This window comes from Zalophus californianus, chromosome 4 (assembly GCF_009762305.2).
Source record: "Zalophus californianus isolate mZalCal1 chromosome 4, mZalCal1.pri.v2, whole genome shotgun sequence".
Classification (NCBI taxonomy): Eukaryota; Metazoa; Chordata; class Mammalia; order Carnivora; family Otariidae; genus Zalophus; species Zalophus californianus.
Window position 1 is genome coordinate 106345978 of NC_045598.1, and position 144179 is coordinate 106490156.

Sequence of the window (144179 nt, forward strand, 5' to 3'; positions counted from 1 at the left end):
TTCCCTGGTGCTGGATCCTGAGTCTTGGTGGGTTGAGTCAGTCTGCCTATGGGTGCCTGCCTGTCCTTGATGAGTCCCTGGTTGTCTGGATCTGTCTCCTGTCTGCTCAGCATGGCGCCCTTGTCTTTCCCTGGTGCTGGATCCTGAGTCTCGGTGGGCAGAGTCAGACTGCCCGTGGATGGCTGTCTGTCCTTGATGGGTCCTGGAGTGTCTGGATCTTTCACCTGACTGCTCAGGGTGGTGCCCTTGTCTTTCCCTGGTGCTGGATCCTGAGTCTTGGTGGGTTGAGTCAGTCTGCCTATGGGTGCCTGCCTGTCCTTGATGAGTCCCTGGGTGTCTGGATCTGTCTCCTGTCTGCTCAGCATGGCGCCCTTGTCTTTCCCTGGTGCTGGATCCTGAGTCTCGGTGGGCAGAGTCAGACTGCCCGTGGATGGCTGTCTGTCCTTGATGGGTCCTGGAGTGTCTGGATCTTTCACCTGACTGCTCAGGGTGGTGCCCTTGTCTTTCCCTGGTGCTGGATCCTGATTCTCGGTGGGTTGAGTCAGACCGCCTATGGGTGCCTGTCTGCCCTTGATGGGACCCTGATTGTTTGGATCTGTCAGCTGACTGCCCATGTGTAGACCCATGTTGGTTTCTTGAGCTGGACCCAGAATTTCCATGGGTCTTTAGGAATTCTCTTCCTGAATCTTCTGAATGTCCTTTGCTGCCGCTGGCCAGAGTCACGCTGGTTCCCTCATGTCTGCTTGCTCTGGATCCAGAGGACAGTTGTCCGTGTTCAGTGCCTGAGCGTCTGGATCTGTCTGCTGACTGCTCATGCTGTGATTCTTGTCTTCCTCTTGTGCTCGATGTTGACTGTCCATGGTAGGAGTCAGTGTGTCCCCAAGAGGATGACTCTCCACCATGAGACCGTGATTGTCTAGGGGTATCTATAGAGTGTCCATGACTAGATCCTTGTCTCCTTCCAGTACCAGTGTCTGAGTGTCCATGACCAGACTCAGACTGTCCATGATTATTGTTTCTCTGCCCTTGACGAGACTCAGAGTGTCTAGAGCTGTCTCCTACATGGCCATGGGCAGATCCATGTTGGTTTCCTGAGCCAGATCCAGATTGGCTCTCGGAATCTTCAGTGTGCCCTTCGCTATCACTGTCCTGACTAATACTGGACCCCCGGTTTCTCACCGGCCTGAATTCAGATGACGATTGTCCATGCCCAGACTGCGATTGTCTAGAGCCATGTGCCCGAGTATCGGATGATTGCTGGTGGTGAGATCCTGAGTCAGAGTGCCCACCATCGGCTGCCTGACCCTCATGAGATCCTGTAGGTCTAGAGTTGTCATGTGCCTGCTCGTGGCGGGATCCTTGTCTCCCCCTGGCACTGGATTGAGACTGTCCATGGATAGAATCAAACTGTTCTTGGGAGGATATCTGGTAGAAGTGATACCCTGAGTGCTCAGGACTGCCATGTGCACTGCCATGTTGTCTCCTTTGCCTGGACCTGGACCATTCCTGGACTGAGCCTGACTGAGTATCTGAGTCTTCTGATTGTCCTTCAGCATCGCTGGACTGACTGATACTGGATCCCTGGTGTCTGCTGTTATCGGATCCAGAAGAGGTTTGTCCATGTCCAGTTTTCCAGTGTCTGGCGCTATCCTGTGACTGCTCATTATGGCGCCCTTGTCTTTCCCTGGTGGTGGATCCTGAGTTTTTGTGGGCAGATTCAGACTGCCTTTTTTTGGCCCTCTGCCCTTTATGGGACCCTGGTTGCCTGGATCTGTCAGCTGACCTCCTATGGGTAGACCCGTGTTGATTCCTTGATGTGGAACCAGTTCTTTTGTGGGTCATTGAGGATTCTCTACATGAATCTTCTGAATGTCCTTCAGTGTCGCTGGCCTGACTCACACTGGATCCCTGATGCTTGCTTGCTCTGGATCTGGAGGATTGTTGTCCATATTCAGTGCCTGAATGTTCGGATCTGTCTGCTGACTGCTCATGCCAAGGTTCTTGTCTTCCTCTTGTGCTTGGTTTTGACTGCCTATGGAAGGAACCTGTGTAGGCCTGAGAGGATGTGTCTCCATAAGGAGACCTTGATTGTGTAGAGGTGTGTGTAGAGTGTCTATGACTAGATCCTTGTCTTCTTCTGGTACCAGAGCTTGACCATCTATGGGTAGACTTAGACTTTGCATGATTGTCTGTCTGCCATTGATGAGGCTCAGAGCATCTCGAGCTGTCTCCTGCATGGCCATGGGCAGATCCATATTGGTTTCCTGAGGCAGATCCAAAGTGTATTTCCAAATCTTCTGAGTGTCCTTCACTATCACTGTCCTGGCTAATCCTGGACCCTGGGCTTTTCGCTGGCCTGATTTCAGATGATGATTTTCCATGTGCAGACTGTGATTGTCTAGAGCCATGTGTCCAAGTGGATGATTGGCGATGGGGAGATCCTGACTCAGAGTGTCTACTGTCAGCTACCTGACCCTCATGGGATCGTGCATGTCTAGAGCTGTCTGATGTCTGTTCATGTCCCTTTCCTCCTCTTCCTTTTGGGCTGTTGGAGATTGTTTTCTTCCCCTTTCTATGATTTTTTCCTGATTGACTGGATTTTCTAATTCTTTCTTCTTTCTCTTCTTCTACTTTGTCTTCCCCTATGTCATCTTCTTCATCTTGTGTGTGGTACGCATATTTTTTTTGGTTTTGTTCTGATGCTTGGAAGTTCTGTCTTCTGTTCATATCATAGTATGCTTGAGCCAATTTGAATACCATCAGAAAAAACTCTGAGAAGTCTATTTTCTTGTCATGGTCTAAATCAAGAATATGCATGAAGACATCAGCAGTGTCTGGGTCATCTGGATTCTGTACATATGGAAGACAGGGGGAGGTTACATGAGAATGACTCACATGATCAGTTGAATAATTCAAAACCAATTTGGTGAATGTGATTTTTGGTAAGTAAATGTGGGACACTATGTGGGTTTTTTCTTTAATAATGTTCAGCTTATGATGAGTTCAGAAGAAACTCTAGCTATTGTACTAAAAGAATATATCTTTAATGCTGGTTTGTTGACACTAAAAAGTTTGATGTGTCATGTGCCCCTTTTTTTTTCTTTATATGTCAATATGTTATGAAATCTATCAGTGAGTTGTCTCTTAACTATATCTTCTTAACATTCTTGAGGTTAGGAAACGTAATATGAAGAACTAATTATTTGGTGTTCATTTGTTGTCAATAAATATTTATATGTTTTTCACAGAAGATGTATGTGGTGGGTTTGTGTATTGTGCACATCCATGTGTGTGTGTAGTGTATTAAGGTATAAAGAGAGGAAAACAGATTATATTTATTTTGAAATCAGATAAAATCTGTTTCTCTTCCAAAAACAATTCACAAAAGTTCACAGTTATTATTTGTCATATTGCTGCTGCAGAGCAAGCATCATGCACCTTTATGTTCCAGCAGATATCCCTTACCTTCAGGATTGGCCGAAACTCCATTTCCAGGAGCTCCTTCAGTTCTTCTTTGCTCAGTGTGTCAGTTTCCTTGTCTGTTGTTGAATAGTCATGGAATAGGTTGATAATGGCCATGATATTTTCCAGTAGAGTAGACATCTTTTGGAAGCACAAGTGAACCTGGAAAGAAGAAATAAAAGGGGACTTCTTGTATATCTTTTCTTTTTCTAATTCTTATCAATTATTATAATGAATTTCCACATTTAAAAAAAGGATTTATTTAATTAATTTTAATTTTAATTTTTTTAAATTTTATTTTATTATGTTATGTTAATCACCACACATTACATCATTAGTTGTTTTTTTCATTATGTTATGTTAATCACCATACATTACATCATTAGTTTTTTTTTACATCATTAGTTTTAGATATAGTGTTCCATGACTCATTGTTTGCATATAACACCCAGTGCTCGATTCAGTACGTGCCCTCTTTAATACCCATCACCAGGCTAACCCATCCCCCCATCCCCCTCCCCTCTAAAACTCTCAGTTTGTTTCTTAGAGTCCATAGTCTCTCATGGTTCATCTCTACCTCCAATGTCCCCCCCTTCATTGTTCCCTTCCTTCTCCTAATGTCCTCCATGCTATTCCTTATGTTCCACAAATACGTGAAACCATATGATAATTGATTTTCTCTGCTTGACTTATTTCACTTAGCATAATCTCCTTCATTCCCATCCATGTTGATGTAAAAGTTGGGTATTCATCCTTTCTGATGGCTGAGTAATAGTCCATTGTATATATGGACCACATCTTCTTTATCCATTCGTCTGTTGAAGGGCATCTCGGCTCTTCCCACAGTTTGGCTATTGCCAACATTGTTGCTATGAACATTGGGGTGCATATGGCGCTTCTTTTCACTACATCTCTTGTCTTTGGGGTAAAGGCCCAGGAGTACAATTGCTGGGTCTTAGGTAGCTCTATTTTTAATTTTTTGAGGCACCTCCACACTGTTTTCCAAAGTGGCTGTACCAACTTGCATTCCCACCAACAATGTAAGAGGGTTCCCCTTTCTCCACAACCTCTCTAACATTTGTTGTTTCTTGCCTTGTCAATTTTTGCCATTCTGACTGGTGTAAGGTGGTATCTCAATGTGGTTTTGATTTGAATTTCCCTGGTGGCTAATGATGATGAACATTTTTTCATGTGTGTGTTAGCCATTTGTATGCTTCTTTTGAGAAGTGTCTGTTCATGTCTTCTGCCCATTTTTTGACTTGATTATTTGCTTTTTGGGTGTTGAGTTTGAGAAGTTCTTTATAGACCTTGGAAATCAGCGCTTTGTCTGTAGTGTCATTTTCAAATATCTTATCCCATTCTGTGGGTTACCTCTTTATTTTGTTGACTGTTTCTTTTGCTGTGCAGAAGATTTTATCTTGATGAAGTCCCAAAAGTTCATTTTTGCTTTTGTTTCACTAGCCCTTGGAGCTGTATCTTGAAAGAAGTTGCTGTGGCCAATGTCAAAGAAGTTACTGCCTATGTTCTCCTCTAGGATTTTGATGGATTCCTGTCTCACATTGAGATCTTTCATCCATTTTGAGTTTATCTTTGTGTAGGGTGTTAGAGAATGGTCCAGTTTCATCTGTATATAGCTGTCCAATTTTCCCAGCACCGTTTATTGAAGAGACTCTTTTTTCCATTGCATATTTTTTCCTGCTTTGTCGAAGATTATTTGACCATAGAGTTGGGGATGCATATCTGGGCTCTATTCTGTTCTATTGGTCTATATGTCTCTTTTTGTGCCAGTACCATGCTGTCTTAGTGATCACTGCTTTGTAATATAGCTTGGAATCAGGCAACGTGATGCCTCCAGTGTTGTTTTTCTTTTTCAACATTTCCTTGGTGATTCGGGGTCTTTTCTGATTCCATACAAATTTTAGGATTGTTTGTTCCAGCACTTTGAAAAATGTTGTTGGAGTTTTGAATGGGATGGCATTGAAGGTATAGATTGCTCTGGGTAGCATAGACATTTTAACAATGTTTATTCTTCCCATCCATGAGCATGGAATGTTTTTCCATCTTCCAAAGGACTCCACCCCCAAATTACTGGAACTCATACCGCAATTCAGTAATGTGGCAGGATACAAAATCAATGCACAGAAATCATTGTGCTTTTGCTTTTGTAGTTGTCCTCTTCTCTACTGGATATATCCATGTGTTCACACTGATGTGTCTCTTTTTTAATGCCTTTCCTGCCCCCCATCCCACATCTCCCATTAGGCACAATCTGATTTATCTTTTCCCTTTTATAGTAATAGTCCTTCAAAAGCTATAAGTATGCTTTTTTTTTCACTTCCTGTTTCATTTTACTCAGATTGTCTTTCTCTCTAAAAAATCCATGAAATCTCTCATGAAGATAAAAAAATGTTCTTCACCTTGGCAAATTCAACTATCCATTTTCAATTCACACATTGCTTGTCATATCAGCAGCATGGCTACGTTGTCCTTCAGAGGCCTCATACTCTTATTTCTTCTCCAAGCTTACTGCCCACTTTCTCCTAGTTTCCTCTTCCAGCCCCTAATGTTGCTCTGCTCTGAGATTCACTCCTTAGCTTCCTTTCTCTATTTATACTTCCTTGGGAGATCTCATCTAGCCCTATAACTTTAAATCCTATATTAGGTTGACAATTAACAATTCCCACTTTTATATGTTAAGCAACAGACTCTTCCCTAGGCTTCAGATGTGTATGTCTAAAGGCCTATACGATATTTCTTCTTGGCTAATAGCGATCTCCAAACTATTATGTTCAAAACAGAAGTCTTAATTTCCAGCTACTTTAAAATGTGGAGGGCCAAGACTAGCCAAGACAATCTTGAAGAAGACAAAGTTTGAGGATATACTAGATGTAAAAGTGTATTATAAAGGCAGATAGCATGGTATCGGTGAATGGCTAAACAGATGGATCAGTAGAAGGTAATAGTCCAAAATCAGACCTGTGTCACTATGCATATTTGATTTATGATGAAGATGTGATGCAGGTCAGTAGGAAAAGAACAGACTTTGAATAAATGGTGTTAGGTTAATTGAAGTATCATATAGTAAAACAAATTAGTTCCTAGGTAGATTTTACATGTAAAAGATAAAAGAAAATAACATAGGAGAATATCTTCAAGACCTTGAGGGTAGAGAAATGCTTTTTAAATAGAATTCAAAAAGTGTTAATCATAAAGAAAAGATTGATAAATTGGATTCCATTGAAAGTAGGAATGGCTGTTTATTCAAGGACCCTATTAAAGGAGAGAAGGGAAAGCCACAGAGTGGGAGGATATGTGCAACACATTAGACTAATAAAGGGTTCTATCCTGATTATAAAATTAACTCTTGTAAATCAATACAAAATACACAGACAACCCAATAGAAAAATGGGTAGAATCCATAGGAACTTTATAGAAAAGGGTATCCAAGTGGCTAATAAATATACCAAAAGTTCTCAACTTTATTAATCATCAGGGAAATATAAATTAAAATTAGAGTGTGAGACCACATTACACCCACCAAAATGAATAAAAAGACAAAAAGGAAGAAGAAACTTTACAATACTAAATATTGGTGAGGATGTGGAGAAACTGGATCTTTCATATGCTGCTAGAAGGAGCATAAACTAGCCGAAGTACTTTCAGGATTTGTTTGGCAGTATCTAAGACCCAGAAATTTACTCCTTGGGAATATTTTAAGTAGAAATATATGTAATCAAATATATGCACCCAAAAATCATGTACAAAAGTGTTCTTAGCCCCATTATTTATAATACCTCCCCCAATGGAAACAACCCAAATATCTGCTGATAGAAAAATGAATAACTAAGTTGTGTTTTTTTCATATAATAGTCAGGGGTAGAGTGAAGGATAGCCTGGACTAGGGTGGTAGTGGTGGTCAGGGAGACAGATGGATTAGGCATGTCTTAAAGGCAGAGTTGACTGGGCAGGGTGATGGATAAGTGTGGGGTAGGGAAAGACAGGGATTGTGGATAACCTCTAGATTTTGGCTTGAGCAAAGAGTTACTTCTCACTACTCTTACTCCCATCATCTCTCACCTAAACTTCAGTCTGTCTCCCTGCTTCCACTCTTGCCTTCTTATTAACTTATTTTCCACAAAGCAGCCCAGAATGATCTTTTAAAAACATACATTAGATTGTCTCATTTTTCCTGCTGAATACTCTCCAGTGACTTCTCATGTACTTAAAATAATGTACAAACTCTACTATGCCTTTTACATGGTCTACCCCATCTAGCTCTCTGATATCACCATACACCACTGTTCCTCTTGTTAAATATGCTCTTAGGCACACTAGCTTCTTTTTATTCTTTGAAACAAGTTGACTCCTGTTTAGAATATTGCTTTTTGCCTTGACTTGTTCCTTTTGTCATTAAGATCTCAGCTCAAAAGAAAATTCCCCAGAGAGATCCTTTGTGGCCATCCAATCTAAAGTTCTCTCCTCTCATTACTTTACTACATCATTCTCTTATTTTCTTCATTGTTCTTAGCACTATTTGAAATTTTTGTTCATTTATTGTTTACTGGGTGTCTCCCCCTACTAAATGCAAGCTCCTAAGAGTAGGGAGTTTATGTTGTCCCTGTTATATAATCAGCCAAATAGAGCACTTCGCAAATAGAAGGCAGTTAGTATATATTTGTTCAGTGAATGAATAAATGGAAAATCCAGCAATATTTAAAGAGAGTATTGAACACTACACCAAAACAAATTATGTAATATATGGTGATTAACATAACAATAAAAAAATTAAAAAAAAAGAAAAAAATAGAGTATTGAGTAGCTTTATAGAAAACACATTTATGCTCTCATTTTTCTTGTATATCAAAATAAGTTTTTAGTAACAGTTCCACTAAAAATGAAGAACCCCAAACATCTAAGAACATTTTGCCTTAGAGCATACATACATACATTCCAGATTTCTACCTTGCTTAACACCAAGTAGGCAAAGTTAGATGTATTCCCTTTTACTTACTTCCTTTACCAGAAGAGCAAGTAGAATGTAGTCTGATGGAGCTTGCTGGATGCTAAAGTCTGGGATAGTAGCCTTTTTATAGCAAGTCCATCCAGGGAGGAACCATCCTCTGTAGGATGGTCTGATTCATTCCTAACCAAATCCAGATCCACCCGTATCTCCACCTCTATTTCTCTAGCAATGTGTTTACTTCCCACCTTCCTCACGTACTCATCTATACTTGTTTTACCAAGTTCCAAATTTAGGTTTACACAAACCCCACATACTGGAGATTTTATGGAAGGTTTTCTTTGGTTATTATAGGTTCTTTGTGTGCAGGGTCCACACCTGCTACTTTTTTTTTTATAACCCCCACTTTGACTTGATAGATGCTTGATAAATATCCATTGATAAATATACATTCTTATCTTTGTCTTTAGAGTGGTGGAATATGCATTTATGGGAACCCCAAATTCACTTTGTGGTAGGAAAACATCATAAGGGCCTACATGCATGTCCCTTTTTATCTATGAATTCTATCTCTGGATACTGGGAGAACTTGCCATGAAATGAATGTTGGTCTTCCAGAAATTATGATGAACTGAGAGAAGCTAGGCATATTTAATTTTGATTTTTCAAAAGAAAGCAAGAAAATGAGCTCTTGAGTTAGAAGCGGTGATCATCAGAAGCTAGCATGACTTTATTGGGCAAGAACCAGTAGTCTAATTTTACATTGCTTTCAAGGTTATTACCTTGGGGTATCAAGGATATGTTCTACTTACTCTTCCTATAGATTAAACTGTGGGTTTTCTAATTTATTCTCATAAATATACAGGAGATTCCTATCTGTGGTCTCTCTCTCAATTTCCAGACTTTTATGTGGAACAGACTACATCTCCATTTGGATGTCCCCTAGTTACCTCTGCCCATACTGTTCAAAACTGCGGTGGGTGAGGGGATGGAGTAACTGGGTGATGGGCATTAAGAAAGGCACTTGATGTAATGAGCACTGGGTGTTATATGCAACTGATGAATCACTAAATTCTAAACTAAACAAACAACCCCCTCCCCCCCACACACAAAAAAACCCAGAGCTCATTATTGTGGCCTATACCAAAGCGTACTATCCTCCAGAAGTCCACATATTGGTTAATGACATCCCCATCCACTGACTGTCTCAAGCTATACCAAGTTACTTTTCACTTCTCACTCTCCTTTACCCCTCATGTGCATGCCACATCCTGCCAGTTCTCTCTAGACTTCATTCTGCACTGTAGGTCTGTTCTGTTTCTAGAGCTGCAATTTTAGTTCTGGACTTTATCATCTTTCAGTTAGGTATTTGTAAAAAGTTTTGTATCTAGCCCCTCTGCTATAGGCTGCCTGATTCATCTTCTAAACTTATGTCATTCCCTCCTGCTTGTGGGTAGAATTCCAAAATTTTTCTCCTTAACCTAGAGGCCCCTTCACAATAGGCATGAATCTGTATCTTTCCAGCTGCGTGTCTTACTGTTTGTATTCTATGGGAAAGTCACTCTGGACTGATAAACATTTCTTGGATGATACTTTAGTGGTATCCCACTGTTTAAAATCTCTACTACTATCCTTACTACCTGAAGAGTCCCTTAATCTTATCTTCTCCTCACCCTTTAAAACTTTCCGGGATCATTCCCTTCTTCATAAAGCCTTACCTGACATCTCCAGATAGATCACAGTTTCCCACATGCTCTGTATTTATCTTTCTCATGGCATTGGTGATATTTTATTGTAATTATTTACTTATATGTCTGCACCCCCTGCCCCATTTTGTGTTTCTTCTCACCCTAGTGTTGAGTAGGTTTGAATCATCTTTTGTGTCCTATGACAGTTTCTGGGGCATGATAAAATAAGAAATGCAAGGGGGTGGCCAATCTTGTTTAAAGCCAATGAGACAGAAATGTGTCTGAGTTTTGAAAATGTTGTTTAATGCCCTTATTTCTAACCTTACTGGACCATCAGTTCTTTCTTTTGTGGAACATTAGTTACTGTCCACAGAACACATCTTCATCTTCTCCCCTTTTCTTCCTGGGTTTACTTGTCTTTTTTGCCAGTAGTTATTGCGTTCTTGTCTCTCTCACCATGCTGTAATAATAAAAGTAATCTATATTGCATGCCCATTTGGTGCTGAGGATGTGCTGAGATTTTGCATGTATCACTTCTAATCCTCAGAACAACCCCATGAGGTCATTATTATTATCCCTATTTTTGAGATGAGGGAACTGATAGTGGTAGGGTGCCTGAGGTTACCCAGTGAGTAAGTTACAAAACCAGGATTCAATCCCAGGTCATTCTAACTCCAACTCCCACATTATTTCTACAACCCATGCAGCTATGGGTGTGAACTTTTCTCCTTTTTTGTTAGGTTTATTTATCATTTTAGTGTTTTAAATAGCAGTTTCTCTGAAAGTGCCTAAGTCCTGGCGGGAACTTACTGTGGAGACCATTGCAGGGGCAGCAGAAAGACTTGGCTGTGGTATGTGTGTGAGCTCAGAAAGGTGGAGTTCAGAGAATGGCAAGGATGGGGCAACCTGGGATCTGAGGTTTTAATGGCAGAGACCCAAATCTTGCAGATTTATATCAATGTGGAGGGCAGTCTAGTGGTCTGCTCCAGGACTGTTTTCTTGACCATGATTATGATCATTATATTTTCATCAATTGCTTGGATGAAAATTTGGGCAGCTGGCAAACAATTTTAGAGTAGACTGAGGCTCCAAGAAAATTTTAGCATGTCACACCACAGCTCAGATCTAATAGAAGTGAGTCCTACTGAAATAAAGGTAAAATTCTGACTTTGGTTCTAAATTAAACTTTGCAAGGATGGGGTAGAAGACATAAGTAAAGGCAGGAGGATATTATGACACAAGAAGTGTGATGTTGTAACAGAAAGGTAATGCTGTTTTAGGCTGCATTAAAAGAAGCACCTTAGCCAGAACAGAATAAGTGGTGGTGGTCTGCACTCAGCATTTTCCAGATTGTATCTATAGCTTTTTGTTCAGTTCTGATTACCACTTTTCAGTAGGGATGTGGACAACTTGTTATATGTTCTGAGTAGAGTAAATAGGATAATTAGCCAGGTGGGTGGTAAAGGGAACTGAGTGAGAAGCAGGTGGTTGGGAGATGAGTGTCTGTCTTCGATTATATGAGTGGCTCTTACAAAGAATTAGGATTATACGTGGGTTGTATAAAAAGTCAGATAAATGGGTAGAAACTATAGAGAAGCATATTTTGGCTCTGTATAGTGAAGAACTGTTTAATAGTCAGAATTGTCCAAACATGAGGAGAATTATCTTTGGAGATAGTTCCCTATCACTGCCTAGAGAATTTTGAATTGCCTGAGAAGTTGGCAGTCAAGTAGTTGAGCCTCCTCATAGTGTAGTTGATGACCAGGAGGCCCAATGTTGCATGGCTGATAAATCAGAAAGTCAGGACCCAGGCCTCCAACTCAGGGAGGCCTTTTCACTGTAAATCCTCTTTGCATTGGATCAGGTTACATCAGTTACAGGAAATGAGTATGAGACCAGGGATATCTTGGAGGGGGGTTAAATAGAGGAACATTGGGTGAATATCTGATAAATTCCTCTTTCAACCTGAGAGCTATGATTCTATTATTCAAATGAGTTTCTTTGCCTGACTTGATTCAGATGATTATTTGATCAGTGCAGTTTAATAACTGCAGGGATAACAGGATTATCAATTCCACTTTATAGTGTGAACAGGAAGATAGCACTTGGCCATTCCCTGGTTTCTTCCAACATAGCTGATCCCTCTTGCATATTAGCTTTTTACCTTTGAAATCCTAAAGAATTTTTCCCCCTAAACATTTAAAATTACTGACCATGCAACAGTGAACTCTGAGATGTGGGGCATCTCCTCTATCTTCATAGAGAATTTATTATTTGTTTCATTGTTACCAGATGATGATATGTTTCAGAGGCATTTTAGGAGTCCACGGTTACATATTGTGGCTGTCAGAATGTGTTAAGGGGTGCAGAAAACTCCCCCAAATCAGGAGATATTGACAAATCACAAATTACAGGATTTCAATGACAAACATTCAATTGGTTGTCCCTCCCTTTTCCTATCCAATGGGCTAGAAAGGCATTATGTTGCCATATGGCCTCTGGGCTGCTGATGTGGGTCAGATTGTCACGATTCAAGGGAACAGCCCTTTGAGATGGGTGATAGGCTGTGGGAGTGAAGGGGAGTTGGAATTTGTGGTTAAATTATTTCCTGCAGGAGCTGTAGTCATCTCCTGGGAGGTGCTGTTTTGGGGTTGGAACTTTTCCATGTTGAATATCCTCTTGGATTCCTTGGCATGGTTGTCCCTGTGTGCCTGCTTAGCCATACACTGTGGGGCAGAATCTGGCAAGAACACTTCTACTTCTAGCTTATATTTGCTAGGACAGTGTTGAAGGAAGGAAAGGTTTATCCCAAGGAAAAATTTCAAGTTGCCTTCAGTGACCTCAGAGTCTGCTTTCTTTAGCCTCTTCTGTGTGTTGTGTGTGTGTGTGTGTGTGTGTGTGTGTGTGTGTGTGTGTGTGTGTGTGTGTCTGAGAGAGAGAGAGAGAGAGACAGAGACAGAGACAGAGTCAGAGACATGGAGAGACAGATGGAGAGATGGAGAAGAGGAGGGAAGGGATACTGGAGTGGGGGCAATGAAAATGAGAAAGAGCTTTTTCCAGATATAAGCAAGCCATTTTTAAAATTTTAATTCCACCATTTATTGAAGAGACTGTCTTTTTTCCATTGCATATTTTTTCCTGCTTTTTCGAAGATTATTTGACCATAGAGTTGAGGGTCCATATCTGGACTCTCTATTCTGTTCCATTGGTCTATATATCTGTTTTTGTGCCAGTACCATGCTGTCTTGGTGATCACAGCTTTGTAATATAGCTTGAAATTGGGCAACGTGATGCCCCCAGCTTTGTTTTTCTTTTTCAAGATCTTTGGCAAAGCAGGGGAAAAAATGCAATGGAAAAAAGACAGTCTCTTCAATAAATGGTGCTGGGGAAATTGGATAGCTATATACAGAAGAATGAAACTCGATCATTCTCTAACACCATACACAAAGATAAACTCAAAATGGATGAAAGACCTCAATGTGAGACAGGAATCCATCAAAATCCTGGAGGAGAACATAGGCAGTAACCTCTTTGACATCAGCCACAGCAACTTCTTTCAAGATACAGACCCAAAGGCTAGTGAAACAAGCAAAAATGAACTTTTGGGACTTCATCAAGATAAAAACTTCTGCACAGCAAAGGAAACAGTCAACAAAACAAAGAGGCAACCCACAGAATGGGAGAAGATATTTGCAAATGACACTACAGACAAAGCGCTGATTTCCAAGGTCTATAAAGAACTTCTCAAACTCAACACCCAAAAAACAATCAAGTCAAAAAATGGGCAGAAGACATGAACAGACACTTTGCCAAAGAAGACATACAAATGGCTAACAGACACGTGAAAAAATGTTCAACATCATTAGCCATCAGGGAAATTCAAATCAAAACCACATTGAGATACCACCTTACACCAGTCAGAATGGCAAAAATTGACAATTTTTGTCAAGGGCAAGAAACAGCAAATGTTGGAGAGGTTGTGGAGAAAGGGGAGCCCTCTTACACTGTTGGTGGGAATGCAAGTTGGTACAGCCACTTTGGAAAACAGTGTGGAGGTGCCTCAAAAAATTAAAAATAGAGCTACCCTATGACCCAGCAATTGCACTCCTGGGCCTTTACCCCAAAGACACAGATGTAGTGAAAAGAAGGGCCATATGCACCCCAATGTTCATAGCAGCAATGTCCGCAATAGCCAAACTGTGGAAAGAGCTGAGATGCCTTTCAACAGATGAATGGATAAAGAAGATGTGGAATATTATGGAATAGAATATTACTCAGCCATCAGAAAGGATGAATACCCAACTTTTACGTCAACATGAATGGTACTGGAGGAGATTATGCTAAGTGAATTAAGTCAAGCAGAGAAAGTCAATTATCATATGGTTTCACTTATTTGTGGAACATAGTGAATAACATGGAGGACATTAGGAGAAGGGAGGGAAAAATGAAGGGGTGGAAATCGGAGGGGGAGATGAATCATGGGAAACGATGGACTCTGAGATACGAACTGAGGGTTTTAGGGAGGAGGGGGCTGGAGGGATGGGTTATCCCGGTGATGGGTATTAAGGAGGGCATGTACTGCATGGAGCACTGGGTGTTATATAAAAACAATGAATCATGGATCACTACATCAAAAACTAATGTGTATGATGACTAACATAACATAATAAAATAAAATTAAAAAAATTAATTCCAGTATAGTTAATATACAGTGTTATATTCATTTGAGGTATACAATATAGTGATTAAATGTGTCTAACATTACTCAGTACTTATCAAGATAAGTGTACTCTAAATATAAGCAAGCCGTTTTATGCCAGTCTAAATTGCCTTGCGTTTTTTTCCATGCCTGACGTAGTCATTCCCAGGCATTCGCTGACAGTTTCTGTGAGGTATGGAGAAAACGTGTGTGTGTGTGTGTGTGTGTGTGTGTGTGTGTGTGTGTGTGTGTGTGTGTGTGTCACTGATTTCTGCATCTGCAGTAGCTGGAATACCATGTGTTACACACACACACACACACACACACACACACACACACAAGTATATGTGAGAGACAGTCACAGAGAAAGAATAATCAAGGACAGGTGTTTTGAATAGTGGGGAAATATTCTCCAGGAAGTTATTTTTCTAAAAATCAGGATGGTTTATTAAACCATTTGTACAACTGCTGAGATAGCCAAAGGCATTGCATTCTAGGATGTGAAGGGGGTTGTATCCATGCAGTAACTGTGTTGTATGTATGAAAGTTTTCTTTTAACAATTAGGGACAAAAGTAAGAACAGAAAAAAATGATAGGAGGGATCATAGAAAAGCAGTGGATCACCCCGTGTAGTTAAGGGAAATGTTTTCATGACTTAACTTTTTAATGGTTATGAGCAGAGAGATTATGAGATCTTAAGAGTGGTCATATCAGCAATCATTAGTATCAGCAGTAAAGGATGGGCTATCACCATTTCTCATCCCATAGAAACAGTAAGTTCTGGTGACAGAGTGTTGTAGCACTAGGAAACTAGAAAAAAAAAAAAAAGACCCAGAAGCAAACCAGGATGGAGACATTATAGCCATTCTGACCAGACTTCACCAATATCATCTGTTCACCTAGGGTCTAGAATAGGCCAGAAATTACAGGTAATGCGGAAGATCAGGAGGGCTAGAATTTGGAATAAGCCCCTACTCCCCTTTCTTACCTGTTCCCTTTATATGTAGTGATATTACAGACAGATGGATAGACTAGAGTGTATTCTGGAGGGGAAACTTCTGCAGATGTCAGAGGGAGGTTCAGATTAAGTATTCAGAGATCATTCATTCATTCAACAAGCATTTGTTACCAGCTGACTACTCCCCAGTCACCACACTTGTCACAGGTCTATCAGTGAAGTCATGCTCCCTGTCCTCAAGGAGTCCATAATCTAATGAAGAAAGTAGACATGTAAACAATGTGACATGTGTTATAATAAAGATATTTATAAATTACTATAGAAAGAGAGGTGAGGAAGCAACTCATTCTCTCGTATTTTTAAATTTTCCCCTCAACTTTATTGAGGAATAATTGACAAATATAGTTGATGGTTGTACATATTTAAGTTGTATACTGTGATGATTTGACAAAAATGGAACGATTACCCACATCAAGATAATTAACACATCCATCAACTCACATATTTTCTCTTGTTTATATGTGGTGAGAATAATTACAATCTATTCTCAGCAACTTTTAAGTATATGATGCTATATTATTAACTATAGTCACCATGCTGTAACTCAGAGCTTACTCTTCTTATAACTGAAAGTTTTTACCCTTTGACCTACATCTCCCCATTCCCTGCCACCACCCTCCCCCCAGCTCCTGGCAACTGCCATTCTGTACTCTGTTTCTATGAAATTGACTTTTTTTTGATTCCACATATAAGTGATACTATACAGTATTTGTCTTTGTCTTACTTATGTCACTTAGCATAATGTTCTCCAGGTTCATCTATGTTGTTGCAAATGGAAGGAGTTCAGGGCACCTGGGTGGCTCAGTTGGTTGGGCGTCTGGTTCAGCTCAGGTCACGGTCCTGGGGTCCTGGGATCCTGGGATCGGGCCCTGCATAGGGCTTCCTGCTCGGTGGGGAGCCTGCTTCTCCCTCTCCCTCTCCTACTCCCCCTGCTTGTGCTCTCTCTCTCTCCCTGTGTCAAATAAATAAAATTTTTTTAAAAAATGGCAGGAGTTCCTTCTTTTTTTAATGGCTGAATAATATTCCATCATATGTTTATACCACATTTTTTTAATCCATTCATCTGCTGAAGGACATTTAGGTTGTTTCCATATCTTGGATATTATAAATAATACTTCAATGAACATGGGAGTGCAGATATTTCTTGGAGATACTGATTTCATTTCCAAGGAATTGGGTGGGGTTCCTTGATCATATTTAATTTTTTGAGGGACTACCATGTTGTTTTCCATAGTGGCTGTGCCAATTTAAATTTCATACCAACAGTATATGAAGGTTCACTTTTTTCCACATCCTCACTAACATTTGTTATCTCTTGTCTTTTTGGTAATAGCTATTCTAAAAGGTTCGTGAGGTGATAGCTTGTGGTTTTGATTTGCATTTCTCTGATAGTGATATTGAACATCTTTCGTGTACGTGTCGACCATTTGTATGTCTTTTTTTGGAAAAATGTCTCTTCAGATCCTTTGCCCATTTTTAAATTGGATTATTAGCTTTTTTTTTGCTTTTAACTTGTATGAACTCTTTATATAGTTTTGATATTAACCCCTTATTAGATAGAGGTTGCCATTCTATAGGTTGCCTTTCAGTCTATTTCAGTCTATTGCTTGTTTCTTTTTTTAAATTTAATTTAATTTTATTATGTTATGTTAGTCACCATACAGTATATGATTAATTTTTGATGTAGTGTTCCATGATTCATTGTTTTCATATAACACCCAGTGCTCCATGCAGTATGTGCCCTCCTTAATACCCATCACCGGGATAACCCATCCCCCTAACCCCTGCCCCTCTAAAATCTGTTTGTTTCTCAGAATCTATAGTCTCTCATGGTTCATCTCCCCCTACGGTTCCCCCCCCCTTCATTTTTCCCTTCCTTCTCCTAATGTCCTCCATGCTATTCCTTATGTTCCACAAATAAGTGAAACCATAAGATAATTGGCTTTCTCTGCTTGACTTATTTCACTTAGCATAATCTCCTCCAGTCCCATCCATGTTCATGTAAAAGTTGGGTATTCATCCTTTCTGATGGCTGAGTAATATTCCATGGACCATATCTTCTTTATCCATTCATCTGTTGAAGGGCATCTCAGCTCTTTCCAAGTTTGGCTATTGTGGACATTGCTGCTATGAACATTGGGGTGCATATGGCCCTTCATTTCACTACATCTGTGTCTTTGGGGTAAATACCCAGGAGTGCAATTGCTGGGTCATAGGATAGCTCTATTTTTAATTTTTTGAAGCAGCTCCACACTGTTTTCCAAAGTGGCTGTACCAACTTGCTTTCTTACCAATAGTGCAAGAGGATTCCCCTTTCTCCACAACCTCTCCAACATTTGTTGTTTTTTGCCCTGTCAATTTTTGCCATTCTGACTGGTGTAAAGTGGTATCTCAATGTGGTTTTGATTTGAATTTCCCTGATGGCTAATGATGATGAACATTTTTTCATGTGTGTGTTAGCCATTTGTATGCTTCTTTTGAGAACTGTCTGTTCATGTCTTCTGCCCATTTTTTGACTTGATTATTTGTTTTTTGGGTGTTGAGTTTGAGAAGTTCTTTATAGACCTTGGAAATCAGATTTTCAATAAGTGGTGCTGGGAAAATTGGACTGCTATATACAGAAGAATGAAACTCGACCGTTCTCCTATACCATACACAAAGATAAACTCAAAGTGGATGAAAGACCTCAATGTGAGAGAGGAATCCATCAAAATCTTAGAGGAGAACATAGGCAGTAACCTCTTTGACATCAGCCACAGCAACTTCTTTCAAGATACAGCTCCAAAGGCTAGTGAAGCAAAAGCAAAAATGAACTTTTGGGACTTCATCAAGATAAAAAGCTTCTGCACAGCAAAGGAAATAGCCAACAAAACAAAGAGGCAACCCACAGAATGGGAGAAGATATTTGCAAATGACACTACAGACAATGAGCTGATCTTTAAAGATTGAACTTTTGGATTGTATGCGAGAAAACAGAGGGAGGTGGAAGTGGAAGACTATATGGAAAGGCCTCAAAAGCCATGCTAAATGATGTGGATATTATCTTATTTATATTGGATAGCAACTAAAGAGTTTTTAAGTAGAAAACTGACAGGACCAGATTTTTATTTAGTAAAAATACCTCCACTAAGAATATGAATGGTGAATAGATTTTGATACTGGCAAGGATTTGGCAACTTGAAAAAAGGAGGGGAGATAAAGAGGTTTCAGACCAAGGTATTGGCATCGGTATTGAAGGGAAGAGATATTCAGAAGTAGAGCTTGATGATGCATTGAACATGGAGACTAAGGGAGGGCAAAGAAAAAGGAGCCATAGGCCAGAGTCTTGGGAAGCAGCTAGTGGAGACAGACAGGTTCAGAAGAGGTAATCTCAATAGAGTAGGGTCTGACAGGTGGACAGAACTCAATGACGAAGAAGCCAGGAATAGGAGATTTAGATGGGCAGGTGATGGGAAGTTGGTACCAATAATAGGACAGGACCCTATGGTTCAACTTTCAGGCCAGGATTTTAATTTTGGAAGTAGAGAAGACAGAAAAATAAAGAAGAGTTTCTAACATGAGACACTCACGGACAAAGAGCCAAGCAGAGACTTTGTTATCATAACTGAGAGGCATCAAAGACAAATTATCAGCACAGATGATCTGATGCTGATTCCTGAGCTCTGGGAAACTTCCATCCTTAAATTCCTTCTGCTGAAGGTCAGTAGTTGAATGGGTGAGGGGGAATCTGAACTTCTAGTACCTGAAGACCCCTCCATCTGCTCTGCACCCACTTTTTGTCAACTTGGACTTTAGTACCCCCCCCCACCACCTTGCAAGTCTCTTGTTTATTCATCCATCATAATTTCCTACCTACACTCTGTAGATTAGGCAGATGCTTGATTGATAATCCCCACAAATATTGGTGTAGCTAGCTCCAGACTTTGACTAAATCACACCTCTCTCACAAAGGCATAGCCAGGGGAGGCCCCAGAGTGGTGTATGTGGCTTAGCTGCAGGACCAGCAGGGCTGCATAGTCTAATCACTAGGAACTGGTGGGATCAGAAGTGAACATCAGAACCACTCTAGAGTTATACTGGCATATTATTTACAATTTCTGCTTATAGAAAAAGTTTAAAAGAACTCTAAAGTACCTTATGTCTCTAAGAGTCACTGAGACCCAAGCCTCCAGAGTCTTTAAAGTATGACTATGAGACTAATGATACTCTTCTTGTTAACTTCCTAGATTTTCACAACAATGGTGATCTTGTTGAAGTAGAGGTGGACTCTTGCCCCACCAACATTCCTCCTTTTTTATCAGCATTGCCTGAATATGACCAGATTTTCTGTTTCTTAGATTATTAATTTCAGGGGATTTATCTTTTTTTTAGGATATCTGAGTAACTTGGGACAAAGTCCCCTGGGCTAGATCAGACAACTTTTTGTGGCATTGTTTATTATTAAATCAGTGTGTCATTCTGGAGCCCATATATTTTGTCTGCAGTTTTGTCAAGATGACTTCTCTGCTTCTCTGCAGATGTCCTTGAGAAATTGAGGAAGTTTTTGTCCTCAATTTTTGTTTAATAATTTAAATCCATATTTCCTTGATTTTACCTCTTATTTATTTATTTAATTTTTATTTAAATTCTAGTTGGTTAACATATAGTGTCATATTGATTTCAGGAGTAGAATTTAGTGATTCATCAGTTAAACATGACATCCAGTGCTCATCACAAGTGTCCTCCTTAATACTCATTATCCATCTAGCCCATTCCCCACCCACTTCCCTCTATCAACCTTCAGTTTGTTCTCTATCATTAAGAGTTTCTTATGGTTTGTTTCCCCCTGTTTCTACCTCTGTAACTCATTCCGTCGTTTTTTTTTTTTTTTAAGATTTTATTTATTTATTTGAGAGAGGGAGAGAGAAGGACAAGCAGACTTCCTGCTGAGTGTGGAACCTGACATGGGGCTCAGTCTCAGACCCTGAGATCATTACCTGAGCTGAAATCAAGAATCAGATGCTCAACCAACTGAACTACCCAGGAACCCCCATTCTATCATTTTTCTAACCAGAACATCAGTTACTCTTGCAAAGTGTACTCTGGAAGCAGTTAATATATATTTATGTTTACAGCAATTCACAGAAAACTGTTTACAGTTCTTTTTACAGTACAGAATTAATAATTAAGAAATGTTTTATTTTCTCCATGAAATTCCAAATTATAAGAATTTTTTAGTTGAGGTATATGAAATGATTGGATTCAAATAACACTGTGGTCACAGTATCAGAGCCCTAATTAATATCAAGATCACAAAATCCATGGGATAGTGTGGAGAGCACAGTGTTGCAACTGCACAGACTTGCCTCTAATTGCTGGCTCCTCCAGTTACCGGGTCTGTGATTGAGCAAATTTCCTAACTTCCCTGAGCCTGTTTCCTCATCTTTAAAGTAAGGATTATAATGCATAATTTGCGTGGTCATCAAGGTTCTTAAGTGAATTACATACAATGGTCTGGCACTCTGCCTGACATAGCAGGTGTTCAATAAATGGTAATTATTAATATTATGTAATTATGAAATCTTATGGACTTAGAACCCAATATGTCATTCTTTTTTAAGGCATTCTTATTTTGATTTAATTTTTACATGTGTATGGTTTCCATCAAAAGAGAAGAGCAGAAAATATGTGTATTTTTGTTTTCTTTTTCAAGGACTTTTTCTTCAAGAGTTGACCCCCTCTCCCTGAGATTATGGAAGTTATTGAAGGTCCTTTAGCGAGCAGTGTGATCTGTTGGATTCCTTTACTATCTCTAGGAGATCAAAGAGAAGGTTTTCTTCTGTTTCAGGAAGAGTGTAGCTTTTGATGAATAGTGAATGATAAATGTAAATACTAAAAATTTGTTGAAAATTCCCCCAGATACTTTTATTGTTTAACTCCCTTGTATACATTCTACCCTCTACAACAGTCCCTGATTTTGATGTGGGCATTTACCCACTGCCTACTCTTACTACTTATGGTTGTGGTGGGGTAGAGGGTCTGCTTTTGACTTGGAGGGTGAAGAATGTTACTTGGCTATTACTAGGCAATGGTGAGTGGGCATGCAACCTGGGTTAACAAAGGCAGAGAAGATCTCAGGACACCTGTGTGAACCGCCATCAAGGAGACATCATTCCATGTTCCCCCTCCCCCTACACCTTGAGATTTGAGCCTGGAATTGTGTAGGCTGAGATGCTGCAGCCGTCTTGTGACTGTATGCCAACAGTCTGCCCGAAAATGGAGTCAGCAAAGAGAAAAGCAAGCTGAGAGACTGAGAGATTCACTCAACTCTGATGATACCCTTTGAGCCTCCAATTGAATACTGCCTGCAAGTTCTATCTAGGACTTTTGAATTATATGAACCAATACATTCTCCTTTTCACTTATCAAAGTTTGAGTTGAGTTTTTTTTTGTTACTTCAAATGGAAGTGGAACTGACTGATAGAATTGCTAATTGCTTTTTACTATGTTCTGTGTTTATAATAAATTAAAAAAACACCAAGATAACTGGGGCATGTTAAGGAAAGAGAAGTAATAGAGAGAGGGGAGAAGGAGGAATAAACAAACCCTCCCCCCAATTCTTTCATAGCTCCATTTTTCCTCCAAAGCAGACTGAGTCAATACCAATCACATTATACTTTATTTTTTGATACATTCCACTGGGAGCAAGAGCAAGGGCTTCTCTGGGGATGCTGGAGGCCTGCTTCTAGGAACTTCTGCAGAAATAGGACTGTGAGTCTATGGCCCCAGCCCTGTTCAACTATGGTAACTACCTGGGTGTCTAAGCATGGTGCTTGCTTTAGAAAATGATTTAACTGCTTCCTTGTCTAACATTCCTTTTATCTTCTCAAGTCAGAGATCCAGAACCCTTTTGTTTTTAGGTCTTCTATTCTCTCCCAACATCCAGGACACCAAGGCCTATTTTTAAATTCCAGTAGTAGAGATTTGAGTAGACCATAGTCCTCACTTCATGGCATATTTCATTATTGGTCTATGTAGATGCTTTTTTGGAATGGTTGATTAACTATTTCCATTCTTCACTCTCATTCCTCCATACCTCCCCCACCAGACAATTGTTATAATGAGTTTACTGTGTGTCTCCTAATTTGTATGGGTTCCATAGAATATGCATCGTTAAGATACCTAGGAATAAACCTACCTAAAGAGGTAAAGGATCTGTACTCTGAAAACTATGGAACACTTATGAAAAAAATTGAAGAGGACACAAAGAAATGGAAAAGCATTCCATGCTCATGGGTTGGAAGAACAAACATTGTTAAAATGCGTATACTACCCCAAAAACAATATACACATTTAATGCAATCCCTATCAAAATACCAGCAGCATTTTTCACAGAGCTAGAACAAACAATCCTAAAATTTATATGGAGACACAAAAGATCCCGACTAGCCAAAGTAATTCTGAAAAAGAAAACAAAACTGGAGGCATCACAATTCCAGATTTCAAGCTATATTACAAAGCTGTAGTCATTAAGACAGTATGGTACTGGCACAAAATCAGACACATAAATCAATGGAACAGAACAGAGAACCCAGAAGTGGATCCACAACTGACAGTCAACTAATCTTTGACAAAGCAGGAAAGATTATCCAATGGAGAAAAGTCAGTCTCTTCAAAAAATGGTGTTGAGAAAACTGGACAGCAACATGCAGGGAAATGAAACTCGACCACTTTCTTACACCATACACAAAAATAAACTCAAAATGGATGAAAGATTTACTACATTGAGATGTTTTAAATATATATATATAATTTTTAAAAAATTTTTATTTTATTTTATTATGTTATGTTAGTGACCATGCAATACAACATTAATTTTTGATGTAGTGTTTCATGGTTCATTGTTTCCATATAACACCCAGTGCTCCATGCAGTACATGCCCTCCTTAATACCCATCACCGGGATAACCCATCCCCCCCTCCTCTTCCCTTCTAAAACCCTCAGTTTGTTTCTCTGAGTCCATAGTCTCTCATGGTTCCTCTCTCCCTCCGATTACCCCCTCTTCATTTTTCCCTTCCTTCTTCTAATGTCCTCCATGGTATTCCTTATATTCCACAAATAAGTGAAATCATATGATAATTGACTTTCTCTGCTTGACTTAATTCACTTAGCATAATCTCCTCCAGTCTCATCCATGTTGATGTAAAAGTTGGGTATTCATCCTTTCTGATGGCTGAGTAATATTCTATTCCATAATATTCCACATCTTCTTTATCCATTCATCTGTTGAAAGGCATCTCAGCTCTTTCCACAGTTTGGCTATTGCGGACATTGCTGCTATGAACATTGGGGTGCATATGGCCCTTCTTTTCACTACATCTGTGTCTTTGGGGTAAAGGCCCAGGAGTGCAATTGCTGGGTCATAGGGTAGCTCTATTTTTAATTTTTTGAGGCACCTCCACACTGTTTTCCAAAGTGGCTGTACCAACTTGCATTCCCACCAACAGTGTAAGAGGGTTCCCCTTTCTCCACAACCTCTCCAACATTTGTTGTTTCTTGCCGTGTCAATTTTTGCCATTCTGACTGGTGTAAGGTGGTATCTCAAAATGGTTTTAATTTGAATTTCCCTGGTGGCTAATGATGATGAACATTTTTTCATGTGTCTGTTAGCCATTTGTATGTCTTCTTTTGAGAAGTGTCTGTTCATGTCTTCTGCCCATTTTTACCCACAGAATGGGAGAAGATATTTGCAAATGACAATACAGACAAAGCATTGATTTCCAAGTCTATAAAGAACTTCTCAAACTCAACACCCCCCAAAATATATATATATATATTATATATATATAAATTTGAGAAACAATACAGAGGATCATAGGGGACGGGAGGGAAAAATGAAACTAGACGAAACCAGAGAAGGAGACAAACCATAAGAGACTCAACCTCAGGAAACAAACTGAGTGTTGCTGGAGTGGAGGGGGGTGGGAGAGATGGGGTGGCTGGGTGATGGACACTGGGGAAGGTATGTGCTATGGTGAGTGCTGTGAAATGTGTAAGACTGATGAATCACAGACCTGTACCCCTGAAATAATACATATGTTAATAAAAATAGATGGATCAAATATATATATAATATATAAATTTGTTTCAGATATGCAAAAGCAATTGGCAATACTTTTACAGCATTTGATTTATAGAATGAAAATTTCATACAGTACTCATTTTGATATTAAAAAAATTCTCATAAAAAATTTTTATTACAAGCCTGACTGAATGATACTGTTCTCTTCAGTTTCTGGTTATGGTAATTAAAACCTTCATTAAGTCTGCTAACAAATCATTACCTGTACATTTATGAAGGCAACTGACACGATTTGCAAACAAAACCTTCAGGTTTTATGTTATTTACCAAAGAGTGCAGTTTGGCAAGAACAGAAAGCCCAGTATGCAAATTTATAAACTGTTTTACAAATTTAGCAGTTCTTGTGACACAAACTGGTTCAACCTTTCAAGGTACCATCCATAAAGTTCCACATCATTGTGACCTGCCCCCTTGACCCACAGAGGCTCCATGGGTCTTTGACAATGCTCAAACAATGGAAGGCCATGTGAGAAGTCATTGACTTCATCTTCAGCCCCATGAATTATTAATACAGGAGATGTTATCTTAGAGTTTTTGTCAATGTTTGGGAATGCATCCAAACAGTAGGTCTTCTTAGTATCAGGAAAAGTGACTCCCATTCCCGAGGTCAAAGGAGAATGAATAGTAGCAGCAGCACTCTCAGACTGAGCAGCAAGACCCACAGATGGTCCTGTCCCTCTACTATGTCCATATATACTCACATTTTCAGGGTGAATGCCATATCTTGTCATAAGAGCAAGCCAAGCAGCTTCTATATCTGCATAGAGGTTCTTCTCCAGGCTGGCTATGTGTCGTTTTTCACTTGGGCTATTTTTAATAGGACCTATTGGTTTGGATTCCTGTCTGAGAATTTAATGGATTCACTCCTGAATGCAGGAGATAAGGGAACATGTGATTCATAACTTTTATATTTAACAATGCAATAAAAAACAAAGCTCACACACAAATATTAAGTTGCCTTTCCTTGATGAATTTTGCCTGAATAAAGTAATGAAAGAAAAAGAAAAAAAATGGATGGAAGACCTCAATGTGAGGCAAAAATCTATCAAAACCGTAGAGGAGAACACAGGCAGAAACCCCTTTGACCTTGGCCACAGTGACTTATTAGACACATAGCCAGAGGCAAGGGAAACAAAGGCAAAAATGAATTATTGGGACCTCATGAAGATTAACAGCTTCTGCATAGTGAAGGAAACAATCAACAAAACTAAAATGAAGCCTACAGAATGGGAGAAGATATTTGCAAATGACGTATCTGATAAAGGTTTAGTATTCAAAATCTAGAAAAACTTATCAAACTCAATACCCAGAAAATAAATAATCCACTTAAGAAATGGGCAGAAGATATGAATAGACACTTTTCCAAAAGAAGACACCCAGATGTGTATAACCCAGTTACCCAACCCCCACCCACCTCCCTATCCACAACCTTCAGTTTGTTTCCCAGAGTCAAGAGTCTCTCATGGTTTGTCTCCCTCTTGACATCTTCCCATTCATGAATCATTGAAGATTATATTAAAAACTAATGATGTGCTATATGTTGGCTAATTGAATTAAAAAAAAAAAGACATCCAGATGGCCTACAGACACATGAAAAGATGCTCAACATTACTCATCATCAGGGAAATACAAATGAAAACTATAATGAGATACTACCTCACACCTGTCAGAATGGCTAAAATTAACAACACAAGAAACAACAGGTGTGGGTGAGGATGCAGAGAAAGGGGAACCCTCTTATACTGTTGGTGGGAATGCAAACTGTTGCAGCCACTCTGGAGAACAGTTTGCAGGTTCTTCAAAAAGTTAAAAATAGAACTACCCTATGATCCAGCAATGGCACAACTAGGTATTTACCCAAAGCATACAAATATAAAGATTCGATAGAAAAACTTCCAAAAAGAAACGAGAAACGACCCAAATAAATAAAATCATGAATGAAAGAGGAGAGATCACAACCAACACTGAAGAAATACAAACATTTAGAATATTATGAGCAACTGCATGCCAACAAACAGGCAATCTGGAAGAAATGGATAAATTCCTAGAGACAAACTACCAAAACTGAAACAGGAAAAAATAGAAAATCTGAACAGACCCATAACCAGGGCTCATGCTACTCAAAGCAATCTACACATTCAATGCAATACCATTCAAAATACCACCAGCATTTTTTCACAGAGCTAGAACAAACAATCAAAAACTGTATTCAACCAGAAAAGACCCTGAATAGCCAGAGGAATGTTGAAAAAGAAAGCCAGTAAGAAATGCAGAGGGACACTATATCATACTTAAAGGGTCTATCCAACAAGAAGATCTAACAGTTGTAAATATCTATGCCCCCAACATGGGAGCAGCCAACTACATAAGCCAACTGTTAACCAAAATAAAGAATCATATTGATAATAATACTTTAAAAATAGAAGACCTCAACAGTTCTATTACAATCAGCAATAGACAGATCATCTAAGAAGAAGATCAACAAAGAAACAAGAGCTTTGAATGACACATTGGACCAGATGGAGTTCATAGATATATACAGAACATTCCACCCTAAAACAACAGAACACTCATTATTCTCTAATGCACATGGAACTTTCTCCAGAACAGACTACATACTGGGTCACAAATTAGGTCTCAACCAATACCAAAAGATTGAGATTATTCCCTGTATATTTTCAGACCACAATGCTTTGAAATCGGATCTCAATCAGAAGAAAAAAATTGGAGGCATTCAAACACTTGGAAGTTAAAGACCATCCTCCTAAAGACTGGGTCAACTAGGAAATCAAAAAGAACTTAACAATTCATGGAAACAAATGAGAATGAAAACAAACCGGTCCAAAACCTATGGGATACTGCAAAGGCGGTCCTAAGGGGGAAATACATAGCCATCCAAGCCTCACTCAAAAAAGTAGAAAAATCTTGAATGCACAAGCTAACCTTACACCTAAAAAGGCTAGAAAAGGAAGAGCAAATGAAACCTAAACCAAGCAGGAGAAGAGAAATAATAAAGATTGAGCAGAGGTCAATGAAATAGATATGAGGAAAAGAGTAGAGCAGATCAATGACACTAGAAGCTGGTACTTTGAAAGAATTAAGAACAATAAACCACTGGGCAGACTTATCTAATAGAAAAGAGAGAGGACCTAAGTTAATAAAATCATGAATGAAAGGGGAGAGATCATGACTAACACCAAGGAAATAGAAACAATTATTAGAAATTACTATCAGCAACTATATGCCAACAAATTAAGCAACCTGGAAAACATGGATGCCTTCCTGGAAACTTATAAACTATCAACATTGAAACAGGAAGAAGACAACCTGAATAGGCCAATAACCAGTAAAGAAATTGAAGCAGTAATCAAAAACCTCCCCAAAAACAAGAGTCCAGGGCCAGATGGTTTCCCAGGGGAATTCTACCAAACATTTAAAAAAGAAATTATACCTATTCTTCTGAAGCTGTTTCAAAAAATACAAACAGAAGGAAAACTTCTAAAGTCGTTCTTTGAGGCCAGCATTACCTTGATCCCAAAGCCAGGCAAAGACCCCATCAAAAAGGAGAATTTCAGACCAATATCCCTGATGAAATGGATGCCAAAATACTCACCAAGATCCTAGCCAATAGGATCCAACAGTACATTAAAAGGATTATTCACCACCACCTGGTGGGATTTATTCCTGGGATGCAAGGATGGTTCAACATTCGCAAATCAACCAATGTGATAGAGCACATTAATAAAAGAAAAGACAAGTACCATATGATCCTTTCAATTGATGCAGAAAAAGCAATTGACAAAATACAGCATCCTTTCCTGATCAAAAGTCTTCAGAGTGTAGGGATAGAGGGAACATTCTTCAATTTCATAAAAACCATCTATGAGAAGCCCACAGCAAATATCACTCTCAACTTTTCCCTTAAGATCAGGAACACGACAGGGATGCCCACTCTCACCACTATTGTTCAACATAGTACTAGAAGTCCTAGCATCAGCAATCAGACCACAAAAAGAAACAAAAGGTATTCAAATTGGCAAAGAAGAAGTCAAAGTCTCTCTCTTCCCAGATGACATGATACTTTATGTGGAAAACCCAAACGATTCCACCCCCCAAATTACTAGAACTCATACAGCAATACAGTAATGTGGCAGGACACAAAGTCAATGCACAGAAATCGGTTGCATTTCTATACACCTACAATATAACTGTAGAAAGAGAAATTAAGGAATTGATTCCACATACAGTAGCACCAAAATCCATAAGATACCTAGGAATAAACCTAACAAAAGAGGTAAAGGATCTATACTCCAGAAACTACAGACACTTATGAAAGAAACTGAGGAAGACAGAAAGAGATGGAAAAACATCCCATGATCATGGATTGGAAAAATAAACATTGTGAAAACGTCTATGCAGTCTGCACTTTCAAAGGAGTCCCTATCAAAATCCCATTGACACTTTTCACAGAGTTGGAACAAACAATTCTAAAATTTGTATGGAAACAGAAAAGATCCGAATTGTCAGGGGAATGTTGAAAAAGGAAGCCAAAGCTGTGGGCATCACAAGGCCTGACTTCAAGCTATATTACAAAGCTGTGATCCTCAAGACAGCCTGGTACCGGTATAAAAACAGACACATGGATCAATGGAACAGAATGGAGACCACAGAAATGGACCCTCAACTCTATGCTCAATTAATCTTCAACAAAGCAGGAAAGAATATCCAATGGAAAAAAGACAGTCTCTTCAATAAATGGTGCTGGGAAAATTGGACAGCCAAATGCAGAAGAGGGAAGGTCGACCTTTCTCCTATACCATACACAAAGATAAACTCAAAATGGATGAAAGACCTCAGTGTGAGACAGGACTCCATCAAAATCCTAGAGGAGAACATAGGCAGTAACCTCTTTGACATTGGCCACAGTGACTTCTTTCAAGGCATGTCTCTAAAGGCAAAGGAAACAAAAGGAAAGCAAACTTTTGGGATTTCATCAAGATAAAAAGTTTCTGCACAGCAAAGGAAATAGTCAACAAAACCAAAGGACAACTGACAAAATGGGAGATGATATTTGTAAATGACATTACAGATAAGGGATGGTATCCAATACCTATAAAGAACTTTTCAAACTAACACCCCCCCAAAATAATCCAGTCAAGAAATGGGCAGAAGACATGAAGAGACACTTCTCAAAAGAAGACATACAAATGGCTAACAGACATATGAAAAAATGCTCCATATCGCTAGCCATCAGGGAAATAGAAATCAAAAGCACAATGAGATATCACCTTACACCAGTTAGAATGGCAAAATTTGTTTTTAAATTTTTTGTTATATTAATCACCATACATTACATCATTAATTTTTGATGTAGTGTTCCATGATTCATTGTTTGTGTATAACACCCAGTGCTCCATGCAGAACGTGCCCTCTTAAATACCCATCACCAGGCTAACCCATCCTCCCACCCCTTCCCCTTTAGAACCCTCAGTTTGTTTTTCAGAGTTCATCATCTCTCATGGTCCGTCTCCCCCTCCAATTTCCCCTCCTTCATTTTTCTCCTCCTGCTATCTTCTTTTTCTTCTTCTTTTTAACATATATTGTATTATTTGTTTCAGAGGTACAGATCTGTGATTCAACAGTCTTGCGTAATTGACAGCACTCACTATGGCACATACCCTCCCCAATGTCTATCACCCAACCACCCCATCCCTCCCACCCCCCACTATTCCAGCAACCCTCAGTTTGCTTCCTGAGATTAAGAATTCCTTATATGAGTGAGGTCATATGATAGATGTCTTTCTCTGATTGACTTATTTCGCTCAGCATAACACCCTCTAGTTCCATCCACGTCGTTGCAAATGGCAAGATCTCATTCCTTTTGATGGCTGCATAATATTCCATTGTGTATATATACCACCTCTTCTTTATCCATTCATCTGTCGATGGACATCTTGGCTCTTTCCACAGTTTGGCTATTGTGGATATTGCTGCTATACACATCGGGGTACACGTACCCCTTCGGATCCCTACATTTGTATCTTTGGAGTAAATACCCAGTAGTGCAATTGCTGGATCATATAGTAGCTCTGTTTTCAACTATTTGAGGAACCTCCATACTGTTTTCCAGAGTGGCTGCACCAGCTTGCATTCCCACCAACAGTGTAGGAGGGTTCCCCTTTCTCTGCATCCCTACCAACATCTGTCGTTTCCTGACTTGTTAATTTTACCCATTCTGACTGGTGTGAGGTGATATCTCATTGAGGTTTTGATTTGGATTTCCCTGATGCCCAGTGATGTTGAGCACTTTTTTGTGTGTCTATTGGCCATTTGGATGTCTTCTCTGGAAAAATGTCTGTTCATGTCTTCTGCCCATTTCTTGATTAGATCATTTGTTCTTTGGGTGTTGAGTTTGATAAGTTCTTTATAGATTTTGGATACTAGCCCTTTATCTGATATGTCATTTGCAAATATCTTCTCCCATTCTGTTGGTTGTCTTTTGGTTTTGTTGACTGTTTCTTTTGCTGTGCAAAAGCTTTTTATCTTGATGAAGTCCCAATAGTTCATTTTTGCCCTTGCTTCCCTTGCCTTTGGTGAGGTTTCTAAGAAGAAGTTGCTGCTGCGGCTGAGGTCGAAGAGGTTGTTGCCTGTGATCTCCTTTAGGATTTTGATGGACTCCTGTTTCACACTGAGGTCTTTCAACCATTTTGAGTCTATTTTTGTGTGTGGTGTAAGGAAATGGTCCAGTTTCATTCTTCTGCATGTGGCTATCCAATTTTCCCAACACCATTTGTTGAACAGACTGTCTTTTTTTCCAGTGGACATTCTTTCCTGCTTTGTCAAAGATTAGTTGACCATAGAGTTGAGGGTCCATTTCCAGGCTCTCTATTCTGTTGCATTGATCTATGTGTCTGTTTTTGTGCCAGTACCATACTGTCTTGAAGATGACAGCTTTGTAATACAGCTTGAAGTCTGGAATTGTGATGCCACCAGCTTTGTTTTTCTTTTTCAACATTCCTCTGGCTATTCAGGGTCTTTTCTGGTTCCATACAAATTTTAGGATTATTTGTTCCATTTCTTTGAAAAAAGTGTATGGTGTTTTGATCGGGATTGCATTAAATGTGTAGATTGCTCTAGGTAGCATTGCCATATTCACAATATTTGTTCCTCCAATCCATGAGCATGGAACGTTTTTCCATTTCTTTGTGTCTTCCTCAATTTCTTTCATGAGTATTTTATAGTGTTCTGAATACAGATCCTTACCCTCTTTGGTTAGATTTATTCCTAGGTATCTTATGGTTTTGGGTGCAATTGTAAATGGGATCGACTCCCTAATTTCTCTTTCTTCTGTCTTGTTGTTTGTGTATAGGAATGCCACTGATTTCTGTGCATTGATTTTATATCCTGCCACTTTACTGAACTCCTGAATGAGTTCTAGCAGTTTTGGGGTGGAGTCTTTTGGGTTTTCCACCTAAAGTATCATATCATCTGCAAAGAGTGAGAGTTTGACTTCTTTGCTGATTTGGATGCCTTTTATTTCTTTTTGTTGTCTGATTGCTGTGGCTAGGACTTCTAATACTAGGTTGAATAGCAGTGGTGATAGTGGACATCCCTGCCATGTTCCTGACCTTAGGGGGAAAGTTCCAGTTTTTCCCCATTGAGAATGATATTGGCTGTGGGTTTTTCATAGATGGATTTTATGATATTGAGGTATGTACCCTCTATCCCTATACTCTGAAGAGTTTTGATCAAGAAAGGATGCTGTACTTTGTCAAATGCTTTTTTTGGCATCTATTGAGAGGATATATGATTCTTGTTCTTTCTTTTGTTAATGTATTGTATCCCATTGATTGATTTGCGGATGTTGAACCAACCTTGCAGCCCAAGGATAAATCCCACTTGGTCGTGGCGAATAATCCTTTTAATATACTGTTGTATCCTATTGGCTAGTATTTTGGTGAGAATTTTTGCATGTGTGTTCTTCAAGGATATTGGTCTGTAATTCTCCTTTTTGATGGGGTCTTTGGTTTGGGGATCAAGTTAATGGTATCCTGATAAAACGAGTTTGGAAGTTTCCCTTCCATTTCTATTTTTTGCAACAGTTTCAGAAGAATAGGTATTATTTCTTCTTTAAATGTTTGATAGAATTCCCCTGGGAAGCCATCTGGCCCTGGGCTCTTGTTTGTTGGGAGATTTTTGATGTCTGCTTCAATTTCCTTAGTGGTTATAGGTCTGTTCAGGTTCTCTATTTCTTCCTGGTTCAGTTTTGGTAGTTGATACATCTCTAGGAATGCATCCATTTCTTCCAGGTTACCTAATTTGCTGCCATATATTTGCTCATAATATGTTCTTAAAATTGTTTGTATTTCTTTGGTGTTGGTTGTGATCTCTCCTCTTTCATTCATGATTTTGTTGATTTGGGTCATTTCTCTTTTCTTTTTGATCAGTCTGGCCAGGGGTTTATCAATCTTGTTAATTCTTTCAAAGAACCAGCTCCTAGTTTCATTGATCTGTTCTACTGTTCTTTTCGTTTCTACTTCATTGATTTCTGCTCTGATCTTTATTATTTCTCTTCTTCTGCTGGGTTTAGGCTTTATTTGCTCTTCTTTCTTCAGCTCCTTTAGGTGTAGGGTTAGGTTATATATTTGAGACCTTTCTTGTTATTTGAGAAAGACTTGTATTACTATATACTTTCCTCTTAGGACTGCCTTCGCTGCATCCCAAAGATTTTGAACAGTTGTATTTTCATTTGTTTCCATGAATTTTTTAAATTCTTCTTTAATTTCCTGGTTGACCCATTCATTCTTTAGTAGGATGCTCTATAGCCTCCATGTACTTGAGTTCTTTCCAACTTTCGTCTTGTGATTGTGTCCTAGTTTCAAAGCACCGGGGTCTGAAAATATGCAGGAAATGATTCCAGTCTTTTGGTACCAGTTGAGACCTGATTTGTGACCTAGGATGTGATCAATTCTGGAGAATGTTCCATGGGCACTAGAGAAGAATGTGTATTCTGCTGCTTTGGGATGGAATGTTCTGAATATGTCTGTGAAGTCCATTTGGTCCAGTGTGTCATTTAAAGTCTTTATTTCCTTGTTGATCTTTTGCTTAGATGATGTGTCCATTTCATTCAAGGGGGTGTTAAAGTCCCCCAGTGTTATTGTATTGTTGTCAATGTGTTTCTTTGCTTTTGTTATTAATTGGCTTATATAAGTGGCTGCTCACATGTTAGGGGCATAGATGTTTACAGTTGTTAGATCCTCTTGTTGGATAGACCCTTTAAGTAGGATATAGTGTCCTTCCTCATCTCTTATTACGGTCTTTGGTTTAAAATCTCATTTGTCTGATATAAGGATTGCCACCCCAGCTTTCTTTTGGTGTGCATTAGCATGGTAAATGTTTTTCCCTCCCTTCACTTTCAATATAGGGGTGACTTTGGGTCTAAAATGAGTGTCTTGCAGACAGCATATCGATGGGTCTTGTTTTTTAATCCAATCTGATCGCCTGTGTCTTTTGATTGGGGCAGTTAGCCCATTTACATTCAGGGTAACTATTGAAAGATATGAATTTAGTGCCACTGTATTGCCTGTAAGGTGACTGTTACTGTATATTGTCAGTGTTCCTTTCTGGTCTATGTTACTTTTAGGCTCTCTCTTTGCTTAGAGGACCCCTTTCAATATTTCTTATAGGGCTGGTTTCGCCTTTGCAAATTCCTTTAGTTTTTGTTTGTCCTGGAATCTTTTTATCTCTCCTTCTAGTTTCAATGACAGCCTAGCTGGATACAGTATTCTTGGCTGCATATTTTTCTCGTTAGTGCTCTGAAGATATCATGCCAGTCCTTTCTGGCCTGCCAGGTCTCTGTGGATAGGTCTGTTGCCAATCTAATGTTTCGACCATTGTAGGTTACATATCTCTTGCCCCGAGCTGCTTTCAGTATTTTCTCTTTGTCTCTGAGACTCGTAAGTTTTACTATTAGATGTCAGGGTGTTGACCTATTTTTATTGATTTTGAGAGGGGTTCTCCGTGCCTCCTGGATTTTGATGCCTGTTTCCTTCCCCACATTAGGGAAGTTCTCTGCTATAATTTGCTCCAAGATACCTTCTGCCGCCCTCTCTCTTTCTTCTTCTTCTGGGATCCCAGTTATTCTAATGTTGTTTCATCTTATGGTATTGCTTATCTCTCGAATTCTGTCCTTGTGACCCAGTAGTTGTTTATTTCTCTTTTCCTCAGCTTCTTTACTTTCCATCATTTGGTCTTCTATATCACTGATTCTCTCTTCTGCCTCATTTATCCTAGCAGCTAGAGCCTCCATTTTTTATTGCACCTCATTAACAACCTTTTGATTTCAACTTGGTTCGATTTTAGTTCTTTTATTTCTCCAGAACGGGTTTCTCCAATATTTTCCATGGTGTTTTCAAGCCCAGCTAGTATCTTTAAAATCATCATTCTGAACTCTAGTTCCAACATCTTATAATGTCCGTATTGATTAGGTCCCTGGCAGTCGGTATTGCCTCTTGTTCTTTTTGTTGATGTGATTTTTTTCGTCTTGTCATTTTGTCCAGCGGAGAATAGATGAATGAGAGAACAAAATGCTAACAGGGTAAAAACGTCCCCAGATATTATACACCAAACAAATCAGAAAAGACCTGAAACCCGGGGAAAAGTAAGGGAAAGAAAGAAAAAAGAAGAAGAAGAAGGAAAAGAAAAAGATAGAAACAAACAAAAACAAAACAAAACAAAACAAAAAACAGAATATGATCAAATATGATCAGGCTCGTGCATAGATCAGTGCCACACACTACATCCTGGGCATATTTTGGTCTGTTAGAAGAAAGTGCCTCCCAAAATTTTGAAAAAGAAAAATTTATATATGTACAAAAATAAGGGTTAATATGATGAAGGGATAGAATATGATTGTAAAGATGGAAATTATAAAAGATTTTATAAAAGGAATTGATAAGATAAGAAGTTGGTTGAAAAAAGAAAGAAGAGGATTTTTTTTTTTAAAAAGGGAGAGAATATGATCAGGCAGGAGACTAGAACAAAGCCATACACTAGAGATTTAGGGTATATTTTGATCTGTTAGAAGAAACTGTATCCCAAAATTTTAAAGAGAGAACAACTTATATATATACTAAAAATAAGGGTAACTACTATGAAGGGTTAGATTATAACTCTAAAAATTAAAAATAAAAAACATTTTTTAGAAAAAGGGATTGATAAGATATTGGTAGAAAAAGGGAATAATAAAAATTTAAAAAAAAAGAGTTAAAAGAAAATTACCTTCAAAAGACTAAAGAATCATGGTAAAAAAGCCATGAATTCTATGTGCAGTATTCCCCTAGCACTGGAGTTCTGCCATTCTCACTGATTGGTAAACTTGGTCTTGGTGTGGCTGTTCTTGCTTATCTTCTGGGGGAGGGGCCTTTTGCTGTGGTTCCCAAATTTCTTTGCCTAGAGGCGGAATTGCCCCACCCTTGTTTGTTCTAGGCTAAGTAATCTGCTCAGGTTTGCTCTCTGGAGCTTTTGTTCCCTGCAAGCTTTCGGTACAGCTTTGGAGGACGAGAGTGAAAATGGTGGCCCCTCAATCTCCACCCCAAAGGAGCTGAGAACTCGGGGGCCCCACTCCTCAGTGAGCCCCCAGAGAAAAACAGTCAATCACTCCCATCTCCCTGGTGTCCGGCTGCACTCCGTGCTCGCCTGGCCTGTGACTGAGTGTTTCTATCTCTGGCACATGACCCCATGTAGAGTCACCAAACCCAGGAGATCCCTGTGGTGTGCTCCCGCGCTGCTCCTCCTGGGAGAGGAAGGGGAGTCTCCCCGGATCTGCTGCTTCTTGGGTCCCTGCTGGAAGAGCAGTGGCTTGACTGTGCCACAGATCACAGTTTATGGCAACCCCGAGCTGAGAGCCCGCTCCTCCACTTTCTCTGCAGCCAGCTTCCCTGCTCCGGTACCCAGGAGCTCTGCCACACTCAGGCACCCCCAGTTGTTCTGTCACCCCGAGGGTCCTGAGACCACCCTGTCCCAGTGAGGGTTCCACCCCCGCTAAGCCACTGGAGTGATATCCCTCAGTGGAGCGGACTTGTAAAAGTTCCGATTTTGTGCTCCGCTGCTCTATCACTTGCCAGAAGTGGCTGATGGAGGCCGCCTCCCCGCCATCTATCCTCCCAAATATCGCCTTGAATTCACTTCTCCACATGTCCTACCTTCCAGAAAGTGGTCACTTTTCTGTTCAGACAGTTGTTGCTATTCTTTTCTTCAATTTCCTGTTGAGTTTGTAGGTGTTCAGAATGGTTTGATCCCTATCCAGCTGAATTCCTGGGACCAGATGAAATCCACGTCTCCTACTCCTCCCCATCTTGCTCCTCCCCCTCTAATTACATAGAAATTTTAAATTTTTGTTTGACAAAAAGCACTATAATGTAAAAGAGAACTGTTGAATTAGAAGAAAATATTAGCAATATATTTAACAAGGGAATGGTTGGTATTCAAACTACATAAAGAGATAAGATACCTACAGGGTGCCTTTTGGCTCAGTCAGTTAAGTGTCCGACCCTCAGTTTCAGCTCCTCTAATGATATCAGGTTTATGAGGTCATGATATGGAGCCCCATATTGGGCTCCATGCTTAGCATTGTAGTCTGTTGGAGATTCTTTCCCCCTCTGCCTCTCCCCCGACTCATGCTTTCTAAGTGAGTAAGTAAGTAAATAAATAAATAAATAAAACCATTTAGGAGAGAGAGAGAGAGAGATAAGATACCTAGATACAATAACCAAATAGTAAAATGATCAAGGATTACAATAAAGATTTCATAGACAAGAAAGCCCCATTTACATTTTTATCTTGTGTATCACTTAATTATTATTACCAGTTATTTTTACTGTCTTTGTCTTTTAACCTCAATACTAGCTTTTTAGGTGATTAATCCATTACCTTTACTATATGTGTGCTTTTACAGTGACGTTTATTCTTTCATATGTTCCCTTATTACTAATTAGCACTCTTTCTTTTCCTTTTTTTCCTTTTTTGTATTATGTTCAATTAGCCAAAATAAAGTACATCATTAGTTTTTGATGTAGTGTTCAACAATTCATTAGTTGCATATAACACCTACTGCTCACCACAACACATGCCCTCCTTAATACCCATCACCCGGTTACCCCATCCCTTGACCCCCTCCCTTCTGTAACTTGAGCACCCTTTCTTTTCATCTTAACGAAGTTTCCTTAACATTTCCTGTAAGACTGGTTTAGTGATTATTAATTCTTTTAGCTTTTGCTCTGGAAAACTCTATCTCTCCTTTAAAAATTATTTATTTATTTATTTGACAGAGAGAGAGAAACAGTGAGAGAGGGAATACAAGCAGGGAGGGTGGGGGAGGGAGAAGCAGGCTTCCTCCCAAGCAGGGAGCCTGATGCAGGAGTTGATCCCAGGACCCTGGGATCATGACCTAAGCCAAAGGCAGAGGCTTAATGACTGAGCCACCCAGGCGCCCCTCTATCTCTCCTTTAATTCATAATAATAACTTTCCCTGGTAGAATAGTCTTTCTTTTCTTTCAGCACTTTGAATATATTATGCCACTCCTTTTTGGCCTGCAAAGTTTCTGCTGAAAATCTGCTCATAGTTTTATGGGGGATTGTCTTGTATTTAACAAGTTATTTTTCTTTTGCTGATTTTATGATTCTCACCTTGTATCTAACTGTTGATATTTTAATTATAACATGTCTTGGTATGGGTGTCTTTGGGTTCCTTTTATTTGGAACTCTCTGGGCTTCCTGGATCTCAATATATGTTTTCTTCCCAAAGTTAGGGAAGTTTTCAGACATTATTTCTTCCAATAAGATTTCTGCCACTTAAAAGATGTAAAATGTAACATCAAAAACATAAAATATGGGAGCAGGTAGAGTAAAACGTTGAGTTTTAGAATAGGATCAAACTGAAATTGTTATCAATTTAAAATAGACTCTTATAGATACAACATATCTATATATAAAGCCTCATAGTAACCACAAAGCAAAACCTACTATAAATATACAAAACAGAAAGAGAAAGAAATAGAACCACACCACTAAAGAAAGTCAATAAAGCACAAAGGAAGTGAGCAAGAGAAGAAAGGAACAGAGAGGATCTATAAAAACAGCCAGAAAACAATTAACAAAATGTCAATAAGTACATACCTCTCAATAATTGCTTTAAATGTAAATGGATTCAATTTTACAATCAGAAGCTATAGGATGTCTGAATGGAAAAATAAAGAACCTACCTTTATCTGCCTACAAAAGACCCATTTTATTTTATTTTTTATTTATTTTATTTTTATTTTTTAATTTTTTAAAGATTTTATTTATTTATTTGACAGAGAGATCTAGATAGTGAGAGTAGGAACACAAGCAGGGGGAGTGGGAGAGGGAGAAGCAGGCTTCTTGCTGAGCAGGGAGCCCAATATGGGACTCGATCCCAGGACCCTGGTGCCCCCAAAAGACTCATTTTAGACATAAGGACACACACAGATTGAAAGTGAAGGGATGGAAAAAGTTATTCTATGCAAATGGAAACTAAAAGAAAGCTGGAATAACTATGCTTGCATCAGACAAAATAGACTTTAAAACAAAGACTGTAATAAGAGACAAAAAATGGCACTTTGTAATGACAAAGGGGTCAATCCAGCAGGAGAATACATTTGTAAATATTTATACACCCAATATAAGAGGACTTATGTGTAAAGCAAATATTAACAGGCCGAACGGGTGAAATAGACAGCAATGCAATAATGGTAGGGGATTTTAATGTTCCATTTACATCAATGGATAGATCATCCAGTCATAAAATCAATAAGGAAATATTAGTTTTTTTATGACACATTAGACCAGATGGACCTAACATATTTACAGAACGGTCCATTCAAACGCAACAGAATATACATTCTTCTTCGCAAGTGCACATGGAACATTTTCCAGGATAGATCATATGTTAGGCCACAAAACAAACCTTAATACATTTAAGAGGATTGAAATTATATCCAACATCTTTTCCAACCATAATGGTATGAAATTGGAAATTAATTACATGAAGAAACCTGGAAAATTCATATTTGGAGATTAATTAACATGCTACTGAACAATAAGTAGGTGAAAGAAGAAATAAAAAGAGAAATTTAAAAAATACCTTGAGACAAATGACAACAGAAATACACCAAAATTTATGGGATGCAGCAAAAGGAGTTTCTAAGATGGATGTTCATAGTGATAAATACCTACCTCAAGAAATAAGAAAAATCTCAAATAAACAACCTTACTTTACACCTCAAAAAACTAGAAAAAGGAGAACAAAGAAGCCTAAAGCTGGTAAAAGGAAGAAAATAACAAAGATTAGAGCAGAAATAAATAAAATAGAAACTAAAAAGACAGTAGAAGAGATCAATGAAGCTAATAACTAGTTCTTTGAAAAACTAAACAAAATTGACCTTTAGCTAAGCTCACTAAGAAAAAGATAGGACTCAAATAAATAAAATCAGAAACAAAAAAGATGTTACACCTGACACCACAGAAATAAAAAAGATCATATGAAGAATTACATGCCAACAAATTGGACAACCTAGAAGAAATGGATAAATTCTTAAAAACATACACCCTGCCAAGACTGAATCATGATGAAATAGAAAATCTGAACAGACTGATTACCAGTAAGAGGATTGAATTAATAACAAAAAAATCTCCCAACAAACAAAAGGATAGGACAAGACAGCTTTCTCAAACTCTTTCAAACTCATTTTATGAGGCCAGTGTTACCCTGATACCAAAACCAGACAATGACACTACTAAAAAGGAAAATTACAGGCCAGTATTCCTGATGAAGATAGATGCAAAAATCTTCAACAAAATATTAGCAACCTGAATTCAACAATACATTAAAAGGATCTCTCACTACGATCAAGTGGTACTCATGACAAAGGAGCCAAGAAAATACAGTGTGGAAAGGAGGGTCTATATTTTTTTCTGTGTAGGAACCATCTTTCTTTTTGTTTTGTTTTCGTTTTCTTAAAATTGTTTATTTCAATTCTATTTAGTTAATATAGAGTGTATTGTTTGTTTCAGATGTAGAATTTAGTGATTCATCAGTTGCATACAACACCCAGTGCTCATTCCATCAAGTGCCCTCATTAATGCTCATCATCCAATTACCCACCCCCCACCCCAGCCCCTTTAGCAACCCTCAGTTTCTTTTCTAGAGTTAAAAGTCTCTTATGGTTTGCCTCATTCTCTGTTTTTATCTTATTTTATTTTTCCTTGCGTTCCTCCATGTTATTCTGTTTCATTTCTTAGATTGCACATATGAGTAAAATCATGATATTTTTCTTTCTCTGACTTATTTCACTTGGCATAATTCCTTCTAGTTCTATCCACGTTGTTGCAAATTGAAAGATTTAATGCTTTTTGATGGCTGAGTAATATTCCATTTTATACACACACAGACACACACACACACACACACACACAAATCTTCTTTATCCATTCATCTGTCAGTGAGCATCTGGGCTCTTTCCATAGTTAGGCTATTGTGGACATTGCTGGTATAAACATTGGGGTGCCTGTGCCGCTTCGGATCACTACATTTGTATCCTAGGAATGCAATTGCTGGATTGTAGGGTAGTTCTATTTTTAACTTTCTGAGGAACCTCCAGACTGGTTTCAGAGTGGCTGCACCAGCTTGCATTCCCACCAACAATGTAAGAGAGATCCCCTTTCTTTACATCCTCACCAACATCTGTCCTTTCCTGAGTTGTTAATTTTAGCCATTTTGACAGGTGTGAGGTGGTATCTCGTGGTTTTGATTTGTATTTCCCTGATGCTGAGTGATGTCGAACATTTCTTCATGAGTCTGTTGCCATTTGTATGTCTTCTTTGGAGAAATGTCTGTTCATGTCTTCTGCCTATTTCTTTTTTTAAAATTTTTTTATTATGTTATATTAATCACCATACATTACATCATTAGTTTATGATGTAGTGTTCCATGATTCATTGTTTGCATATAACACCCAGTGCTCCATTCAGTACATGCCCTCTTTAATGCCCATCACCAGGCAAACCCATCCCCCCACCCACCCTCCCCTCTAGAACCCTCAGTTTGTTTCTCAGAGTCCATAGTCTCTCATGGTTCGTCTCCCCCTCAGATTCCCCCCCTTTATTTTTCCCTTCCTACTATCTTTTTTTTTTTTAACATATAAAGTATTATTTGTTTCAGAGGTACAGGTCTGTGATTCATCAGTCTTACACAATTCACAATGCTCACTGTAGCGTATACCCTCCCCAATGTCTATCACCCAGTCACTCTATCCCTCCCACACCCCACCACTCCAGCAACCTTCAGTTTGTTTCCTGAGATTAAGAATTCCTCATATCAGTGAGGTCATATGATACATGTCTTTCTCTGATTGATTTACTTCGCTTAGCATAATATCCTCTAGTTCCATCCACGTCTTTGCCAATGGCAAGATTTCATTTTTTTGATGGCTGTGTAATATTCAATTGTATATATATACCACTTCTTCTTTATCTATTCATCTGTTGATGGACATCTCGGGTCTTTCCATAGTATGGCTATTGTGGACGTTGCTGCTATAAACATCAGGGTGCACATACCCCTTCGGATCACTACATCTGTGTCTTTGGGGTAAATACCCAGTAGTGCAATTGCTGGGTCATATGGTAGCTTTATTTTCAACTTTTTGAGGAACCTCTGTACTGTTTTCCAGAGTGGCTGCACCAGCTTGCATTCCCACCAACAGTGTAGGAGGGTTCCCCTTTCTCCACATCCTCGCCAACATCTGTAGTTTTCTGACTTGTTAATTTTAGCCATTCTGACTGGTGTGAGGTGGTATCTCATTGAGGTTTTGATTTGGATTTCCCTGATGCCAAGTGATATTGAGCACTTTTTCATGTGTCTGTTGGCCATTTGGGTGTCTTCTTTGGAAAAATGTCTGTTCATGTCTTCTGCCCATTTCTTGATTGGATCATTTGTTCTTTGGGTGTTGAGTTTAAGAAGTTCTTTATATATTTTGGATACTAGCCCTTTATCTGATATGTCATTTGCAAATATCTTCTCCCATTCTGTTGGTTGTCTTTTGGTTTTGTTGACTGTTTCCTTTGCTGTGCAAAAGTTTTTTATCTTGATGAAGTCCCAATAGTTCATTTTTGCCCTTGCTTCCCTTGCCTTTGGTGATGTTTCTAGGAAGAAGTTTCTGTGGCTGAGGTTGAAGAGGTTGCTGCCTGTGTTCTCCTATCAGATCTTGATGGACTCCTGTCTCACATTAGGTCTTTCATCCATTTTGAGTCTATTTTTTGTGTGTGGTGTAAGGAAATGGTCCAGTTTCATTCTTCTGCATGTGGCTGTCCAGTTTTCCCAACACCATTTATTGAAGAGACTGTCTTTTTGCCATTGGACATTCTTTCCTGCTTTGTCAAAGATTAGTTGACCATAGAGTTGAGGGTCCATTTCTGGGCTCTATTGTCTTGATGATGACAGCTTTGTAATAGAGCTTGAAGTCCGGAATTGTGACGCCACCAGCTTTGCTTTTCTTTTTCAACATTCCTCTGGCTATTCGGGGTCTTTTCTGGTTTCATACAAATTTTAGGATTATTTGTTCCATTTCTTTGAAAAAAGTGGATGGTATTTTGATGGGGATTGTATTGAATGTGTAGTTTGCTCTAGGTAGCATTGACATCTTTGCAATATTTGTTCTTCCAATCCATGAGCATGGAACGTTTTTCCATTTCTTTGTGTCTTCCTCAATTTCTTTCATGAGTATTTTATAGTTTTCTGAGTACAGATTATTTGCCTTTTGGTTAGATTTATTCCTAGGTATTTTATGGTTTGGGGTGCAGTTGTTAATAAAAAAAAAGTCTCTTGTAGACAGATGCTTCTTTTTTTTTTTAAATCCAATCTGATACCCTATATCTTTTGATTGGAGCACTTAGTCCATTTCGGTTTAGAGTATTTATTAAAAGATATGAATTTAGTGCCATTGCATTACCTTAAAGTCATTGTTCCTTTCTGATTTTTGTTTTCTTTTGTGGTCTCTCTTTGATCAAAAGATTCCCTTTACTATTTCTTGCATGGCTGGTTTAGTGTTCACAAATTCCTTTTGTTTTTGTTTGTCCTGGAAACTATCTCTCTTTCTTTCTTTTTTTTATATTAGGTTTTTTTTATTTTATTTATTTTTTAATAATTTTTTATTGTTATGTTAATCACATTGAACAAGCAGACCAAAATATACCCAGGATCTAATATTTTGTTCTGTTCTGTTTGTAATGCATTACATCATTAGATGTAGTGTTCCATGATTCATTGTTTGTGCATAACACCCAGTGCTCCAACTATCTCTCTTTCTATTATGAATGATGGCTTTGCTGGATAAAGTACTCTTGGCTGCATATTTTCCCCATTTTGCACATTCCCTATATCATGCCAGTCCTTTCTGGCCTGCCAGTTCTCTGCGGACACGTTTACTGCCGGCCTTATGTGTCTGCCCTTGTAGGTTAAGGATCTCTTTTCCTGAACTACTTTCAGGATTTTCTGTCTCTGAAATTTACAAGCCTCACTATTATATGTCGAGGGGTTGTCCTATTTTTGGATACTGAGGGGGGTTCGTGGTGCCTCCTGGACTTGAATGCCCGTTTTCTTCCCCAGATTAGGGAAGTTCTCAACTGTAACTTGTTCAAATAAACTTTCTGCTCCCCCTTCACCTTCTGGGACCTTTATTATCTAAATATCAGTTCGGTCTGATATCACTGATTTCTCAAAGTCTCCCTTCATGATGTAGTACTTTTCTTTCTCTCTTCATTTCATTTTCCTTATTTTCTATCTGTCGGGAGCCATGAGCAACAAGGGGGTTAATCAGGTAGAGCAAAGGCTCCCTGATCCCTTTGAACCATGGCCACCTGACTGCCCCCATACAAGAACATGTTGTACTGGCTAGCCCGAGTTGTATATAGGCCAAGAAAACCACAGTGTTATTGACAGGCCCTGAAACATAGCGCACCGGGCCCCTTGAAGGCATACCGTGTGAGCAAAACAAGGAAGAAGCTATGGGCTTGAGGAACCTGACCGTTCGAACCAGGAACTCAAGACGGAACCAAGGGAGGGCAAGGAGGAACCTGTGGAACTTGTTTATGTGCTAATGTTATATAACCTGAGCCTATATAAAGTGTGTAAGTAAGAATAAAGTTGTTGCTCGCGGCACCCCCGTGGGCAACCCTCCTGTTCCCATACTTTTGTGTTTCATTCTCTTACCCTCATCCCTGTTCGACCTTGCATACGGGCTGTGACATCTATCATTTTATCTTCTATATCACTGACTCTCTCTTCTGCCTCATTTTTCCTCACTGTTAGAGCCTCCATTTTTGACTGCATCTCAATAATAGCATTTTTAGTTTAGACCTTATTAGATTTTAATTCTTCTATTTCTACAATAAGGGTTCTCTAGTGTCTCTATTCTTTTTTCAAGCCCAGCTGCTATCCTTATAATCATTGTTTTAAATTTTAGTTCAGACATCCTACTTATACCCATATTGATTAAATCCCTGGCAGTGAGTGCTACCTCCTGTTTTTTCTCTTGGAGGGTATTTCTCTGTCTGGTCATTATGTCCAGAATAGAATAAAAGAAAGAGAGAGAAAAGACAAAATACCACCAACAACAATAGAAAAAAATAACAAAACAAATTGGAAGAAAAGAAATAGAAGACAAAATAAGAAAAAAATGAAAGTAGAAACAAACAGAACAAAACAAAATATTAGATCCTGGGTATATTTTGGTCTGCTTGTTCAAAGAAACCAGATCTCAAAATAGGAAAGGATGAAAAACTTAAACGAAAATAAAGTAAAATAAAATAAAATACAGCTAAAGGAAACCAAAGATAATATATATAATGTATATATAAAAATAAAAAATAAGAAAATAGTGAAAAAGTAAAACTGAAACGCAAAGAATAAAACAAAACAAAACCGTGAATGCTGTATACTCTTTTCCCTAAGTGCTGAAGTTTTGCATCTCTCTATGATGGGTAAACTCGGTGCTAACCAGGTGTTTCTGCTGTGTTCAGGGTGAGGGTCCTGTGTGCACTGATTCTCAGGTGTCTTTCCCCTGGTGGAATTGTGTCTCCCTGACAGGGTTATGAGATCAGTGTTAGTGGTTTTGATCCCACTATGTGGCACTGTTTTACTTCCTGAAGACTTTTAACACCAATGGGGGTGGGGGGTGAAAAAGGTGGTGCCCAACTCTCTAACCCCAGAGCTGAAAGTTGTTGCCCCCCACTCTTCAGTGGGCTCTTAGAGAAAAGCAGTCAATCACTTTTGTTCCCTGGTTTCTGTCTGAACTCCATGTACACCCAACCTGTGACTGAGCATTTTTATCTCGGGCATGCAACTAGGTTCAATTGGCCAAATTTTGTGGACTCCTGTGGCACTGACCCACACTGTTCCTCCCAGGGGAGGGAGGGGATCTCCCCATACTTCTGCCTTTTGCTGGGCCCTGCCTGCAGAGCAGCTGACGGGCCATGTAGTGGTTTGCAGTTTATGGTATCACCACACAGAAAGCCATTGCCTAGACTCACTATTTTCAGCCAGCTTCCCTGCTCTGATGCCTGGGAACTCTGCTGCACTCAGGCACCCCCATTCTTCTTGTGACCCTGGGGATCCTTAGACCATGCTGTCCCACCTGGGATTTCACCCCACTCTGCCACCTGAGCACCTTTAATCCAGGGATATCCCCCACCGTAGTAGACTTCTAAAAGTTCCAATTTTGTGCTCTGCTGTTTATAATACTTAGTGGTAGCCTCCTTAAGCCGGCTCCCTCCCCTCATAGTATCCTCCAATATATTGCCCCTGATTCAAGTCTCTGCACCTCCTATGTTCCAAAAAGTGGTTACTCTTCTATTTGTAGAATTGCAGCATTTGTTTTCTCAGATCTCCGATGATTTTGCAGGTGTTTAGCATAATGTAATGATTTTCTAGCTGAATTCCAGGGACCAGACGAACTTAGGGTCCCTTTCTCTTCTGCACTGTGTTTTCACTTTCATTTGCTTCCATATATTTTTAAAATTCTTCTTTAATTTCCTGGTTGACCCATTCATGTTCTTTAACCTCCATGTATTTATGGTCCTTCCAAACTTCTTCTTTGGTTGACTTCGAGATTCATAGCACTGTGGTCTGAAAATATGCATGGTATGATTTCAGTCTTTTTGTACTGGTTGAAACCTGATTTGTGACTCAGTATGTCTCTATTCTAGAGAATGTTCCATGTGCACTTGAAAAGAATGTGTATTCTGTTTCTTTAGGATGAAATTTTCTGAATATATCTGTGAAGTACATCTGGTCCAATATGTCATTCCAAGCCATTGTTTCCTTTTTGATCTTCTCCTTAGATGATCCATGGGTAAGGACACTCTATTAAATAAATGGTGCTGGAAAAATTGGACACCATATGCAAAAGAATAAAACTGGATCACTTGCACCATACACAAAAATTAAATCCAAGTGGATGAAAGACTTGAACATAAGACCTGAAACCATAAAACTTGTAGAAGGAAACCTAGTCAGTAAGCTCTTTGACATAGGTCTTGGTGATGATGTTTTGAAACATTTTACAGTGAAAGCAAAAGCAACAAAATGAAAATAAACAAGTGGGACTATGTCAAGCTAAAACCTGCAAAGCAAAGGAAACCATCAACAGAATGAAAAGGTAACCAACTGAATGGAAGAGAATATTTGCAAATCATATGTTTGATAAGGGGTTAATAGCCAAAATATATAAATGACTCATACAACTCAATAGCAAAATAACAACGGATTAAAAAAAATGGGCAGAAGATCTGAATAGCCATTTTCCCCAAAAAGACATACAGATAGGCAACGGACACATGAAAAGATGCTCTACATCAGTAATCATTAGACAATGAGATATTACCTCACACCTGTTAGAATGGCTATTATAAAAAAAACAAGAAATAAGTATTGGCGAGGATGTGGAGAAAAGGGAACCAATGTGCACTGTTGATGGGAATGTAAATTGGTGCAGCCTCTATGGAAAATAGTATGGAGGTTTCTCAAAAACTTAAAAGTAGAACTACTGTATGATCTAGCAATTTCACTTCTGGATATTTACTCAAGCTTAAAAAGATATATGCACCCCCATGTTCATTGTAGTGTATTCCTAATAGTCAAGATAAGGAAACAACCTAAGTGTTCACTGGACTAATGAATAAAGAAAATGCAGTAGATATATATAGTGGGATATCATTCAGCCATAAAAAAGAAAGAGGGGAGCTAAGATGGCAGTGTAGTAGGAGGATGCTAGCTTGCCTTGTCTCTTAAACACAGCTATAACTATCAAATCATTCTAAATACCTAAGAAATTGACCTGAGGACTGACAGAACAAACTGCACAACCAGATGGAGAGAAGAGGTCACACTGAGGAAGGTAGGAAATGTGGAGACGTGGTTTGGGGGAGAAATGGATCATGAGTGCTACAGTGGGAAGGAAGCCCTGGTCATGGAGAAAAGCAGGAAAGAGAGAGAGGGAGAGAGAGAGAGGAGCACACAGGAGAATGCACAAGGAGAACACTTCCCTAAAGCCATTGGCTGGGAAAATGAGAGGGGCTGGTTTTCATGAGTTTTTGCAACCAGCAGGGCTCAACGACTGGTGTTTTATAGGTTTACAGGCATGAGGGTCATGCCCTATTCCTGGAGAGAAGGCAGGCAAGCAACCCAGGGGCAGATGGCATGATGCAAAGAATGCCTAAGGTGCACGGAGAGAGACTGTTCGGTCTTCTTGGAGCACATCTGTGATTTTCTCAGAGTTGCCTGTCAGGGAACAAAAGAGCAGGCAGGCACCATTTCCTTCTCTTGGCCCCCACCATGGGCTCAGAGACACCTGCTGTGGGTGGCTAAATCAGACACTGGCTGTTTAGCCTACTTTGCTCCAAATCCCATGCACTTTGGCACAATTGCCCTTCTCGGTCAAACCTGCATCAGTCTCAGTACAGCAAGATCCTCCCCCAGAAGGAAGTCCAGCACAAGTCCCTGCCTGCCACACCAGGTAACTAAAGTTTGGATTTTTAAAAGTCAGCAGGCTTGGCTGGGATGGAGCCTGAAGTGCACTGTGCAGTTCCAGGCAGGCAGGCAGGCAGGCAACCTGAGAGAGACAGTGTGAAAACAGTGATCTAAAAAATGCATGGGACACATGAGGGGAAATTACTCACTCTTCTGGGAGTGCTTCCCTGAGAGCAACAAGCACTGAATTCCCTCTTGGGGAACAAATGAGCTGGCTGGTGTCATTGTCCTCCCCCATGCCTCAAGACTAACCAATTCAGTACAGCACCAACACTGGCTGCCTAACCTGCTTACACTGAGTCCTGCCTCCCTCCACTCTGCTGGTACTGCTTTTCTTGTTTTTTATTTATTATTTATTATTTATTATTTATTATTTATTTATTTATTTTTTTATGTGAAGTTAGCCACCATACAGTACATCATTAGTTTTTGATGTAATGTTCAATGATTAATTAGTTGCCTATAACACCCAGTGCTCATTACAACACATGCCCTTCTTAATACCCATTATCCGGCTGCCCCATCCCCCTAAAAACCTCCCACTGAAACCCTCAGTTTGTTTCCTGGAGCCCATAGTCTCTAATGGTTTGTCTCCCTCTCTGATTTCCCCCCCTTCAGTTTTCCCTTCCTTCTCCTAATGTCCTCCATGCTATTCCTTATGTTCCACATATGAGTGAAACCATATGATAATTGTCTTTCTCTGCTTGACTTAATTTCACTTAGCATAATCCCCTCCAGTTCCATCCATGTCGATGCAAATGGTGGGTATTCATCCTTTCTGATTGATGAGTAATATTCCATTGTATATATGAACCACATCTTCTTTATCCATTCATCTGTTGAAGGGCATCTCGGCTCCTTCCACAGTTTGGCGATTGTGAACATTGCTGCTATGAACATTGGGGTGCATGTGCCCCTTCATTTCACTACATCTGTGTCTTTGGGGTATATATCCAGTAGTGCACTTGCTAGGTCATGGGGTAGCTCCATTTTTAACTTTTTGGGGAACCTCCATATTGTTTTCCAGAGTGGCTGCACCAGCTTACATTCCCATCAACAGTGTAAGAGGGTTCCCCTTTCTCCATATCCTCACCAACATTTGTTGTTTCCTGCCTTGTTAATTTTGGCCATTCTAACTGGTGTAAGGTGGTATCTCAATGTGGTTTTGGTTTGAGTTTCCCTGATGGCTAATGATGTTGAACATTTTTTCATGTGTCTGTTAGCCGTTTGTATATCTTCTTTAGAGAAGTGTCTGTTCATGTCTTCTACCCATTTTTTGACTTGATTATTTGTGTTTTGGGTGTTGAGTTTGGTAAGTTTTTATAGATCTTAGATACCATTATCTGTAAAGTCGTTTGCAAATATCTTCTCCCATCCCATGGGTTGCCTCTTTGTTTTGTTGACTGTTTCCTTTGCTGTGCAGAAGCTTTTTATCTTGATGAAGTCCCAAAAGTTCATTTTTGCTTTTGTTTCCCTTGCATTTGGAGATGTGTCTTGAAAGAAATTGCTGTGGCTGATGTTGAAGAGGTTACTGCCTATGTTCTCTTCTAGGATTTTGATGGATTCCTGTCTCACATTGAGGTCTTTCATCCATTTTGAGTTTATCTTTGTATATGGTGTAAGAGAATGGTCGACTTTTCTTCTTCTGCATGTGGCTGTCCAATTTTCCCAGCACCATTTATTGGAGATACTCTCTTTTTTTCCATGGGAAATTTGTCCTGCTTTGTCAAAGATTAGTTAATCATAGAGTTGAGGGTCCACTTCTGGAGACTCTATTCTGTTCCACTGATTTATGTGTCTGTTTTTGTGCCAATACCATGCTGTCTTGGTGATTACAGCTTTGTAATATAACATGAAGTCAAGCAATGTGATGCTCCCAGCTTTGTTTTTCTTTTTCAACATTCCCTTGGCAATTTGGGGTCTTTTCTGGTTCCATACAAATTTTAGGATTGTTTGTTCCAGCTGTGTGAAAAATGCTAATGGTATTTTAATAGGGATGGTTTTAACAGTTTGGATTGCTCTGGACAGCATAGACATTTTAACATTCCATTCCAATCCATGAGCATGGAATGTTTTTCCATCTTTTTGTCTTCCTCAATTTCTTTCATAAGTGTTCTGTAGTTTCTGGAGTATAGATCCTTTACCTCTTTTGTTAGGTTTATTCCTAGGTATCTTATGATTTTTGGAGCTATTGTAAATGGAATTGATCCCCTAATTTCTCTTTCTACAGTTATATTGTTAGTGTATAGAAAAGCAACTGATTTCTGTGCATTGATTTTGCATCCTGCTACATTACTGAATTGCTGTATGAGTTCTAGTAATTTGGGGGTGGTCTTTTGGATTTTCCACATAAAGTATCATGTCATCTGGGAAGAGAGAGAGTTTGACTTCTGCTTTGCCAATTTGAATGCCTTTTATTTCTTTTTGTTTTCTGATTGCTGATGCTAGGACTTCTAGTACTATGTTGAAAAATAGTGGGAAGAGTTGGCATCCCTGTCGTGTTCCTGATCTTAAGGGAAAAAGAGCTTTTCCCCATTGAAAATGATATTTACTCTAGGCTTTTCATAGATTTTTTTTTTTATGAAATTGAGGAATGGTCCCTTTATCCCTATACTCTGAAAAAGGATGCTGTATTTCATCAAATGCTTTTTCTACATCAATTGAGAGGATCATATGGTTCTTGTCTTTTCTTTTATTAATGAGCTCTATCACATTGGTTGATTTGTGAAAACTGAACCATCCTTGCATCCCAGGAATAAATCCCACCTGGTTGTGGTGACTAATCCTTTTAATGTACTGTTGGATCCTATTGGCTAGGATCTTGGTGAGTATTTTGTTATCCATATTCATCAGGAATATTGATCTGTAATTCTCCTTTTTGATGGGGTCTTTGGTTTTGGGATCAGGATAATGCTGGCCTCATGGAATGAGTTTGGAAGTTTTCCCTCTGTCTCTATTTTTTGAAATAACTTCAAAAGAAAAGGTATTATTTCTTCCTTAAATATTTGGTAGAATTCCCCTGGGAAACCATCTGGCCCTGGACTCTTGTTTTTGGGGAGGTTTTTGATTACTGCTTCAATTTCTTTACTGGTTATTGGCCTACTTCTTCCTGTTTCAGTCTTGGTAGTTTATAAGTTTCCAGGAAGGCATCCATGTCTTCTAGGTTGCTTAATTTGTTGGCATATAGTTGCTGATAGTAATTTCTAATAATTGTTTCTATTTCCTTGGTGTTAGTAGTGATCTCTCCCCTTTCATTCATTATTTTATTAATTTAGGTCCTTTCTCTTTTGTATTGGATAAGTCTGCCCAGTGGTTTATCAATCTTATTAATTCTTTCAAGGAATCAGCTTCTAGTTTCGTTCATCTGCTCTACTCTTTTTCTCGTTTCTATTTCATTGATCTCTGCTCTAATCTTTATTATTTCTCTTTCCTGCTTGGTTTAGGTTTTATTTGCTGTTCTTTTTCTAGCTCCTTTAGGTATAAGGTTAGCTTGTGCACTCAGGATTTTTCTACTTTTTTGAGTGAGGCTTGGGTCGCTATGTATTTCCCCTTTAGGACCACCTTTGCAGTATCCCATAGGTTTTGGACCGGTTTGTTTTCTTTCTCATTAGTTCCATGAATTGTTAAGTTCTTTGATTTTCTGGTTGACCTAGCAGGATGCATTTTAACCTCCAAGTGTTTGCATCCCTTCCTAATTTTTCCTTGTGGTAGAGCTCCAGTTTCGATGTGTTGTGGTCTGAAAATATGCAGGGAATAATGTCAATCTTTTGGTATTGGTTGAGACCTGATTTGTGACCCAGCATGTGGTCTATTCTGGAGAAAGTTGCCTGTGCACTCAAGAAATGAGTATTCTGTTGTTTTAGGGTGGAATGTTCTGTATATATCAATGAAGTCCATCTGGTCCAATGTGTCATTCAAAGCTCTTGTTTCTTTGTTGATCTGCTTAGATGACCTGTCCATTGCTGAGAGTGCATGTTGAGGTCTCTACTATTAAAGTACTATTATCAATATGATTCTTTACTTTGGTTAACAGTTGTTTTATGTAGTCAGCTGCTCCCATATTGGGGGCATAGATATTTACAATTGTTAGATCTTCTTGTTGGATAGACCCTTTAAGTATGATACAATGTCCCTTTACATCTCTTACTACAGTCTTTAGTTTAAAATCTAATTTGTCTGATATAAGAATTGGTACCCCAGCTTTCTTTTGAAGTCCGTTGGCATGATAAATGATTCTCCACCCCTTCATTTTCAATCTGGAGGTATCTTTAGGTTCAACATTAGTCTTTTGTAGAGAGCATATGTATGGGTCCTGTCTTTATCCAATCTGCAACCCTATGCTGTTTCATGGGAGCATATAGGCTGTTACTGTTGAGAGTGCCTATGGAAAGATATGATTTTAGTGCCATCATATTGCCTGTGAAGTCCTTTTTGGTATAGATTGTCTCTGTAAATTTCTGGTCTATATTACTCTTGGGGTCTTTCTTCTTTTATAGAATCCCCCTTAATATTTCCTGCAGGGCCAGCTTGGTGGTCACATATTCTTGCAGTTTCTGCCAGTCCTGGAAGCTCCTTGTCTCTCCATCCTTTCTGAATGACAGCCTTGCTCAATAAAGTATTCTTGGCTACATCTTCTCATTTAGTACCCTGATTATGTCTTGCCAGCCTGTCCTGGCTTGCCAGGTCTCTGTGGACAGGTCTGATGTTATTCTGATATTCCTCCCTCCATACATAAGAAATTTTTTCCTCCTAGCTGCTCCCAGGTTAGTTTCCTTGGCTCTAAGATTTGCAAGTTTCACTGTTATATGCCGGGGTGTTCATCTGTTCTTATTGATCTTGGGAGGGGTCCTCTCTGCCTCTTGGACAGGCATGCTTGTTTCCTTCCCCAAATTAAGGAAGTTCTCAGGTATGATTTGCTCAAATATATGTTCTAGTTCTCTCTCTCTCTCCACCCCTTCAGAGATCCCAATAATGCTGACATTGGAATGTTTCATGGCATCACTGATCTCTCTAAGTCTGTTCTCATTGGCTTCTAGCTATTTATCCCAGTCCTCCTCAGCTTCCTTCCTTTCTATCATCTTATCTTCTAGCTTACTAATTCATTCTTCTGTCTCATTTACTCTGCCTGTTAGGGTATCCAGTTTAGACTGCATCACATTCAGAGCATTTTCTTTTTTTTTTTTTAATTTTTTTATTGTTATGTTAATCACCATATATTACATAATTTGTTTTGGTGTACTGTTCCATGATTCATTGTTTGTTCATAACACCCAGTGCTCCATGCAGAATGTGCCCTCCTCAATACCCATCACCAGGCTAACCCATCCCCCCAACCTCCTCCCCTCCAGAAACCTCAGTTTGTTTTTCAGAGTCCATCATCTTTCCTGGTTCGTCTCCCCCTCTGACTTACTCCCCTTCATTCTTCCTCTCCTGCTATCTTCTTCTTTTTCTTTTTTCTTAACATATGTTGTGTTATTTGTTTCAGAAGTACAGATCTGTGATTCAACAGTCTTACACAATTCACAGCGCTCACCGTAGCACATATCTTCCCCAATGACCATCACCCAGCCACCCCATCCCTCCCACCCCCGACCACTCCAGCAACCCTCAGTTTGTTCCTGAGATTAAGAATTCCTCATATCAGTGAGGTCATATGATACATGTCTTTCTCTGATTGACTTATTTCACTCAGCATAACACCCTCCAGTTCCATCCACGTCGTTGCAAATGGCAAGATCTCATTCCTTTTGATGGCTGCATAATATTCCATTGTGTATATATACCACCTCTTCTTTATCCATTCATCTGTCGATGGACATCTTGGCTCTTTCCACAGTTTGGCTATTGTGGACATTGCTGCTATAAACATTGGGGTGCACGTACCCCTTCGGGTCCCTACATTTGTATCTTTGGGGTTAATACCCAGTAGGGCAATTGCTGGATTGAATGGTAGCTCTAATTTCAACTGTTTGAGGAACCTCCATACTGTTTTCCAGAGGGGTTGCACCAGCTTGCATTCCCACCAACAGTGTAGAGGGTTCCCCTTTCTCCACATCCCCGCCAACATCTGTCGTTCCCTGACTTGTTAATTTTAGCCATTCTGACGGGTGTGAGGTGGTATCTCATTGAGGTTTTGATTTGGATTTCCCTGATGCCGAGCGATGTTGAGCACTTTTTCATGTGTCTGTTGGCCATTTGGATGTCTTCTTTGGAAAAATGTCTGTTCATGTCTTCTGCCCATTTCTTCATTGGATTATTTGTTCTTTGGGTGTTGAGTTTGATAAGTTCTTTATAGATTTTGGATACTAGCCCTTTATCTGATATGTCATTTGCAAATATCTTCTCCCATTCTGTCGGTTGTCTTTTGGTTTTGTGGACTGTTTCTCTTGCTGTGCAAAAGCTTTTTATCTTGATGAAATCCCAATAGTTCATTTTTGCCCTGGCTTCCTGTGCCTTTGGTGATGTTTCTAGGAAAAAGTTGCTGCGGCTGAGGTCGAAGAGGTTGCTACCTGTGTTCTCCTTTAGGATTTGGATGGACTCCTGTCTCACATTTAGGTCTTTCAACCATTTGGAGTCTATTTTTGTGTGTGGTGTAAGGAAATGGTCCAGTTTCATTCTTCTGCATGTGGCTGTCCAATTTTCCCAACACCATTTGTTGAAGAGACTGTCTTTTTTCCACTGGACATTCTTTCCTGCTTTGTCAAAGATAAGTTGACCATAGAGTTGAGGGTCCATTTCTGGGCTCTCTATTCTGTTCCATTGATCTATGTGTCTGTTTTTGTGCCAGTACCATACTGTCTTGATGATGACAGCTTTGTAATAGAGTTGAAAGTCCGGAATTGTGATGCCGCCAGCTTTGCTTTTCTTTTTCAATATTCCTCTGGCTATTCGGGGTCTCTTCTGGTTCCATACAAATTTTAGGATTATTTGTTCCATTTCTTTGAAAAAAGTGGATGGTATTTTGATGGGTATTGCATTGAATGTGTAGATTGCTCTAGGTAGCATTGACATCTTCACAATGTTGGTTCTTCCAATCCATGAGCATGGAACGTTTTTCCATTTCTTTGTGTCTTCTTCAATTTCTTTCCTGAGTATTTTATAGTTTTCTGAGTACAGATCCTTTGCCTCTTTGGTTAAACTTATTCCTATGTATCTTATGGTTTTGGGTGCAATTATGAATGGGATCGACTCCTTGATTTGTCTCTCTTCTGTCTTGTTGTTGGTGTATAGGAATGCCACTGATTTCTGTGCATTGATTTTATAGCCTGCTACTTGACTGAATTCCTGTATGAGTTCTAGCAGTTTTGGGGTGGAGTCTTTTGGGTTTTCCACATAAAGTATCATATCATCTGCAAAGAGTGAGAGTTTGACTTCCTCTTTGCCGATTTGGATGCCTTTGATTTCTTTTTGTTGTCTGATTGCTGTGGCTAGGACTTCTAATACTATGTTGAATAGCAGTGGTGAGAGTGGACATCCCTGCCGCGGTCCTGACCTTAGGGGAAAATCTCTCAGCTTTTCCCCATTGAGAATGATATTCGCTGTAGGTTTTTCGTAGATGGCTTTTATGATATTGAGGTATGTACCCTCTATCCCTATACTCTGAAGAGTTTTGATCAAGAAAGGATGCTGTACTTTGTCAAATGCCTTTTCTGCATCTATTGAGAGGATCATATGATTCTTGTTCTTTCTTTTGTTAATGTATTGTATCACGTTGATTGATTTGCGGATGTTGAACCAGCCTTGCAGCCCAGGGATAAATCCCACTTGGTCGTGGTGAATAATCCTTTTAATGTACCATTGGATCCTATTGGCTAGTATTTTGGTGAGAATTTTTGCATCCATGTTCATCAAGGATATTGGTCTGTAATTCTCCTTTTTGATGGGATCTTTGTCTGGTTTTGGGATCAAGGTAATGGTGGCCTCATAAAATAAGTTTGGAAGTTTTCCTTCCATTTCTATTTTTTGGAAGAGTTTCAGGAGAATAGGTATTAATTCTTCTTTAAATGTCTGATAGAATTCCCCTGGGAAGCCATCTGGCCCTGGGCTTTTGTTTCCTGGGAGATTTTTGATGACTGCTTCAATTTCCTTAGTAGTTATAGGTCTGTTCAGGTTTTCTATTTCTTCCTGGTTCAGTTTTGGTAGTTGATACATCTCTAGGAATGCACCCATTTCTTCCAGGTTATCTAATTTGCTGGCATAGAGTTGCTCATAATATGTTCTTATAATTGTTTGTATTTCTTTGTTGTTGGTTGTGATCTCTCCTCTTTCATTCATGATTTTGTTGATTTGGGTCATTTCTCTTTTCTTTTTGATCAGTCTGGCCAGGGGTTTATCAATCTTGTTAATTCTTTCAAAGAACCAGCTCCTAGTTTCGTTGATCAGTTCTACTGTTCTTTTGGTTTCTATTTCATTGATTTCTGCTCTCATCTTTATTATTTCTCTTCTCCTGCTGGGTTTAGGCTTTATTTGCTGTTCTTTCTCCAGCTCCTTTAGGTGTAGGGTTAGATTGTGTATTTGAGACCTTTCTTGTTTCTTGAGAAAGGCTTGTATTGCTATATACTTTCCTCTCAGGACTGCCTTTGCTGTATCCCAAAGAGTTTGGACAGTTGTGTTTTCATTTTCATTGGTTTCCATGAATTTTTTTTAATTCTTCTTTAATTTCCTGGTTGACCCATTCATTCTTTAGTAGGATGCTCTTTAGCCTCCATGTATTTTAGTTCTTTCCAACTTTCCTCTTGTGATTGAGTTCTAGTTTCAAAGCAGTGTGGTCTGAAAATATGCAGGGAATGATCCCAATCTTTTGGTACCGGTTGAGACCTGATTTGTGACCTAGGATGTGATCAATTCTGGAGAATGTTCCATGGGCACTAGAGAAGAATGTGTATTCCGTTGCTTTGGGATGGAATGTTCTGAATATGTCTGTGAAGTCCATTTGGTCCAGTGTGTCATTTAAAGTCTTTATTTCCTTGTTGATCTTTTGCTTAGATGATCTGTCCATTTCAGTCAAGGGGGTGTTAAAGTCGCCCACTATTATTGTATTGTTGTCAATGTGTTTCTTTGCTTTTGTTATTAATTGCATATATAATTGGCTGCTCCAATGTTCGGGGCATAGATATTTACAATTGTTAGATTTTCTTGTTGGATAGACCCTTTAAGTAGGATATAGTGTCCTTCCTCATCTCTTATTACAGTCTTTGTTTTAAAATCTAGTTTGTCTGATATAAGGATTGCCACCCCAGCTTTCTTTTGGTGTCCATTAGCATGGTAAATGGTTTTCCACCCCCTCACGTTCAATCTGGGGGTGTCTTTGGGTCTAAAATGAGTCTCTTGCAGACAGCATATGGATGGGTCTTGTTTTTTAATCCAATCTGATAGCCTGTGTCTTTTGATTGGGGCATTGAACCCATTTACATTCAGGGTAACTATTGAAAGGTATGAATTTAGTGCCATTGTATTGCCTGTAAGGTGACTGTTACTGTATTTTGTCTGTGTTCCTTTCTGATTTTTGCTGCTTTTAGGCTCTCTCTTTGCTTAGAGGACCCCTTTCAATATTTCTTGGAGGGCTGGTTTCGTGTTTGCAAATTCCTTTAGTTTTTGTTTGTTCTGGAAGCTTTTTATCTCTCCTTCTATTTTCAATGACAGCCTAGCTGGATATAGTATTCTTGGCTGCATATTTTTCTCGTTTAGTGCTCTGAAGATATCATGCCAGTCCTTTCTGGCCTGCCAGGTCTCTGTGGATAGGTCTGTTGCCAATCTAATATTTTTACCATTGTAGGTTACATATCTCTTCTCCCGAGCTGCTTTCAGGATTTTCTCTTTGTCTCTGAGACTCGTAAGTTTTACTATTAGATGTTGGGGTGTTGACCTATTTTTATTGATTTTGAGAGGGGTTCTCTGTGCCTCCTGGATTTTGATGCCTGTTTCCTTCCTCACATTAGGGAAGTTCTCTGCTATTATTTGCTCCAATATACCTTCTGCCCCTCTCTCTCTTTCTTCTTCTTCTGGGATCCCAATTATTCTAATGTTGTTTCATCTTATCAAATCACTTATCTCTCGAATTCTGCCCTCGTGATCCTGTAGTTGTTTCTCCCTCTTTTTCTCAGCCTCTTTACTTTCCATCATTTGGTCTTCTATATCACTGATTCTCTCTTCTGCCTCATTTATCCTAGCAGTTAGTGCCCCCATTTTTGATTGCACCTCATCAATAGCCTTTTTGATTTCGACTTGGTTAGATTTTAGTTCTTTTATTTCTTCAGAAAGGGTTTCTCTAATAACTTCCTCGCTTTTTTCAAGCCCAGCTAGTATCTTTAAAGTCATGATTCTGAACTCTAGGTCCGACATCGTACTAATGTCCGTATTGAGTAGGTCCCTGGCTGAGGGTACTACCTCTTGTTCTTTTTGCTGAGGTGATTTTTTTCGTCTTGTCATTTTTGTCCAGAGGAGAAGAGATGAATGAGAGAACAAAATGCTAACAGGTTTACAACGTCCCCAGCAAATATACTGTATACAAATCAGAAAAGACCTGAAACGAGGGGAAAAGAAAGGGAAAGAAAGAAAAAAGAAAGAGAAAAAAAAAGAAAAAAAGATAAAAACAAAAACAGAACAATACAAAAAAAGCAGAATGTGATCAAATATGATCAGGTTAGTGCATAGATCAGTGCCACACACTAGATTTTGGGCGTATTTTGGTCTGTTAGAAAAAAGTGCCTCCTAAAATTTTAAAGGAAGAAAGACATATATGTACAAAATAAGGGTTGATACAATGAAGGGATAGAAGATGACTGTAAAGATGAAAATTATAAAAGATTTTATAAAAGGACTTGATAAGATAAGAAGTGGTTTGAAAAAAGAAAGAAGATTAAAAAAAAAAAAAGAAAAGGAGAGAATGTGATCAGGCAGGAGACTAGAACAGAACCATACACTAGTGATTTAGAGTATATTTTTATCTGTTAGAAGAAACTGTATCTCAAAATTTTAAAGAGAGAACAATTTATATATATATGCCAAAAATAAGGGTAACTACTATGAAGGGATAAAATATGACTCTAAAAATGAAAAATAAAATATGTTTTGTTTTTTTTTTTAAAAGAGATTGATAAGATGTTGGTTGAAAAAGGGAAAAAGAAAAAGAAAAAAAAACAGTTAACAAAAATTAACTTTGATGAACTAATGAATCATGGTAAAAAAAAGCCATGAATTCTATGTGCAGTATTCCCGTAGCGCTGGAGTTCTCCTGTTCTCCTTGTTCAGTGAACTTGGTCTTGGCTTGCTGGGTGTTGGTGCTGATCTTCTGGGGGAGGGGCCTGTTGCTGTGGTTTCCAAATGTCTTTGCTGGAGGCTGAATTGCCCCGCCCTTGTCAGTCCGGGCTAAGCAAGCTGCTCGGGTTTGATCTCAGGAGCTTTTGTTCCCTGCAAGCTCTGTACAGCCTTGGAGGACCAAGGCAAAAATGGTGGCCTCCCAATCTCCGCCCGGAGGAGCTGAGAACTCGGGGCCCCGCTCCTCAGTGCGCCCCCAGAGAAAAGCAGTCACTCCCTTGTCCCTGGTCTCCGGCCGCACTCCGTGCTCACCCGGCCTGTGACCGAGCGTTTTATCTCTGGCACCCGACCCGGTGTGCAGTCTCCAAACCCAGCAGATCCCTGCGGTGCGTTCCCGCGCCGCTCCTCCCCGGGAAGGAAGGGGAGTCTCCCCGGATCTGCCGCCTGTTGGGTCCCTGCTGCAGGAGCAGTGGCCCGACTGGGCCGCGGATCACAGTTTATGGCAACCCTGAGCTGAGAGCCCGCGCCTCGGCTCCGTCTCTGCAGCTGACTTCCCCGCTCCGATACCTGGGAGCTCTGGCGCACTCAGGCTCCCCCGGTCGTTCTGTGACCCCAAGGGTCCTGAGACCCCACTGTCCCGCGAGGGTTCCACCCCCGCTTAGCCACTGGAGCGACGTCCCTCAGCGGAGTCGACTTCTAAAAGGTCCAATTTTGTGCTCCGTGGCTCTAGCACTTGCCAGAAGCGGCCAGCGGAGGCCCCTCCCCCGCTGTCTATCCTCCCGAATATCGCCTCGGATTCACTTCTCCACACATCCTACCTTCCAGAAACTGGTCGCTTCTCTGTTCAGAGAGTTGTTGCTACTCTCCTCTTCGATCTCCTGTTGAGTTCGTAGGTGTTCAGAATGGTTTGATCCCTATTCAGCTGAATTCCTGAGACCAGACGAAATCTAGGTCTCCTACTCCTCTGCCATCTTGCTCCGCCCCCTCATAGCATTTTTAAGTTCAGCCTGATTAAATCTCATTTCTGCCCTTAGAGATTTGATATTATTGCTAATATTTTTCTCAAGCCTAAATATCGATTTCATAATTACTGCTCTGAAGTCTATCTCTGACATCTTCCTTATATCCATATCCATTAGGTCTGTGGCAGAGGCCATTATCTTTGGTTCTTTTCTTTGTTGGGAGTTCTGCCTCCTAGATATTCTGTATAGGGGTGGTTGAGGGAATGTACAGAGTCCAAAGTATTAACTACAACCCAAGTAAGATGCACCCGTTTTATGGGGACCCTAGGGTTTCTGTCCTCTTGTTCTTTTAGCCTGTCTTCTGGGGGAGGGGCCTGCTGAACTGTTTCTCAGGTAACCCTGCTTGGGCAGAGTTGCCCTGCCCCCTGCTGGGGGGCTGGGTGCCTTGGAAACTGTTTTTTTTTTTTTTTTAGATATCATTCTTTAAATTTTTTATTATTATGTTAATCACCATACATTACATCATTAGTTTTTGATGTAGTGTTCCACGATTCATTGTTTGTGCATAACAGCCAGTGCTCTACGTAGAACGTGACCTCTTTAATACCCATCACCAGGCTAACCCATCCCCCCCACACACCTCCCCTCTAGAACCCTCAGTTTGTTTTTCAGAGTCCATCATCTCTCATGGTTTGTCTGCCCCTCTGATTTACCCCCCTTCATCCTTCCCCTCCTGCTATCTTCTTCTTCTTTTTTCTTAACATATATTGCATTGTTTCAGAAGTACAAATCTGTGATTCAACAGTCTTGCACAATTCACAGCGCTCACCATCCCACATACCCTCCCCAATGTCTATCACCCAGCCACCCCAACCCTCCCACCCCCCACCACTCCAGCAACCCTCAGTTTGTTTCCTGAGATTAAGAATTCCTCATATCAGTGAGGTCATATGATAGATGTCTTTCTCTGATTGACTTATTTCACTCAGCATAACACCCTCCAGTTCCATCCACGTCGTTGCAAATGGCAAGATCTCATTCCTTTTGATGGCTGCATAATATTCCATTGTGTATATATACCATCTCTTCTTTATCCATTCATCTGTCGATGGACATCTTGGCTTTTTCCACAGTTTGGCTATTGTGGACATTGCTGCTATAAACATTGGGGTGCACGTACCCCTTCGGATCCCTACATTTGTATCTTTGGAGTAAATACCCAGTAGTGCAATTGCTGGATCGTATGGTAGATCTTTTTTCAACTGTTTGAGGAACCTCCATAGTGTTTTCCAGAGTGGTTGCACCAGCTTGCATTCCCACCAACAGTGTAGGAGGGTTCCCCTTTCTCCGCATCCCCGCCAACATTGTCATTTCCCGACTTGTTAATTTTAGCCATTCTGACTGGTGTGAGGTGGTATCTCATTGAGGTTTTGATTTGGATTTCCCTGATGCTGAGCAATGTTGCGCACTTTTTCATGTGTCTGTCGGCCATTTGGATGTCTTCTTTGGAAAAATGTCTGTTCATGTCTTCTGCCCATTTCTTGATTGGATTATTTGTTCTTTGGGTGTTGAATTTGATAAGTTCTTTATAGATTTTGGGTACTAGCCCTTTATCTGATATGTCATTTGCAAATATTTTCTCCCATTCTTTCGGTTGTCTTTTCGTTTTGTTGACTGTTTCTTTTGCTGTGCAAAAGCTTTTTATTTTGATGAAGTCCCAATAGTTCTTTTTGCCCTTGCTTCCCTTGCCTTTGGTGATGTTTCTAGGAAGAAGTTGCTGCGGCTGAGGTCGAAGAGGTTGCTGCCTTTGTTCTCCTTTAGGATTTTGATGGACTTCTGTCTCACGTTTAGGTCTTTCATCCATTTGGAGTCTATTTTTGTGTGTGGTGTAAGGAAATGGTCCAGTTTCATTCTTCTGCATGTGGCTGTCCAATTTTCCCAACACCATTTGTTGAAGAGACTGTCTTTTTTCCACTGGACATTCTTTCCTGCTTTGTCAAAGATTAGTTAACCATAGAGTTGAGGGTCCACTTCTGGGCTCTCTATTCTGTTCCATTGATCTATGTGTCTTTTTGTGCCAGTACCATACTGTCTTGATGATGACATCAAGACATGATGACATCTCTTTGTACTAGAGCTGGAGGTCCGGAATTGTGATGCCGCCAGCTTTGCTTTTCTTTTTCAACATTCCTCTGGCTATTCGGGGTCTTTTCTGGTTCCATACAAATTTTAGGATTATTTGTTCCATTTCTTTGAAAAAAGTGGATGGTATTTTGATGGGGATTGTATTGAATGTGTAGATTACTCTAGGTAGCATTGAGATCTTCACAATGTTTGTTCTTCTGATCCATGAGCATGGAACATTTTTCCATTTCTTTGTGTCTTCCTGAATTTCTTTCATGAGTATTTTATAGTTTTCTGAGTACAGATCCTTAGCCTCTTTGGTTAGATGTATTCCGAGGTATCATATGGTTTTGGGTGCAATTGTAAATGGGATCGACTCCTTAATTCCTCTCTCTTCTGTCTTGTTGTTGGTGTATAGGAATGCCACTTGTCGCGAGCCAAGCTACTCATGCTGTTTGACAAAGTCCAAGTATGGGGGATAATCCTGAAAATCAGGAGACTCCACAGCTGGCTCCTGCTACTTCCTTTCATTTTATTTGTGGCAATCTTTATAATCATGGGATTTTTTCTAGGGTTTCATGATAAAATGATGTATAAATTTAGTTATACCTATGCAAGCAATCATAATGAAACTGACTCCAAAATGGCTGATGATGGGCCAAGAAGTAAAGTTACCCAATGTCCTCCAATCTGTCATTCATCTAATATGAGCAATGCGGATTTCTTTGATAAGCTTCCTTTAAGAGAGCTGTTGGATCCAGGCCCAGTAAAAATTCGTATTGATGAGATCCCACAGGCACCTCAGAAGCGCCAGGTTTCTAAGAGAAGGGCATCTCATTGTCGTTCCCACAGTACAGGGACTTCCCTATGTTGCATACAAAATAGGAGGCCACCTTTGGTATACCCCTTGAGGCAAGCCCTGGAGTAGGATTAACTTCCTTACCCCTACTCCTCCCATTCCTTATACTGGAGTTGATGATGAGGACATGAATAAATGGTACAAGATTAGGGGAAAACAGGTGCGGGCATCATCTGACAGCCTCTGGGAAAGGATTAAGAGGAGTAATCCTGTGTGGTATCTATGGAGCAAGGACAAGAGACGAAAACATATAGAAATGGAATAAGTACTTTGATAAGATAGGGTGCACACATTGTAAGCTGCCTTTGGAGAAAGAATAAACTTTAGATAACTTTTATAGGTCATGCTTTCTTTCGCATGGTCACGCTCTGTTTCTAAATCTGAAATGATTGCGATAAAATGTAAAAAATAAAATCACATGTTATAAAAGAAGGGAAAAAACAAGGAAACATTCTAATGAGTAAATAAAGTCCCTCCGAGGCTATCGGGGGAGATGCTTACAACCTGATCCTGTGTCTGTGTCTCCTCACTCGCCGACGCTGTCCTTTCCTTCGAGAAACCCTTTCCTGCTGGAGCTGGACTCTGACAGCCACTGATTTCTGTGCATTGATTTTATATCCTGCCACTTTACTGAATTCCTGTATGAGTTCTAGCAGTTTTGGGGTGGAATCTTTTGGGTTTTCCACATAAAGTATCATATCATCTGCAAAGAGTGAGTTTGACTTCTTCTTTGCCAATTTGGATGCCTTTGATTTCTTTTTGTTGTCTGATTGCTGTGGCTAGGACTTCTAATACTATGTTGAATAGCTGTGGTGATAGTGGACATCCCTGCCGCGTTCCTGACCTTAGGGGGAAAGCTCTCAATTTTTCCCCATTGAGAATGATAATCGCTGTAGGTTTTTCATAGATGGCTTTTATGATATTGAGGTATTACCCTGTATCCCTATACTCTGAAGAGTTTTGATCAAGAAAGGATGCTGTACTTTGTCAAATGCTTTTTCTGCATCTATTGAGAGGATCATATGGTTCTTGTTCTTTCTTTTGTTAATGTATTGTATCACCTTGATTGATTTGCAGATGTTGAACCAACCTTGCAGCCCAGGGATAAATCCCACTTGGTCGTGGTGAATAATCCTTTTAATGTACTGTTGGATCCTATTGGCTAATATTTTGGTGAGAATTTTTGCACCCATGTTCATCAAGGATATTGGTCTGTAGTTCTCCTTTTTGATGGGGTCTTTGTCTGGTTTTGGATCAAGGTAATGCTGGCCTCATAAAATGAGTTTGGAAGTTTTCCTTCCATTTCTATTTTTTGGAACAGTTTCAGGAGAATAGGTATTAATTCTTTATATGTTTTGTAGCATTCCCCTGGGAAGCAATCTGGCACTGGGCTTTTGTTTGTTGGGAGATTTTTGATGACTGCTTCAATTTCCTTAGTGGTTATTGGTCTGTTCAGGTTTTCTATTTCTTCCTGGTTCAATTTTGGTAGTTGATACATCTGTAGGAATGCATCCATTTCTTCAAGGTTATCTAATTTGCTGGCATAGAGTTGCTCATAATATGTTCTTAAAATTGTTTGTATTTCTTTGGTGTTGGCTGTGATCTCTCCTACCCTCATTCATGATTTTGCTTATTTGGGTCATTTCTCTTTTCTTTTTGATAAGTCTGGCCAGGGGTTTATCAATCTTGTTAATTCTTTCAAAGAACCAACTCCTAGTTTCGTTGATCTGTTCTACTGTTCTTTTGGTTTCTATGTCATTGATTTCTGCTCTCATCTTTATTATTTCTCTTCTCCTGCTGGGTTTAGGCTTTATTTGCTGTTTTTTCTCTAGCTCCTTTAGGAGTAGGGTTAGGTTGTGTATTTGAGACCTTTCTTGTTTCTTGAGAAAGGCTTGTATTGCTATATACTTTCCTCTTAGGAACACCTTTGCTGCATCCCAAAGATTTTGAACAGTTGTGTTTTCATTTTCATTGCTTTCCATGAATTTTTAAAATTCTTCTTTAATTTCCTGGTTGACCCATTCATTCTTTAGTAGGATGATCTTTAGCCTCCATGTATTTGAGTTCTTTCCGACTTTCCTCCTGTGATTGAGATCTAGTTTCAAAGCATTGTGGTCTGGAAATATGCAGGGAATAATCCCAAACTTTTGGTACCGGTTGAGACCTGATTTGTGACCTAGGATGTGATCTGTTCTGAGAATGTTCCATGGGCACTAGAGAAGAATGTGTATTCTCTTGCTTTGGGATGGAATGTTCTGAATATGTCTGTGAATTCCATTTGGTCCAGTGTGTCATTTAAAGTCTTTATTTCCTTGTTGATCTTTTGCTTAGATGATGTGTCCATTTCAGTCAGGGGGGTGTTAAAGTCCCCCAATGTTATTGTATTGTTGTCGATGTGTTTCTTTGCTTTTGTTATTAATTGGCTTATATAATTGGCTGTTCCCATGTTAGGGGCATAGATATTTACAAGTGTTAGATCTTCTTGTTGGATAGACCCTTTATGTAGGATATAGAGTCCTTCCCCATCTCTTATTACAGTGTTTGTTTTAAAATCTAATTTGTCTGATATAAGGATTGCCACCCCAGCTTTCTTTTGGTGTCCATTAGCATAGTAAATCGTTTTCCACCCCGTCACTTTTAATCTGGGGGTGTCTTTGGGTCTAAAATTAGTGTCTTGCAGACAGCATATCGTTGGGTCTTGTTTTTTAATCCAATCTGATAGCCTGTGTCTTTTGATTGGGGCAGTTAGCCTATTTACATTCAGGGTAAGTATTGAAAGAGAGGAATTTAGTGCCAGTGTATTGCCTGTAAGGTGAGTGTTACTGTATATTGTCTTTGTTCCTTTCTGGTCTATGCTGCTTTTCAGCTCTCTCTTTGCTTAGAGGACCCCTTTCAATATTTCTTGGAGGGCTGGTTTCGTGTTTGCAAATTCCTTTAGTTTTTGTTTGTCTTGGAATCTTTTTATCTCTCCTTCTATTTTCAATGACAGCCTAGCTGGATATAGTATTCTTGGCTGCATATTTTTCTCATTTAGTGCTCTGAAGATATCATGCCAGTCTTTTCTGGCCTGCCAGGTCCCTGTGGATAGGTCTGTTGCCAATCTAATATTTCTACCATTGTAGGTTACATATCTCTTCTCCCGAGCTTCTTTCAGGATTTTCTCTTTGTCTCTGAGACTCATAAGTTTTACTATTAGATGTCGGGGTGTTGACCTACTTTTATTGATTTTGAGAGGGGTTCTCTGTGCCTCCTGGATTTTGATGCCTGTTTCCTTCCCCACATTAGGGGAGTTCTCTGTTATAATTTGCTCCAATATACCTTCTGCCCCTCTTTCTTCTTCTGGAATCCCAAGTATTCTGATGTTGTTTCGTCTTTTTTATCACTTATCTCTCGAATTCTGCCCTCATGATCTAGTAGTTGTTTATCTCTCTTTTTCTCAGCTTCTTTATTTTCCATCATTTGGTCTTCCATATTGCTGATTCTCTCTTCTGCCTCATTTATCCTATCAGTTAGTGCCCCCATTTTGATTGCACTTTATTAATAGCCTTTTTGATTTTGACTTGGTTAGAATTTAGTTCTTTTATTTCTTCAGAAATGGTTTCTCTAACAACTTCCATGCTTTTTTCAAGCCCAGCTAGTATCTTTAAAATCATGATTCTGAACTCTAGGTCCAACATCGTACTAATGTCCGTATTGAGTAGGTCCCTGGCAGACCATATTACCTCTTGTTCTTTTTGTTGAGGTGATTTTTTTCGTCTTGTCATTTTGTCCAGAGAAGAATAGATGAATGAGAGAACAAAATGCTAACAGGTTAACAACATCCCCAGAAAATATACTCTAAACAAATCAGAAAAGATCTGAAACCAGGGGAAAAGAAAGGGAAAGAAAGATAAAAGGGAAACAAAAAAAGAAAAAGACAAAAACAAACAAAAACAGAACAAAACAAAAAAAAACCAATATGATCAAATATGATCAGGCTGGAGCATCGATCAGTGCCACACACTAGATTTTGGTGTATTTTGGTCTGTTAGAAGAAAGTACCTCCTAAAATTTTAAAGAATTTTAAAGAAAGACTTAAATATGTACAAAATAAGGGGTGATATGGTGAAGGGATGGAATAAAAAGTATAAAAATTTTTAAAAAAGGAATTGATAAGAAGGTGTTTGAAAAAAGAAAGAAGAGGATTTAAAAAAAAAAGAAAGAAAAAAAAAGGGGAGAGAATGTGATCAGACAGGAGACCAGAACAAATCCATACACTAGAGATTTAGGGTATATTTTGATGTGTTAGAAGAAACTGTATCTCAAAATTTTAAAGAGAGAACAACTTATATATATATATATGCCAAAAATAAGGGTAACTACTATGATGGGATAGAATATGACTCTAAAAATGAAAAATAATTTTTTTTAAAAAGTGATTGATAAGATGTTGGTCCAAAAAGGGAAAAAGAAAAATTAAAAAAAAAAAAAGACAGTTAAAGAAATTAACTTTGAAAGACTAATGAATCATAGTAAAAAAAGCCATGAATTCTATGTGCAGTATTCCCCTAGCACTGGAGTTCTCCCCTTCTCTTTGATTGGTAAACTTGTCTTGGCTGGCTGTTCATGTTGATCTTCTGGGGGAGTGGCATGTTGCCAGGGTTCCCAAATGTCTTTGCTGGAGGCGGAATTGCCCTGCCCTTGCTAGGCCAGGCTAAGCAATCTGCTCCGGTTTGCTCTCGGGAGCTTTTGTTCTCTGCAAGCTTTCCGTACAGCTTTGGAGGACAAGAGTGAAAATGGTGGCTTCCCAATCTCTGCGCAGGAGGAGCCGAGAACTCGGGGCCCCGCTCCTCAGTGCGCCCCCAGAGAATAGCAGTCAGTCACTCCCCTCTCCCCTGTCTCGGGCCGCACTCCGTGCTCACCCGGCCTGTGACCGAGCGTTTCTATCTCTGGCACCTGACCCCGTGTGGAGTCTCCAAACTCAACAGACCCCTGAGGTGCGCTCCTGTGCCGCTCCTCCCATGGCAGGAAGGGGAGTTTCCCCGGATCTGCCGCTTGTTGGGTCCCTGCTGGAGGAGCAGTGGCCCTACTGTCACCGATCTCAGTTTATGGCAACCCCGAGCTGAGACCCTACACCTTAGCTCCGTCTCTGCAGCCAGCTTCCCTGCCCAGATACCCCGGAGCTCTGCTGCACTCAGGCACCCCTGGTCTTTCTGTGACCCCGAGTGTCCTGAGACCACACTGTCTTGTGAGGGTTCCACCCCCACTTAGCCACTGGAGTGACGTCCCTCAGCGGAGCCGACTTCTAAAAGTTCCAATTTTGTGCTCCCCTGCTCTATCACTTGCCAGAAGTGGCCGACGGAGGCCCCCTCCCCCGCCATCTATCCTCCCGAATATCATCTTGGATTCACTTCTCCGCCTGTCCTACCTTCCAGAAAGTGGTCGCTTTTCTGTTCAGAGAGTTGTTGCTATTCTTTTCTTTGATCTCCTGTTGAATTCATAGGTGTTCGGAATGCTTTGATCCCTATCCAGCTGAATTCCTGAAACCAGACAAAATCCAGGTCTCCTACTCCTCTGCCATCTTGCTCCCTTCTGGAAACTGGTTTTTTGAGCTTTTGTTCTCTGGTAGCTTTCTGCATGTCTTCTGAGAGTCAGAGAAAAATGGCCACACCAAACCTCTCTCCCAGAGCAGAGAAATTTTAGTCTGCTCTTCACTGAGCCCTCCAGAACACACAGTCTCTGTTTGTGTATGCGCTGCTGAAAAACACAGACTCCCACCGTGGTGCACACCCACAGCAGCTCTCCAGAGGTCGACCGCAGGGCCTGGGCAAGTCTCTGCCCTTTGTTCTTCTAAAACCACGAGACACCCCGGGTTCACACGTGTGCACCTGGATCCTGTCTAGGTCTGCTCTAAAGGCCTTCCCAGCCGCTACTGCTTTGCAGGTTTGTGCCAGTCCCCAGCACAGGATACCTTTGTGCTCTCGTGTTATATCACTTCCCAGAATCCAGCTTATAGCGGCTCCCTCCCTCATCTGCTTATCCTCCAATATCTCCCTGCATATTCATGACTCTGCCCTTCGTACCTCGTGTCTGGCAGGGTTTTTCTGCTTGTAGAGATCCAGATATATATTCTTATATCTCAGGCTGATTTTGTGTGTGTTCAGAATGGTTTGCTAGATATCCAGCTAAATTCAGGTGACCAGTTGAAACAGGGTTTCTTACTCCTCCACCATCTTCCCTCTACTGGTACTGCTTTTCTTGGGCAAGTGTGTTTGAGGACCAGCGAAGGACCCTTCCCTAGAAAATCAACAGAAAGCTCTGCATGCACCATGTCTACTGGCCATAGAGTCCTGCAAGCCTTCAGTTCTAGCAGAAGTAGCATCAGGTCTCACTTAAGAAGCAGACCAGCCCACACCCTGGTCAAAACTCATCACACTCTGGCCAAGATCCAAACAGTGCCCACTGCAGGCAAGGAGAACCTCTGCAGATGACTCACCTGAGGGACAGAGCAGTCAAAACACAGCAGCAGAGTACCTGCAGCACCTACCACAGACACTTCCTGAAGTGCTAGGATCTGGACACTATATGACCTCTTCTTCATAAAGCCAGTACTTTCAGGAATAGGAAACATAACAGGCTTTTCTAAGACAGAGAAAAAGATAAAGACCTAGCCAAAAAGCCAAGATGGAGGACTTCATCCCAAGAGAAAGAACAAGAAAAAGTCACAGTGAGAGAACTAATCAAAACAGATATAAGTAATATGCTTGATGGAGAATTTAAAGCAATAATCATAAGGATACCCTCTGGTCTTCAGAAGAGCTTGGAAGATATCAGGGAGACTCTTACTGTAGAGATCAAAGAGCTAAAAAACAATCAGATAGAAATGAAAAATGCAATGAAATTTGAAACCGACTGAGTAATCACAAGAATGGAAAGAGCAGAGGAATGAATAAGTGATATAGAAGACAATTATGGAAAATGATGAAGCTGAACAAAGAGAGAAAATTATGGATCACCAGAGTACACTTAGGGAACTCAGTGACTCCATCAAAGGCAATAACATTCTTAATCATAGGAGTCCCAGAAGAAACAGAGAGAGAAAAGGGGACAGAAGGTCTATTTGAGGAACTAATACCTGAAAGCTTCCCTTATCTGTTGAACAAAATAGATATCCAAATCAAGGGAGCACAGAGAACTCCCATCAAAATCAACAAAAACAGACCAACACAAGACATATTGTAGTAAAATTTGCAAAATATAGTAATAAAGAAAAATATCCTAAAAGCAGGAAGACAAAAGAAGGCCCTAACTTACAAGGGAAGACCGTAAGGCTGGCTGCAGTTCTCTCTGCAGAAACTTGGCAAGCCAGAAGGGAGTGGCATGACATATTCAGTGTGCTAAATGGGAAAAATCTGCAACCAAGAATACTTTATCCAGCAAGGCTATCGTTCAAAATAGAAGGAGAGATGAGTTTCTTCGACAAACAAAAACTAAAGGAGTTAATTCTCACTAAACCAGCACTGCAAGAAATAGTAAAGGGGACTCTTTGAGTGGGAAGGAAAGACCAAAAGTAACAAAGACTAGAAAAGAACAGAGAAATATCTGCAGAAACAATGACAAAACAAGTAACAAAATGGCACTAAATTCATATCTAACAATAATTGGGCAAGTGTGTAATGTAATGTAAATGGACTAAATGCTCCAATCAAAAGACAGAGTGTCAGAAGGGATAGAAAAAACAAAAAGACCGATCTATACATTGCTTACAAGAGACTCATTTTAGATCTGAAGACACCTACAGATTGAACGTGAGGGGTTGGAGAAGAATTTATCATGCTAATGGACATCAAAATGAATCCAGAGTAGCCATACTTGTATCAGAGAAAGTAGATTTTAAATCAAGGACTGTAACAAGAGATGAAGAAGGGCACTATATCAAAATAAAGGGGCCTAACTAACAAGAAGATCTAACAATTGTAAATATTTATGCCCCCAACTAAGGAGCACCCAAATATATAAAACAATAACAAACATAAAGGAATTCATTGATAATAATACAATAATAGTAGGGGACTTTAACACCCCACATACAGCAATGGACAGATCATGTAAGCATAAAATCAACAAGGAAACAATGGCTTTGAATGACACACTGGAGCAGATGGATTTAACAGATATATTTAGAACATTTCATCCTAAAGCAGCAGAATACACATTCTTTTCAAGTGCACATGGGACATTCTCCAGACTATATTACATACTAGGTCACAAATGAGGCCTCAACAAGTACAAAATGATTTAGATCATACCATGCATATTTTCTGACTGCAACACTATGAAATTTGAAGCCAACCGCAAGAAAAAATTGGAAAGACCACAAATACATGGAGGTTAAACAACATGCTACTAAAGAATCCATGGGTCAGCCAAGAAATTAAAGCAGAAAGTAAAAATACATGGAAACAAATGAAAATGAAAACACAATGGCCTAAAATTTGGGGGATGCAGGAAAAGTGGTCGCAAGGGGGAACTATATAGCAGTATAGGCCTACCTCAGGAAGCAAGAAAAATCTCAAATACACAACCTAACCTTACACCTAAAGGAGCTAGAAAAAGAACAACAAATGAAGCCTAAAGGCAGCAGAAGAAGGGAAATGATAAAGACTAGAGCAGAAATAAACTATAGAGAAAGTAACAACAACAACAACAACAACCCAGTACAATAGATCAATGAACCAGGAGCTGGTTCCTTGAAAGAATTAATAAAATTGATCAACCCCTAGCCAGAGTTATCACAAAGAAAAGAGAAAGGACCCAAATAAATAAAATCACAGATGAGAGAGGAGAAGTCACAACAAACACTACAGAAATACAAACAATTATAAGAGAATATTATAAAATATATACCAACAAATTGAGCAATCTGGAAGAAGTGGATAAATGCCTAGAAACATACAAACTCCAAAACTGAAAGAGGAAGAAATAGAAAATTTGAACAGACTGATAACCAGCAAAGAAATGGAATCAGTAATCGAAACTCTCCCAATGCACAAAAGTCCAGGGCCAGATGGCTTCCCAGGGGAATTCTACCAAACATTTAAAGAAGAGTTAATACATATTCTTATCAAACAGTTCCAAAAAAAAAAAAAAATGGAAGGAAAATTTCCAAACTCATTGTATGAGGCCAGCATTACCATGATTCCAAAACCAGACTAAAACTCCACTCAAAAGGAGAATTAGAGGTCAATATCCCTGATGAACATGAATGCAAAAATTCTCAACAAGATACTAGCAATATGGAAAGAGCCCAGATGCCCATTGACAGATGAATGGATAAAGATGTCACACACACACACACACACACACACACACACGCAAGGAATATCAGTCATCAAAAAGAATGAAATCTTGCCATTTGCAATGGCAGGGATGGAACTAGAGGGTATTATGCTAAGTGAAATAAGTCAGTCAAAGACAAATACCATATGATTTCACTCATGTGGAATTTAAGAAACAAAACAAATAAATATAGAGGAAGGGAAGGAAAAATGAAATAAGTTGAAAATTGAGAGGGAGGCAAACCATAAAGGATGCCAAACTCTAGTAAATAAACTGAGGATTGCTGGAGGGGAGGTGGGTGGGAGGAAGGGATAATTGCATGATGGGTATTTAAGGAGGGCACTTGATGTAATGAGCACTGGGTGTAATATGCAACTGATGAATCACTAAACTCTACCTCTGAGATGAATAAAAAAATGAATCTCCTGGAGCAGTGAAATATTTCCAAGTACAGGTTTATCAACTGTAGACGGTAGTTTCAGGGGAAAAATAATAAAGTTTTGTATCCTATCTTTCTCAAATTTGAAACATGGCATTAATTATGGTTGTCACAGACATCTCATTATGTTAATAATTATTACATTTGTAAAGATTTCAGGACTGCTTTAATTAAAGTGGCCAGTTTATGCATGTTTTGCTTATGTTTTAAAATGTACTTTATGTGTTCATACAGTTGTGCTTTGTTATATCTCCAAATTAGAAAAAGTCATTAATAGTTCAAAGTGAAAAAAAAGATACTAGCAAATTGAATCCAACAGTATATTAGAAGAATCATTCACCATGATCAAGTAGGTTTTACTCCTGGGTTGCAGAGGTGGTTCAATATTTGCAAATCAATCAGTGTGATACACCACATTAATAAAAGGAAGGATAAGAACCATATGATCTTAATAGATGCAGATAATGATTTGACAAAATACAACATCCGTTCTTGATAAAAACCCTCCACCATGTAGGGCTAGAACATACCTGAACATCATAAAGGTCATATACAAAAGACCCACAGCTAATATCATCCTCAATGGGGAAAAAAACAAGAGCTTTTCCTCTATAGTCAGGAATAAGACACGGATGTCCACTCTCACCAGTGTTATTTAGCATAGTACTGGAAGTCCTAACCTTAGCAATCAGATAACACAAAGAAATAAAAGATATCCAAATCTGCAAGGAAGAATTCAAACATTCACTATTTGCAGAAGACATGATACTCTATATAGAAAACCCAAAAGACTCCACCAAAAAAAACCCAAAAAACTGTTAGAACTGATACACAAGTTCGATTAAGTTCTGATAAGGAAGACATTGTATATATTGTATAGATATATATGTATCTGTATATTCCAATACATATGTATATATGGAATATCACTCAGCCATGAAAAAGAATGAAATCTTTCCATTTGCAATGATGTTTATGGAGCTAGAGTGTATTATGCTAAGTGAAAGAAATCAGTCAGAGAAAGACAAATACTATATGATTTCACTCATATGTGGAATTTAAGAAACAAAACAGATGATCATAGGGGAAGGAAGAAAACAAAAAAGAGAGAAGCAAACCATGAGAAACTATTAACTATAGAGAGCAAACTGAGGAATTTTGGATGGGAGATGGGCAGATGATGGACTAAATGTGTGTTGGGTATTAAGGAGGGCACTTGTGATGAGCACTGGGTGTTATATATGTGATGAATCACTAAATTCTATTCCTGAAACCAATATTACACTATATGTTAACTAACTAGTATTTAAATAAAACCTTGAAACAACAACAACAAAAGAACTGATACATGAGTTCAGTAAAGTCACAGGATATAAAATCAACATACAGAAATCTCTTAACATTTCTTTTTTTTCTTTTTTTATGTTCAGTTAGCCAGCATATAGTACATCATAAGTTTTTGTTGTAGTGTTCATTAATTGTGTATAACACCCAGTGCTCATCCCAACATGTGCCCTCCTTAATACCCATCACCCGGTCACCCCATCCCCCCATACCCTCCCTTCTCTAACCCTCAGTTTGTTTCCCAGAGTCCAGAGTCTCTCATGGCTTGTCTCCCTGTCTGATTTCCTCCCATTCAGTTTGCCCTCCCTTCCCCTGTGGTCCTCTGCTCTATTCCTTATGAGTGAAACCATATGATAATTGTCTTTCTCTACTCGACTTATTTCACTTAGCATAATCCCCTCCAGTTCCATCCATGTTGATGCAAAAGGTGGGTATTCATCCTTTCTGATGGCTGAGTAATATTCCATTGTATATATTTTTATACACCAATAATGAAGCAGCAGAATGAGAAATCAAGGAATCAATCCCATTTATAACTGCACCCAAAACCATAGAATACCTAGGAATAAACCTAACCAAAGAGGTAAAAGATCTGTACTCTGAAAACTATAGAACACTTCAAAACAAACTGAAGATGACACAAAGAAATGGAAGAATATCCCATGCTCATGGGTTGGCATAACAAATATTGTTAAAATATCTAAACTACCCAAAGCAATCTACACATTTAATGCAATCCCTTTCAAAATACCACCACCATTTTTCACAGATTTAGACGAAACAATTCCAAAATTTGAGTGGAACCAGAAAAGACCCCTATAGCCAAAGCAGTCTTGAAAATAAAAGGCAAAGAGGCACCTGGGTGGCTCAGTCATTAAGCGTCTGCCTTTGGCTCAGGTCATGATCCCAAGGTCCTGAGATTGAGCCCTGCATCGGGCTATCTGCTCAGTGGGGAGCCTGCTTTCCCTCTCCCACTCCCCCTCCTGTGTTCCCTCTCTCGCTTTTGTCTCTCTCTCTGTCAAATAAATAAAATCTTAAAAAAAAAAAAGAAGAAAAAGGCAAAGTTGGAGGCATCACAATTCCAGATTTCAAGCTATATTACAAAGCTGTAGTGATCAAGACAATATGGTACTAGGACAAAAACAGAATTGATCAATGGACAAAAATAGACAACCCAGAAATGAACTCACAACTATATGATCAACCAATGTTTGACAAAACAGGAAAGAATATCCAATGAAAAAAGGATAGTCTCTTCAACAAATGGTGTTAGTAAAATTAGACAGCCACATGCAGAAGAATGAAACTGGACCACTTTCTTACATCACTGGTATTTAGTTAAATGCAATTAAAATAACAATGATAGATTCTGTCATTTACTTATAAGATTGATAAAACTTCCAAAGTTGATAATATGAACTTTTGACCCAGTGCTGGGAAAAGGGAACTTTTGTACATCTCTAATAGGAGTGTAAATTGATGGTTACTTTAAAGGTCAATTTGGCAATACCTATTAAATTTAAAACTGAATTGCACACACCCTTTGTGCCAGTAATTCCACTTCTAGAACTCCACCCTGAGGAAACACATGCATGGACAAGGAGACAAGGGCAAGATATTTATTGCAGCATTGTTTGTAATATTGGAAAACTCAAAACAACTTAAATGCCTACCAATAGATGAATGGCTAAATAAAATTTGGTATATCCATATCATGGAATTCTATATTGTAACTTAAAAGAATGAACTAGATTTATTTAAATTTTATTTTATTATGTTATTTAAATCAACATTTCCCAACATTATTCAATGAAAAATGTATAATGCAAAACAAGTACAGTATGACATATTTTATATAAAAATAACATGAACATGCTAAATGTTAAATATTTTATCTGTGTCCCTGTTTATGTGTGTACTGCACGGAGCACTGGGTGTTGTAGGAAAACAATGAATCATAGATCACTGCATCAAAAACTGGTGATGTATTGTATTGTATGGTGACTAACATAACATAATAAAATAAAATTAAAAAAAATAAAGACTATTTATTTGACAGAGAGAGACAGCGAGAGAGAGAACACAAGCAGGGGGAATGGGAGAGGGAGAAGCAGGCTTCCCACGGAGCAGGGAGCCCAGTGCAAGCCTCGATCCCAGGACCAGTAACAAAACAGATCATGACCTGTGCTGAAGGCAGACTCTTAATGACTGAGCCACCCAGGCACCCCTGTAAAAATACTTTTAAGGTATCTGGGAGGAATCAAGCTCAACTACCCAGCGATTATCCCTGGAGAGGGGAGGAAAGGGTTTGATTTGAGATGAAGGTCAGGAGAGACTAGCTTTATGTATAAATATTCTAATTTTAAAAAGGAAAAATGTGTTTATATATTATTTCATAATTAAAATTAATTTTAAAAACAGTTTTTATTACTTTGGTATATTTGTTGAAAGAATGCATCAGTATGTACTGATGATTTGCACAGTAATTTTTATGCTTATGTCTAATAGAGGGTAGGATGATTTTGATGTGAGTTTTATTTATAGTAGTAAGGTGACTCATTGTACTAGCAGGCTTGCATGTTTATGTAATATGCTGATATATGAAAAGTAAGAAAAAAATCCATTGAGACTACTTAAAAAGCTGGGCTCTCATGTTGAATTTGCTTTTAACCTCAGTCTATACCTACATAAATCCATTTCTCTTTGGCTCTATTTCCAAAAGGAAATATGTATGTATGACATTGGGATTTACTTTCCGCAAATGAAAAATAAAGGGATTATCATGGGGTTCCTAACCTGGCAATATTTATGAGTAGATCTTAACAGGGTCTGTGAAGTCCCTGAAATTACAGGGAAAAATTGTGTGTAGGTAGGCATATGCATTTTTTTGATGCAGAGGCCATTTGGGAGAGAGTGGCTTAAATGGTTATGGAGCGACAAAAACAACAGGTTTAGAGACATTGATCCTGATACTCTTCATTGTCCTTTTCAGCTGTGAAATTTTGTTAAAGGTAATCATTGAGACTCTTTCATACTGTCCTTTCCTCTTTCCACTCATCAAACTCCTAAAACAAACAGAGACAAAAACAGTTAACAAGTTTCATCAACTATAAAATAAAGACTAATAATACCTAATTCTCAAAGTTAATATGATTATTAAATGGAATAATCCATGTAAAGCCCTTTACCACCATCTGCAGATAATTTTTTTTAAAAGAACTGTAATGGAATTTGTTAGTGTTAAAACAGCAACCTCGATTTCCTTGATCAATAGATAAGCTAGGCCTGTGGATTTTTAGCTCCTTGGAAAACTATGATTAATTGTGCAATAGTTAATGTTCAGGGCTGGAAAAGCTCTGAAAGGTGAGCTCTGAGATTAAGAAAACCAGTTGAAACCCAATGAAATGAGAATTTTAGCTTTTTCTAGAACCTGCAAAATGATGGGCATTCAATCAATGTTAGTTTAGCCCAAAGCTTGGCTTCATATTCCAAAATTTTCTCATTTTTTTTTTTTACCTAGAGAATCCAAGGCTTAGAAATCTTATTCAAAACCTAACAAGAATAGAGTTATGCTTTTTCAAGTGCTTGCTAAAATTTTCTATGGCAGCGGTTCACAAAATGTTGTCTTGGGGTACCTGTGAAGTCAAAATGTATTATTTTCATTCTAATGCCAAAACATTATTTGTCTTTTTTTCATTGCCATTCTTTCTTAAGTGTATAGTAGAGTTTTCCAGAAGCAGAGTATAACAAACAAAAATTATTAAAAAGTAGTTTTAATCCCTGTTGGGTCTCCTAAAGTACATTAAAGGGGTTATATTAGGAGTCCACCATAACACTTCTTAAAAATTCCTTCTTCTGCTTCCCAGTTCTTTTATTCCTAGTTGGTGCCAAAGTCTTTTTCTGTGTATACTTTGTGCTTTTGTGAGTGTAAACATGAATTGTTTTATATTTCATTTTTAATGGATTTTTTATTTAAAAGGATGCATATATATCATTTATAAGATAATCAAGCAATACAGAAAATTATAAAAGAAAACAGCAACAAAATCACCACCAATTCCATCATATGAAAATAATCAGTGTTAACTTTTGTGATGTATTTCATACATCTGTCTTTGTAGGTATATAGCACCATGGAGAGTTAGACAAAATTCATTTTATAGCATCTCATGATATCATTTATGTAATTTTAAATAAAAATTTAACAACTTTACATAGTATCTTAAGTTTTATTCATATTTGACTTGTGTAAATTTTTCTGAAGTGAAGATAAAGGAAGATAAGTTTACTTGACATACTGTCTATAAGAGGTATAGACAAGAGGATAAGAGGAAAAGAACATGAACAATATTGGGATGATAATAATGTTTTTTAAATTCAATTTTCCAAAAATAATTTTTTTTTAGTTGGGGGAGGAGCAGAGGGAGGGGGAGAGAGAGAGAATCTTAAGCATGCTCCATGTGGGGCTCTGATTTCACAACCCTGAAATCATGACCTGAGCAGAAATCAAGATGGTTCCCTACTGTGAGAAATGAAGATATTAGTACACTTACACTTTTTCTCTCTCTCCCTCCTCTTCTTCATTTTTGATGGATATTATTTTTACTTTGTTAGGAGTTTTTAAAAAAAGTATTTCTATTATTTTCTGCATTCAAAATTCTCTCAGTTTTTTGACCACGTTTTCTCTATCTTTCAGTTCTTTATTGTAATGCATGTCTGAGTTGCCCATATTTCATCTTTAAGAAGTATTTTCATGGATGCTACTTCTGGGAAAATTTTGGTAGTCCTAACATACAGTCTAGTTAAATTTAAAAGCTTCATCAGTAATTTTTACTGCTGTTGCTATTCAAAGGTACTTTTACTTTGAGCTAATAACACATTCCAAGAATGAGTAATGAGAATCATTAACAAGAATTGCATATATTTAAATACTTGAAAAAAAAAGATGTTTTTAGCATGCAGAATGTCATACTGATGATTTTTTGCTTTGTCCTCTGAGGACTCTTCCTCCAGATCATTGTGAGGAAATTAAATACAAACTTTTACCATATTTTCTATCCTATTCTAAATTATGTATAAATACAGAGTATTTCAACAGAGGCCCAAATACCTCCGTTTTAATGTCATCCTTTATTCTTAACAGAAATGTGTACAACACAGAGAAATACTTCGATCAGTCATTAAAGGAGGCATCTGTATGATTAATATTTCAAATGATTTCTTGGTTTGGAGAGGGCTGTACAGCCTTGCACCGTCTTAGGCAATGCACCATGTTAAGGTTTGGGTAATGGGTAATTTCTTTTGTTTTAAGTGGAAGAAGGTCTTACTTTAAGTACAGCATGTGTTCTTAGAAAACTTTTAGGAAAGAATACATGTAGAAGTTGAGGATTTTGGAAATTGATTTTCTTAAGAAGATCCATGTCTGTGTACTGATTTAAGTGAATGAAACCACCTTCAGGGCAGGGAGACACTCAACAATGATGGGAACTCTCATGAACTGGCTTGCACATGTCCTGTCCAAAATGAGATTACAACTATTCAGATTTGGCTGACTGTTGAGAGGGGATGTTGGCCCAGGGTTGTTAGACATTTGGCTTGAGAGAAAACAGAAATCCAGGGACTTTTTTTGGGTTACCATCTCCCAATTTCTAAACATTTTTAACTAATTCATATTTTAAATAGTGTGAACCAGTGGTTGGTGTGCTGCCAAATGCAGCACACCAGTAGACCTTCTAGTCAATTTTGAACTCTGGTTTCTGTATATGACCAGTGACCTGACCTAAATTAAATGCCATCTAAAGAAAATACCAATGAAGTTTACACTTTCATCAAAGTCTCATTTTTTTTTTTACTTCCTATAAACTTGTTCTATTTGGTAACTCAAGCCAGAAATGTAGCGTGTCACCTTAGACAACTTTGTCTGATTCAGTCACTGTATAACATCTAAACCCAAATCTTTTCAGAAATATGTTCTGCATCCAGCCCCTCCTATGCATCCCAGGTAACCTCTGTCATCTTTTACCTAGATTATTATAGTAATTTCCAAATTGGTCCTCACACTTCCAGTCTTGCTCCTCTGCCACAAAAAATCTTTCCAAAATGAATATATGATCATGTGATTTTGATATGCTTCATTGCTTATAGATGAAGACAAAAGTTCTTAGTAAGACTTATAAGATTCATTGTGATCCAGCATCTGCCTATCCTTCTGGTATCATTTCTTGCCATGCTGCCATGTACAACCTGTGTCTTAACTATGTGGAATTATTTTCAGATTGCCCGAGATGACCATGGTCTTTCTTACTTTAAGACCTTACACATACTTCATATTTATGTATGCCTGGAGTAGTCTTTCCAAGCAATCCTGGATAACTCCTGGCCATTTCTGGAGACCCACTGCAAAATTCTCCTCTTAAGATTATTTGAATCCTGTTTCTTCACTTTTAATCAGTCAGGTAATAACTTCATTGCAAACACCGTTCCCTTGGTCATGTATATTATAGCACTTGCCACACATTCATATCTGTTGCTTTCTCATATGTTAGTCTCCCTGATGAACATGTAAACTCCTAAAGGACAGGGGCAGTGTCTTCTCCTATTTGTAACTTTAGTACCAAGTATAGTGTCTGTCAATTAAGTAGTTATTAACTTCCTTCCAATGAATGAATGAATGAATGAGTGACCCTGATGTTGCATTGATAACACCCACATTATCTGGATCATCTGGATTCTGTCACCAAACCAATCAGAGAGGAATTGCTGATCAGCCCATCCCACATTCTCAGATTACTTGTTGAAGGAGAACTGTAGAAATGTGAGTATTTTGTCACACATAGGTGGAGCTCAACCATTTATTCCCACAGGCTTGGCTGGCTGAGCCTGACAAAACTCCTCAGGAAAAGTATTAGGTGAAGTGAGGCAAAGATTTGGAAGAAAAGAGCAATAGGAACTAGATAGTAATGTTGCTGGAAAATAAAGGCTCTCAGTATTCCCCTACTATTCCAAATATTCACATCTGGAGTTTATGTGGTGTGCTTTAAGAGGCAACATAACTCTCCTCCAGCCCCTGGAATTGCACCCATTGTAAACAATTACAGGCTCTAATGCATTTTTTAGTGCTACTTGGAATAAGTTAATTTGAATGAGATGTGATTTGTTTATTGGTTGATTGGTTTTTAAGACACCCAGCCAGAAAAAAAAAAAAAGACACCCAGCCAGAGGAGCAATTCAACAACATCAGAGCTGATAAAATTCATCTCAAGAATTTGAGGAAGGAGAAGAGTTGAATGGTCTTATTAAAGCCCTCTTGACAAAAGGGAAAGATACTGCTAAGTGAGGTATTGAAATGTTAATATTTTAAAAATCCAAAGATCTATTATCTATCTATCATCTGTCCACCTATCTATCTATCATCTATCTATTATCTATCTATCATCTATCTATCTATCTATCATCTATCTATCTATCTATCTATCTATCTATCTATCTATCTATCTATCTATCATCTATCTATCTATCTATATCTATCATCTATCATCTATCTGTATCTATTTATCATCTATCTATCTATATCTATCATCTTTTATCTATGTTTCATCTATCAATTATCATCTACCTACCTACCTACCTACCTATCTGTTTAAAAGAAGAGACATGAACTAACATATACAGGAAAGAAGGTAAGGGAAACTAGCATTGGATGTGTGCTTTTGGGGTGTTAGAGTTCTGTGTTGTGTAGCCTGAGGGATGGATGACACCTGGGTTTTTGTGTGTGGGGCGTCTGACTTTGAATATTGCTTTACTGCTTACCAGTTATGTGGATTTGAGTAAGTTTTTATTTTTTTTAACTTCTCTGACCCTCAATTTTGTCTGTAAGGTATGGCTAATTTTTTATGTGCAAGGTTGTTGTAGGGAAAGTGTCTGAAACATAGCAAGTAGGCATTCAATAAATTTTAGTTTTCTTCTTTTAACTCATAGTGGAATAAATAAAACAAATGTTGAATGTTTTGTAGTAAGTCAAGTAATAGCAGTAGACTAGAACTCAGTTTTGTTTTCATTTCCAGCCCTAGCAAAATCTTGAAGTAATGACTTTAAGCTGGCAGTAATTTGTCTACACTGGTATCTGAGTTCTTGAGCTCCATAGATCCCGTTTTTATCCTTTGTTTTTTTCAGCCCAAGCAGATAATCTCATTTGCATATTTCAGTCTAGCTCTATTTCCTCTTTTCTAACTGCTGTACTATGGGAAATTGCTTCTTCTACCCCTCATGTCTGTGTTGTAATGAAAGACTGATAACCAGTTAACCCTTAAAGCCTTAATTCTAAATGAAGGTGGTAAAGCCTGCAATACAGCTAAGCAATTTGGAACCAGAAGGTGACTCTCCACTTCATTTTCTTCCTAATTGCTATACTTTATGGCAGACAGGAGGACACAAGATTTTTGTCAATGTACTACATGAGGAAATGAGAAAATCAGCAATAGAAGAGACACTTTAAGGGCGCCTGGGTGGCTCAGTTGGTTGAGCGACTGCCTTCGGCTCAGGTCATGATCCTGGAGTCCCGGGATCAAGTCCCGCATCAGGCTCCCTGCTCAGCAAGGAGCCTGCTTCTCCCTCTAACTCTCCCCCCTCTCATGTACTCTCTCTCTCTCTCTCTCATTCTCACTCTCTCGAATAAATAAATAAATCTTTAAGAAAAAAGAAGAGACACTTTAAGATATCTAAATAATCTTTTGAAAATGGACACATTTCCCTTGCAAATTCCATACCTCCTTGTGCTAGATGGCTTTATAATACAAAGAGAATACTTGTAAACTTCTATTGGTAACTCTATATGCTTATAAGCAGAGCTTCACTCACTCTCATTTACCATGCTCCCCAAAGCTAAGGTAAGATGTTGCTTAAAATGAGTTTCAGAGTTTAGATTAGTGGCCTTTTAATAATGACAAGTTGTTTATTATCAGGGAGGGAGCTGCCCTCTGCTTGCTGGCTTGATTTATTTCCAGTTGAATCCAGAGTTGCCTCATTTTTCATCCTTTCTCTGGCTCATTGACAATGAAGCTTATATTCTCACCTTTGATTGCATTAGAGTGTTCAACACAGGTTGCACTAGCTTATGATATTATATTAGAAGATCCTTTCTGATTATCAAAACTCCTATAACACAGGGCACCAGGACTTATATTCCAACAAAGCAACCAGTGCATGTAGTGTGTCTGGTACAAACTGACCTCCAATTTCCCACATCCAAAGGTTTCTTTACCTAGAAAGTTTGGAGGAAGAACAATTTTGTCTTTGTTTCTCCTAATTTGGCCACTCAGAATTCCTCCTTGGTGCCATGTTCTCCTCCCTAACAGTACAGCCATGCTGTGAAAAATGCGTTGACATCACTTGGTGTTCTTTGGCACAGAGATGCTTTATCTATAGGATGCTGGCACACAGATGGTGGAAGAGGGGAAATCTCAAATTATATATAACCTATGATGCCTTTCTTTTCTTTTTCAAGATTGCTTTGGCTATTCAGGGTCTTTTGTGGTTCTATACAAATTTTAAGATTGTTCATTCTAGCTCTGTGAAAAATGTTATTAGTAATACACACACACACACACACACACACACACACACACACACACACACACACACACATATACCACAACTTATTTATCCATTCCTGAGTTGATGCACATTTGGCTCCTTCCATAATTTGGCTATTGTTGATAATGTTGCTATAAACATTTGGGTGCTGTTCCCCTTCAAATCAGTAATTTTGTATCCTTTCAGTAAATACTTGGTAGTGCAATTGCTGGGTCATAGGGTAGTTCTATTTTTAACTTTTTGAGGAACCTCCATACTGTTTTGCAGAGTGGCTGCACCAGTTTTCATTCCCACCAATAGTATAAGAGGGTTCTCCTTTCTCTGCATCATCACCAACATCTTTCTTTCTTTTGCGTTGTTATTTTTAGCCATTCTGACAGGTGGGAGGTTGTATCTCATCATGGTTTTCATTTGTATTTCCCTAATGATGAGTGATGTTGACCATCTTTTCAGGTATCTGTTGGCCATCTGTATGTATTCTTTGGAAAAATGTCTATGTCTTTTGCCCATTTCTTCACTGGATTTCTTATTTTTTGGGTATTGAGTTTGAGAAGTTCTTTCTAGATTTTGGATACTAGCCCTTTATCTGATATATCATTTGCATGTATCTTCTCCCATTCCATGGGTTGCCTTTTAGTTTTGTTGATTGTTTCCTTCACTGTGCAGAAGCTTTGTATCTTGATGAAGCCCCAATAGTTCATTTTTGCTTTTGTTTCCCTTGCCTCAGGAGACCTGTCTAGTAAGAAGCTGCTGTGCTAATGTCAAAGAGGTTGCTGCCTGTCTTCTCCTCTAGGATTTTTTTAGAATTTTATTTTATTATGTTAAGTCACCATACAACACATCATTAGTTTTTGATGTAGTGATGGGTATTAAGGAGGGCACGTACTGCATGGAGCACTGGGTGTTATATGAAAACAATGAATCGTGGATCACTCCTCTAGGATTTTGATGGTTTCCTGTCTCACATTGGGGTCTTTCATCCATTTTGAATTTATTTTTGTGTATGGTGTAAGAAAGTGGTCCAGTTTCATTCTTCTGCATGTGGCTGTCCAATTTTCCCAACACCATCTGTTGAAGAGACTGTTTTTTTTTCCATTGGATATTCTTTCTTGCTTTGTCAGAGATTAGTTGATCATATAGTTGTGGGTCTGTTTCTGGGTTTTTGTATTCTGTTCCATTGGTCAATGTGTCTGTTTTTGTGCCAGTACCATACTGTCCTGGTGATGACAGCTCTGTGGTAGAACTTGAAGTCTGGAACTGTGAAGCCTCTAGGTTTGCTTTTCTTTTTCAAGATTGCTTTGGCTATTCAGGGTCTTTTGTGGTTCCACACAAATTTTAGGATTGTTCATTCTAGCTCTGTGAAAAATGTTGGTGGGTATTTTGATAGGGATTGCATTAAATGTGTAGATTGCTTTGGGTAGTACAGAAATTTTAACAATATTTGTTCTTCCAATCCACGAGCATGGAATTTTTTCCATTTTCTTGTGTCATCTTTAGTTTCTTTCAGAAGTGTTCTATAGTTTTCAGAGTACAGATCATTTACCTCTTTGGTTAGGTTTATTCCTAGGTATCCTTTGGGTTTTGGTGCAATCATAAATGGGAGAGATTCCTTGGTTTCTCTTTCTGCTGCTTCACTATTGGTGTATGGAAATGCAACAGATTTCTGTACATTGATTTTGTATCCTGCAACTTTACTGAATTTGTGTATCAGTTCTACCATTTCTTTTGGTGGAGTCTTTTGGGTTTTCTACAGAGTATCATGTCATTTGCAAATAGTAAAAGTTTGACTTCTTCCTTGCAGATTTGGATATCTTTTATTTCTTTGTGTTGTTTGATTGCTAAGGCTAGGACTTCCAGTACTATGCTAAATAACACTGGTGAGAGTGGACATCTCCGTCTTGTTCCTGACTGCAAAAACTGTTTTTCCCTATTGAGGATGACATTAGCTGTGGATCTTTTGTATATGGCCTTTATGATGTTGAGTTGTGTTCCACCTATCCCTACATGGTGGAGGGTTTTTATCAAGAGTGGATGCAGTATTTTGTCAAATGCTTTATCTGCATCTATTGAGAAGATCATATGGCTTTATCCTTTCTTTTATTAATGTGGTGTATCACATTGATTGATTTGCAGATATTGAGCCACAGCTGCAGCCCAGGAATAAATCCCACTTGGTTAATGTAGTGCTGGATCCTGTTAGCTAGTATCTTGGTGAGAATTTTTTTTTAATTTAATTTTATTATGTTATGTTAGTCACGATACAATACATCATTAGTTTTTGATGTGGTGATCCACAATTCATTGGTTTTGTATAAATCCAGTGCTCCATGTAGTATGTGCCCTCCTTAATACCCATCACCGGGCTAACCCATCCCCCCAATGCCCTCCCTCTAAAACCCTCAGTTTGTTTCTCAGAGTCCATAGTCTGTCATGCTTCATCTCTCCCTCCGATTCCCCCCCCCCCCGCCTTCATTTTTCCCTTGACACTACAGATAAAGGGCTGGTATGCAGGATCTATAAAAACTTCTCAAACTCAACACCCAAAAAGCAAATAATCAAGTCAAAAAATGGGCAGAAGATATGAAAAGACACTTCTCTGAAGAAGACATACAAATGGCTAACGGACACATGAGAAGTTCCTTATAGACCTTGGATACCAGCCCTTTATCTGTAGTGTCAATTGCAAATATCTTCTCCCATTCTGTGGGTTGCCTCTTTGTTTTGTTGACTGTTTCCTTTGCTGTGCAGAAGCTTTTTATCTTGATGAAGTCCCAAAAGCTCATTTTTGCTTTTGCTTTACTAGCCCTTGGAGATGTATCTTGAAAGAAGTTGCTGTGGCCGATGTCAAAGAGGTTATTGCCTATGTTCGCCTCTTCTAAGTTGACATATTCATTCTTTAGTAGGATGCTCTTTAACCTCCTTGTATTTTTGTTCCTTCCAAATTTTTTCCTGTGGTTGACTTCAAGTATTAAAGCATTGTGGTCTGAAAATATGCATGGTATAATCTCAGTCTTTTTGTACTGGTTTAGACCTTATTTGTGACCCAGTATGTAATCTACTATGGACAATGTTCCATGTGGACTTGAGAAGAGTGTGTCTTCTGCTGCTTGAGGATGAAATGCTCTGAATATATGTTAAGTCCATCTGGTTCAGTATGTCATTCAAAGCCCTTGCTTCCTTGTTGATCTTCTGCTTAGATGATTTGTCCATTGCTGTGAGTTGGGAATTAAAGTTCCCTACTAATATTATTTTCAATGAGTTTCTTTAATTTTGTTATTAATTGGCTTATATATTTGCTCACATGTTATGGGGCATAAATATTTACAGTTTAGGTTTTCTTCTTGGATAGACACTTTTATTATGATATAGTGGCCTTCTTCATCTCTTATTACAGTCTTTGGTTTAAAATCTAGTTTGTCTGACATAAGGATGGCTACTCCAGCTTTCTCTTGATGTCCATTTGCATGATAAATGTTTCTTCACCCTCGCACTTTCAGTCTGGAGGCTGCTTTTTGTCTAAAATAAGTGTCTTGTAGACAGCATATTGTTGGGGGTTATTTTTTATCCAGTCTGATACCCTCTGTCTTTTGACTGGAGCACTTAGTCCATTTACATTCAGAGTGATTATTGAAAGATATGAATTTAGTGCCATTGTTTTACCTTAAATTTGCTGTTTTTGTAGATGTTGTAGATTTCATTATTTTTGTGCTCCCTCTTCACTCAAAGGAGTCCCTTTACTATTTCTTGGAGGCCTAGTTTAGTTTTCACAAATTCCTTTAGTTTGTCCTGGAAACTCTATCTCTCCTATTCTGAATGATGGCTTTGCTGCATAATATATTCTTGGCTGCACAATTTCCCCACTTAGCACGTACCAGTCCTTTCTGGCCTGCCAGATTTCTGTGGACAGGTCGGCTGACAGCCTTATGTTTCTACCCTTGTAGGTTAAAGACTCTTCTCCCGAGCTGCTTTCAGGATTTTCTCATTATCTTTGTAATTTGCAAGCTTCACTATAGTATGTTGAGGTGCTGACCTATTTCTGTTGATTTTGAGGGGGGTTATCTGTGCCTTTTGGATTTGAATGCCTGTTTCCTCCCCCAGAATAGGGAACTTCTCAGATATAATTTGTTCAAATAAACCCTCTGCCCCTCTCTCTCACTCTTCATCTTCTGGGACCCCTATTATCCAGATATCATTTTGCTTTATGGGATCACTGATTTTTCAGAGTTTCCCTTCATGATCCAGTAGTTGCCTTTCTTCTTTTCAGACTACTTCCCCCCCATCATTTTATCTTCTACTGCTGACTCTCTTCTGCCTCATTCATCCTCATTTTTATAGCCTCCATTTTGGACTTTTTAAAAAAATTTTTTAGCATTTTTAATTTTGGCTTGACTAGATTTTAGTTCTTTGATTTTTACAGTAAGGGATTCTCTAGTGTCTTCTATACTTTTTTCAAGCCCAGCTAGTATCTTTATAATTATCATTTTTAATTCTGTTTCAGACATTTTACTTATATCTGTATTGATTAAATTCCTGGCAGTGAGTACTACCTCCTGTTCTTTGTTTTGTGGTGAATTTGTCCATCTCATCATTTTGTCCAGAAGGGAATAGATGAAAGAGAAAAGACAACAATAACAACAAGACAACAAAAACAAATGAAACAAGCCAGAAAAGAACAAAAACAAAACAAAACAAAACAAAACAAGAAACAAAAGAAAATGACAGAAAACTCGATCCCAAAGAAATACTTATATCTATACAAAAATAAAATGAAAATAAAATGCAATGAAAGAAAAATAATTAAAAGAAATATATAATGTATATATGAAATATAAATGAAAAAGAATAACTAAATATTTGAAAAAGTAAGAAAATAACTGAAAAAAGTAAAAGACTAATGAAGGAAAAAAACCACAAATGCTATATACTATTTTGCTCAAGAACTGAATCTTTGCAGTCCCCTATGATCAGTAAACTTGGTGTGATCCAGTTTTTTTGTTGGGTCTTCTGGAGGAGGGCCTGTTGTGCTGATTCTCAGGTGCCCTTGCCATAGTGGAAATGTGCTGCCATTGCCAGGACCCCGGGTCAGTGTAAGCAGCCCTGGATTCCACTATCTGGTACTCTTTTGCTCCCTGTAGGTCTTCAGCACTAATGGGAGAGATGAAAATTGTGGTGCACCACTCTCTAGACCTGGAGCTGAAATTTCACACTTCCCACTCTTCAATGAGCACTCAGAGAAAAGCAGGCAGTCACTCATTTTTTTCCTTCCAAATAATTGCATTTTATTTTATTTTATTTTATTATGTTATGTTAATCACCATACATCACATCATTAGTTTTTGATGTAGTGTTCCATGATTCGTTGTTTGCCTATAACACCCAGGGCTCCATTCAGTACGTGCCCTCTTTAATACCCATACTCCCACCCCGCTCCCCTCTAGAACCCTCAGTTTGTTTTTCAGAGTCCATAGTCTCTCATCGTTCATCTCCCCCTCCGATTCCCCCCCTTCATTTCTCCCTTCCTGCTATCTTCTTCTTCTTCTTCTTCTTTTCTTCTTCTTCTTCTTCTTCTTCTTCTTCTTCTTCTTCTTCTTCTTCTTCTTCTTCTTCCTCTTCTTCTTCTTCTTCTTCTTTTTAACATATAATGTATTATTTGTTTCAGAGGTACAGGTCTGTGATTCATCAGTCTCACACAGATCACAGCACTCACAATAACACATACCCTCCCCAATGTCTATCACCCAGCCACCCCATCCCTCCCACCCCCCACCACTCCAACAACCCTCAGTTTGTTTCCTGAGATTAAGAATTCCTCATATCAGTGAGATCATATGATACATGTCTTTCTCTGGTTGATTTATTTCGCTCAGCATAATACCCTCCAGTTCCATCCACGTCATTGCAATGGCAAGATTTCATTCCTTTTGATGGCTGCATAATATTCCATTGTATATATATACCACTTCTTCTTTATCCATTTATCTGTCGATGGACATCTTGATCTTTCCATAGTATGGCTATTGTGGACATTGCTGCTATAAACATCGGGGTGCACGTACCCTTTCAGATCCCTACATTTGTATCTTTGGGGTAAATACCCAGTAGTGCAATTGCTGGGTCATATGGTAGCTCTATATTCAACTTTTTGAGGAACCTTCATACTGTTTTCCTGAGTGGCTGCACCAGCTTGCATTCCCACCAACGGTGTAGGAGGGTTCCCCTTTCTGTTCATCCCTACCAAAATCTGTCATTTCCTGACTTGTTAATTTTAGCCATTCTGACTGGTGTGAGGTGATATCTCATGGAGGTTTTGATTTGGATTTCCCTGATGCCCGGCGATGTTGAGCACTTTTTCATGTGTCTGTTGGCCATTTGGATGTCTTCCTTGGAAAAATGTCTGTTCATGTCTTCTGCCCATTTCTTGATTGGATCATTTGTTCTTTGGGTGTTGAGTTTGATAAGTTCTTTATAGATTTTGGATACTAGCCCTTTATCTGATATGTCATTTGCAAATATCTTTTCCCATTCTGTGTTTTGGTTTTGTTGACTGTTTCTTTTGCTGTGCAAAACCTTCTTATCTTGATGAAGTCCCAATAGTTCATTTTTGCCCTTGCTTCCCTTGCCTTTGGCGATGTTTCTAGGAAGAAGTAGCTGTGGCTGAGGTCGAAGAGGTTGCTGCCTGTGTTCTGCTTCAGGATTTTGATGGACTCCTATCTCACATTTAGGTCTTTCAACCATTTTCAGCCTGTTTTTATGTGTGGTGTAAGGAAATGGTCCAGTTTCATTCTTCTGCATGTGGCTCTCCAATTTTCCCAACACCATTTGTTGAAGAGACTGTCTTTTTTCCATTGGACATTCTTTCCTGCTTTGTCAAAGATTAGTTGACCATAGAGTTGAAGGTCCATTTCCAGGCTCTCTATTCTGTTCCATTGATCTATGTGTCTTTTTGTGCCAGTACCATACTGTCTTGATGATTACAGCTTTGTAATAGGGCTTGAAGTCCGGAATTGTGATGTCACCAGCTTTGCTTTTCTTTAACATACCTCTGGCTATTTGGAGTCTTTTCTGTTTCCATACAAATTTTAGGATTATTTGTTCCATTTCTTTGAAAAAAGTGGATGGTATTTTGATAGGGATTGCATTAAATGTGTAGACTGCTCTAGGTAGCATTGACATCTTCATAATATTTGTTCTTCCAATCCATGAGCATGGAACATTTTTCCATTTCTTTATGTCTTCCTCAATTTCTTTCATGAGTATTTTATAGTTTTCTGAGTACAGATTCTTTGCCTCTTTGGTTAGATGTATTCCTAGGTATCTTATGGTTTTGGGTGCAATTGTAAATGGGATCGACTCCTTAATTTCTCTTTCTTCTGTCTTGTTGTTGGTGTATAGGAATGCCACTGATTTCTGTGCATTGATTTTATATCCTGTCACTTTACTGAATTCCTGTATGAGTTCTAGCAGTTTTGGGCTGGAGTCTTTTGGGCTTTCCACCTAAAGTATCAGATCATCTGCAAAGAGTGAGAGTTTGACTTCGTCTTTGCCGATCTGAACGCCTTTGATTTCTTTTTGTTGTCTGATTGCTGTGGCTAGGACTTCTAATACTATGTTGAATAACAGTGGTGATAGTGGACATCCCTGCCGCGTTCCTGACCTTAGGGGGAAAGCTCTAGTTTTTCCCGTTGAGAATGATATTGGCTGTAGGTTTTTCATAGATGGCTTTTATGATACTGAGGTATGCACCCTCTATCCCTATACTCTGAAGAGTTTTGATCAAGAAAGGATGCTGTATTTTGTTAATGTTTTTTCTGCATATATTGATTGGATCATATGGTTCTTGTTCTTTTTTTTTTTATTAATTTATTGTATCACATTGCTTGATTTGCAAATGTTGAACCAACTTTGCAGCCCAGGGATAAATCCTACTTGGTCGTGGTGAATAATTCTTTTAGTATACTGTTGTATCCTATTGGCTAGCATTTTGGTGAGAATTTTTGCACCCATGTTCATCAAGGATATTGGTCTGTAGTTCTCCTTTTTGATGGGGTCTTTGTCTGGTTTTGGGATCAAGGTAATGGTGGCCTGATAAAACGAGTTTGGAAGTTTTCCTTCCATTTCTATTTTTTGGAACAGTTTCAGGAGAATAGGTATTAATTCTTCTTTAAATGTTTGGTAGAATTCCCCTGGGAAGAAATCTGGCACTGGGCTTTTGTTTGTTGGGAGATTTTTGAAGACTGCTTTAATTTCCTTAGTGGTTATAGGTCTGTTCAGGTTTTCTCTTTTTTCATGGTTCAGTTTTGGTAGTTTATACATCTCTAGGAATGCACCACTTCTTGCAGATTATCTAATTTGCTGGCATATAGTTACTCAGAATATGTTCTTATACTCGTTTGTATTTCTTTGGTGTTCGTTGTGATCTCTCCTACCCTCATTCATGATTTTGCTTATTTGGTTAATTTCTCTTTTCTTTTTGATAAGTCTGGCCAGAGGCTTATCAATCTTGTTAATTCTTTCAAAGAACAAGCTCCTAGTTTCGTTCATCTGTTCTACCATTCTTTTGGTTTCTATTTCATTGATTTCTGCTCTCATCTTTATTATTTCTCTTCTCCTGCTGGGTTTAGGCTTTATTTGCTGTTCTTTCTCCAGCTCCTTTAGGTGTAGGGTTAGGTTGTGTATTTGAGACCTTTCTTGTTTCTTGAGAAAGGCTTGTATTGCTATATACTTTCCTCTTAGGACCACCTTTGCTGCATTCAAAATCCAAAGATTTTGAACAGTTGTGTTTTCATTTTCATTTATTTCCATGAATTTTTTTAATTCTTCTTTAATTTCCTGGTTGACCCATTCATTCTTTAGTAGGATGCTCTTTAGCTTCCATGTATTTGTGTTCTTTCCGACTTTCCTCTTGTGATTGAATTCTAGTTTCAAAGCATTGTGGTCTGAAAATATGGAGGGAATGATCCCGATCTTTTGGTACTGGTTAGGACCTGATTTGTGACCTAGGATGTGATCTATTCTGGAGAATGTTTCATGGGCACTAGAGAAGAATGTGTATTATGCTGCTTTGGGGTGGAATGTTTGAATATATTTGTGAAGTCCATTTGTTCCAGTGTGTCATTTAGTCTTTATTTCCTTGTTGATCTTTTGCTTAGATGATCTGTCCATTTTAGTGAAGGGGGTGTTAAAGTCCCCTACAATTATTGTATTGTTGTCGATGTGTTTCTTTGCTTTTGCTATTAATTGGCTTTTATAATTGGCTGCTCCCATGTTAGGGGCATAGATATTTACAAGTGTTAGATCTTCTTGTTGGATAGACCCTTTAAGTAGGATATAGTGTCCTTCCTCATGTTTTATTATAGTCTTTGGTTTAAAATCTCATTTGTCTGGTATAAGGATTGCCACCCCAGCTTTCTTTTGGTGTCCATTGGCATGGTAAATTGTTTTCCACCCCTCACGTTCAGTCTGGAGTTGTCTTTGGGTCTAAAATGAGTGTCTTGCAGACAGCATAGCAATGGGTCTTGTTTTTTTATCCAATCTGATACCCTGTGTCTTTTGATTGGGGCATTTAGCCCATTTACATTCAGCATAACTACTGAAAGATATGAATTTAGTGCCATTTTATTGCCTGTAAGGTTACTGTTACTCTATATTGTCTGTGTTTCTTTCTGGTCTAAGTTACTTTTAGGCTCTCTTTTTGCTTATAGGACCCCTTTCAATATTTCTGTAGGGCTGGTTTCGTATTTGAAACTTCCTTTAGTTTTTGTTTGTTCTGGAAGCTTTTTATCTCTCCTTCTAGTTTCAATGACAGCCTAGCTGGATATACAGTATTCTTGGCTGCATATTTTTCTCATTTAGTGCTCTGAATATATCATGCCAGTCCTTTCTGGCCTGCCAGGTCTCTGTAGATAGTTCTGTTGCCAATCTAATGTTTCTACCATTGTAGATTACAGATCTTTTGTCCCAAGCTGCTTTCAGGATTTTCTCTTTGCCTCTGAGACTTGTAAGTTTTACTATTAGATGTTGGGATGTTGACCTATTTTTATTGATTTTGAGGGGGGTTCTCTGTGCCTCCTGGATTTTGATGCCCGTTTCCTTCCCCAAATTAGGGAAGTTCTCTGCTATAATTTGCTCCAATATACCTTCTGCTCCTCTCTCTCTTTCTTCTTCTTCTGGTATCCCAAGTATTCTAATATTGTTTCATCTTATGGTATCACTTATATCTCGAATTCTGCCCTCATGATCCAGTAGTTGTTTATCTCTTTTTCTCAGCTTCTTTATTTTCCATCATTTGGTCTTCTATTTCACTTATTCTCTCTTCTGCCTCATTTGTCCTAGAAGTTAGAACCTCCATTTTTGATTGCACCTCATTAATAACCTTTTTGATTTTGACTTGGTTAGATTTTAGTTCTTTTATTTCTCCAGAAAGGGTTTCTCTAGTATCTCCCATGCTTTTTTCAAGCCCAGCTAGTATGTTTAAAATCATCATTCTAAAGTGTACTTCTGACATCTTACTCATGTCTGTATTGATTAGGTCCCTGGCAGTCGGTACTGCCTCTTGTTCTTTTTTGGGGGGTGATTTTTTCCTTCTTGTCATTTTGTCCAGAGGAGAATAGATGACTGAGAGAACAAAATGCTAACAGCATAACAACAACCCCAGAAAAATATACACTATACAGAATCAGAAGAGACCTGAAACTGGTGGAAAAGAAAGGGAAAGAAAGAAAAAAGAAAAAGAAAGAAAAAAAAGGTAAAAAAAAAAAAGAATATGATCACATATGATCAGGCTGGTGAATAGATCAGTGCCACACACTAGATTTTGGGTGTATTTTGGTCTATTAGAAGAAAGTGCCTCACGAGGTTTTAAAGAAAGAAGAACTTATGTATGTACAAAAATAAGGGAAAATACAATGAAGTTTGGAATATGACTGTAAGGATGAAAATTATAAAAGATTTTATAAAAGGAATTAATAAGATAAGAATTTGGTTGAAAAAAGAGAGGAGAGGAATTAAAAGCAAAAGAGCAGTGAGAGAATATGCTCAGGCAGGAGACTAGAACAAAGCCATACACTAGAGATTTTGGGTATATTTTGGTCTGGTAGAAGAAACTGTATCCCAAAATTTTAAAGAGAGAACAACTTATGTATATACCAAAAATAAGGTTAACTATTATGAAGGGATAGAATATGACTCTAAAAATGAAAAATAAGATTTTTATAAAAGGGATCAATAAGATGTTGGTTGAAAAAGGGAAAAAGAAAAATTTTAAAAAAAGAAAAAGAAAATTTAAAAAATTGACTTTGAAAGACTAAAGAATCAGGGGGAAAAAAGCCATGAATTCTATGCGCTGTATTCCCCTAGTGCTGGAGTTCTACCATTCTCATTGATCAGTAAACTTGGTTTTGGCTGGCTGTTCTTGCTGATCTTCTGGGGGAGGAGCCTGTTGCTGTGTTTCTCAAATGTCTTTGCTGGAGGTGGAATTGCCCCGCCCTTGCCGGGGGGCCAGGCTATGTAATCTGCTAGGATTTGCTCTTAGGAACTTTTGTTCCCTGCAAGCTTTCTGAACAGCTTTGGAGGATGAGAGTGAAAATGGCAGCCTCCCAAACTCCGCCCTGGAGGAGCCAAGAACTCAAGTCTCCACTCCTCAGTGAGCCCCCAGAGAAAAGCAGTCAGTCACTGCCATATCCCTGGTCTCCCACCTCAGTCCATGTTCACCTGGCTTGTGACCAAGTGTTTCTGTCTCTGACACACGACCCCATGTGGAGTCTCCTAACCCAGCGGATTCCTGCAGTGTGTTCCCGCGCTGTTCCTCCTGGTGGCGGGGGAGGAAGGAGAGTCTCCCTGGATATGCCGCTTGTTGGTCCTTGCTGGAAGAGCAGTGGCCCCACTGTGCCGTGGATCACAGTTTATGGCAACCCCGAGCTGAGAGCCCACTCCTTGGCTCTGTCTCTGCAGCCAGCTTCCCCACTCTGATACCTGGTAGCTCTGCTGCACTCAGGCACCCCTGGTCTTTCTGTGACCCTGAGGGTCCTGAGAGCACACTGTCCCAATGAGGGTTCCACCCCCCGCTTAGCCACTGGAGCAATGTCCCTCAGTGGAGCAGACTTCTAAAAGTTCTGATTTTGTGCTCCGCTGCTCTATCACTTGCCAGTAGCAGGCTGACACAGGCTCCCTCTTCCTGCGGTATATCTTCCCGAATATCACCTCGGATTCACTTCTCCACACGTCCTACCTTCCAGAAAGTTGTCACTTTTCTGTTTAGAGAGTTGCTGCTATTCTTTTCTTCAATCTCCTGTTGAGTTCATAGGTGTTCAGAATGGTTTGATCCCTATCTAGCTGAATTCCTGGGACCAGTTGAGATTTAGGTCTCCTACTCCTCCACCATCTTGCTTCTCCCCTGCAATCTGTCACTCTTGTTTCACCAGTTTCCGTCAGAACTCTGTATTCACCCAATCCTATGACAGAGTATTTTTATGCAGGCATGCAACTGAGTTTCCAAAACTCCAAATTTTATGGACTTCTGCAGTGCAGAGCTGCACCGTTCCTCCTGGAGGAGGAACAGTGAGGTCTCACCACACTTCTGCTTTTTGCTGGACCCCTGCCAGGAAAGTGGTTGCACAACCATGTAGCAGTTCATGTTTTATGGCAACACAGAGCAGAAAGCTGACACCTAGACTTCCTGTTTTCCGCTGGCTTCCCCACTTGTATGCCTGTGAACTCTGCCACACTCAGGTACCCCTGTTCTTCTATGTGACCCTTGGGATCCTGAGACCACACTGTCCCACCTGGGAGTCCACCCTGCTTCAGCATCTGAGCACCTTTATGCCAGGGACATACCCCACTGTAGCAGACTTCTAATAGGTCTGATTTTGTGTTCTGCTGCTCATAGTATTTTGCATTAGCCTCCTTAAGCAGGCTCCCTCTCTTCTGCCATATCCTCCAATATATCACCTGGGATTCAAGTCTCCACATCTCTTACCTTCCAAAAAGTGGTCACTTTTCTATTTGTAGAATTGCAGCATTTCCTTTCTCAGATCTCCAATAGATTTTGCAGGTATTCAGAATCATTTGGTAAGTATCTAACTGTATTTTAGGGACCAAACATAGGTCCCGTACTCTTTTGCCCTCTTAACTGCCTCCCAATCTCCATCTTTTTGTACTTGTTGAGGCCTGATTCGTGGCCCGGTATGTGATCTATTCTACAGAGTCCCTAGTGCACTCAAAATGAATGTGTATTCTGCTGCTTACGGATGAAATATTCTGAATATATCTGTTAAATCCACCTGCCCCAGTGTGTCATTGAAAGCCATTATTTCCTTGTTGATTTTATGCTTAGATGATTTATCCATTGCTATATGTGAGACGTTAAAGTACCCTACTTATATTGTATTATTATCAATGAATTCCTTTATGTTACTGTTTTATATATTTGGGTGCTCCTTAGTTGGTGGCATAAATATTTACAATTGTTGGATCTTCTTATTGATAGGTCCTTTATTATGATATAGTGCCCTTCTTCATCTCTTGTTACAGTCTTTGGTTTAAAATCTAGCTTGTCTGATACAAGTATGGCTACTTTGGCTTCCTTTTGATGTCAATTAGCATGATAATTTTTAATCTGCAGGTGTTTTTAGGTCTAAAATGAGTCTCTTGTAGGCAGCATATAGATGGCTCTTATTTTGTATTATCCATTCTGACACCCTATGTCTTTTTTGTTTGTTTGTTTTGTTTTTTGTTTTTTTATGTTCAATTAGTTCAACATCATTAGTTTTTGATGTAGTGTTCAGTGACTCATTAGTTGCTTATAATACCCATTGCTCATCACCACACGTGCCCTGCTTAATGCCCATCACCCTGTTGCCCCTTACCCAACCCCCTCTCTTCTGTAACCCTCAGTTTGTTTCCTGGAGTCCAGAGTCTCTCATGGTTTGTCTCCCTCTCTGATTTCTTCCCATTCAGTTTTCACTCCCTTCCCTTATGGTCATCCACACTATTCCTTATGTTCCACATATAAGTGAAACCATATGATAATTGTCTTTCTCTGCTTGACTTATTTGACTTAGCATAATCCCCTCCAGTGCCATCCATGTCGATGCAAATGGTGGGTATTCATCAATTCTGATGGCTGAGTAATATTCCATTGTATATGTGAACCACATCTTCTTTATCCATTCATCTGTTGAAAGGCATCTGGGATCCTTCCACAGTTTGGCCATTGTAGACACTGCTGCTATGAACATTAGGGTATGCATGCCCTTTATTTCACTATGTCTGTATCTTTGGTGTAAATACATAGTAGTGCAATTGCTGAGTCAGATGGTAGCTCTGTTTTTAATGTCTTGAGGAACCTCCATACTGTTTTCCAGACTTGCTGTCGTAGCTTACATTCCCACCAAGAGTGTTGGAGGGTTGTCCTTTCTCCACATCCTCTCCAGCACTTGTTTTTGGCCATTCTAACTGGTATAAGGTGGTATCTCATTGTGCTTTTGATTTGTATTTCCCTGATGGCTAGTGATGTTGAACATTTTTTTCATGTGTCAATTAGCCATTTGTATGTCTTCTTTGGGGAACTGCCTGTTCATATCTTCTGCCCATTTCTTGACTGGATTATTTGTTTTTTGGGTGTTGAGTTTGAGAAGTTCTTTATAGATCTTGGATACCAGCCCTTTATCTGTAGTGTCATTTGCAAATATCTTTTCCCATTCTGTGGGTTGCCTCTTTGTTTTGTTGACTGTTTCCTTTGCTGTGCAGAAGTTTTTAAGTCCCAAAAGTTCATTTTTGCTTTTTTTCCCTTGCCTTTAGAGACATATCTTAAAAGAAGTCACTGTGGCTAACGTCAAAGAGGTTACTGCCTATGTTCTCCTCTAGGATTTTGATGGATTCCTGTCCCACATTGAGGTCTTTCACACATTTTGAGCTTATCTTTGTATATAGTGTAAGAGAATGGTCCACGTTCATTCTTCTGCATGTGGCTGTCCAACTTTCACAACATCATTTGTTGAAGAGACTATCCTTTCCTTTTTCCATTGGATATTCTTTCATGCTTTGTCAAAGATTAGTTGACCATAAAATTGAGGGTCCATTTCTGGGGTCTCTCTTCTGTTCCATTGATCCATGTGTCTGTTTTTGTGCTGATGCCATGCTATCTTGATAACTATGGCTTTAAATACAGCTTGAAGTCAGGCATTGTGATGCCCCCAGCTTTGTTTTTTTTTTTTTTCAACCGTCCGCTGGTGATTCGGATCTTTTCTGGTTCCATACAAATTGTAGGATTGTTTCTTCCAGCTCTGTGAAAAATGTCGATGGTATTTTGATAGGGTTTGCATTGAAAGTGTAGATTGTTCTGGGCAGCATAGACATTTTAACAATGTTTATTCTTCCAATCCATGAGCATGGAATGTTTTTCCATCTCTTTGTGTCTTCCTCAATTTCTCTCATCAGTGTTCTATAGTTTCTGGAATATAGATCCTTTACTTCTTTGATTAGGGTTATTCCTAAGTATCTTACGGTTTTTGGTGCTATTATAAATGGAATTGATTCCCTAATTTCTCTTTCTTCAGTCACGTTGTTAGTGGATAGAAATGCAACTGATTTCTGTGCATTGATTTTGTATCCTCCTACATTGCTGAATTGCTGTATGAGTTTCTAATAATTTGGGGGTGGAGTCTTTTGGGTTTTCCACATAGAGTATCGTGTCATCTATGAAGATAGAGAGAGATTGACTTCTTCTTTGCCAACTTGAATGCCTTTTATTTCTTTTTGTTCTCTGATTGCTGAGGCTAGGACTTCTAGTACTATTTTGAAAAATAGTGGTGAGAGTGGGCATTCCTGTCATGTTCCTGATCTTAAGGAAAAAGCTCTCAGTTTTCCCCATTGAGAATGATACTCATTGTGAGCTTTTCATAGATGGCTTTTATGAAACTGAGCTATGTTCCCTCTATCCCTATATTTTGAAGAGTTTTAATCAGGAAAGGATGCTGTATTTTGTCAGTTGCTTTTTCTGCATCAATTGAGAGTATCACATAGTTCTTGTCCCTTCTTTTGTTGATGTGATCTATCACATTGATTGATTGCGAATATTGAACCACCCTTGCATCCCCAGAATAAATCCGACTTTGTCATGGTGAATAATACTTTTAATGTACTGTTGGATCCTATATTGGTGAGTATTTTGGCATTCATGTTCATCAGGGATATTGGTCTGTAATTCTCCTTTTTGATGGGGTCTTTGTCCAGTTTTGGGATCAGGGCAATGCTGGCCTCATAGAACGAGTTTGGAAGCTTTCCTTCTGTTTCTATTTTTTTGAAACAGCTTCAGTAGAATAGGTATGATTTCTTCTTTAAATGTTTGGTAGAATTCCCCTGGGAAGCCATCTGGTCCTGGACTCTTGTTTTTTGGGAGGTTTTTGATTACTGTTTCAATTTCCCTGCTGGCTATTGATCTGTTCAGATTCCCTTTCTTCCTGTTTCAGTCTTGGTAGTTTATAAGTTTCCAGGAATGCATTCATTTCTTTGAGATTGCCTAGTTTGTTGACATATATCTGTTGGTAATAAGTTCTAATTATTTCCTTGGTATTGGTCGTGATCTCTCCCGTTTCATTCATGATTTTATTAATTTGGGTCCTTTTTCTTTTCTTCTGGATAAGTCTGGCCAGAGGTTTATTAATCTTATTAATTCTTTCAAGGAACCATCTTCTAGTTTCATTGATCTATTCTACTCTTCTTCTAGTTTCTATTTCATTGATTTCTGCTCTAATCTTAATTATTTCTCTTCTCCTGCTTGATTTAGGCTTTATTTGCTGTTCTTTCTCCAGCTCCTTTAGGTGTAAGGTTAGCTTGTGCATTTGGTATTTTTGTAATATTTTGAGAGAGGCTTGGCTGGCTATGTACTTCCCTCTATGGACCACATTTGTAATATCCCATAGGTTTTGAACAGTTGTGTTTTCATTTTCATTGTTTTGCATTAATTAATTTCCTCTTTAATTTCCTGGTTGACCCATTGTTTTAAATTTTTTATTGTTATGTTAATCACCATATATTACATAATTTGTTTTGGTGTAGTGTTCCATGATTCATTGTTTGTTCATAAAACCCAGTGCTCCATGCAGAATGTGCCCTCTTTAATACCCATCACCAGGCTAACCAATCCCTCTACCCTCCTCCCCTCTAGAAACCTCAGTTTGTTTTTCAGAGTCCATCATCTCTCCTGGTTCGTCTCCCCCTCTGACTTACCCCCCTTCATTCTTCCTCTCCTGCTATCTTCTTCTTTTTCTTTTTTTTCTCTTAAAATATGTTGCGTTATTTGTTTCAGAAGTACAGATCTGTGATTCAACAGTCTTACACAATTCACAGCGCTCACCGTAGCACATATCTTCCCCAATGTCTATCACCCAGCCACCCCATCCCTCCCACCCCCGACCACTCCAGCAACCCTCAGTTTGTTCCTGAGATTAAGAATTCCTCATATCAGTGAGGTCATATGATACATGTCTTTCTCTGATTGACTTATTTCACTCAGCATAACACCCTCCAGTTCCATCCACGTCGTTGCAAATGGCAAGATCTCATTCCTTTTGATGGCTGCCTAATATTCCATTGTGTATATATACCACCTCTTCTTTATCCATTCATCTGTCGATGGACATCTTGGCTCTTTCCACAGTTTGGCTATTGTGGACATTGCTGCTATAAACATTGGGGTGCACGTACCCCTTCGGGTCCCTACATTTGTATCTTTGGGGTAAATACCCAGTAGTACAATTGCTGGATCGAATGGTAGCTCTAATTTCAACTGTTTGAGGAACCTCCATACTGTTTTCCAGAGGGGTTGCACCAGCTTGCATTCCCACCAACAGTGTAGGAGGGTTCCCCTTTCTCCACATCCCCGCCAACATCTGTCGTTTTATGACTTGTTAATTTTAGCTATTCTGGCGGGTGTGAGGTGGTATCTCATTGAGGGTTTTTTTTAAATTTTTTTATTGTTATGTTAATCACCATATATTACATAATTTGTTTTGGTGTAGTGTTCCATGATTCATTGTTTGCTCATTGAGGTTTTGATTTGGATTTCCCTGATGCCGAGTGATGTTGAGCACTTTTTCATGTGCCTGTTGGCCATTTGGATGTCTTCTTTGGAAAAATGTCTGTTCATGTCTTCTGCCCATTTCTTCATTGGATTATTTGTTCTTTGGGTGTTGAGTTTGATAAGTTCTTTATAGATTTTGGATACTAGTCCTTTATCTGATATGTCATTTGCAAATATCTTCTCCCATTCTGTCGGTTGTCTTTTGGTTTTGTGGACTGTTTCTTTTGCTGTGCAAAAGCTTTTTATCTTGATGAAATCCCAATAGTTCATTTTTGCCCTGGCTTCCTGTGCCTTTGGTGATGTTTCTAGGAAAAAGTTGCTGCGGCTGAGGTCGAAGAGGTTGCTACCTGTGTTCTCCTTTAGGATTTGGATGGACTCCTGTCTCACGTTTAGGTCTTTCAACCATTTGGAGTCTATTTTTGTGTGTGGTGTAAGGAAATGGTCCAGTTTCATTCTTCTGCATGTGGCTGTCCAGTTTTCCCAACACCATTTGTTGAAGAGACTGTCTTTTTTCCATTGGACATTCTTTCCTGCTTTGTCAAAGATAAGTTGACCATAGAGTTGAGGGTCCATTTCTGGGCTCTCGATTCTGTTCCATTGATCTATGTGTCTGTTTTTGTGCCAGTACCATACTGTCTTGATGATGACAGCTTTGTAATAGAGCTGGAAGTCCGGAATTGTGATGCCGCCAGCTTTGCTTTTCTTTTTCAATATTCCTCTGGCTATTTGGGGTCTCCTCTGGTTCCATACAAATTTTAGGATTGTTTGTTCCATTTCTTTGAAAAAAAATGGATGGTATTTTGATGGGGATTGCATTGAATGTGTAGACTGCTCTAGGTAGCATTGACATCTTCACAATGTTGGTTCTTCCAATCCATGAGCATGGAACATTTTTCCATTTCTTTGTGTCTTCTTCAATTTCTTTCCTGAGTATTTTATAGTTTTCTGAGTACAGATCCTTTGCCTCTTTGGTTAAATTTATTCCTAGGTATCTTATGGTTTTGGGTGCAATTGTGAATGGGATCGACTCCTTGATTTGTCTCTCTTCTGTCTTGTTGTTGGTGTATAGGAATGCCACTGATTTCTGTGCATTGATTTTATAGCCTGCTACGTGACTGAATTCCTGTATGAGTTCTAGCAGTTTTGGGGTGGAGTCTTTTGGGTTTTCCACATAAAGTATCATATCATCTGCAAAGAGTGAGAGTTTGACTTCCTCTTTGCCGATTTGGATGCCTTTGATTTCTTTTTGTTGTCTGATTGCTGTGGCTAGGACTTCTAATACTATGTTGAATAGCAGTGGTGAGAGTGGACATCCCTGCCGCGGTCCTGACCTTAGGGGAAAATCTCTCAGCTTTCCCCATTGAGAATGATATTCGCTGTAGGTTTTTCATGGATGACTTTTATGATATTGAGGTATGTACCCTCTATCCCTATACTCTGAAGAGTTTTGATCAAGAAAGGATGCTGTACTTTGTCAAATGCTTTTTCTGCATCTATTGAGGATCATATGATTGTTGTTCGTTCTTTTGTTAATGTATTGTATCAGGTTGATTGATTTGCGGATGTTGAACCAGCCTTGCAGCCCAGGGATAAATCCCACTTGGTCGTGGTGAATAATCCTTTTAATGTACTGTTGGATCCTATTGGCTAGTATTTTGGTGAGAATTTTTGCATCCATGTTCATCAAGGATATTGGTCTGTAATTCTCCTTTTTGATGGGATCTTTGTCTGGTTTTGGGATCAAGGTAATGGTGGCCTCATAAAATGAATTTGGAAGTTTTCCTTCCATTTCTATTTTTTGGAAGAGTTTCAGGAGAATAGGTATTAATTCTTCTTTAAATGTCTGATAGAATTCCCCTGGGAAGCCATCTGGCCCTGGGCTTTTGTTTCCTGGGAGATTTTTGATGACTGCTTCAATTTCCTTAGTGGTTATAGGTCTGTTCAGGTTTTCTATTTCTTCCTGGTTCAGTTTTGGTAGTTGATACATCTCTAGGAATGCACCCATTTCTTCCAGGTTATCTAATTTGCTGGCATAAAGTTGCTCATAATATGTTCTTATAATTGTTTGTATGTCTTTGGTGTTGGTTGTGATCTCTCCTCTTTCATTCATGATTTTGTTGATTTGGGTCATTTCTCTTTTCTTTTTGATCAGTCTGGCCAGGGGTTTATCAATCTTGTTAATTCTTTCAAAGAACCAGCTCCTAGTTTCGTTGATCTGTTCTACTGTTCTTTTGGTTTCTATTTCATTGATTTCTGCTCTGATCTTTATTATTTCTCTTCTGCTGGGTTTAGGCTTTATTGGCTGTTCTTTCTCCAGCTCCTTTAGGTGTAGGGTTAGATTGTGTATTTGAGACCTTCCTTGTTTCTTGAGAAAGGCTTGTATTGCTATATACTTTCCTCTCAGGACTGCCTTTGCTGTATCCCAAAGAGTTTGGACAGTTGTGTTTTCATTTTCATTGGTTTCCATGAATTTTTTTAATTCTTCTTTAATTTCCTGGTTGACCCATTCATTCTTTAGTAGGATGCTCTTTAGCCTCTATGTATTTGAGTTCTTTCTGACTTTCCTCTTGTGATTGAGTTCTAGTTTCAAAGCATTGTGGTCTGAAAATATGCAGGGAATGATCCCAATCTTTTGGTACCGGTTGAGACCTTATTTGTGACCTAGGATGTGATCAATTCTGGAGAATGTTCCATGGGCACTAGAGAAGAATGTGTATTCCGTTGCTTTGGGATGGAATGTTCTGAATATGTCTGTGAAGTCCATTTGGTCCAGTGTGTCATTTAAAGTCTTTATTTCCTTGTTGATCTTTTGCTTAGATGATCTGTCCATTTCAGTGAGGGGGGTGTTAAAGTCCCCCACTATTATTGTATTGTTGTCAATGTGTTCTTTGCTTTTGTTATTAATTGCCTTATATAATTGGCTGCTCCCACGTTCAGGGCATAGATATTTACAATTGTTAGATCTTCTTGTTGGATAGACCCTTTAAGGAGGATAGAGTGTCCTTCCTTATCTCTTATTACAGTCTTTGTTTTAAAATCTAGTTTGTCTGATATAAGGATTGCCACCCCAGCTTTCTTTTGGTGTCCATTAGCATGGTAAATGGTTTTCCACCCCGTCACTTTCAATCTGGGGGTGTCTTTGGGTCTAAAATGAGTCTCTTGCAGACAGTAAATGGATGGGTCTTGTTTTTTAATCCAATCTGATAGCCTGTGTCTTTTGATTGGGGCATTGAGCCCATTTACATTCAGGGTAACTATTGAAAGGTATGAATTTAGTGCCATTGTATTGCCTGTAAGGTGACTGTTACTGTATGTTGTCTGTGTTCCTTTCTGATCTTTGCTGCTTTTAGGCTCTCTCTTTGCTTAGAGGACCCCTTTCAATATTTCTTGGAGGGCTGGTTTCGTGTTTGCAAATTCCTTTAGTTTTTGTTTGTTCTGGAAGCTTTTTATCTCTCCTTCTATTTTCAATGACAGCCTAGCTGGATATAGTATTCTTGGCTGCATATTTTTCTCGTTTAGTGCTCTGAAGGTATCATGCCAGTCCTTTCTGGCCTGCCAGGTCTCTGTGGATAGGTCTGTTGCCAATCTAATATTTTTACCATTGTAGGTTACATATCTCTTCTCCCGAGCTGCTTTCAGGATTTTCTCTTGGTCTCTGAGACTCGTAAGTTTTACTATTAGATGTCGGGGTGTTGACCTATTTTTTTTTATTTTGAGGGGGGTTCTCTGTGCCTCCTGGATTTTGATGCCTGTTTCCTTCCTCACATTAGGGACGTTCTCTGCTATTATTTGCTCCAATATACCTTCTGCCCCTCTCTCTCTTTCTTCTTCTTCTGGGATCCCAATTATTCTAATGTTGTTTCATCTTATTGAATCACTTATCTCTCAAATTCTGCCCTCGTGATCCTGTAGTTGTTTCTCCCTCTTTTTCTCAGCCTCTTTATTTTCCATCATTTGGTCTTCTATATCGCTGATTCTCTCTTCTGCCTCATTTATCCTAGCAGTTAGTGCCCCCATTTTTGATTGCACCTCATCAATAGCCTTTTTGATTTCGACTTGGTTAGATTTTAGTTCTTTTATTTCTCCAGAAAGGGTTTCTCTAATAACTTCCACGCTTTTTTCAAGCCCAGCTAGTATCTTTAAAGTCATGATTGTGAACTCTAGGTCCGACATCGTACTAATGTCCGTATTGAGTAGGTCCCTGGCTGACGATACTACCTTTTGTTCTTTTTGCTGAGGTGATTTTTTTCGTCTTGTCATTTTGTCCAGAGGAGAATAGATGAATGAGAGAACAAAGTGCTAACAAGTTTACAACGTCCCCAGCAAATATACTGTATACAAATCAGAAAAGACCTGAAACCAGGGGAAAAGAAAGGGAAAGAAAGAAAAAAGAAAGAGAAAAAAAAAGAAAAGAAAAAAAAAGATAAAAACAAAAAGAACAATACAAAAAAAGCAGAATGTGATCAAATATGATCAGGCTAGTGCATAGCTCAGTGCCACACACTAGATTTTGGGCATATTTTGGTCTGTTAGAAAATAGTGCCTCCTAAAATTTTAAAGGAAGAAAGACATATATGTACAAAATAAGGGTTGATACAATGAAGGGATAGAAGATGACTGTAAAGATGAAAATTATAAAAGATTTTATTAAAGGACTTGATAAGATAAGATGTTGTTTGAAAAAAGAAAGAAGATTTAAAAAAAAAAAAAAGAAAAAAGGGAGAGAATGTGATCAGGCAGGAGACCAGAACAGAACCATACACTAGTGATTTAGGGTATATTTTTATCTGTTAGAAGAAACTGTATCTCAAAATTTTAAAGAGAGAACAACTTATATATATATATGCCAAAAATAAGGGTAACTACTATGAAGGGATAAAATATGACTCTAGGGCGCCTGGGTGGCTCAGATGGTTAAGTGTCTGCCTTCGCCTCAGGTCATGATCCCAGGGTCCTGGGATCGAGTCCTGCATCGGGCTCCCTGCTCCTTGGGAGCCTGCTTCTCCCTCTGCTTCTCTCTCTCTCTCTCTCTCTCTCTCTGTCTCTCATGAATAAATAAATAAAATCTTTAAAAAAAATATGACTCTAAAAATGAAAAATAAAAAAAATTTTTTTTTAAAAAAGAGATTGATAAGATGTTGGTTGAAAAAGGGAAAAAGAAAAAGAAAAAAACAGTTAACAAAAATTAACTTTGATGAACTAATGAATCATGGTAAAAAAAAGCCATGAATTCTATGTGCAGTATTCCCGTAGCGCTGGAGTTCTCCCGTTCTCCTTGATCGGTAAACTTGGTCTTGGCTTGCTGGCTGTTCGTGCTGACCTTCTGGGGGTGGGGCCTGTTGCTGTGGTTTCCAAATGTCTTTGCCGGAGGCTGAATTGCCCCGCCCTTGTCGGTCCGGGCTAAGCAAGCTGCTCGGGTTTGATCTCAGGAGCTTTTTTTCCCTGCAAGCTCTCCATACAGCCTTGGAGGACCAGGGCAAAAATGGTGGCCTCCCAATCTCTGCCCGGAGGAGCTGAGAACTCGGGGCTCCGCTCCTCAGTGCGCCCCCAGAGGAAAGCAGTCACTCCCTTGTCCCTGGTCTCCGGCCGCACTCCGTGCTCACCTGGCCTGTGACCGAGCGTTTGTATCTCTGGCACCCGATCCCATGTGGAGTCTCCAAACCCAGCAGATCCCTGTGGTGCGTTTCTGCGCCGCTCCTCCCCGGGAAGGAAGGGGGGAGTCTCCCTGGATTTGCCGCTTGTTGAGTCCCTGCTGCAGGAGCAGTGGCCCGACTGGGCCGCGGATCACAGTTTATGGCAACCCCGAGCTCAGAGTCCGCGCCTCGGCTCTGTCTCTGCAGCCGGCTTCCCCACTCCAATACCTGGGAGCTCTGCTGCACTCAGGCACCCCCGGTCTTTCTGTGACCCCAAGGGTCCTGAGACCCCACTGTCCCGCGAGGGTTCCACCCCCGCTTAGCCACTGGAGCGACATCCCTCAGCGGAGCCAACTTCTAAAAGGTCCGATTTTGTGCTCTGCGGCTCTAGCACTTGCCAGCAGCGGCCGGCGGAGGCCCCTCCCCCGCTGTCTATCCTCCCGAATATCGCCTCGGATTCACTTCTCCGCACGTCCTACCTTCCAGTAAGTGGTCGCTTCTCTGTTCAGATAGTTGTTACTACTCTCCTCTTTGATCTCCTGTTGAGTTCGTAGGTGTTCAGAATGGTTTGATCCCTATTCAGCTGAATTCCTGAGACCAGACGAAATCTAGATCTCCTACTCCTCCGCCATCTTGCTCCGCCCCCCTCTTTTTTGATCTTCTTCTTAGATAATCTGTCTATTGCTGTAATTGGGCTGTTGAAGTCTACTATTAATGTATTATTATCAATGTGATTCTTTACTCTGGTTAATAGTTGGTTTATGTAGTTGGCTGCTCCCTGGTTGGGGGCATAGATATTTACCATTGTTAGATTTTCTTGTTGGATAGACCCTTTAAGTATGATATAGTGTCCCTACATTTCTTATAGTCTTTGGCTTAAAATCTAATTTCTCTGATATGAGAATTGTTATCCCAGCTTTCCTTTGAGATCTGTTGGCATGATAAATGGTTCTCCATCCCCTCCGTTTCTATCTGGATGTATCTTTAGGTTCAAAATAGGTCTCTTGTAGACAGCATATGGATGGGTCCTGCCTTTTTATCCAATCTGCAACCCTGTTCTTTTTTATTGGAGCATTTAGGCCATTCACATTGAGAGTGATTATTGAAAGATATGAATTTATTGTCGTGAAGTCCCCCCCTTAATATTTTTGCAGGGCTGGCTTGTTGGTCACAATTCTTTCAGTTTCTGCCAGTCTTGGAAGCTCTGCATCTCTCCATCCATTCTAAATGACAGCCTTGCCGTTTAAAGTATTCTTGGCTGCATGTTCTTCTCATTATTACCCTGAATATGTCTTTCCAACACTTTCTGGCTTGCCAGGTCTCTGTGGATAGGTCTGATGTTATTCTGATGTTCCTCCCTCTGTATGTAAGGAATCTCTTCCCCCAGCTGCCCTTAACATGGCTTCTTTGGTTCTTAGATTTGCGAGTTTTACTATTACATGCCAGGGTGTTGGCCCGTTTTCCTTGATCTTGGGAGGGGTCCTCTCTGCCTCTAGGACACGAATGTTTGTTTCATTCCCCAGATTAGGGAGGTTCTCAGCTACGATTTGCTCATATATATCTTCTAGTCTTCTCTCTCTCCTCCGCCCCCTCAGGGATCCCAATAATTCTGACACTGGAGCGTTTCATGGCGTCACTTATTTCTCTAATTCTGTTTTCATGGGTTTTTAGCTGTTTCTCCCAAACCTCATCTTTTTCATTATTTTCTATCAATTGGTCTTCTAGATCGCTAACTCCTTTTTCTGCCTCATTTACCTTAGCTGTTAGAGTATCTAGATTAGTTGGATCTCATTGATAGCTTTTAAAAAAATGATTTTATTTATTTGACAGAGAGAGACACAGTGAGAGAGGGAACACAAGCATGGGGAGTGGGAGAGGGAGAAGCAGGCTTCCTGCCAAGCAGGGTGCCCGATGCAGGGCTTGATCCCAGGACCCTGGGATCATGACCTGATTTGAAGGCAGCTGCTTAACAACTGAGCTACCCAGGCGCCCCTCATTGATAGCATGTTTGGTTCTTCCAGTTCAGCTTTCATTTCTGCTCTTAGAGACTCTATGTTGCCATTATTCGATTTCTCAATTCTAGCTATTGTCTTCATAACTGTTACCCTGAAGTCCATTTCTGACATCTTGGTTATATCTGTATCCCTTTGTAAATTTGTGGCAGAAGTCACAGTCTCTGAGTCTTTCCTATTTTTGGGGTTCCTCCTCATAGTCATTCTGTTGAGGGGTGGTTGAGGGAATGTACAGAGTCCAAATTATTGACCACAACCCAAGCAAGATGCGCCTGTTTTTTATTATTTTATTTTATTTTATTTTATTTTATTTTTTTTATTATGTTATGTTAGTAGGCATACAATACATCATTCGTTTTTGATGTAGTGATCCACTGTTCATTGTTTTCGTATAATACCCAGTGCTCCATGCAGTACATGCCCTTCTTAATACCCATCACTGGGCCAACCCATCCTCCTACCCCCCTCCCCTCTAAAACCTTCAGTTTGTTTCTCAGAGTCCATAGTCTCACATGGTTCCTCTCTCCCTCTGATTCCCCCCCCCTTCATTTCCCTCTTCCTTCTCCTAATGTCCTCCATGCTATTCCTTATGTTCCACAAATAAGTGAAACCACATGATAATTGGCTCTCTCTGCTTGACTTATTTCACTTAGCATAATCTCCTCCAGCCCCATCCATGTTGATGTAAAAGTTGGGTATTCATCCTTTCTGATGGCTGAGTAATATTCCATTGTATATATGGACCACATCTTCATCCATTCATCTGTTGAAGGGCATCTCAGCTCTTTCCACAGTTTGGCTATTGCGGACATTGCTGCTATGAACATTGGGGTGCATATGGCCCTTCTTTTCACTACTCTTAATAACAAGTTTTCCTTCTTTTCTTGTCTTTATTAGAGATTTTTAAAAAAGATTTTATTTATATTTATTTATTTGACAGAGAGAAAGAGAACTGCAGGGGGCATAGCAGAGGGAGAGGGAAAAGCAGGCTCTCCACTGATGTATTATTTGTTTCAGCATACAAGTCTGTGATTCATCAGTCTTACACAATTCACAGTGCTCATAATAGCACATACTATCCCCCAAAAAGTCAACTGCTTTGAATGATCACCATGAGCTACTTTTTCTAGTCAGTATTACAGATAACATGCCCCTCCTTGCTGGACTTTTAAAATAATTGTTACATTGACCCTAAGCAGGGTGCTCCCAGTGGCCTGTTCATGACACATCCTGACCACATCCAGTCATTCAGGAGCCCAGCCTTCTCCCATTGAGTCTGGAGTCTCAAAGGGACTTGGGGCTCTATTGGATCTCTGCATTCAATGGCAGCCATTCTGCAAAAGTAAAAAAGAAAAAAATGGGGACATTAAAAATACCAATGTTTGTCAGGGGTTGGGGAGAGGAAGGAACCAATAGACAGAGCTCAGATGATTTAAGGGCAGTGAAACTCTCCTGTACTATAAGTGTGTGTGTGGGTGAACATTACATAGATATCAAAAAAGGCATAGGTTGGAGAACACCAAGAATGAACCTTGAGGTAAGCTATGGACTCTGAGTAATATGGATGTGTTCATAGAGTTTCATCCAGTGTAAGTAATGTACCATCTGGTGGGGGATGTTGATAGTGGGGAAGGCTGTCCATGTGTGTCATTTTAGTAGATGTGTGGCACCTCTCTTCACTTTCTGCTCAGTTTTGCTGTGAACCTCAAACTGTTCCTAAAAAAAACCCTCTAGTAAAGGGGCACCTGGGTGGCTCAGTCAGTTAAGCGTCTACCTTAGGCTCATGTCATGATCCCTGGGTCCAGGGATCGAGCCCTGCATCATTTATTTGTTTTTAAATTAAAATTCAATTAGCCAAGGTATAGTACATAATTAGTTTTTGATATAATGTTCAATGATTCATTAGTTTAGTATAACACCCAGTGCTCATCATATCATGTGCCCTCTTTAATGCTCATCACCCAGTTCAATTTAATTAACATATACTGTATTATTGGTTTCAGAGGTACAATCCAGTGATTCATCAGTTGCATACAACACCCAGTGCTCATTACTTCAAGTGCCCTTCTTAATGCTCATTGCCCAATTATCCCATTCCCCCACCCACCTCTGCTCCAGCAACCTTGTTTCCTGGAGTTCAGTGTCTCTTATGTATGTATACCATATATACGTACATATATCTCTTATCCATGTATACCTATAGTGTTGAATTCTGATTGTCCATGCCCTTTCAATTTTCATCTTATTTTATTTTTCCTTCCCTTCACTATATTCCTTCTGTTATGTTTCTTAGATTCCACAGGTTAGTGACATCATATGGTATTTATCTTTCTCTGACTGACTTATTTCACTTAGCATAATACCCTCTAGTTTCATCCATGTCATTGCAAATGGCAAGATATCATTCTTTTTGGTGGCTGAGTAATATTCCATTGTGTGTGTGTGTGTGTGTGTGTGTGTGTACACACACACACACACACACACACACATATATATATATATATATATACCACATCTTTATTGATTTATATTTCAATGAACATCTGGGCTCTTTCCATATTTTAGCTATTGTGGACGTTGGTGCTATTGCACTACTATGTATTTATCCAAAGGATACAAACATAGTGATTCAAAGGGGCACATGCAGTCCAATGTTTATAGCAGCAATGTCTAATGATGCTTTGATAATGAGTGTTTATTCAAAGAATGAATGCTGATGGATAGATTTGTATGACTTGATTACTATTTAGGGTTAACTATCATATATTCAGTTATTTTTTGTGTACATTTATAGTATAACAATTATTTTCTTTCACTAATAAACTAATATGACTAGTGTTGTGTTTATCACATAGCACAGTGATCAAAGTTTGTATAGTCTTTCTTAAAATATTTAAAAGTAAATGGAATATATTCTGAGTCTATTCAGAAAATTTAGCCCGTGTTTTGTTTTTTCATAGAACTTCTGCCCCCAGTAGGGGCTTCTGATCTTGAACACCCATTGATGAATTTCACTTTAATTTGAATTTCAAAAGTGAAGGTGGAAGAAAATGCAATGTTTATAACAGCAGTGTACACAAATAGCCTGAGATATATATACATATATATGTAGTATATACATATATATATGCAAAATAAGTCAGAGAAAGACATATCATATGATTTCACTCATATGTGGAAGTTAAGAAACAAAACAAGACAAGTAAAATCAGATAAAAACAGAGAAGGAGGTAAACCATAAGAGACTCTTAACTATGGGAAACAAACTGAGGGTTGCTGGAGGGGAGGTAGGTGGGGGGATGGGTTATGAGTGATGGGCATTAAAGAGGACACGTGATATAATGAGCACTGGGTGTTATATGGAACTGATGAATAACTGAACTCTATCTCTGAAACTAATGATACAGTATATGTTAGTTACTTGAATTTAAATAAGATAAAGAAAAAAGAAAAGAAATCTGCATTTGATCCTTTGGCAGGGAGCTATGTTTGTTTGCGAAGATGAAAAAGAAGAGAAACTATACTTGTTGGAAAGTTTATTGACAATTTTTATGCAATACAGGGGGTCATGACAATAAATTCAAAAGTAGTAGTATGAAGTACCAGTGGTGGCACAAAAGATGCAAATATTCTGACTAATCAACTACTACAGCATTTTTTGTTCAGGACATGGAATGTATTACAATATTATTAGAGAAATTTTTGCTCCAAAATCATGTTTTTTAGCTGCCTGGATAGGTTTGTCAATGGTCAATTAAAATAAAATCTGGAAATCCAAAATCTGAGTCTCAGACATTTTTTAAAAATGCTTATTTTATCCCAAAGCACTCAAATCATTTTGTCATATAGTTCTGAATATAGTTCCAAGTGCTATTTACTTCTTCCATTCACTGTTTTCTAACCAAAGAGCTTAGTGATTATGGAGGCTTACAAACAAACAAACAAAAAAAAAAACCTGCACCAAACAAGAGGAGTAGAGTACAGGGCTACAGTTAAGTAAGAGAACAGACATATGCCCCAACTAAGAAAAGAAAGGATAATGGTAAATATCTTAATTCCGTGTTGTATTCTCATTTCTTCCTGGGTTAGTTCTTATCTTGAGTTTGTTTTCTGTTGGCTTCAAATGATTATTCAAAGTAATAACACCTTTGTTCTTGGGCATATTCATAGAGTGGAGTGTTGCTATCTAAGTAAAAGGAACCTGAGTCTGTTCTCTCCCTTTTATAGCAACCTCTGGCTTCCATGTTTCTTGCCTGCTTATCGTCCACATCCTGACTATATATTCTGATGCTTCCTAACAAACTTGATTCAGGCCCTTGCTTTTGACTTTCCCCACTCCACATGATTGTACTGCTTGATAAATATCTATACCCATATTCTTCAGTTCCTTTAGGGTCTTGGCTATCATGAGAGTGACTGGAAATGAATCCTTGACATCTGCTTCTGCTGTCAATTGACTGCCCATAGCTGTCACTTGATTGTCCATCGCTATATACTCGTCTTTCATTGGTGCTGAATCCAGATTGACCCTGGATGTCTCCTGATTGTTTATTACTTGATCCCTGTCTTACTAAACTTGTGCTGGATCTTACCTGCTCATGAGAAGATGTATCTCCCAAATGCTGCTGGCTGGATCCATGTATACCTATAGTGTTGAATTCTGATTGTCCATGCCTAGACCCTGATGGTTCATGAATCTGTTTCCCCCAATCTTCTGAATGCTCTTTATTATCACTATGGGATCCATGCTTTAGAGTTGAACTAAATGCTGAATGGCTCTGAGCTGATATGGACTGTCCATGGCTGGATACAGAATGGTTGCTTGGCTGCCTATGAGTAGTAGATCCCTGCCTTCCATATGGAACATGGGTGTCACTTGATGGTTCATGGCTTACTACTGAATGCCCATGAATAGATCCCTGCCTTCTAGTTACATTGGATCCAGACTTATTATGGGACTCAATTGACTGTCCATCACTTGAGCTTTGTCTTCCTACTATTTCAGTTACTTTTGATCCTGTATGGTCAAACCTAGAAACTGATTGTCCATGTGTAGACACTTGATTGTTTGCAGCTCTATCTAATGACCGCAAAGGGCTAGAATTGTGGCTGCTTGTTCTGCTGCCCCCAGAAGGTCCATACCCAGACTGCCCATAGTCATATTCTGCACTTCCATAACTGCCATGTTTCCATCCTTGACCTGATCCATGTCGTTGTCTTCCACTAATCTGTGACTGAAAATGACTTATTCTAGATTGGGGATGACTGCTATGTGACTGTTTCCTTATGCTATCCTTGGACTGCCTATGAGTATCATGTGACTGTGTATGGCTGGACCCATGTCTCTCTAATGTGCCAGTTCCTAATTGCCCATGGGAAGATGTGGTCTTCCCCGTAACAGAGCCTGAGTATGTGGATTTGTCTCCTGTCTGCTCATGGGAGGATCCAAAATTCTGTGAACTTCTAGAAACTGGTTGCTTATGAATTGATGTCCGCCCTTGAACTATGACTGAATGTTTAGAACTATCTCCTGACTGTTCATTCCTAGATTTATACGTTCCAGTTGTATCATTACCAATGTGTTTGGGGACAGACCCGGAATGCCCATGGCTCAAAACTGAGTGCCTTTCATTGTCATTGGCCACACTGACAGTAGATCCCCTTCTCCCAGTCTTCTTATTGGATTCTGTCCTGGTGGCATGTCCATGCCCAGACCCAGCTTTTCCCCTGGTGTCTCCTGACTGTCCATGAGTAGTTCCCTGTCTCCCTTTAGCTGAGGATCCAAACTCTCCATGTTGAGATCCAGAGTGGCCATGAGAAGATTCTGTGTGTGTCTGTGTGACTCCTGAGTGCCTTTCAGTCTCACTGGACTCACTGGCACTAGATCCCCTTCTTGCAGCCCAGCTGGATTCTGTCCTGGTGACTTGTCCATGCCCAGACTGAGCATCTTTACTGGTGTCTCCTGACTGTGCATGAGTAGTTTCTTGTCTCCCTTTAACTGTGGATGCTGACTGTCCATGTTGAGATCCAGACTGGCCTCCAGAGGATCCTGCATGTGTCTGGGGGAATCCTGAGTGCCTCTCAGTGTCACTAGACTCACTGACACTGGATCTCCTTCCTGCAGTCCTAGTGGATTCTGTCCTGGTGTCTTCTCCATGCCCAGACCAGGCATGTCTGGTGTCTCCTGACTGTCCCTGAGTTGTTCCCTGTCTCCCTTTAGCTGTGGATCCTGACTCTCCATGTTGAGATCCAGACTGGCCTCGAGAGGATCCTGCATGTGTCTGTGGGACTCTTGAGTGCCTTTCAGTGTCACTGGACTCACTGACACTAGATCCTCTTCTTGCAGTTCTACTGGATTCTGTCCTGGTGGCCTGCCCATGCCCAGACCCAGCATGTCTGGTGTCTCCTGACTGTCCATGAGTAGTTCCCTGTCTCCCTTTAGCTGTGGATCCTGACTCTCCATGTTGAGATCCAGACTGGCCTCGAGAGGATCCTGCGTGTGTCTGTGCGACTCCTGAGTGCCTTTCAGTGTCACTGGACTCACTGACACTGGATCCCCTTCTTGTAGCCCTACTGGATTCTGTCCTGGTGGCTTGTCCATGCCCAGACTGGGTATGTCTAGTGGTGTCTCCTGCCTGTCCATGAGTAGTTCCCTGTCTCCCTTTAGCCGTGGATCTTGACTCTCCATGTTGAGATTCAGACTGGCCTCGAGAGGATCCTGCATGTGTCTGTGGGACTCCTGAGTGCCTATCGCTGTCACTAGACTCACTGACACTGGATCTCCTTCTTGCAATCCTAGTGGATCCTGTCCTGGTGTCTTCTCCATGCCCAGACCAGGCATGTCTGGTGTCTCCTGACTGTCCATGAGGAGTTCCGTGTCTCCCTTTAGCTGTGGATCCTGACTCTCCATTTTGAGATCCAGAGTGGCCATGTGAGGATCCTGCGTGTGTTTGTGGGACTCCTGAGTGCCTTTCAGTGTCGCTGGACTCAGTGACACTAGATCCTCTTCTTGAAGTTCTACTGGATTCTGTCCTGGTGGCTTGTCTGTTCCCAGACCCAGTATGTCTGGTGTCTCCTGACTGTCCATGGGTAGTTCCTTGTCTCCCTTTAGCTGTGGATCCTGACTCTCCATATTGAGATCTAGACTGGCTTCCAGAGGATCCTGCATGTGTCTGTGGGACTCCAGAGTGCCTATCGCTGTCACTAGAGTCACTGACACTGGATTCCCTTCTTGCAGTCCTAGTGGATTCTCTCCTGGTGTCTTCTCCATGCCCAGACCAGGCATGTCTGGTGTCTCCTGACTGTCCATGAGTAGTTCCTTGTCTCTCTTTAGCTGTGGATCCTGACTCTCCATGTTGAGATCCAGACTGGCCTCGAGAGGATCCTGCATGTGTCTGTGGGACTCCAAAATGCCTTTCAGTGTCACTGGACTCAGTGACACTAGATCCTCTTCTTGCAGTTCTACTGGATTTTGTCCTGGTGGCCTGTCCGTGCCCAGACCCAGCATGTCTGGTGTCCTCTGACTGTCCATGAGTAGTTCCCTGTCTCCCTTTAGCTGTGGATCCTGACTCTCCATGTTGAGATCCAGAGCCATGTGAGGATCCTGCGTGTGTCTGTGGGACTCCTGAATGCCTTTCAATGTCACTGGACTCACTGACACTAGATCCTCTTCCTGCATTTCTATTGGATTCTGTCCTGCTAGCCTGCCCGTGCCCAGAACCAGCATGTCTGGTGTCTCCTGACTGTCCATGAGTAGTTCCCTGTCTCCCTTTAGCTGTGGATCCTGACTCTCCATGTTGAGATCCAGACTGGCCTCGAGAGGATTCTGCGTGTGTCTGTGCAACTCCTGAGTGATTTTCAGTGTCACTGGACTCGCTGACACTGGATCCTCTTCTGGTAGCCTTATTGATCTCTGTCCTGTTGGCTTGTCCATGAGCAAACCGGGCATGTGTGGTGTCTCCTGACTGTCCATGCGTAGTTCCTTGTCTCCCTTTAGCCGTGGATCCTGACTCTCCATGTTGAGATCCAGACTGGCCTCGAGAGGATCTTGCATGTGTCTGTGCGACTCCTGAGTGCCTTTCAGTGTCACTGGACTCAGTGACACCAGATCCCCTTCTTGTAGCCCTACTGGATTCTGTTCTGGTGGCTTGTCCATGCCCAGACTGGGTATGTCTAGTGGTGTCTCCTGACTGTCCACGAGTAGGTCCCTGTCTCCCTTTAGCCGTGGATCCTGACTCTCCATGTTGAGATTCAGACTGGCCTCGAGAGGATCCTGCATGTGTCTGTGGGACTCCTGAGTGCCTATCGCTGTCACTAGACTCACTGACACTGGATCTCCTTCTTGCAGTCCTAGCGGATTCTGTCCTGGTGTCTTCTCCATGCCCAGACCAGGCATGGCTGGTGTCTCCTGACTGTCCATGAGTAGTTCCTTGTCTCTCTTTAGCTGTGGATCCTGACTCTCCATGTTGAGATCCAGACTGGCCTCGAGAGGATCCTGCATGTGTCTGTGGGACTCCAAAGTGCCTTTCAGTGTCACTGGACTCACTGACACTAGATCCTCTTCTTGCAGTTCTCCTGGATTCTGTCCTGGTGGCCTGTCCGTGCCCAGACCCAGCATGTCTGGTGTCTCCTGACTGTCCATGAGTAGTTCCCTGTCTCCCTTTAGCTGTGGATCCTGACTCTCCATATTGAGATCCAGAACGGCCTCGAGAGGATCCTGCATGTGTCCTTGCGAATCCTGAGTCCCTATCGGTGTCACTAGGCTCACTGACACTGGATCCCCTTCTTGCAGTCCTAGTGGTTTCTGTCCTGGTGTCTTCTCCATGCCCAGACCAGGCATGTCTGGTGTCTCCTGACTGTCCATGAGTAGTTCCCTGTCTCCCTTTAACTGTGGATCCTGACTCTCCATGTTGAGATCCAGAGTGGCCATATGAGGATCCTGCGTGTGTCTGTGGGACTCCTGAGTGCCTTTCAGTGTCACTGGACTCACTGACACTAGATCCTCTTCTTGCAGTTCTCCTGGATTCTGTGCTGGTGGCCTGTCCGTGCCCAGACCCAGCATGTCTGGTGTCTCCTGACTGTCCATGAGTAGTTCCCTGTCTCCCTTTAGCTGTGGATCCTGACTCTCCATGTTGAGATCCAGACTGGCCTCGAGAGGATCCTGCGTGTGTCTGTGCGACTCCTGAGTGCCTTTCAGTGTCACTGGACTCACTGACACTGGATCCCCTTCTTGTAGCCCTACTGGATTCTGTCCTGGTGGCTTGTCCATGCCCAGACTGGGTATGTCTAGTGGTGTCTCCTGCCTGTCCATGAGTAGTTCCCTGTCTCCCTTTAGCCGTGGATCTTGACTCTCCATGTTGAGATTCAGACTGGCCTCGAGAGGATCCTGCATGTGTCTGTGGGACTCCTGAGTGCCTATCGCTGTCACTAGACTCACTGACACTGGATCTCCTTCTTGCAATCCTAGTGGATCCTGTCCTGGTGTCTTCTCCATGCCCAGACCAGGCATGTCTGGTGTCTCCTGACTGTCCATGAGGAGTTCCGTGTCTCCCTTTAGCTGTGGATCCTGACTCTCCATTTTGAGATCCAGAGTGGCCATGTGAGGATCCTGCGTGTGTTTGTGGGACTCCTGAGTGCCTTTCAGTGTCACTGGACTCAGTGACACTAGATCCTCTTCTTGAAGTTCTACTGGATTCTGTCCTGGTGGCTTGTCTGTTCCCAGACCCAGTATGTCTGGTGTCTCCTGACTGTCCATGGGTAGTTCCTTGTCTCCCTTTAGCTGTGGATCCTGACTCTCCATATTGAGATCTAGACTGGCTTCCAGAGGATCCTGCATGTGTCTGTGGGACTCCAGAGTGCCTATCGCTGTCACTAGAGTCACTGACACTGGATTCCCTTCTTGCAGTCCTAGTGGATTCTCTCCTGGTGTCTTCTCCATGCCCAGACCAGGCATGTCTGGTGTCTCCTGACTGTCCATGAGTAGTTCCTTGTCTCTCTTTAGCTGTGGATCCTGACTCTCCATGTTGAGATCCAGACTGGCCTCGAGAGGATCCTGCATGTGTCTGTGGGACTCCAAAATGCCTTTCAGTGTCACTGGACTCAGTGACACTAGATCCTCTTCTTGCAGTTCTACTGGATTTTGTCCTGGTGGCCTGTCCGTGCCCAGACCCAGCATGTCTGGTGTCCTCTGACTGTCCATGAGTAGTTCCCTGTCTCCCTTTAGCTGTGGATCCTGACTCTCCATGTTGAGATCCAGAGCCATGTGAGGATCCTGCGTGTGTCTGTGGGACTCCTGAATGCCTTTCAATGTCACTGGACTCACTGACACTAGATCCTCTTCCTGCATTTCTATTGGATTCTGTCCTGCTAGCCTGCCCGTGCCCAGAACCAGCATGTCTGGTGTCTCCTGACTGTCCATGAGTAGTTCCCTGTCTCCCTTTAGCTGTGGATCCTGACTCTCCATGTTGAGATCCAGACTGGCCTCGAGAGGATTCTGCGTGTGTCTGTGCAACTCCTGAGTGATTTTCAGTGTCACTGGACTCGCTGACACTGGATCCTCTTCTGGTAGCCTTATTGATCTCTGTCCTGTTGGCTTGTCCATGAGCAAACCGGGCATGTGTGGTGTCTCCTGACTGTCCATGCGTAGTTCCTTGTCTCCCTTTAGCCGTGGATCCTGACTCTCCATGTTGAGATCCAGACTGGCCTCGAGAGGATCTTGCATGTGTCTGTGCGACTCCTGAGTGCCTTTCAGTGTCACTGGACTCAGTGACACCAGATCCCCTTCTTGTAGCCCTACTGGATTCTGTTCTGGTGGCTTGTCCATGCCCAGACTGGGTATGTCTAGTGGTGTCTCCTGACTGTCCACGAGTAGGTCCCTGTCTCCCTTTAGCCGTGGATCCTGACTCTCCATGTTGAGATTCAGACTGGCCTCGAGAGGATCCTGCATGTGTCTGTGGGACTCCTGAGTGCCTATCGCTGTCACTAGACTCACTGACACTGGATCTCCTTCTTGCAGTCCTAGCGGATTCTGTCCTGGTGTCTTCTCCATGCCCAGACCAGGCATGGCTGGTGTCTCCTGACTGTCCATGAGTAGTTCCTTGTCTCTCTTTAGCTGTGGATCCTGACTCTCCATGTTGAGATCCAGACTGGCCTCGAGAGGATCCTGCATGTGTCTGTGGGACTCCAAAGTGCCTTTCAGTGTCACTGGACTCACTGACACTAGATCCTCTTCTTGCAGTTCTCCTGGATTCTGTGCTGGTGGCCTGTCCGTGCCCAGACCCAGCATGTCTGGTGTCTCCTGACTGTCCATGAGTAGTTCCCTGTCTCCCTTTAGCTGTGGATCCTGACTCTCCATGTTGAGATCCAGACTGGCCTCGAGAGGATCCTGCGTGTGTCTGTGCGACTCCTGAGTGATTTTCAGTGTCACTGGACTCGCTGACACTGGATCCTCTTCTGGTAGCCTTAGTGATCTCTGTTTTGTTGGCTTGTCCATGACCAGACCGGGCATGTGTGGTGTCTCCTGACTGTCCATGCGTAGTCCCTTGTCTCCCTTTAGCCGTGGATCCTGACTCTCCATGTTGAGATCCAGACTGGCCACGAGAGGATCTTGCATGTGTCTGTGCAACTCCTGAGTGCCTTTCAGTGTCACGGGACTCACTGACACCGGATCCCCTTCTTGTAGCCCTACTGGATTCTGTCCTGGTGGCTTGGCCATGCCCAGACTGGGTATGTCTAATGGTGTCTCCTGACTGTCCATGAGTAGTTCCCTGTCTCCCTTTAGCTGTGGATCCTGACTCTCCATATTGAGATCCAGAACGGCCTCGTGAGGATCCTGCATGTGTCCTTGCGAATCCTGAGTCCCTATCGGTGTCACTAGGCTCACTGACACTGGATCCCCTTCTTGCAGTCCTAGTGGTTTCTGTCCTGGTGTCTTCTCCATGCCCAGACCAGGCATGTCTGGTGTCTCCTGACTGTCCATGAGTAGTTCCCTGTCTCCCTTTAACTGTGGATCCTGACTCTCCATGTTGAGATCCAGAGTGGCCATATGAGGATCCTGCGTGTGTCTGTGGGACCCCTGAGTGCCCTTCAGTGTCACTGGACTCACTGACACTAGATCCTCTTCTTGCAGTTCTACTGGATTTTGTCTTGGTGGCTTCTCTGTTCCCAGACACAGTATGTCTGGTGTCTCCTGACTGTCCATGAGTAGTTCCTTGTCTCCCTTTAACTGTGGATCCTGACTGTTCATGTTGAGATCCAGACTGGCCTCGAGAGGATCCTGCATGTGTCTGTGTGACTCTTGAGTGCCTTTCAGTGTCACTGGACTCACTGACACCGGATCCCCTTCTTGTAGCCCTACTGGATTCTGTTCTGGTGGCTTGTCCATGCCCAGACTGGGTATGTCTAGTGGTGTCTCCTGACTGTCCATGAGTAGTTCCCTGTCTCCCTTTAGCTGTGGATCCTGACTCTCCATGTTGAGATCCAGACTGGCCTCGAGAGGATCCTGCGTGTGTCTGTGCGACTCCTGAGTGATTTTCAGTGTCACTGGACTCGCTGACACTGGATCCTCTTCTGGTAGCCTTAGTGATCTCTGTTTTGTTGGCTTGTCCATGACCAGACCGGGCATGTGTGGTGTCTCCTGACTGTCCATGCGTAGTCCCTTGTCTCCCTTTAGCCGTGGATCCTGACTCTCCATGTTGAGATCCAGACTGGCCACGAGAGGATCTTGCATGTGTCTGTGCAACTCCTGAGTGCCTTTCAGTGTCATGGGACTCACTGACACCGGATCCCCTTCTTGTAGCCCTACTGGATTCTGTCCTGGTGGCTTGGCCATGCCCAGACTGGGTATGTCTAATGGTGTCTCCTGACTGTCCATGAGTAGTTCCCTGTCTCCCTTTAGCTGTGGATCCTGACTCTCCATATTGAGATCCAGAACGGCCTCGTGAGGATCCTGCATGTGTCCTTGCGAATCCTGAGTCCCTATCGGTGTCACTAGGCTCACTGACACTGGATCCCCTTCTTGCAGTCCTAGTGGTTTCTGTCCTGGTGTCTTCTCCATGCCCAGACCAGGCATGTCTGGTGTCTCCTGACTGTCCATGAGTAGTTCCCTGTCTCCCTTTAACTGTGGATCCTGACTCTCCATGTTGAGATCCAGAGTGGCCATATGAGGATCCTGCGTGTGTCTGTGGGACCCCTGAGTGCCCTTCAGTGTCACTGGACTCACTGACACTAGATCCTCTTCTTGCAGTTCTACTGGATTTTGTCTTGGTGGCTTCTCTGTTCCCAGACACAGTATGTCTGGTGTCTCCTGACTGTCCATGAGTAGTTCCTTGTCTCCCTTTAACTGTGGATCCTGACTGTTCATGTTGAGATCCAGACTGGCCTCGAGAGGATCCTGCATGTGTCTGTGTGACTCTTGAGTGCCTTTCAGTGTCACTGGACTCACTGACACCGGATCCCCTTCTTGTAGCCCTACTGGATTCTGTTCTGGTGGCTTGTCCATGCCCAGACTGGGTATGTCTAGTGGTGTCTCCTGACTGTCCATGAGTAGTTCCCTGTCTCCCTTTAGCTGTGGATCCTGACTCTCCATGTTGAGATTCAGACTGGCCTCGAGAGGATCCTGCATGTGTCTGTGGGACTCCTGAGTGCCTATCGCTGTCACTAGACTCACTTACTCTGGATCTCCTTCTTGCAGTCCTAGTGGATTCTGTCCTGGTGTCTTCTCCATGCCCAGACCAGGCATGTCTGGTGTCTCCTGACTGTCCATGAGGAGTTCCGTGTCTCCCTTTAGCTGTGGATCCTGACTCTCCATGTTGAGATCCAGAGTGGCCATATGAGGATCCTGCGTGTGTCTGTGGGACTCTTGAGTGCCTTTCAGTGTCACTGGACTCACTGACACTAGATCCTCTTCTTGCAGTTCTACTGGATTCTGTCTTGGTGGCTTCTCCGTTCCCAGACACAGTATGTCTGGTGTCTTCTGACTGTCCATGAGTAGTTCCTTGTCTCCCTTTAACTGTGGATCCTGACTGTTCATGTTGAGATCCAGACTGGCCTCGAGAGGATCCTGCATGTGTCTGTGTGACTCTTGAGTGCCTTTCAGTGTCACTGGACTCACAGACACCGGATCCCCTTCTTGTTGCCTTACTGGGTTCTGTCCTGGGTCCTTGTCCATGTCCAGACTGGGTATGTCTAGTGGTGTCTCCTGACTGTCCATGAGGAGTTCCCTGTATCCCTTTAGCTGTGGATCCTGACTCTCCATGTTGAGATCCAGAGTGGCCATGTGAAGATCCTGTGTGTGTCTGTGGGACTCCTGAGTGCCTTTCAGTGTCACTGGACTCACTGACACTAGATTCTCTTCTTGAAGTTCTACTGGATTCTGTCCTGGTGGCTTGTCTGTTCCCAGACCCGGTATGTCTGGTGTCTCCTGACTGTCCATGGATAGTTCCTTGTCTCCCTTTAGCGGTGGATCCTGACTCTCCATATTGAGATCCAGACTGGCCTCCAGAGGATCCTGCATGTGTCTGTGGGACTCTTGAGTGCCTATCGCTGTCACTAGACTCACTGACACTGGATCCCCTTCTTGCAGTCCTAGTGGATTCTGTCCTGGTGTCTTCTCCATGCCCAGACCCAGCATGTCTGGTGTCTCCTGACTGTCCCTGAGTTGTTCCCTGTCTCCCTTTAGCTGTGGATCCTGACTCTCCATGTTGAGATCCAGACTGGCCTCGAGAGGATCCTGCATGTGTCTGTGGGACTCCTGAGTGCCTTTCAGTGTCACTGGACTCACTGACACTAGATCCTCTTCTTGAAGTTCTCCTGGAATCTGTCCTGGTTGCCTGCCCGTGCCCAGACCCAGCATGTCTGGTGTCTCCTGACTGTCCATGAGTAGTTCCCTGTCTCCCTCTAGCTGTGGATCCTGACTCTCCATGTTGAGATCCAGACTGGCCTCGAGAGGATCCTGCGTGTTTCTGTGCGACTCCTGAGTGATTTTCAGTGTCACTGGACTCGCTGACACTGGATCCTCTTCTGGTAGCCTTAGTGATCTCTGTTTTGTTGGCTTGTCCATGAGCATACTGGGCATGTGTGGTGTCTCCTGACTGTCCATGCGTAGTTCCTTGTCTCCCTTTAGCCGTGGATCCTGACTCTCCATGTTGAGATCCAGACTGGCCACGAGAGGATCTTGCATGTGTCTGTGCGACTCCTGAGTGCCTTTCAGTGTCACTGGACTCACTGACACCGGATCCCCTTCTTGTAGCCCTACTGGATTCTGTCCTGGTGGCTTGTCCATGCCCAGAGTGCGTATGTATAGTGTTTTCTCCTGACTGTCCGTGAGGAGTTCCCTGTCTCCCTTTAGCTGTGGATCCTGACTCCCCATGTTGAGATCCAGAGTGGCCATGTGTGGATCCTGCGTGTGTCTGTCGGACTCCTGAGTGTCTTTCAGTGTCGCTGGACTCATTGACACTAGATCCTCTTCTTGCAGTTCTACGAGATTCTGTCCTGGTGGCCTCTCTGTGCCCAGACCCAGCATGTCTGGTTTCTCCTGACTGTCCATGAGTAGTTCCGTGTCTCCCTTTAGCTGTGGATCCTGACTCTCCATGTTGAGATCCAGACTGGCCTCGAGAGAATCCTGTGTGTGTCTCTGGGTCTCCTGAGTGTCTTTCAGTGTCACTGGACTCACTGACACTAGATCCTCTTCTTGCAATTCTACTGGATTCTGTCCTGGTGGCTTCTCCGTTCCCAGACCCAGTATGTCTGGTGTCTCCTGATTTTCCATGAGTAGTTCCTTGTCTCCCTTTAGTCGTGGATCCTGACTCTCCATGTTGAGATCCAGACTGGCCACGAGAGGATCCTGTGTGTGTCTGTGCAACTCCTGAGTGCCCTTCAGTGGCACTGGACTCACTGACACCGTATCCCCTTCTTGTAGCCCTACTGGATTCTGTCCTGGTGGCTTGTCCATGCCCAGACTGTGTATGTCTTGTGGTGTCTCCTGACTGTCCTTGAGTAGTTCCCTGTCTCCCTTTAGCTGTGGATCCTGACTCTTCATGTTGAAATCCAGACTGGCCTCGAGAGGATCCTGCATGTGTCTGTGGGACTCCTGAGTGCCTTTCTGTGTCACCTGACTCACTGACAGTGGATCCCCTTCTTGTAGCCCTACCGAGCTCTGTCTTGGTGGCTTGTCCATGACCAGACTGGGCATGTCTACTGGTGTCTTCTGACTGTCCTTGAGTAGTTCCCTGTCTCCCTTTAGTTGTGGATCCTGACTCTCCATGTTGAGATCCAGACTGGCCTCGAGAGGATCCTGCTTGTGTCTGTGGGATTCCTGAGTGCTGTTTGGTGTCACTAGACTCACTGACCCTGGAATCCCTTCTTGCGGTCCTAGTGGATTCTGTCCTGGTGTCTTCTCCATGCCCAGAACCAGCATATCTGGTGTCTCCTGACTGTCCATGAGGAGTTCCCTGTCTCCCTTCAGCTGTGGATCCTGACTCTCCTTGTTGAGATTCAGACTGTCCATCAGGGGATCCTGTGTGTGCCTGCATGACTCCTGAGTGTCTTTCAGGGTCATTGGAGTCACTGACACTAGATTGCCTTCTTGTAGTTCTACTGGATTCTGTTCTGGTGGCTTGTCCATGACCAGACTGGGTATGTCTACTTTTATGTCCTGACTGTCCTTGGGTTCTTCCCTGTCTCCCTTTAGTTTTTTCTTTTGTTTGAGTCTCAGTTGAATCTGATATTGGCCTTCCACAATTTGGAGACCCTTTTCCTGAACTAGTTCCATAGCTTTCTTTTCCCCCTATTCTAGGGTCATGTTTGTCATAGCCAGAGGAGTGACTTGAAGTTAACTCATATTGATCATAACCAGAAGACTGTCTTGAGTTAGATCCATATTGACTATGTTTGGAGGGCCTGCCTGAGGAAGACCCAGAGCCAATACTGGAGGATTGCTCTGAGCTGGAACCGTGTTGGCCATAGCTAGACTGACGTGATCTAGACTCATGTCCAAAACCCAAAGAATGATCTGATTCAGTCCCAAAGATATTGGACTGATGTTTGCTAGATCCATATCCAAGGCTGGAGGATTGACCTGAGCCATATCTATTTTGTCCAGAGCTAGAAGATTGATATTCACCAGACCCATGTTGTCCAAAACCCAAGGACTCTCCTGTGCCAGACCCATGCTCTCCAAAGCTGGGGGACTGTCCTGAGGCAGAGGACTGCTCTGGGCTAGACCCATATTGTCCAAAACCAGAGGAGTGTCCTGAGGCAAGCCCATGCTGATCAAAACCAGAGGACTGTCCTGAGCCAGACCCACGTTGACCAAAACCAGAGGACTGACCTGTGCCAGATCCCTGTTGTCCAAAGCTACAGGAGTGACCTGAGCTGTATCTATGTTGTCCAAAGCCAGAGGACTGTCCTGAGGCAGGCCCATGCTGGCCAAAGCCAGAGGCTTGTCCTGAGCTTGACCTACGTTGGCCAAAGCTAGAGGACTCTCCTGAGCCAGATCCCTGCTGTCCAAAGCCAGAGGACTGTCCTGAGCCAGACCCATGCTGGCCAAAGCCAGAGGACTGCCCAGAGCCAAACGCACGTTGTCCACATTTAGCAAATTCATTTGAACTAGACCCTTTTTGCTGAGAGTTTGAAAAGTGTCCACAAGAACCAGATCCATATTGACCATAACTAGAAGACTGACTTGTTACAGCCCCGTATTGTTCACAGCAAGAGGATTGACTTGAACCTGTACTCTGTTGTCTTCCACAGTTCTGTGTTTGACCACATGCACTAGATCCATATTCTCTCTGACTAGAAGACTGGCTACAGGATCTAGGCTCATGTTGACCATATCCAGAGGACTGACCTGAAATACATCCAGGACCTAGTCCTCCACTACTTCCTGATTGATATCCTGACTGGGTACAGCTAGGTTGATTTCCTTGCCCTCCAAATCTACCTTCCTGACAAGAAGTAGAAGCATTTTGTGGCCTTCCACACCCACCTGAATTGCTGGAACCACATGCATAGCTTTGCTTTCCATTGACTCCTGAACCTCTAGAGCTAGATCCAAGCTTTTGTCCTCCACTATTTCTTGACTGAGTAGAGTTTGATTCATCTCCACTAGCATCCAATCCATGTGACAGACCACTGTGACCTTTCCTTTTCCTACTCTTTGATCCAGATCCAGATTCATATTCCTTCTCAGATTCCCTGGAGGGGCTAACATGTGACTTGTTTCTTCTTTCCCCCAGCTCTCCAGAGCTGGAACCATGTCTTTCTTTGCCACTACTCCATGAGTGACCCGAGCTAGACCCATGGTGTCTTTTCTCAGATTGCTCTTGGTTTCCTGAGCTAGATAATCCACCTTGCCTTCCCCGCCGCCTGGAGTTTGACCCATGTCTATGTTTCATACTTCCCCTTAAGCCCTCAGAACCATAACCATGCTCCTCTCCCTCACTCCAACTTGAATGTCTGTAACCTGATTTCTGTCCCATTGTATCTTCTTCCTCTTCTGTTTCACTTTCTTCCTTTTGGTGTCGATGACCACGCCTATGCTTCTTTGACCCTGAAGCTTTGCAGTATTCTTTGCTGAGAACCTTGTTGCAGGCCATAGCCAACTTGAATACCATCAGAAGAAACTCAGTAAAGTCCAGTCTTCGGTCATGATCTCGATCGAGCATGTGCATGATAACATCCACTGTATCTGGATCATCTGGGTTCTGTATACAAGTGACATACCAAAGGAGACCTAGTCAGCCTAGCCCACATAGGCAGGTAAAATATTCAGGTAGAGCTGTGGAATTGTGGATGTTTAACGTTAGGTATTTTAAATCCAATCAAGGGTTACTTTAAACTAAAGCAGCCTAATAGGACCGAGCAGGTGAGAAGAGATAATAGAAAAGAATAAAATCTGTTGGGAACCCCAGCAGAATACAGTTCAAGGACCTAAGCTAGGGGACTAGGTACTCAGGTATAGTGTTCAGGCAGGAGTTGAATAAATCAACTTCAGTAGCTGGTATATTTTAGTTTTACATGCATTTTAAACATTACATGCTAATATATTCTATGTTAGGATTTATAATTTTAAAGGTAATAGCTGAGTCCTTCCCAAGTAGATGGAAGAAATGCTGTTTTTTGTTTGCAGTTTTTAGTCATCCTGGCTACTTGGTCAGCTCTCCCTGTAGGCATTTCCCTCTCTATACTTTTTCTTCCAAATTTGATAGGGCAATCTTTTAACTCATGTTTTAGCACATATTTATATTCTGTTTTTTTCAGAAGGGGGAACCTGGGGGCATGAATAAGTCTTAAGGTCTACATGGTGGGTGTACACAGGAAAATGAAAAAACATTCACCTTTCTAAAAATAAATAATGCCCCAGCAGACTTTCTGATGTCCCCCAAAAGTACACTCATAGAGTTTGCCCAAAGACCATTGAGACTGTGCACTTTTTAGCTAATCTTTGGTCACATAACAATTTACAAGACCCTAGCAGCCTTCAATCCTGGTGTATGAGTTCTCACCTTCAGAATTGGACGAAACTCTTTCTCCAGAAGTTCCTTTAGTTCATCTTTGCTCAGTGTGCCACATTCCCCATCTTGCTTGGTGTATTTGTAGAAAACATCAATGACCGTGACAACACTTCTCAAGAGGTCAGTCATCTTTTTGCAAGTTTAAGTGAACCTGAAGAAAAAAGAAACAAAAGACCCTATTATTCATGTTCTTTTCTTTTAATTTATAAGCAATTCTGATTTTAATAATAATAATGATGATTTTTCAAATCTCTTGTCTCTTTTAAACCTAAAATACTTCAACAAGTAAAGATGGGTTAGGGATCTTTCAATACAGTGAAAACTTTGTTAATTTTGAGTTACTTTGCTAAGTGATTGCATGTTGCTGACTGAACTAGGATTAGAGCTCAGATCTCCATGTCCTGGGTGAATATATTCCTTACATAATGTCTCTACACTTTGTGTACTTTGGTGTTCTGAGTGTTGTCCTGGAGCTTCCAAAGTTTCCAGAACCACCCAGATGTATTGTCCCAGTCTCTCTGGTAATTTCACTGGTTCTTTTGAGCCAAAAGTGACAGAGCTTCTATCATACCTTTTTCTCTTCTGGGCATCAGAAGCTAAACAGGATTGTTAAGGCCTTCAGCAAATAAACAATGGGCAATTTACCCATTACCTTGGGGCTTCAGAAGCATGAGATAGCCCACAGCAGAGCTAAGGAAATATCCTAATCTCAGCTTCAACCAAACACTAATCTTATTCTTTTTCAATAACCAGGGAGAAGGGCTCAACAATGCAGGCAGTAGTTTGACTAGTGGATAACTCGATCTTGGAGCCCCAGGCACTGACTGAACAGGGAAGGGGCTCTACACCAGTGCTGGCCTCCTCTCTATTTCAGCTGGCCAACCCAGAAAAAAATAGCATGCAAAAGACTAGGAAGAGAGTGTGGAATGGCCTAGAAAAAAGTGAACTTTCATTATTCATCTTAACAACAAACTTATTCTAAAAAGACCCCAGAATAAATGAAACTAACCAAATAAACAAAAAGAAGAGAAAAAGAAAAAAAATGAATAGCCAAATATATATTAACTCTGACTTAGCTTTTACTCCTAAATTTCGAATGTGGACAACAATCAACCAAATATCCATCAATGTAGCTGGATGAATTTTCTCTCACCTGGTTCACCAAAGGAACACGTAGGATAAAGCCTGATGCAGCTTGCAGGGTGACTGGTGGATTGAGATAGTGACCTTTATATAGCTAAAAATGTGTGGGTGCTTTTGTCTGTGGGATGGACTGATTCATTTCTAATCAAATCTAACCCCACCTCTGCCCATGTTTATCTTCCTACTTCTTCACATTCTTATCTTTGAGATGATTGCAAGAAGGATAGTGCTGGTCCAGCTTCCAGTATGAGGACATGTTGTAGGACACTTTTTTCAGGGTCATACACATGTGAAAAGCAGAGAATATGTTTTAGAGGACTTGTGTAGTTCATTCCTTTCATTTAGTACATAAATAAGTAGCAAAGTGTGATACTTGACAGGTGTGTAGTAAATGCATATTCATTTGAAAATGAACATAGGCCATGAACCTTACCTAATTCATATCTTTTTGCAATAATAATAACTACCAGTTATTGAGGACTTACTATGTGCTAGATATTGTGCTGAATATTTTTTGTATATCATCTCATTTAATCTTTATAACATTTCTATGATATTTGATTGTTCATCCCATAGAAATCATTCAGGGAGCATGAGTCTTCTTCAAGGCCACATCACCTATAAGTGGAGGAGCCAGGGTTTGAACCCATTGCTACCTTACTATAAGGTCCTTTCTCTTAACCATCATACTAGCTTACTTCTGTATATCTATCACAAACACCTATTATGTGGAAAATTATGCACTCTTTTAGGAGTGTCAGGCCCACCCAAACACAAAAAATACAAAAGAGTGATATAAGGAGTACTGTCAGCCAGGAAGACAAGAAATATCCTTTGGCCCCATGAAAGCTCTTTTCTAAGCTACAAAAGTATACATAAATAGACTATATACAAAAGTGATATTTTAAGAACTGTTCAGGGTGAATCTAGAGTGAGCTTTCTTCTTGGGATTTTTTTTCTGGCATCCTGCTATCCATTGGTTTTCTGACATCTTTGGGCCTAGGCCCTTGGGCAAATGCCATTTATATACATAAAGTCTATCAAATATAATACAGAAATGAAAATAATCAGAAAGTTGTATTAACCACGAAGAGGCAGCTTTCCTGTACTTTGCCACCAGGTGATGATGCTTCTGCTGCTGCTGAAGATAACAGCTGTCATTAATTAAGTGCTTACTATCTTCTAGGCATACTGGCTTTACATATTTATTCTTTTTTTAGGTTTTTTAAAAAAGATTTTATTTATTTATTTGACATAAAGAGAGAGAACACACAAGCAGGGTGAGTGGCAGGCATGGGAGAAGCTGGGTCCCTACTGAACAAGGAACCCGATGTGGGACTCAATCCTAGGACACTGGGACATGATCTGAGCCAAAGGCAGACACTTAACTGACTGAGCCACCCAGGTGTCCCTTATATATTTATTCTTTACAGTAACTCTGTAAGGTCAGTATTAATGCCATTCTCACTTTAAAATAAGGAAATGAAAGCATAGAGATATTTAATAATTTGTCCAAAATCACCCCAATGTTCATAGCAGCAATGTTCACAATAGCTAAACTGTGGAAAGAGCTGAGATGCCCTTCAACAGATGAATGGATAAAGAAGATGTGGTCCATATATACAGTGGAATATTACTCAGCCATCAGAAAGGATGAATACCCAACTTTTACATCAACATGAGTGGGACTGGAGAAGATTATGCTAAGTGAAATAAGTCAAGCAGAGAAAATCAATTATCATTTGGTTTCACTTATTTGTGGAACATAAGGAATAGCATGGAGGACATTAGGAGAAGGAAGGGAAAAATGAAGGGGGGGAATCAGAGGGGGAGATGAATGATGAGAGACTATGGACTCTGAGAAACAAACTGAGGATTTTAGAGGGGAGGGGGCTGGGGGGCTGGGTTAGCCCAGTGATGGGTATTAAGGAGCGCACATATTGCATGGAGCACTGGGTGTTATATGCAAACAATGAATGATGGAACACTACATCACAAACTAATTATGTACTGTATGGTGACTAACATAACATAATAAAATTAAATTAAATTAAAAAAAAGCACAGCTAGTAAGTGGCAACACTGAAACAGAAACCCATGCTGTCCAATGTGAAAGTTGGGCATATCAATAACCACATCTATAGCACATACTTGGGGGTGGGGAGGGTTGATTCCTATCTCTGTGTTCCTCCAGGGAAGCCATCTTAAATTATTCACCCCACCATCTAGACAGTGCCTAGAACTTAGTAAATACTTAGAATGGGTGTCTGTTCACAAATAATGGTTACACCACTGACATACACCCATTGCTTTTGTTGCCAGGGAGCCCTAAACCAAAATAGCCACAGAAAAAGTTGTGTTGTCCCATGGATATTGTGGTCATTTTCAATGGTAGGCATCTTTGGAACTGTGCTTGTTTTTGCTGATGCAATGTCAGTAAGATTTTCAGAGCCCAGAATCCACACCAAGACAGGTTTTAAAGCCCCCCTTGCATGGCAACTGCAGTTTAGAACTTTGAAGCCAGTTCCATTGCTTGCCTCTTTGTAACTCCACTATGCACTCTTGTATGTTCTGTGTGTTCAGGTCTCTCTTCCTCTTCTGACTTGCTAACAGAGAGAAGAGTAGCAGTGAGAATGATTTTGAGCTACAATCTGAGCTCTCTCTTTTCCTGGCTATGTTCCTTGGGAAGTTCTCTAATCCTCTGAGCCTCAGTTTTCCAACTTTATAAAAATGGGAATAATAACACCAACCTCAGTAGTGGAGATTGCTTAAGATAATATCACATATAGGAGGCACTCAATCATGTTAGATAAAAATTAAGTTAGGAGAGCCAACAGTAGGCCTTTATTTATTTATTTATTTATTTATTTATTTATTTATTTATTTATAAATTTTATTATGTTATGTTAGTCACCATACAATACATCATTAGTTTTTGATGTGGTGATCCACGATCCATTGTTTTTGTATAACATCCGGTGCTCCATGCAGTATGTGCCCTCCTTAATACCCTAACAGTAGGCCTTTAGAGGCAGAAATACTACTTCTCTGTCAAAATCATGATAACTCATGATTCTTTTTATTAAAAAATAACAGTTTTATTGAGATATAATTTATATACAATAAAATTCAACCTTTTAAATTGTACAATTCAGTGGTTTTTAATATAGTCACAGAGTTGTGCAACTAAGTCAGGCTTGTCATGATATCTGTGTTCTTAAGTAATTTACCTCACTTGTCAATGCTTCAGTTTTCCCTCTGTAATAATCACAAAGAGGTGTTAGTGTCAGGGTGCAAGTGGACTCGTGTCAGACCATTTTAGCTGCAATACTTGGAAAGAGTTAGGGTCCTACCAGAGCTCCACTTTTTGGAAAGGAACCAAAGTGATGGTCTCTAAGGATTGATTGGATGACACCTGCAGAGAATTTTGCCTGCCTGGGTTCTGAAAGGTGGTTTAGTCCAGTGAAGAAGAACCCTGGAACCTGGAGCTAGGGTGCAGTTTCAGCTACACTATTTCTCTGGGTCTGGGCCTCCTTCCTGCCCTATTCTACTTACCTCATTACCCTCTGCTCATTCCACATTTACACTGCTCTGGGCTCTCTTCGATTTTAGGCCCATTTGGTGAAGCTGGTGCATTACTGGCCATTGGATTGTCTTGAGGCAGAAGCAATAACTTGGAATGTTAAAAACAACGGTAATTATACCTGTGAAAGTACCAGCTTTTGTTTTTTCTTCACCGAATGTCAGCTGAATTTTGTTTCTATGGCTCATCCTGTTCAAAGGGGGGGTCTTTTTTAAGTTAAAGTACTTCTGCTTTGGTTTCCTATCATGTTCAAATGGAATTCCTTAATGCCTTGCCTTAGGGCCTAAGTGGGGCTGTGCCTGTCATAACAGCCAAGCACTGTCTCTGTGCTGGGACTCTTAGGAGCCCTGATTTTGGGATTTTTTCAATGAACTCACCTTAGAGCTGATACTTGGGTACTGCTCTAGGGGACTAGAGCATATTAAATGCCTCTTTTCTCTAAAGGTGGTTTAGGGAGCTGTTCTTGACTCATGGTATGATGCAGTAGGAAGAACATTGACTCTGTAGTAAGACATACTGTTTCTATACACAAGCCCCAACATACCCCCTGTAATACCTTAGGCAAGTTTTTAAATCTGTGTCTCTGTTTCTGCACCTGTGGGATAATGAAGATAATATAAGACATGGGAATTAGATGAGATAATTTTAGGATACTGCTGTGTACCTGATAGGAATTTAACACATTCTTCTCTTTTCTTTTCCTTCTTATTCTCAAAGTTAATCTGATTAGTAGTTTATCAATAGCACTTGGGGGTGATGGTTCCTGGATATGATTCTTAACTCTCTTCCCTCCTGGTAGCCACTCTTCCAAAGTGAAATCAGAGGCCAATTGGGTTGAACTGTTGGAATGCAGCCTTCAAAGGAGTTTTACATTTATGTTATGAAAAGTCCTTGGGGAAGGTGGAAGCTTCACCAGATGTGAATGCCCCCAGATTCCTTTCGTATTTTGCCACATTTTGTTGATATCTCAGCAATAGTTTCACAAAGAGATGCTGCTGACAGACACACCCAGGCTTTCAGTCTGGAATAGGGGGCTTCAGCAACTTCTTCTGTCCAGATCTAACTGAGATGTACCATCTGGGACCTCTAGATGCTCATTGAATTCTACTCGGGGTCCTTTCTGAAGGCTGTGTCTCAGATGCTTAAATGGTCCTTGTGGCCACAATATCAATAACCTGTGATGACAGTATGGATTTTCGAAACTTCCTGGCTACATAAACCTAACTTGAAAGAGTAGGAACTTGCATTAGCACTGGAATGCTAGGATTCACTAGATGATCTAGAATTTGTATTTTGACAAGCAAGACTGATTTTTTTTTCTTAAAATATTCTAGAACATGTACCAAAGTAAGTTTCCTGAAAGGCTGTAACTATGTGCCCAAAGTGTTGGGGGGAGTTCCTCCTTCAAAGCATTTAGAACAGTATATACTTTTAAATATAATTTGGTAGGTTAAAATATTGGCATTTTATGTTGATAAATTTGTTTATTTTTTAAATTTAGTTTAATTTTAACTATGTTCAGTTAGCCAGCATATAGTACATCATTAGTTTTCAATGTAGTGTTCAATGATTCGTTAGTTGTGTATAACACATATACCTCATTTTTATTTTATTAGGAGGTTTTCTTCCTTGGGGACTGGTATCTTAAATTAGGGACACTAGATCACCAGCTTAGCAAGGTAATTGCAAAAGGGGGAGAGAATAATTATTTTGTGTTAACTATTAAAGGATGACTAAGGTCTCTGGGATTGACCTCTAATCCATTTGCTTCACCCACTGCCCCTAGTTTTGTGCAGGTCAAGGACACATGGAACAGAACTGTTCCCTGAAGGTCCAGGACCCCTTGTCGAGGGAGACAAATACTTAGCTTTTTAAGATGTTCAAAGATGACATTCTACTCATTTTTGAGATGGTTATGGCTTGAGAGGCAGATGGACTCATGGAGAGTGGGGCTTGGGGCCTTTGCCACAAAAGGAGAGGCTATTAGCCTAGACCTCTGCCAGGGCCTTTCTCACACACATTTCCCAAGTCTGGTCCATGTTGAATAATTCAGGGCAAACACAGGGTAGGATTCTTGAAGGAATGTTTCTTGGGTTCTCCCTAAAGACTAAAACAAAATCTATTAGCAAACTTGTTTAGCCTAGTGATTAAGAGCATAAACCTTGGAATCTGACAAATCTAGGTTGGAATCCTGCCTCTGCCACTCACTAGTTATGTGACTTAATATTTCTGTAAATATGGGGAATTTCCTTCAGAGGGTAGTTATAAAATTTAAAAGAATTAATTCAAATGCCTGGAACAAAAGAGCCATTCAGTAAGAGGCAAAGAGGGCATGTGATATGATGAGCACTGGGTGTTATATTCAACTAATGAATCATTGAACATTATATCAAAATTAATGATGTACTATACCTTGGCTAATTGAATTTAAATTAAAAAAAGAGGCAGAAATTGCTATTTTTTTTACTAAAAAAAACCCCAAACCCACCTTTTTTTATTTTTGCATTTGCTTGAAATATTGATATTTTCTATGTCCATTTTGTGGATGATATCATCAACATGAATGTTGCTTTTACCAGTTTGTTTTGAGAGCCAAAATCATATGTCAGACATTGTACTCTGGATTAATCGGCTTCTCTGGACATCAAATACTGTACAAGGTGACCTGTGATTAGTCTGCTTGGGAGAAGGCCTTGGTTCTGGCTCAGTTGACTAGTGGGTCACATTGATTAAAGATAATTATTATGCCTATAATCTTGGTGCTGTTTGTGGTGGTGAGAATGATGATGACACAAACTCTGTTCATAATGAGGATAGACTCCTCAGATCAGACCTATTTAGTTTTGCAGCAGGTCAAGGAACAGGATTGAGATCTGACTGCAGGGTACATAGATTGTCTTCTTTCTCTTCTATTCACTCTATGGCTTATCTACTGCGGGGGGCAGAAGGGGTATGGTGCATTTATCTTGCTTTTATAATGTATAACCTTTCCTTCTCTGGTTATGCTCTAGCCCCTGGAAGCCCCTTCCTGGTTGGTTGTCTATGGTTCTTAGCTACCTCATCTTCATCAGAAAGGCTTTCTCTGCCCAAATCTAGAGACCATGGAGCCAGATTCCTAACAGTCTGTAATGGATTGTGGATTTATGGATTCCTCCACTGCCTCTTACCCTCCTACTCCCATAGAATTCTTTTTTTTTTAAAGATTTTATTTATTTATTTGACAGAGAGAGAGTGTACACAAGCAGGGGGAGCAGCAGAAGGAGAAGGAGAAACAGACTCTCTGCTGAGCAGGGAGCCCAATGTGGGACTCTATCCCAGGACCCTGGATCATGACCTGAGCTGAAGGCAGACACTTAACTGCCTGAGCCACCCAGATGTCCACATAGAAAGAATTCTTTTTTTTTAAATAGATCCTTAGTTTTTGTTGTATTTTCAATGATTCATTAGTTACGTATAACACCCAGTGCTCATCCCATCATGTCCCCTCCTTAATACCCAACACCCAGTTAATCCATTTGAAAGAATTGTGATAGAGATGTAGTTTTGTGTGATTTGGATTGGTCTAAATATCAGGGAGACATTTGCTGACTGAGGCATATTTTGCAGTTTTAGAAACTATTTCTACCTACATGTAAAGCTGAGCTATCAAGTCCAGCCACTTCTTTGTTCAGCAAGCTGCTCAAACCTGCCAGTGCCTGGAGTTCAGCTGAAGCAAAACCCAACACAATTTAGATCTTTAAGTAAAGCCAGAGGCAAGTTGAGTCAAGTACATACCTGCCAAGTTTAGATCCTGCCTGCTGTAGGATTGGTTCTCTGATCTGTTAGTTCCACAACCTAGCAATCTAGGGCCTAGGCTGGGCTATTAGTCAAACAACATCATGAATGATAAGGCAGACTGAATCTCCATTTTGAGAATGGTGGTGAAGGGAAGGTCCTTTGCATATTAATTTAAATATAGTTTCTATGCCCCTGCCCTAAGAAGTGCAGAGGTTGTCTGTCCTAAACCACACCTGTATCAAGTTCATGGCAGAGGACTGTACTTCAACCCTTAGCCAATTTGAAATAAGTCAGTCCCATATACTTTATTCTTATACTCAAGAAATATTCACAGGAGCAGATAATTGCTGGATCATTGAAAAAGGAATAGGAGAAAAAGTACCAAATATACACCAGTGCTCATCCTCTAGACACAGTCACAATAATAGGAGAGCTACTCCCAAACCTTTCTGTGAAAATATAAAAGATAAATATGATACAGTATAATGCAAAGAACTCTAGATCACTCCTGACTTCTTTCTTTCATACCTCAAAGTCACACTATCAACAAATCCTACTGATTCTACCTTCAGGTTATAACCAGAATCTGCACAATTCTCACCATCACCACTGCTACTACCCAGGTTCAACTGCCACCATTTCTTGTGGGTACTCTTAGCCTCCTAATTGATATGCTGCTCCTACTCTTAACAGTGGACAGTGTGAACATTTCAAAACAGAAGGCTGACCATGTATGTCCTCTGCTTAACACCCTAGAGTGTCTCCTGTCTTCTCAGTGTAAACCAGAGACCTGCGAGGGACTGTAAGTTCTCTGACCTCACCTGCTACTCCCCTTATTCTCTTTGTTGCAACCACATTGGTCTCTCATCTGAGTTTCCTCTCTCTGGAGTGTTCTTTCACAGCTATTTCTCCTTTTTCTCCTTTAAGTCTATGCTCAGCTATTGCCTTTGGGATTTTCACTTCTGGCCAAGATGGAGTAATATGGATTGAATTTTACCCTCCCACTTTTATCAGCTACAATCTAGTTAAAAAATGAAACAAATATTTTCATGAACATGGGGGAAATAAATGAAGTGATTCCCCAGTTTGAAGCCTAGAGAAAGTTTTCAGGCTGCAACATGAGAGGAAACCTAGGTGGGGTCAATTCGTCAAAAGAACATTACCATTCTAAGTGCAATATGAACCAAAACTGAATAGAACTGCAAGAAGAAATAGTCATTTATAGTCAGAGATTTCAAAACTCCCTCAGTATTAGGTAAAATAGACACAAAATCAGTAAGTGTATAGAAGTCTTGAACACTATCAACCAACTTGACCTAAGTGACATTTATAGAACACTCAACAGCAGCAGAATACACATTATTTTAGAGTGCACTTGGAACATTTATCTAGAATGACTGAATTCTGGGCCATAAAACAAGTCTCAATAGATTCAAATGGTTCAAGTGCTACAGACTGTGTTCTCTGATTGCCATTAGGAATTAACAGAAAGATATCTGGGAATTCTTAAATATTCAGAAACTAAAACACACTTCAAAATACTTATAAGTTAAAGAACAACAAATCAAAGAGGAAATTAGAAAGTATTTTGAGCTGAATAGAAATAAAAAACCCAGAAAATTTGTGAATTGCAGCTAAAGTGTGTTTAGAGGAAAATTTATAGCACTAAAATATCTATATTAGAAAAGAAGAAAGTCCTCAACTCAATGACCTAAGCTTCCACTTTAAGCACATGATATGATGAGCACTGGGTGATATACTCAACTAATGAATCATTGAACATTATATCAAAAACTAATGATATGCTATACCTTGGCTAATTGAATTTAAGTAAAAAAGAAGAACTAGAAAAAAGAAGAGCAAATTTCACTTAAAGTAAGAAGAAAAAAGATAATAAAGACAAAAGAATAAGTCAATGACATAGAAAACAAAAAAATGATAGAGAAAAATCAGTGAAATAGGATCTGGCTCTTGGAGAAGATCAAAAGAATTGAAAAACCTTTAGTCAGACTAATTAGAAGAGAGAAAGAGAGAGAGGTGGAGGTGACATAAACTTTCAATATTAGAATAAGAAGATATCACAAAGAGATAAATAGCCTTATGAATAGCCTTATGTGTATTAAATAAATTAAATATGTAGTTAAAAACCTTCTCACACACATACAAAAAAACCCTAGGCCCAGATGGCCTCACTGGCGAATTGTATCAAACATTTAATGAAGAAATAATACCAATTCTTTATAAACTCTTCGAGAAAGATGAAGAGGAGAGAATACTTCCCAACACTTTCTATGAGGCCAACATTATCCTGATACCAAAGCTGGACAAATACATTATAAGAAAAGAAAAATGCAGGCTAATATCCCTCATGAACATGGATGCCAAAATTCTTAAGAAAATTTGGCAAATCACCACATCAAAAACTAATGATGTATTGTATGGTGACTAACATAACATAATAAAATTTAAAAGTGTTCAAAAAAATAAAGAAAATTTGGCAAATCATTTGACAATGTATTAAAACTATAATATGTTATGGTCAAGTGGGGTTTATCCTGGGAATCCCAGGTTGATTCAATATTCAAAAATCAATCAAGGTAATGTATCATATCAAAATATGAAAGAACCATATTATCATCTCAATAGATGCAGAAAAAGCATTTCATGAAATTCAGCATCCATTTGTGATAAGAAATCTCTTAGCTAATTTGGAATAGAAGTAAATTTCTCAGACTGATAGCAGGCATCTAGAAAATTCCTACAGCTGGCATCTTACCTAATGGTAAAGACTGAATGCTTTCCCTTTAAAATTGGGAGTATGAATCTCACCACTCATATTCGACATCATAGTGGAGACCTTAGCCAGTACAATAAGGCTATGGGTGGGAAAGGAGAAAGTAAAACTGTATTTATTTACATATGTTGTGATTGTCAATGTAGAAAAACCCCAAAGAAATTACGGAAAGAAAAACACCCCAAAACAAAAAATCTCAACTAGAACTAATAGGTGAGTTTTATCAAGTCCTGGGATATAAGGCCAGTATACAAAAAAAAAAAAAAAAAAAAAAAAAAGCGGTTATGTTTCTTTTTTTCTTTTTCTTCTTTTTTTAGATTTCATTAAACTTCAAGTTCATTAACATATAGTGAATTATTAGTTTCAGGGGTAGAATTTTGTGATTCATCAGTTGCCTATAACACCCAGTGCTCATTACATCAAGTGCCCTCCTTAATATCCATTACCTAATTACCCCATCCCCCCACCCACCTCCTCTCCACAACCCTCAGTTTGTTCCCTATAGTTAAGAGTCTCTTATGGTTTGCCTCCCTCTCTGTTTTTAATCTTATTTTATTTTTCCTTCCCTTCCCCTATGTTCTTCTGTTTTGTTTCTTAAATTCCACATATGAGTGAAATCACATGGTATTTGTCTTTCTCTGCCTGATTTATTTCACTTAGTGTAATACACTCCAGTTCCATCCACTTCATTGCAAATGGCAATATTTCATTCTTTTCGATGGCTGAGTAATATTCCATTGTGTGTGTGTGTATATATATATATATATATATATATATATATCTCACATCTTCTTTATCCATTCATTGGTCAATTATATTTCTACATAATATTAATAAATCATTGAAATTAAAAACACCACTTACAAGAGCACCAAAATCATGATATACTTAAGTATAATTCTAAAAAATATGTGTAAGATATGTGTGCTGAAAACTATAAGACACTGATGAAAGAAATGTAAAAAAATCTGAATAAATGAAGTTACCCATATTCATGGATTCTAGCCTTCCAAGACCCTATTAAGTTGTAAATTAAAAAAAAAATTTTGTGTAAATTCAACAAGATCCTAATAAGAATCCTAATAGGCTATTTGTTTTGTTTTGTAGAAATTGATCCCAAGTTGATCCCAAAGTTTACAGGGAAAGGCAAAGGAATTAGAGTAGGCAAACAACCTGAAAAAGAACAAACTGGAGAACCCACATTGGTTGACTTCAAGACTTACCATAAAGCCTCAGTAACCAAGAAAGTATCTCATGGACAGAAGGTTAGTCATATAGAACAATGGGATAGAGTAGAATGTCCAGGAAAAGAAATTTCTTATTCAGGTATAATTAACATACAGTGTTATATTAGTTTCAGGTGTACAATATAAAGATTCCACAGTTCTACACCTTTTTCAGTGCTCATCAAGATAGGTGTAGCCTTAATCCCCTTTATCTATTTCACCCATCTCCCCACCCACCTTCCCTCTGGCAACCACCAGCTTGTTCTCTATATTTAAGAGTCTGTTTTTTTGTTTGTCTTTTTTTTTCTTGTTCACTTGTGTTGTTTCTTAAATTCCAGAAATTGACCCAATTCTTTTTTGTGTGTTATGTTAGTCACCATATAGTACATCATTAGTTTTGATGTAGTGTTCCATGATTCATTATTTGCATATAACATCCAGTGCTCATTACAACATGTGCCCTCCTTAATACCCATCACCAGGCTAACCCATCCCCACCCCCTTCCTCTCTGAGAGCCTCAGATTGTTTCCCAGAGTCCATAGTCTATCATGGTTCATCTCTCCCTCTTGATTCCCCCCTTTCAGTTTTCCCTTCCTTTCCCTTATGTCCTCCATGCTATTCCTTATGTTCCACATATGAGTGAAACCATATGATAATTGTCTCTCTCTGCTTGACTTATTTCACTCTTCAATAAATGGTGCTGGGAAAATTGGACAGCTATATACAGAAGAATGAAACTCAATCATTCTCTTACTCTTTAGAGTTTATGAAGGTAAATACTAAATGGATGAAAGACCTCAATGTGAGACAGGAATCCATACCCCAAAAATACAGATGCTTTGAAAAGAAGGGACACATGCACCCCAGTGTTCATAGCATCAATGTCCACAATAGCCAAACTGTGGAAGGAGCCAAGATGCCCTTCAACAGATGAATGGATAAAGAAGATGTGGTACATATATACAATGGAATATTATTCAGCTATCAGAAAGGATGAATACCCACCATTTGCATCAACATGGATGGAACTGGAGGGGATTTTGTTAAGTGAAGTAAGTCAAGCAGAGAAAAACAATTATCATACGGTTTCACTCATATGTGGAACATAAGCAATAGCATGGAAGACCACAGGGGAAGGGAGGGAAATCCAAAGGAGGACAAATCAGAGGGGGAGATGAACCATGAGAGACTATGGACCCCAGGAAAACAACTGAGGGTTTCAGAGGGGAGGAGGGTGGGGATAATAGGGTGATGGGTATTGAGGAGGGCATGTGTTGTGATGAGCACTGAGTGTTTTACTTAACTAATGAATCATTGAACACTACATCAAAACTAATGATGTACTATACAGTGGCTAACTGAACATAAAAAAAAATCCTAGAGGAGAACATAGGCAGTAACCTCTTTGACATCGGCCACAGCAACTTCTTTCATGACATGTCTCCAAAGGCAAGGGAAACAAAAGCAAAAATGAA

At 40.1% G+C, this 144179-nt stretch overlaps 1 protein-coding gene across 1 annotated transcript; it reads right to left on the reverse strand.

Annotated features, from left to right (window-relative positions):
- Positions 1–16747: 16747 nt before the first annotated feature.
- LOC113917005 (alpha/beta hydrolase domain-containing protein 17B-like) lies at positions 16748–84223 on the reverse strand. The gene is made up of 4 exons (XM_027584402.2): positions 84211–84223; positions 70729–70874; positions 25286–25788; positions 16748–16775 (listed from the first exon to the last, which is right to left on the reverse strand). The coding sequence occupies exons 1-4, from the start codon at positions 84221–84223 to the stop codon at positions 16748–16750; spliced, it is 690 nt and encodes a 229-aa protein (XP_027440203.2).
- Positions 84224–144179: the final 59956 nt, after the last annotated feature.

Excerpts from the sequence above, each read along its gene's own strand:
- LOC113917005 (XM_027584402.2), bottom strand. Across the intron at positions 25,789-70,728 it reads TTGACTGCTCTGTCCCTCAG|GAATCCAAACCAATAGGTCC; the intron begins GTGAGTCATCTG and ends ATTCTCAGACAG. Across the intron at positions 16,776-25,285 it reads CAGTTTGTGTCACAAGAACT|AGAGAGAGAGCACAAGCAGG; the intron begins GCTAAATTTGTA and ends TGACACAGGGAG.